Source organism: Nelumbo lutea, chromosome 3 (assembly GCF_056320005.1).
Source record: "Nelumbo lutea isolate HS-2025 chromosome 3, American lotus-T2T, whole genome shotgun sequence".
Taxonomy (NCBI): domain Eukaryota; kingdom Viridiplantae; phylum Streptophyta; class Magnoliopsida; order Proteales; family Nelumbonaceae; genus Nelumbo; species Nelumbo lutea.
The window spans coordinates 53,707,000-53,851,178 of record NC_142686.1 but is presented as its reverse complement, the minus strand read 5'-3'; the positions used below and the strand labels follow the sequence as shown (position 1 = coordinate 53,851,178).

Genomic DNA, 144,179 nt, shown 5'->3' with positions numbered 1-144,179 from the left:
CATAATCAACCAAATTATAAACAAGGATATTCGAATAGCTTTTAATTAGATAGAATTCAAATTTAAATTTCAATAGATGAATACCATTTACAAGATTGATAACTTGGAACCATTTATTATTTTTTATAGTTTTTTTTTTTACTTTTTTATATGTTTCATTTAAAGGAACTAAGCAATTAGCTAGATGGTCGGACACTTAAACCACTTGACTCTTGTAACCCAATTCTAATTTCATGTTTATTAATACACCTTTTTCAGACATGCTTGCGGTAAGTTGGGTTGAGCTGGGTTGGACCCTGGACACAAATGCGAGTGCACATACGCACCACATCCTATCCTCCTTTTGTTTGATTGTTTATTGTAACCAATTTAAATGTTTGAACTCAAATTTAATTTTAATCTTAAATGTTTTCTTTCTCTTCTATTTGTGTTTCTTCGAACTGGTGCTTTGTTCTAGAGAGACACATCTCTTTGTCTATTTGGGTGATTGAAAGCACTCTATAAATAGAGTGTTGGTCAACCTAGTGATATAGAACACACACAACACAATCTATTCTCCATTTGTTTTCTTTGATCATTATCTTTGGTGATTCGCGAAGGTCTGGTAAGTGAGTGCATGCCTACTAGAAGCCTATATGTTGTTTTATCTTGGTGACCGATTTGCATTCACACAGCTACACCATAGGGGGTAAATGTGGTTTTACGGAGAGTGACAAAGTGGCATAACTCATCCCTCCTACTGGCCCTTCTAAAATGATGATTTTACTATTGAATCAACATACCATCTTGAATAATTGAAGTTAGAGGAAGACATATGCCCTTTTAGCAATAATCTATCATAGCTGATCAAACTCAAGCAAACAAGGTCTATGGAGGTCAATTTGGTGGATTAAACTGCCCTTCAAGATTCATCATTTCTTAAGGTGAGCCTCTAAAGGGGTGCTTTCATGTAATCTTAGATTATTTGGAAAGGGTTGCATGCCTTGTTCCTTCTACCCTTAGTGTGAGTCTATATAAGGAGGATCTCATGTATATCTTTGCTCATTGCCATTTGATTAGAGAAGTTTGGATTATTTTTCCTTTGGAATTTTAATAATCTAAAGTCAATGTTCCCTCCTTTATTTGTAGATTAATGTGAAGATTGGTTAAAATGCCTTCATTGTTCAAGGATCACCCCTAGAAGCACTTTACTCTTTTTGCTATCTTTTGTTAGTAGCTATGGAAGGCCCATAATGAGGAGGTCTTCTATGGCACCAGGGCTCTCCTTGTCCATATCACAATGAGAAGCAAGTCGCGCTGCTCTCACAACCCTCCTAGCTTCGGTTAGTCTCCTCAACCTAGTGAGTGGGTAAAGGTAAATAATTTGGATTCTAGCTTCACCACCCCTCTGGATGTTATAGCATGGCTTGCATAATTAGAAATCAAGATAGGGAGCTCATGTTAGTGAAGGGTTTATCTATTCATTGCAATTCAACTGAGGGTCCATTTGGTTTACAATCAGAATCGGGATCGGAATGGTCCATTCCCATAGCCTGTTTGGTTCATACAAGAATGGGAATGGGAATTGGAATCAACAGGAACGAAACTTCATTCCTAAGGGATCGAGGGGCAGGGAATGACCATTCCCTCAAATGGGAGAATGCCATTTCAGTAGGGATGGGAATGGGATTCTGATTTCGCCTAACCAAATAGTTGTTATCGGAATAGCTCATTTCGATTCCAATTCCATACCCCTATTCCTGCGAACCAAACATGGCCTGAATTAGTGGAAGCATTGGTTTCGTGTCTGGGAGCGGTCAAAGGAAGTTAGCTCCAAGTAGTAGTAATGCTCAAGTCCAACTCTAAATTGAGCATTTAGGAAATTTCTAGGCTAGTTTCTCCAACTTTTTCTCCTACTTTTAATCTCCTTTATGATACTTGGCTCCTCTATTCCATTTTTTAGCCAAATTCAAGTTCACCTCTTGGGAGAACATATTGACTCGTGCCTTGGTTCATGCAGTTTGTGCTTATAAGACCGGTATAGTCTGTATAATGGGCCCACACCCTTGGATTGCTCATGTTCTTATGCTACACTGTGCCAATGTATATACTGCTTAAGTTCTCAATGAAATTTAGACTTATCTCTTAGTAGAAATTCCAACCATAGGTGCACTACATGGATGTACGTAGAACAACGTTTAGAACGAATGAACACCCAACTATAACGATGCAACTTGAGTGCACTTGGCTTAGGCTTTTTCTCAGAATTTGAATGGACCCATCACAAAGGTTTGGACCTGAATAAGGGTCCATTTGGTTCCTTGGAATATGTGCTCATAATTGAAATTGGACAACCATTTTGTTTACTTGGAAAAGTATTCTGATTCCCATTCTATTGTATGTCAAAAAGTAGAAAAACTTTTGGCAAAGAAAACCCAAACCTTAATATTAATAAGAAATTAGTAAAATAATAAAATATTCATAAATTAATAATAAAAATCAAATATACTAATAATTAAATAATAATAATATAATAATAAATATATATTATACAACAAAAGGCCATTAAGGTGAGAGGCCTTCTCCTTTTTTGCAAATGGTATCCACACGATGGCATCCATTTGCATGCTCTAGGAGGGGTGTTTTGATCATTTCATCCAAGGGTGTTCTAGTCTTTTTGGCTGGAGATTAGCTTTCATGCCTCTACTTTTGGCAGACATGATTTGTTATTTAACTACTTCAATCTTTTATTATTATTATTATTATTTTTAGCAATTCACCTCATTTTAATAATCTACTAAGGCCATGTTTAGGAGTGCTTAAAAATAAGTGTTTATTTGGGCAGAGACCACACCATTAAGTACTTATTAGTGTTTGTGATAAGAACCCACTAGACGACCTACTCTATAAACTCTTGAATCAAGTTGTTATGCACACCCAGAACCTAGAAAACAAGTTGTAGTTGATCAGATTAGAACATTAAGGAAACTAAGTCCTTAAAGAATCCAATCTTGAAGACGCCACAAAAGTTAATCAGTCCCTTGATAAGTCAATATATTGTATTCTACCAAAAACACAAGAATGCAAAACTAAGCTTGCTCAAAATACCTCAATATTATTAATCATATGTGTATCTCATTTTACATAGTTGTAGCCTTTATATAGGCATGTAAACATCACTATCCTATAAGGAAACACTTAACTACTGGGGATTCCCTTTAATTTAGGAAAACAAGTCTGCCTTGATATAGGAATTCTTCTAAAAGACTACAACTAATGACAACTAAACATAAAAAAATCAAAATAAAACAAAACAAGACAAAAACAAGCCCATCAATACATCTTAGCATGCGAATTGAGCCTTTCCTTATCATGTCCATACGCCTTGGTCTTATGTCATGGATTCCAAGCTTTGTTTTTCAAGATCTAAGCCTTGCACATCGTCTTGCACATAAAGATTAGTGATTATCCTTGGTGAAGCTTTGGGAACTACTGAAACAATCTTAAAATCTTATAGAATTTGTCATGCACTTCCATGATTAAGCCTTGTAAAGCCTCTTTCATCCGCTTTGTCCTTGCCCTAGTCATTGGACCACTAATTCCTTGCAAAGGATCTTGAGAATATTTGGGAATATTAACTTGAGCCATTTGGCCAGCACCTCAATCTCCATTATTCCCCTCCTTCCTCGAAAGGGTTCGTCCTCGAATCATGATGGAACCGGGTATGAAATCTATTTGATACTCAATACCTCTTAAGGGAGGTAATCCATGGGGAATCACCTTGAGAAATAGGTCCTCAAACTCCTACAATAAAAACACAACAATACTAGGCAAAGAGGGATTAAGGTCATTAGTAGAAAAGTAAACATCCTTGTATATAAGTACAAGTAGTTGCTGCCTTGCAATCATGACACTCTTAACCTCATTTTTTTTCAGCAAATACACTCATTCCCTTGCTTTTCTCTCCTTTTTGTACACTTTTCCCTCCAATTTTTCTCTCGGCCTCACTCTTTCCACTTGCACCTTTCCTCTCGGTCTCACTTGCTCTCTTTGCTTTTGTTTGTTCACTTTCTTTCTTTTTCTTTTCCTCTTGCTCACACTTTTGTTCTTCTCTCATTTTGCACTCTCTTTTTATCCTAATCCGATCTTCATAAGTTTACAAAGGTTTGAGAGGGGTTAGTACAATAATTCGATTATTCATTACAAAAGAATATCGGTTTTTATACCCATCATGTGTAACATTCCTATCAAACTGCCATGGTTGGCCAAGCAATATATGACCAGCATGCATTGGTGCCACATCACATAGAACCTCATCCTCATACTTTCCAATTGAAAAGGAAACCAGAACTTGTCTGATTACCCTCACTTCTCCATATTCATTCAGTCATTGCAATTTGTACAGTTTATGATGCTTTATGGTATGCAAATTTAGCTTATCTACCAACAACGTACTACCAACATTAGTACAACTTCCACTATCAATAATCATAGTACATACCTTATCCTTCACATGACATCTTGTATGAAAAATATGCTCGCGTTGCTCCTCATCACCATCATCCTTAGGTTGTATACTTAGGGCTCTCATTGTAACCAGCAAATCACCATGAACGGGTTCCGCAACTTCAACATCAAAATAATCCTCCAACGGTGGCATCTCATCCTCACTTGAGCTAGCACTTTCTATTTCCCCATTCTCCAACACAACCATAACTATTTTGTTTGGGCATTGAGAAGCAATATACCCGAATCCTTGGCACCTAAAACACTTAACATCACGTGACTTAGAAGAAGTTTTAGTTTGGGTTTTACCTTTATGAACAACAACCAAATACTTTTGCTTTGCTTCCTCTTTTGTTTTTGAGGCAACTTTGTTGTCCTTCCAATTAACTTTACGAACAGCAACTCAACCTCCTATCAGGTCGAGTATCATTACCTCTGCACTTCTGCCAGTTCGGGTGTTATCACCTCTGCTGGGGCAGACAACCGCCACTGCTCTCTTTGTCGGAGCCGTCTCTATGACTGGAGGTAGCGGTAGCAGGTGGCCGTTGAAGTGCGGCTATCAAGCATCAGATCCTAAGTTAGTCAGGTTCGCCGCCTCAGGATACAGACTCCTTTGGTGTCAAGTACGGTTGTTCAGTTAGGCAGCTTGGAGATGAAGTGCTGGAGTGGCATGCGAGGTGAAGTCTTGAGTTCGGATAGAAGTGTGGCCCGAGCTGCCCTGTGGTGGGCCAGTTCGGGTTATTGCCCTCTGCTCATAAGGCTCGGGGTCAAAGGGAGAGTTCGGGCTCCTTTTGGGGAACTCGGACTGCTAGTTCCTCCTCTCGGAGCTCGCGCCTTGAGCGTACTGCCATGCTAAGCTGTTGCTTCTGCCAGGTCATCCTCGGCTGCTTCCACATGTTGGGTGGTCAAGAGGTCGGGCCAAATCTTCCTTCATCAATTGCCCCCCACTCCTCGCTCTAAGGGTCTTGCCCGGGCGCGAGGAGTTCGCGAGGTGATGGGTGGATTTGACCCGTACTTCAAACCAATTGACTGATAGCACGAAGTGTGCATTCGTCAGGAGATTTTCGGGTTCCTCGAGCGCTGAAAAGTCAGAAAACTCGCCAGTCCGTTTTTAAATGCTGGGAGACGTGACAACGCACATTATTTCAAATTTAAAAAAGTGCCACTGGGAGACGTGACAGCGGGCGTTATTTCAAATTCGAAAAACGCGTTGCTGCTGCCTTCAATGCTGGGAGACGTACGTCGTCGCTGCTTCAGTTTCAAAAGACGTGCGGCCAGTCACGTCTCGGTCTTACGAGGCGTGCAGTCAGCTTGATTGTGGACCGTTGGATTTGCCTCGATCAGAGCCGTCGATTTTTGGTCACTATGGGTATAAATAGTGGCGGACCCCAGTCGCTTTTCATTGTCGTTCTCCTACGTTTACTTCTTGAGCTCGCGTCCAAGTTTTAGTTCGCGTCCAAGTTTTTAGCTCGCGTCAACCTTCCATAGTCCGTTTGCTTTTTTCGGGTGAGTCAGTACTTTCTTTCTGTTATTCTTTTCCTCCCGATGTCTAGCTCGGATAGCTTAGACAATTCTTCGAGGGGGTCAGGTGCAGGTTCTACGAACCGAGCTGCACCCCCCGATAGCCTTAGTGAACCCGAGGAGGAGCTCGAGGAAGAGTTCGAACTCGTAGGCCAAGTCGTCTCGGGTAGTTTGGCATCTTCCTCCCATCGAGGTCAGACGTTAGACAAGTTTGGGCCCTCAACCATGACGCCTAAGGGGCTTTACTCCCTTATCACCCAATTCAACTTGCCTAGGGAGTATACTTATTTTATACACTCGGGTGACTTCCCTTGGGAACACGGTCCTGACGAGATCGTGATATTCTAGGAGCAGCTCGTCGTTGGGCTGCGCCTACCTTTCCACCCTATCATCGTCGAGGTTATGAACCACTTCGGCGTCACCGTTGGTCAACTCCACCTGAATTCTATTCGTAATTTGGTTAGGACTATCTCCCTCTTTTGCGAACACATTTTGCCTTTAGACCTGGAGATCTTTTCTTCCATTATAATGCTTAAGAAGCAAGCGGATCCCCTTCCCGGGCGTAGGCGGGTGTACTACCTATCTCCTCACCCGGAGTTCAAGCTTTTACACGATCTTACCAACAAGGTCCCGGCGTGGAAACGAGACTACTTTGGGGTGCGAAGTGCAATGGGGTGGCCGTTCCAAACGGGGTGGGGGATAGCTGCCCCCAATCCCAGTGTTACGCTAGATAGGGAGGACCGAGCTTCCTTTGAACCATGTAGCCGGGCATGCTGCCTCTTATGCCATGGTGGTAAGTCAGCGACTTCTTGTCGAGCTCCTTGTCATTACCTTTCTTGCTATTGCTCTTTTAACATTCTCATTATTTTTCCTTTTGGTAGGTGAACTCCTCCATCCATGCCTTAGTGGCCCAAGCGGAAAGGAGCTCGAGGCGGGCACGAGCTGCCGAAGCGGCTTCTCGCGCTGCACAAGCCAGGCTGGCGAGGTCTCAGAGAGACACCGAGGCCATGGGAGTGGTGGTGAAGCACATGGCGGACCTGAGGCTGAACTTGTAGCATCAGGTCGAATACCTTCAAGAGGACATTAGGGAGAGGATAGAGATCTTTTCTTAGGGCATCGAGGATGCCAAGAAGAAGGTCGTTGAAGACTATATCGCCTCCCCATGCTTTGATGACCTAATCGTGGGCTCATACAGAAGGGGTTTTTAACTGAGCTGGTGGATGATCAGGAATACATACCCCGAGCTCAAACATCAGTGCCATAACTACTTCGCGCATTACTCAGGAGATGGCCAACGCGGCTTATAGTGAACCGGATTCTGAGGATGAGGCAGGACCCTCGGGTATTGTCGACGTGCCTTCCGAAGGTGAGGACTGAGATTGTTAGACTGCTGGGATGTAAATAGAGTGTATATATATATATATATATTGGAATGTAGACAGATTATTTTGTAATGAAACGTTCTTTTGATTAAGTTGTTTTGTCACCCTCTTTTTTCCGAACTGACTATATTGTCGAACTGACCATATGCCTTTGATGATGAGATGCCAAGGTCCTTATAAGCTTGCTATTATCACTTTGCCTGTCAGATTGGTGTTAGCATTTTGCCTTTGTGTGCCCATGCCGAAGAGGTGACTAAGTCTTATGGTGTCGAGATCCTTGTTAGCTCGTCATTCTAACCCCCAGGCTCTGATAGCGACTCCTAGTCCACTTCGCTTGGTGATTTATAGGTAGTATCATCTTAAGTTAACGATGTTCCACACTCGGGGTACTTGTTTGCCCTCTAATGTTTCGAGCTCGTATGCTCCCCCGAGCGCTCTCTTTACTCGATAGGGCTATTCTCAATTTGGTCCAAGTTTGCCCATGCCGGGCTCGGATGCCATGATCTTACAGAGAACCAGGTCGCCGACGTGGAAGTTTTGCTTTTTTACTCTAGCATTGTAATACCGAGCTACTCTTTGCTGGTAAGCTACGGTCCGGATGTACGTGAGGTCTCTTACCTCATCCAGTAGATCGAGGTTAGTACGTAGCTCGTCTCCGTTTGTTTGATCGTCGTATGCTTCTAGTCGTAGTGTAGGTACTTCGATCTTCGCCGCTTCAGTGTCGTAGGTAAGGTTAAAGGGGGTCTCTCCCGTGGCATTTTTTTTCATAGTTCGGTGAGCCCATAGACGACTTGGTAGCTCATCCGCCCACAACTCTTTAGCTCGATCTAGTCGCGCTTTCAGTCCGTGGTAGATGGCTCTGTTCATCACTTCTGTTTGACCATTTGCCTGCGGGTGCGCGACCGATGTGAAGTTTTGCTGAATCTCCATATCTTGGCACCATTCCTGAAAATTGATGTCCTCGAACTATTTGCCATTGTTAGAGATCAGTACCCGAGGTAACCCGAAGTGACATACTATGTTCTTCCAAAAGCAGTTCTGTACGTTTCGAGCTGTGACTGTTGCAAGAGGTTCAGCTTCTACCCACTTTGTGAAGTAATCTACCACCACCACTAGGAACTTCCTCCCACCTGCTGCTGGCGGGAATGGCCCCAGGAGGTCGATGCCCCATTGCGCAAAGGAACATGGACTGGTGAGATACTTGAGGTCGGCGGCAGGCTGATGGTGGATATTGGCATGCTTCTGACACTTGCCGCATTTTCTGATGAGCTCGATGGCCTCTGCCTTCATCATTGGCCAGTAGTACCCTTGTCGAAGTGCCTTCTGGGCGAGGGCCCTGCCCCCCAAGTGTCCGCCGCAAAGACCTTCATGAGTGTCACAGAGTACGGGCTCGGCTTTGGCAGGTCGCAATCAACGCAGGTAGGGGAGCGTGTAGGATCGTGGGTACAACTGTTCATCTATTATGACATATTTGGCTGTCTGGCGTTGCACCCTTCTGGCTGCATTGCGATCTGCAAGAAGAGTCCCATCTAGCAAGAAGCTTGCGAGTGGGTCGATCCAGCTTGGCTCTGCTTCAAGGATGGGAGCGACCTCTTCTGCCCCACCGAGAATGCTAGGCCGAGGTAAGTCCTCTATGTACATGATTCTCATGGCGTTGTGACTGATGCTGGTTAATTGGGACAGGAAGTCGGCCTTAGTATTCTCTGACCTCGGGATTTGCTTGATGAAGTGAGACTAGAAGTTGAGCAGAGCCTCCTTTACCTTTGCCAAGTAGGCGATCATAATTAGCTTGCGTGCTTCGTATTCGCCCGTAACCTGGTTGACCACAAGCTGGGAATCGCTGCAGATAACTATGTGTTTCGCTCTTACCTCTTACGCTAGGGCCAGCCCGGCTATCAATGCCTCATACTCCGACTCATTGTTGGATGCCGCGAACTCAAAGCGTAGCGTGTATTCCAATTCCGTGCCACCTGGGCCATGCAGGACTATTCCAGCCCCGATGTCCTGTTGGTTCGAGGAGCCATCTACGTGAAGGATCCAGGGCTCCTCATCCCAGTTTGCATTTGGCTTAACTGGGAAAGATGCCACCCTGGCTGCTACCTCACGGGGTTCAGACTCTATTGGCTTGGGAGCTCCGGGCTCACCTGAACTGGGGATCTCGGGCTCAACCGGCCTAGAGACTTCAAGGTTGAACGTGCACTCGGCGATGAAATCTGCTAAGGCTTCGGCCTTAATAGCAGTTCGTGGCTTATACTGAAGGTCATACTCGCTAAGCTCGATGGTCCACTTCGTCAGCCGACCGGAAACCTTGGGCTTGAGTAAGACTTGCCTCAGAGGTTTGTCAGTCAAGACGATGACAGTGTGAGCTTGGAAATATGGGCGGAGTTTCCGAGCTGCAATTATCAATGCGTATGCTAGCTTTTCTATCTGAGGATATCTCATCTCTACTCCCTGCAAAATTTTACTAACATAATAGATGGGTCATTGGACCCGATCTACTTCTTTTATTAGTACCAAACTGAACACCTCGTTGCTTGCCGAGAGGTACAGTTTCAAGACCTCACCCTCCTCGGGCCTGGTTAAGACCGACACACTAGAGAGGTAGTTCTTTAGCTCGTCGAACGCGAGTTGGCAGTCTCAAGTCCATTCAAACCCTTTGCCTTTAATTGCTTTAAGGAAAGACAGGCAGCGGTCTGCTGACTTGGACATGAAATGGCTCAGAGCGGCTATGCGGCCATTTAGCCTATACTACATTGTACCCTAGGAACTTACTCGAGGTGACTCCAAAGACACACCTGTTTGGGTTTCGTTTCATGCTAAATTGACACAGAATTTAGAAAACAGAATGTAAGCCTTGTATTAATTCATGCGAAAACTATGTCTTGACGACCATGTCGTCTACATGACATTCTATCTTCGTGCCAATTAAGGGCTGAAACAGCTTATTCACGAGTCTTTGGAAGGTCGCCCCAGCATTCTTCGGTCCAAAGGGCATGACCTTGTAGCAGTATGGGCCAAACTCGGTTATGAAGGTGGTTTTTTCCTCATCGGACTGGTCCATCCTGATTTGGTTGTAGCCCGAGTAGGCGTCCAAGAAGCTTAGCAACTCATGTCCCAAGGTCGCGTCCACTAGGCTGTCAATTCTGGGAAGGGGGAAGCAATCTTTCGGGCAGGCTCGGTTCAGGTTGGTGTAGTCGACACACATGCGTCGCTTGCCGTTTGCCTTTTTTACCAGAATTGGGTTGGCTACCCAGCTCGGGTAATGAACTTCCCTTATGAAGTCTGCTGCGATGAGCTTTTTGACCTCTTTGTCGACCGCCCACCAGCGTTCTGGGGCTAAGTTGCGTTTCTTCTGTCTAATGGGTCTGACTACAGGATCAATATTAAGTTTGTGAGTTATAAGGCTGGGGTCAATACCGGGCATATCGGCCACAGACCATGCAAAAATATATAAATTTTGAATTAAGAAACTCACCAGTTCGGTTCGTAGAGGTTCCTGGACGGAAGCACCAATCTGTAGTGTCCGAGTTGGGCCCACAGCTGAAGTTGGGATTGACATCATTTTTTCTGTGGTCCATAGGCCGCTCCAGTTCTAGGTCGTCGGCCACCTTGGTTTTTCCCTTCAGGGCGACAACATAGCATTTGCGGGACTCAAGTTGGTCTTCTTGCGCTACCCCCACACTGAAGTCTGTAGGAAACTTCATTGCCAAATAGTAGGTGGAGACCACTGCCCGTAGGACATGAGTGCTTGGCCGCCCTTTTATGGCATTGTATGGGGAGGGGGTCGCGATCACCAGGAAATCGTGGTTGAGTCTGACCGCACAGAGCCATGTGCTGACTTCCACATGTACTGTTATTTTCCCGAGGGGCCTGACTTCCTCTCTGCTGAAGCCCATTAGAGGAGTGTTTGCGGGCTTCAATTCGCTTCTCTGCAACTGAAGCTGGTCAAACGCCGACTTGAAGAGAATGTCCGCCAAGCTGCCTGAATCAACAAGTATGCGCCTGACTTCGAAATTGCTGATCCTTAGTTTTATGACAAGCGCATCATCGTGAGGGTAGTGGACCCCTCGCACATCATCTTCCGTGAAGAAAATATGTTCTTCCGTCTTCGGCCTCTTCAGAGGGTTCTGTTATTCTCGGGCAGCTTTGTGAACTAACGCCTGGGCCGCTGTCGAAGTACAACCCACTACTACCGAACCTCCCACTATCACGTGGATGGTTCCCCGAACTGGCCTCTCTTTCGTAGGCTGTCTTTGCGACGGTTCGGCCGGCCTACTGCTAGACTCGGTGGCATCCTTACCGTGCTCCCCTTGCCGACCTGTCTTATTATTATTATTATTATTATTATTATTATTATTATTATTATTATTATTATTATTATTATTATTATTATTATTATTATGCTGTACAAAATTTCTCAAGTACTCGCGACGGATGAGTCCCTCTATCTCATCCCGGTGATTATTTCAATGTTCAGTACTATGATCGTGATCTCTATGGAAACTGTAGTACAAGTTTTTGTTCCTCTCGTTGGGGTTCCCTTTTAGGCGAGGTGGCCACTTTACGTACGGGGCGTCTTTGATTGTCATCACGATCTTAGCCCGCTTCGCGTTTAAGGGTGTGTAGTCCGTCTGAGCTGCTAAGGGAGCTCGGAACGGCTGGCTCGGCTTCATCTCGCAAGGTTGATCTTTTCTTCTTCTGTCATTTGGGTTAGAGGGCTCGCCTTCCCTCTTCCTTTTCTCGATCCCACTTTCGGTCCTTTGGTTGATCTCCTCCTCTATTCTCATGAATTTATCCGTGAGCTTGAGGAATTCAGCTACGGTCACGGGCTGGCTAACTACCATGTGCCACTTGAACTCCTTGTGTGTCACTCCTCTCTTGGCTGTTGCGAGCTGCACCACGGTATTTGCAAGGACGCATCATTGAACCACTTGATGTAGCCCCAGATGGACTCTCTTTCTCTCTGGACTACTCCGAAGATGCTCTCCTCGGTTCTAGGGCACCGCTTGCTAGTAACAAAGTGCACGGTGAAGACCTACACGAACTGAGTCCAAGTTCTTACTGACCCGAGGGCCAGGTTCCTGTACTAGGTGGTAGTGAAGGCCACGCACATGCATGATTCACTGGCCCTTGCCAGGTGCATTTGGGACTAGAAGGCATAGACGTGATCGTTGGGGTTGAAGGACCCATCATACTTGTCTAAAGGGGGGAGTTTGAAATCTCTGGGCATGGGGACTGCAAGGAGTTCTGATGAGAGGGGGGAAGGGACTAAGAGAATAGGGGCAGCTATTACTTCGTCCGAGCTTGTCTCTTCTTTACCTCGGAGTTCGGGCAGGACGTGGGTGGTAGTTCGGCGACTTCGCCGTCGTCTTCGTTGCTGAGTGGACCTGGTACTGGCACTGTTGGCCTCGGTGTTGCCGAGCTCGATGGGCCCGGACTGTTGGTAGTCCACCGCTAGGATGCATAATCGGTTCTTTGTGGGCGGGAGCTTAGACTTGGAGTGTCGAGGTGCTGACTTGGCGGGCAAGGTTCCCGACCCGCCGGCGAGCTACGAGGCAGGGTTGGTTTTTCTTTCCCTTCGGCCCGGGGATAAGGCCTGGCTCTTCGTGGGGTTCTGAAATTGAGAGGCTTCTCCTCGGTGAAGGCGTCTGCCCTGAGGGGAGGGCTTAACCGGCTTCAGAGCGGGGTACCGAGGTGGGAGCTGTGGATGGTTCAGAGGCAGTTGGGGAACTGCTGTTGATAGTGATACTAAGAGATGTGGTGCAGTACTTGGTGCTGCTGGAGCTGATGCTGCTGGAGCTGCTGCATTTGGGCTTGCATTGCCTGCATGCACTGCATCAAGTCATCAAACTGGTTTTGGCTAGTCGCCAGGGGGATAGCAGTTGGTTCGATAAAGGTTGTCTCGACAGGGAGAGGAAGGGGAACGTTCATGGCGGGAAGATTCACGGGTGCCACTGTTCATGGCGCATTCAGGCTGGGGATCCCATCCTCCGAAAGGGGGATGGTGAACTGTCCGATGCACACCAAGGGGACTTAAAGTTGTTCCTTGGTGGCGTTCATCTCCGTGCTACGTCCGGCATTACTGAAAGAAGCCATGGGTGTTGGGGTTTCTTGGAAAAAAGGGGTTATGAGAGTTTTAGAGGGAGGCTTTTAGAAGCATTTCCCATAGATGGCGCCAATTGACGGAGCGCAATCCAGTCGGTCCTATCTGTCAACGATCTTGCCTGTGGCTGGAGCAAAAGGTGCCTGAAACGGGGAAGAAAGTGAGTAATCTACGGGGAGGAACCCGATGAGAGTGCTCCGAAGCTCAAGTTAGTATTTCCTCAAAGGCAAGATAAAAAACTAGATGGCACAAAGTTATCACGTACCTCCCTTCATGGGGGGAAGAGGGTCTTTTATAACCACTTCGCGCACTCACTCCCAAGCTCCTGTCAAGTCGGGTATCATTACCTCTGCACTTCTGCCAGTTTGGGTGTCATCACCTCTACTGGGGCAGACAACCGCCACTGCTCTCTTTGTCGAAGCCGTCTCTGTGACTGGAGGTGGCGGTGGCAGGTGACCGTTGAAGTGTGGCTGTCAAGCATCAGATCCTAAGTCAGTCAGGTTCGCTGCCTTAGGATACAGACTCCTTTGGTGTTAGGTACAGTTGTTCAGTTCGGTGGCCTGGAGACGAAGTGCTGGAGTGGCGTGCGAGGTAAAGTCTTGAGTTCGGATAGAAGTATGGCCCGAGCTGCCCTGGGGTGGGCCAGTTCGGGTTGTTGCCCTCTACTCGTAAGGCTCGGGGTCAAAGGGAGAGTTCGGGCTCCTTTTGGAGAGCTTGGACTACTAGTTCATCCTCTCGAAGCTCGCACCTTGAGCGTACTGCCATGCCGAGTTGTTGCTTCTGCCAAGTCACCATCGATTGCTTCCACGTGTTGGGTGGTCAAGAGGTTGGGCCAAATCTTCCTTCATCAATAAGTAACATGTATCTAGAACCAGGGCTCTGATACCAAATGATAAGAACCCATTAGACGACCTGCTCTAGGAACTTTTGAATCAAGTTGTTATGCACACCCAAAAGCTAGAAAACAAGTTGTAGTTGATTAGATTAGAACCTTAAAGAAACTAAGTCCTTAAAGAGTCCAATCTTGAAGACGCCACAAAGGTTGATCACTCCCTTGATAAATCAATATATTGTATTCTATCAAGAACACAAGAAGGCAAAGCTAAGCTTGCTCAAAATACCTCAATATTATTGATCATATGTGTATCTCGTTTTACATAGTTGTAGCCTTTATATAGGCATGTAAACATTATTATCCTATAAGGAAACACCTAACTACTGGGGATTCTTTTTAATTTAGGAAAACAAATCTACCGTGATATAGGATTCCTTCTAAAAGACTACAACTAATGACAACTAAACATAAAAAAGTCAAAGTAAAACAAAACAAGACAAAAACAAGCCCAACAAGACAAAAACAAGCTCATCAAGACAAAAACAAGCTCATCAAGACAAAAACAAGCCCGTCAATACATCTTAGCATGCGGGTTGGGTATTTCCTTATCATGTCCATGCGCCTTGATCTTATGTCATGGATTCCAAGATTTGTTCTTCAAGGTCTAAGCCTTGCACATCGTTTTGCACATAAAGATAAGTGATTATCCTTGGTAAAGCCTCCTTCATCCTCTTTGTCCTTGCCCTAGTCATTGGACCACCAATTCCTTGCAAAGGATCTTGAGAATATTTGGGAATATTAGTTTGAACCATTTGGCCAGCACCTCGATCCCCATTAGTTTGGGAACAAACTTGAAATAAGTACTAATTTTAAAAATAAGGCCTTATTTTTTAAGCCCAAATTTCCATCTTTTTTTAAATGCTTATACCATAAGCACTTGTTCAATTTTTGTCTCCCATAATTGTCCCCAATGAATTTTTAGAATACCAATTATAACCGTTTTACAAAAACAATTTTACGAAGGCACTTTTATAAAAGTAATTTTATGAAAATTACTTTTACGAAAACATTTTTATGAAAGTACTTTTATGAAAGCACTTTTATAAAAGAACTTTTATGGAAATACTTTTACAAAAGTACTTTTACGAAAGTGCTTTTATGAAAGCACTTTTATAAAAGTACTTTTATGAAAATACTTTTACAGAAGTACCTTTACGAAAGTACTTTTATAAAATCACTTTTATAGAAGTACTTTCGTACAAGTACTTTTTATAAAAGCACTTTATAAAAGTATTTTATGAAATGTTTTTATCAAAGCACTTTCATAAAAGTACTTTTATAAAAGCACTTCTATCAAAGTACTTTCATAAAAGTACTTTTATAAAAGCACTTCTATCAAAATACTTTTATTCATTCACTTTGGATTGGATGTTTTGAAATTTTGAAAAAAAAAATGAAGGACAAAAAAGTTACAATTGTTTATTTAAGTGCTTATTGAAGAAAAAGTTAGGTGCCAAATGTAAATAAGTGCTTATTCGAATAAACACTTTAAGTACTTATTCAATAAACACTTATTTTTAACATAAAACTCCCAAACATGACCTAAATCAAGGCAACTCATCTTGTTACTCTCTCGGTCTCTCTTTCTCTCAAATTAGTCTCTCTCCTCTTTATTACAACAACACCACTAACATTTGAACGCTACATTTAAAAGCCAAGAATAGCCAAAAATTTTTGCCTTTATTATGTCAGCTTTTTACGCTCTCTCTCAAATCACTTTCTCATCTTTATTACAACAATAATACTAACACTAAGGATATTAATTTAGTATAATTTAATTATATAAGTTTGTTTAATTTAACCTAATCGATCAAACATGGAAAATTAAAAAAATTATTAATTTCATCACATACTTAAATTACATTAATTACTCAAAAATTCAAATGGTAATTTCACAATTAAAGTATACCTGTTCACATGTCAGTTTAGCCTCTTTATTAATAGAAAATGTCCAAGCCTAAGCCTAAACCCAACCCTTATATGAAGTCTGAAGCCAGTTTGAACATAAAAAATCTAACCTATGGTGTAATTTAATAAGCTATATTAATTTAATAATATAATAATAATAAATCAATTTCTATTTTTTAAACTATAAGCCAATATTTAATGTTAATAAATCTTTAAAGTATACTTCTTCACAGGCTGGGTTTAGCCTCTTTATTAATAGAAAATGTCCAATAAACCCAAGCCCAAGCCCAACCCTTATATGAAGTCCAAAGTAATTTAATAAAATAATATTATATTAATTTAATAACAATATAATAAACAAATAAACTAATTCCCGGTCAAAACATGAAAAATCTTACCTAGGTGTAATTTAATAAAATAATATTATATTAATTTAATAACAATATAATAAACAAATAAACTAATTCCTATTTCCTAAACTATAAATCAATGTTTAATAATAATTTAATAAATATATTATATATTTTTACTATATATGTAATGTTATTGAGCTGAGCTCAATTGAGTTAATTTGAGAAAGCCTGAAATTTTGTTTAAGCCCAATTAAGAGTGGGCCTGGTTGGGCCAACCCGTTGGCCTATCCGACCAATGAACAAGTCTACATAAAAGTAATTAATAAAGTCTTTTAAAAAAAATGTTCAATTTGAAGAGTGCAAATACAAATATGTACAATATAAATACAAGGTTTAGAAATTCATATATAAAATTTTGCACTAGGCATATTTGTATTTATGCTCTTTCTAAATGGGGAGCCTAAGTGAAATTAAGTAACTTAACATATGATATGCACGGGAAGACTTTTTACCAAGTGTATTGTTGGAGGAAGGGAGAAGGAGAAGGCGTTGGGAGGGATGGGAGGAGAAGTAAGAATTTAATGGGATTTAGAAGTTTTTCAAGGAAAATGCTCCCTAGTCTTGTAAAAAGCTGTAATAGTGATATTAGCATTTTTATTTTGGATCATCTATTTTTAGTTGATTTATTTGTAGGATACAGCCATGGTGGCTCGATAGGTCCATAAAATAATTAGGTAATATGTTTATCAACATGGTTTTACTCTCCAAAAACATTAGATTATATAGGTATCATTTTTGGCATCAATTTAATTTTTAATTTTCATTAGAATTTTTATACGATGTGAGCTTCAAAATTTACAAGATAAACAAACTTTTTCTTTCATTTGTTGTTTTGTTATGAAGATCAGTCAAATGAATGTTTGGAAATTCTAAAAAATAGTTGAGAGAGAGATATATATTAGAAAAACCATATTACTCTTGCCTTTCCCTTTTCATTTGCCCTTGGTCCCCTCGCTAATAGTAGTAGTAATAATATAATAATAATAATTATTATTATTATTATTAAATAAATAAATAAGTATTCATATAATATAATTAAAGTAATGATAAAATATTAAAATATTAATTATTATATAATATTAAATTAGTATACAAATATTAAAATAATACATTATTAATAAACTAGTAATAAAATATTGGTAAAGTAATAATAGAATAATAATATATTAATAAATTATTAATAAATACCAAGATATTAATTATTAAATACTAATTAAATAATAATAACAAAATACTAGCTAATAAAGCAATACTAATAAACTATTAATAAACTTGTAATAAAATATTCATAATGAAATGCTAATAAAATAATAATTGTATTTTCATGAAATATTAATAATTTAATAATAAAATACTAAGATATTAATTATTAAATAATAAATTACTAATAAATAATTATATATATATAACGAAATAATAAAGTAGCAATAAATAATAAAACAATAATAATAAAATATTAAATAAATTAATACATAATTAGAAGTTTTTAATTGATTTTGATTCTAACTCCAAATTAAGCAAACAACAAATATTGGAATGCAACTCCCATTCTTGTCTAAACCAAACAGGCGTTGGGAATAGATGGCTCCGATTCTAATCCTGATCGCAACTCAAACCCTAAAATGCCACCTTGGGCCAACCCGAATTGCACCCCTAAAATGCTACATGGTACTCTCAACGAAGAATGCTAATAGCGGCAAAAATTGGGGATGTTGCTCCATTCACGTTAATTGTAACCATAAGTTGGTTCATATTTCATACTTTTTTCAATATATTTTATTCATGATATACACTATCAGTCATTTTGGTTCATTTTGTTAATACTATATAATATTTTGATGATTTTTAGTATGATTTATCAATACTATTTGTTGGTGCTCGACCTCACTCGCTCTGGTTTCTTGTTAGAGACCGGATCTGTGAGATAGTGAAAATTAGAGTACTTAGGGCTTTGGATTCGGGTTGGGCACTCCGATGCTTAAGTTAATTGAGTTGAGAGGATGTAAAAACAGAGAAAAAGAGAGAGAGAGAATACACGATTTCATGTGCACCTTATTAAGGTGTGGAGGTCCCTTTATATAGGCATCGGGGCCCAAGATATCTAGGAACGATAAGCTTTATCAGCCTATTTTCGGGGCATGTCATACTGGCCTTGCAGTATCCTCATCCAATTCCTTTAGAAGCGGACGAAACTGGGCTCATCATTGCTAGGAGGACAACGTGTTGCCATGTATTTCGGAACCGATAGTGAGGTGAATGGGTGAGGTTGGACAAGTCACATAGGTTGGTACCCTAGAGGTTGACTAGCCATGCAGGTCATCAATTGCTTGGGTTGGGGGAGACAAGTCAATTGCTGGAGTCACCGACTCATGCCTTCGAGGTAACATACTTTGGTTTATTGTCAAGCAATTTGTAGGTCTCCCATTGGTTGATGTTCGATTTGTATAGGGTGGCCTAAGTCAATCTAACCGAACAAGGTCCGGCCACATATGATGCCAAAGTGTCATAAAGTGGTTTGAACTTGCCATGTGATGCAATGTAATTGGAGGGCCAAATTACCCTTCATCATTATTCAATATCCACCTACAACCGAAATCTGAAATAAATATATTTTTGAAAAAATCTATCATACTGAAAATAGATGATATATGAAGAGCTTCGACTAATGTTTTTGAATCGTCGTTGACCCAGACGATCGGATTGTTTGGCCCAAAAACCGTCCAAGCAACCTATTCCGTTTCACCCTTGACTTGTTCCTGGGTCAAAAACTATTGATTTCATCAGAAAGCTGATGACCCAAGCGGTAAAACCGTCGACTCATTTGACCCGTATAACAGTTTGCAGCATAAGAAATTGCAAAGAGAGGAGAAACTGAGAGTCTGAGACACGAACTCATATATGATATCCGATACAAAGAGAGAGAGAGAGAGAGAGAGAGAGAGAGAGAGAGAGAGAGAGAGAGAGAGAGAGAAGAAGAAGAAGAAGAAGAAGAAGAAGAAGAAGAAGAAGAAGAAGAAGTTGTAGAGAAATCGATGAGATTTGAGAAAAATTGAAAAATCGATCTCATATTTGAGATTTGAGAACTCATATCTTAGATCTTAGATCAGTCATTTGCGCCGTTACCGCCATCACCGATGAGGATCAAATCATTTTCCTCCTCTTCCTTCTTCTTCCCTCTTTCCCTCTTTCTTTTCTTCCTTTCCTTTGTCTCCTTTTCCTTTTTTCCTTTCTCCTTCATTTCTTTCTTTTCTTCTTTTATTCTTTCTTAGCCGACAACAATTTCTTCTTCTCCAATTCTCCTTTCTCATATATAAGCATATAACTATTTGCGTTAATGCAAACCATCTGAACCGTTCAACCTGGGCGGTCAAACTATTGACCTAGAAACTGGTAGCTAGAACGATTTCGTTTCTAGGTCGGTTTTTAAAAACCTTGGCTTCGACGAATCAAAGCATCCCGTGACCCGCAAGTTTTTTTCAATATCACAATCGAAACTTCTTTTTTTTTTTTTTTTTAACAACGAAATCCGATATAAATCGGATGGTTAAGTAAATTCTAATATGAATAAGATGCATGAAGTAAATTCTAATCTAAGGCCCCGTTTGGTTCACGGGAATAGGGGTCTGGAATCGGAATCGGAATCGGAATCGGAATGGATTATTCCGATTCCAACTGTTTGGTTGGGCAGAATTAGAATCCCATTTCCATTCCTGCTCGAATGACATTCCCCCATTTGAGGGAATGGCCATTCCCTACCCCTCTCATGGGAATAAAATCTCATTCCTGCTGATTTTAATTCTCATTCTCATTCCTATATGAACCAAACAGATTATGGGAATGAACAATCCCGATTCCCATTCCGGAGGATTTCGATTCCAATTCGGACTGCGAACCAAACGGACCCTGCATATAAATAGAAAACGGTTCCGGGAAAACACGTAAAGTGAGAGGGTAAAAACGAAAAAAAATATAGACATGTGGGGTGTATTATTAAGAGGGAAGCGAGGAAAGCGTTTAAACTCGTGACTTCGTGTAGGGTTTTTGGTTTAGGGCTGAAGAACGGGAAGAAGCAGGTATACGATCTAAAACTATGCTCTTCTTCTTTCTTCTTCTTTCTAAGCGCAAACTTCTTCCTCTTCCTGTTTTTATGTTAGAATAACTTGAAACCTTGTCTTCGACCGCCCCCTTTTGGTTGTTCCTAGATTTGTTAAACTTAGTTTCGAATCTCAACAGGTAGACGATCTGCGACCATGTATCTCCAGTTCTACATAAACGAAAATGGAGATAAAGTTTACACAACCAAGGTACATATCATTTAATACTGTTCTTTATATTGCTACTTAATCGTTAGAGTATTGGACTAACCAATCAGGCTGCATATTGAATCTATGAATGTCTATGGTTCTTTTATGCTTAAGATTAAATGGGTATTCTGCAACTTTTTCTAAATTAACGTTTTTAGTTTTTTTCCTATTTTTTGGTAATTTTGTTAAATTAATACACTCCTCAAGCCAATTTAAACCTGGTAAACTACAATTTAGAATGTGCTTTGTCAAGTTGGACAAATTAAATTGCATTACCAGAGTTTTTAGTACTGACTACTGAGAGAATTTTTACCAAGGCTCAGTTTGGAAGGAGTACAAATACAAATATATATATAGTGCAAAACCTGGTATTTTGTATCTATTTGTACTGTACATATTTGTATTTATACTCTTTCCAAATTGAGCCTGGTGTTTGAGATTGTTGATGTTTACTGTTTTAGTTGGTTACAGTATGTTTTGTGTTTGGGCCTTGGGTTGATTTTGAATTATTTGTGTAGTTGTTTTGGTTAAGGTGAATTATATGTGGCAACTGTTTAAGAGGATGCGTTTGGGTCTGTTATGTTCTGGGTATAAGCCAACATTATGGTTTGTTTATATGTGGTGACAGCTAGTGGTTGTGTATATAGACTTGATACTATAATAGGTGTATATGGTGTGATATATCCTACATAATTTTTGTATTTATAATTAGCTACACAATCGCCTGGGAATCCTGCTAGTTATATGCACCGGCACTACTGGGTTTTGTCAGTTCTCTATAAATTGTTTGTGAAGTCCTGTTATGAAGATAGAGGTACATATTCTGTTAAATAGAAATTAACCTGTTTGATGTCTTGCTTAGACCTGGAAAGTGGCAAGTATTTAGTTTCACTAAAAGAAGGTCCCTCAAGAAGGATAAGCTTTCTCCTAATGTTATTGTAACATTATTCAAGACTGTTGAAGTTGGCATTATGATTTCTGTCAACTAGACTAAGAGATGTGTGCTTGTCAGAAGTTGCCACCTCCTTCCGTTAGGAACATAGGAAATCTGCAACATAGTGAAACATTTGTTTTGATTAGACAAGATAGAATTTTAATGCAACTATTTATATCTTCCAAAACTTAGGCACATATTTACCCCCTCCAAAGTAAAATAGAAAAATAAAAAAATCTCTTCATTGGCTAACTGGCATCTGTTAAAGTGTTATGTTCTCTTATCTGTATCAACAAGTGTGAAGTAAGACTCTATTCTTATTTCCTAAATAACCCGGGTTGAGTTTTTTTACTGTCTTGGTGGTTAAGATTTTTTTTTTTTTTTTGTTAAGGGTGATGTGTAAAGTGTACTATGAGAAAGGGGTAGAAAGGAGATACACAATGAACTAGTAATGTCTAAAAGAAATTAACTAGTAATGTCCAAGTGAAGAGCAATCCTCTGAAGACTATGCTTTTTTTGAGATACCTAGTGATGCTGCTGGAACTTGGAAGAGTGACCTTGATAGTTCCACTTCCACCACCACAATTGTGATAAAGAGTTCACAGATTGACAAGACCTTGAAGGGCTCATAGTTAAACTTAGTTATAGAGAAAAAAAGAGAAACAAAAAAAAAAGAAAAAAGACAATGCCTTCCCACTAAATTATGTGCATGTTGATCCTAGCCTAGCCATTATACAAAAGTTAGAAAATTCCTGGGATTTTCTGGTTTTGTTATTCTAAGGCGTATCCTTGTAAATCCACTGATATTGCAAGCATCCTCCTCTGATAACTGTTGTTTAGCCACCATGGATTTGACATTGAGATCTTTTCAACTTCTCAATCATTTAATGGTATCTCCTGACTTCCCTAAGTTTTTAGTTGCCATTTTTTAGGCCATGTTCTTTTTATCTTTGGGAAAATCCTGGGTGGAGTTGTTCAGTGGCAAAGTGGTTCCTGTTGACCAAGTTTATTGTGCCCACTTTTTGGTAAGTTGTGGGCCCTGTCGTAAAGTACTTTTCCCTGGGTGGGCAAAGTAATTTTCCTACCTGGTGGGAAAATTGACATAACGTAATGGGATAAATTTGCCCATTCTAATCATGACTTTTTATGGGTAAAAGGGTCATTGTATAACTCATCTGGGAGTGTTAACTTACCCAAGTATGGCTGGACAGAAAATGAACAGGGCCTTGTAGTCATCAACCTTTTTTCCCTTGCCCTTTCTTTTTCCACTGCAAAAATCAGGAAGAAGGATGCCATTCCATGATATGCAAGAGCATGAATGTGTCAATTATAAAAAAAAGAGCGTGAATGTGTCATTAGATGGCTAATTAGTTTTAAGAACTATAAGCTAGTGCAATCCTTGATAAATACATAAAATCACCAAGTGGATAAGGATAACTGAATTATCTATTTTAAGAAGTGTTCTGAAGCAAGTCAGCAACCATGAAACATACATTGGGTTTGAGAAGTTCAAAATTGGCAATAACATCTTGTTCCTTTTATACAGTCCATTAATTCTTTATCAATTTGAAATGAATGATCAAATATATCTTTACAGTTTCCTTTCTATTTACCATTTGCTTCCTAACTTTCTAACTGCAGCTCGCTTCTCCCCTGATGACAAGTACTCGAGGCAAAGAGTTCTTCTGAAGAAGCGCTTTGGATTGTTGCCAACACAAAAGCCACCTCTGAAGTATTAATAAATTTTATGCTTCCAACTGATTTACAATCTCTCGTGGTAGTTCGTGTGATTTTGGAACTTTCTTTTCTCTATGGCTGAAATTTAAGTGTTTGGTCTTTTGACAACCTTCCAGCTTGAAAAACCTCTCTTTTAGCGTAAAATGAATGGTAAATGAAGTATTTAACGAGTAATGACTGAAGTTAACTGCATCTATGAGATAACTTATTGTTGACTTTCAAGAAGTGCCATCTGGAGGAGTTTGAGGATACTACATTTTTTTCAGTGCAACATATCTTTGATAGCTGTGAGTCTGGTGTATATAAATTGATTTGGTAGCTACAATGGCTTTATGGAGACTTCCTACAAGCTGACAACTCGTTACGTACTTCAGGTTACAAGTTGGGCGTTATCTGGGAGGGCCTAAAATTAAGTTGAGCTGCTCAATATCGGCTGTGTTGGCCAAAGGAATAGATGTGATTACAAAAAAAGGTTGCGTAGAGGAACCAATCTGTGATTCTCACAAAAAATTACCTTTCATTTCTTTCTATTCCTCAGAACTCGTTAAGGCTGAAAGCCATTGGCCAACGGTAGAGTAGCATTCACAAACAGCTGTTTAAAAGTTATGTGCTCGTTTGGGAGGGTTGAGCATAGCACTTCCAGCTCTCTGAGGTGGGGCTACACAGAGAGCCTATAAGCCATGTTTTGGTGAAAAATCGAGAGCGCCCAAATGGGCAGGCAGTCAGTCATTTGAAAGGTTGTCTGGTTCAGCCTTCAGCCTCTTTGAATGGCTTATTATCTAAAGGGGTCATTTGCCTTTGACTCTTTTGTGATTGCTATTGATGCAAGTAACGCCCCAATTTATCAGTCTCAGCCATAGAGAATATGAATGCTGTATGTGGATTAGTGAAAAAAATTCTGATAATGCATTGTTGGGATACTTTACCCATATTAAAAAAAGATACTCTACCCATATCAGGTCAGCATAGGGGGTATTCACGGGTTTGGTTGGGTCGGCTTTAAGGATTTTGTTCAACCGATCCGACCTGGTCGGATTGTTTATTCAGTAGACCAAAACCAAATATGAAGGCAAATCAATGCAAACATGAAGACAAGGTTCTAAATATCGATATAGACCGATATGTTGGTAGGGCATATCGGCCTATATCGGTGAAAAAAAAATAAAGGGTAAATTATAAAGACCCCCCCTGTACTTTGTTTTGCGACAAAGACCTCTTTTGTACTATGATCGTGAGACAAAGACCCCTTTTCGTTAGCTTTTCGTCCAAAAAGGTTGTTACAATATTTTTTAATCCCCATGGAATTGAAAATACTACAGTATTGGAATTGAACCCATTTAATCCCGACCACATCCAAACGGCGATTGGCTACTGGTACAAGCAGACAAATACTACAGCCAAACGGCGACTTGATACTAAGCTGACTTCACCGCCAGGATTGTACTAGAAGGCAAATATTACGGCGCCACGAGAAGAGAAGTGGAAAGTTGAAAATACTAAGTTACTAACGGCGATTGCTTGCTTCAAACTTCAGAGTTGAGAGTTTAGACATTGACGCCGTAGGATTATACCAGTTGGTACTTGAAGGTCGTTCCAATGGGAATCCCTGTGTTTCGACTGCCAAAGGTGATATAAGTCGGACAATTGACGTAGAAATGATAGCCCCCGGAGATCCAAGTACCCACCTTCCACTCGAGCTTTCCATTAATCTTGATTTTGATCAAGATGGTCCCAGAATTATGCTCTTGAGAAAACGAGGCGGTGAGGTAAGGCGCAGTCGACACAAACATGTTGTAGACGAACGAAGGCCAGACGTTGACGTCTTTGTGACCCTGGTAGGTGGGCGGAAATCTAGTTGGGAGGGTGATCTACTGATTAATGTGCGTTGCGTACACATCGAGCCTGTCGTAGTAGATCCCGATCTTGTTGTTGGGATTCCTCGACGAGACTATGACCTGGAAGTTTGAGGTGACGAAGTTCCCATCGAAGATGTTAAACTAGCACATCGTAGTGTCTTGTAGTGTGAATTGGTGCTTGGAGGGTCGGAGGATCACCCATACAAGGAAGATGGTGAATATAATTACAATGACGAATACGAAAATCACGATGAATACTCGTCGGGAATATAACTTCTTCCACTTGTGATGGTGGTGGTGACCACAGTCCTACTTCAACGGCATCTTCGCTGTCGGTTTTTGTCTCAGATTGCAGGAAAGTCGCCCTGAGTCAATCGGAGGCAGTGAGCTAGTTACAGAAATCCGTATCTCACGCTGTCAGATTTATAGAGGGAACGAAAGAAATAGACATTTGTTTCACAAAAATCTATAGTATTTTTAACTCTCCGCCTCTCTCCTCATGACGTAGTATTTGCCTGTTGGTACAATCCTAATGGTGAAGCAACCATACCAACTCTCTGCCCCTCTCCCCATACTATAGCCAAACAACCTTGAAGATGGGAATTGAAATTCAGCTCAGGGATAAGATCCCTGAAATCCAGGCAATGGAGCAGATCCTAGATACAGTCCCTCTTGCCCCTATGATAACGTTGTCGTGCAGGCTAAGCTTTCTAAGAGCTTGAAGTTGGCCGATCTTCTCGGTGATATGGTAGACATCTGTTGTTGGGCTATCAAGCATTGCAATTTCCCATGATTGTGGCATTGTCGACGACGACTATAGAGATGGGATTGAAGACGGAGAAGAGAAGAAAGGGAAGATGAGAAATGGGTTTCTTCCATCCTTTCATTTCAGAGAGTTGGGAGAGAGAGAATGAGAGAGGACGGTGAGGGAGGAGAAAAGAAGAGAAGAAAGGGAAAACAATAGGTTAAATAGGTTTTAGGAGAAAAAGGGCAAAAAAAAAAAGAAAAAGCTTAGTGGGGTATTTTGGTAATTTAATGCATTTTGCCATCTAACTTAATGGTCAAGGGTGGTCTTTGTCTCATGGTCATAGTACAAGGGGTCTTTGTCGCAAAACAAAGTACATGGGGGTCTTTGTAATTTATAAAACACAAAAAAGGGGTCGGTTTAAGTCCCGGCTACACCCCTTGTAGGGGCGTATCGGGAAGGCCCCATTATGATATGTACCGGGCCGATACGTAACAATATTTTGAACCTTGCATGAAGGGTTAGTTTGGGTTGCTTTGTTGTTTTAGTCAATCAGTTTGGGGAATCTATCCAAGAGATTTCAGATCTGTCAAGCAATTCAAACCCAAAAAAGAGGCTTAGTGCGTGCAACTGTGCATGACAAAAAAAATTTCCTAAATTTGTCATGTTTAAGACTTAGGGATCTTTCTTTCTAATCTTGCCAATCCTAAAAAGGCAATAGATAAAAGTGTGTGCCTTATTTCAATTAGACTTTGAAATTGACTCGAACTATGAGATAAAAATTAGCTTTTCCTATATCCCATGTTTCCTTTTCTATGTAAGTTTTTCAATTTGAAAAACAAAGTAAAAAAAGATGGATGAAGAAATATTAGAAAAAATAAATAGCAATCCCAAGACCCAAGACAATCAATTCCCCATTTAACTATTGTTACTTAAAGCAATTAGCTAAGATAGGAAAAGACCAAGGACTAAGGAGCAATAGCAAAGGATAAAAAGTTGGAAACACTTTACATTGCATGTTTGGTTTGGTTAGTTTCAATTTTTACACTTAAAAAGCAAAGCGACTTGATCTATCGATTTATTTACTTTCAAGAACCAAAGCCAATTGATAATTTTGAAAAATTGACCAAATTGGGTTGGGTCGAACTGGTTTGGTCAGTTTGACTCACATTATGAACACCCCTACTTCAATACATTTAAGCCATATGTAGAACATCTTATTGGCTTAAACTCCTAAAAGAAAGATGAATAGGTGAATAAACCAGTGGAAGGTTGCTAACTTGGCATTTGTTGCTTGTTTGTAGCAAGGAAAGCAAATTAGAATTCGATAGCTGATATTTTATTGGTTCTTTGGTTGTAATAAAGGATTAAAATATCAATATGATACACCCGGAAGTAGTACACCAGTTTATATATCTTTTGAAACTTCTAAAGCTTTGGGATGATAGATCCTATCCTTATAATCTTTATAAAATAAAACAAGAAAAAAGTGGGAGTATTACTCATATTTATAAGTTCCAATACCCACTTGTGAGTATTGGGCATATCAATATTTTAATTCTTGCTTGTGGTTATTACTCATCCATTTTTCAGATTTGGTAACAAAGTGAGATACTTCAGTGGCTTAATGTGCGCTTAACAATTTCTAATATTACACCCATCCTAAGACAAAAATTGTTGGTAAGAGACAATGTTAACATTGGAGCCCGAATCTCTTGAAAGCAAAACTTGTGCACACATCTTGAGAGCATGGCATCTAGTAGCGCATTGGGAATATCTCTTGTACTTGTATGTTGAATTCATGGGGAGATATTCCCAATGTACAACTAAATACCATGTTCTTAAGATGTATACATGACTTTTGCTTTCAAGAGATCCCGTTTCATAACATTGGACTGGGTAGTTTTCCAACCTTGAAATATCTACATATAAATTTAAGCTCCATAAAATACTTAGAGAAGTTACTTCTCTTTTATCTGTACCCTCTTACTCATGAATGGAATGCCTTTGTATCTAGGTCTTCATCAATCTTGGATTTATAAAACTTGAATATATTGGTGGAAGAGGAGACAAGCTTGGAGCTTTAAGATAGGTTTGGATGGATTCGAATCTTTGTTTTAAAAGGCTTAAGCCTTGAGGTGGGACACACACATTTTGCCTCGAGACTTAAGCTTCACATTTGTTGTGAGACTTAAGTCTGAAATATTAATGATTACTTAGTGATTTTTATTCTTTTTATTTGGATCCTAATTATTGAAATGCTTCTTCCCTATATTTTGAATTATAAAATGTGTGTGTGTGTGTGTGAAAAATCAATTGGGCAAATCAAGTTCTATTAGTTTCTCCTCTTAGTGTTTTAGGAGAGTTAAGTGCATAAATGACCATTCATGTTCTTAGTTTCTCTTAGATAAATCAAATAAGATTTTTTTTAATTATTTTAAATCTAACATCCCAAGTTTGTTATTGTTCTCATTTTTTCCCTAATTGATCTTTTTTCTTTTTATTAATTTTTCTTTGCATAGATCAAACCAACTAAGCTATTTCCTTTCTTCTAAACTATTGGGTGACCATAAATCCAATATCAATTATATGGATGATTCTTCATATGTTTCCCTTCTTCTAAATTGGTCATTTGAATAACTTGAAAACTTTGTATTTTGAAACATTGAAATGCAAATTTTTATAATTGTTAGTTTATTAGTTATTGTTTTATTTAGTGCTTAAATGTTGAAACTTATTTGCTTATAAACATCTATTTTATGGATATTTGTACTATCTATCGTTATAGTTTGGTATATTGTATGCAATTTTATCAATTTATAAACTTCATTTATTTTTTTCTTAAGATTTGAAGCTTATTCCTTGCAATGCCTTAAGCTTATGTCTCACCTTTTTTGGGCCATTATGCCTTAACTACACCTTTAGCATTTTAAAACCATAGTTCTAATTGACACATCTAGTCATTTATTGCCATAAAACTTGGGGAGAAAGTGTTTAGAGTCTTGAAATTTGGAATTGTGTTGTTCAAAGGTACGCTGTTCTACCCTAAATCATGATATCAAAGATTGAGAAAGTGAGAAATTTTGATATTAAAAACATGATGCATGGTAATTTATTATAATTTTAAACAAACATATGTCATTAGGAACCACATATGACAGATAAAGTAGAAACTCCCCCTTCCCCAAAATGCGTCGTGATCTTCAATCCTCAAGATGCTATAGCTACACATTTGGAATATTTTTCATAGTTGCATTTTGTCATTGATGGGGACATGCTATAGAATAATGTAGCATCTTGTGGGTAGTATAGGTAATGCATTGTGGATAGTAGATTTGAACCCCCTAAAATACATTACCTTTTAGGTAAAAGACTTAAAACCTCTCTCGATATTTCTCATAAACACTGACACTTTTCAAATTGGACTAAGACCTCCATTGTTGAGTGATGTCATTAGACAAAGACTTCCCCTCCATTAGCAATCCATTAAGAAATGCTTGCATGTGACAATAAATGTTCTTTAGTTTTTTAAACCTAAATTTTCCCATTTATGGTCTTCTAGCCATGACTCAAAAAAGATTTGAAATCCTATAAATAAAAAATAGAAATGCACAAGAAAGAGATCTAATAGAGAACTAGAAACATATTATAGAAACTAACAAACAACAAAAAGCTTGTGGGACTTGAATCCATTAGTGGAGAGGATGACAAGGTTGAGGCGGAAGAGGGGAGAGGTAGAGGAAGTGTTTAGGTGAGTAAGTTAGTGACATGGTGGATTTAGGAATGTAGATAAAGAAAGAAAGGGATTGGAGTTGAGAGTTCAGATGAATGAATGAAGATGGGCTGCTAATTTTGTAATGATGAGACATCCATGTGCTAGTAGTCCATTTTTTTTCAAGGATTTGAAAATTTTCCTTCTTGTCCTTTGCATATTTCAATATCTAATTAACACTAGTATTGTAATTTTAGTTCACTTTCCTGCAAAATAGAGTTTCAAATCTAACTTGATTTATAAAGAAGCTTAATTTTTTATTTTACAATCTTACAAGCTCTAACTTTTGTTTCCATTTTATAGATTTTTTAAACTTTAAGCAATGCCAAATTTCAATATTGAGGGGGTTCTTGAACTTGAAGGAAATCCCAAACAATGGCTGAATCTTGAAGATGAGACAACTCTAACTTTTGTTTCCATTTTATAGATTTTTGAAACTTTAAGCAATGCCAAATTTCAATATTGGGGGTCTTGAACTTAAAGGAAATCTCGAACAATGGCTGAATCTTGAAAATGAAAATTGTCTTTGTATTTTACCCTTCCATCAACATTTTACAGATTTCCACAACACTAGTACATGATTTTGATAGGGTGTAAGACCCTTACTCTTTTACAATCTTGATCCTTTTGCCACTATCAAATTGCCATTGGATTCTACTATGTTGAAATTTTAAAGAATTAGTAGGGTTGAAAGAGTCATTTTGATGATTTATTTAGACATAACTTTATTAGTCCAATTTGAAAAGAGAGGGAAGGCTACAATATTTATAAACAAACCTTGGTGGAGATTTAAGTCTTTTACCATTTTTCAACAATATATTCATTCACATATAACCCAATGCAAAACTTGGTATAGTTTTTTTGAGCTTTACTTTACTCCTATTGTAGGAGGGGTAAGGCTCGGTTAGGGAGTGGTCTCTTTGAAAGACAGAGAAGAGCTCGGGGATCGGGAAAATGAGCTTTCTGGGGACTAAGGATGTGAGAGCGAGGGGTTAGGGAGAGAGTGCTCGAGAGTGCTGGATGTCAAGAACACTAAGGATTTGAAAGTCTTCCAATGCGAGGACCTCTATTTATGAGGTGAGCCTGAGATCCTAAAAGGTAGGATATAAGAATGTTTGCATCGTATTGGGAAAAGAAATATTGGATCCGCTATCAATTATTAAGCGTGCTAATGGGGCTTCGCCACGTGTCTCATGAGGATCTTCCCGAGGATTGGCTTTCCTTCTCCTCAAGATTCCTCATTACTCACGTGTGTTACTACATTTTGCGCGATTAAACTTAATTGACGTGGCGGTAATGACATCAATGCTTGGTGAGCGCTACTTTGTGGACTCCACATAGCGCTTCATCACATCTTTTGCGGTCGTAGGTTTCACATGCATTTATGCGCACGTGGGCCTTGCCATGGGTTCTACTAGGTTTCTCTTGATCTAGGTTACGAGTGGCTTTATAAGTCATTGGTTTATCGCAAACCTTGGTGAGCATGGGTCTATCGCACACTCAAGTAGGATTAAGGCCCTTGGACGAGTTCGATCATTGTTTCCCTTGGTTCAGGCATCAAGTAAGCTTGGTAGACCATGAGTTATCATGGTTTTGTAATATGCGTTGTGAGTTCATCACAGGGTTGATGGTGTGTTGCAGGTTCATCGCAACATGGAGATTGACTGTGGTTGTTCGCACGCACCTTTGCGGAGTTAATCTTGGTATTTGATGTTCTCTGAGGGCTTGAGCATGCACTATGTACCTACACCTACTGTGGTCGGTGTAAGGTGACGGTGATAGTGGTCTCGGTTCTACAGTTGAGAAGAAGAGAACTTTTCTAAGATGACTAGGCTCATATCCTTAGGCTGATTCAACAAAGACACATGTAGATCATAGCGTGGGGACCAACTACTAGCTTATGTGGGCTATCATTATCACTCTTTTACGATCCTAGCACGTGTCGTCTGTGGGTGGCTTCTATAGAACATGCATGCTATGTGGGGATTGCGTAGTTTTCTATTTGTGGATTTGCATGGACATCTTTTTGTAGGAATCACAGTTATCTGCTAGGCGTTGTGGTAGCAAGTCGTAGTTAGTAATTAAGATTTCATTGTAATGTTGCAATGAGTAACCATGGTTCTCCTAAAGGCAAAGACAAACCTGTGTGTTCATGGTTCATGACCTTTTGTGTATTGATATGCAATACCATCATCTTACTTTAGTCCCTTTATAAAGGGTTTACCTATCACTGAGATAAAATTGAGTTTGGTATTTTTACTCTAATAGGGATATTAGCCTCCAAAATTCTAAGGAATTTTGAAACAAAATTACTCCCCCTCCCTTGAAATTCTAAGGATTTTTCAAACAAAAATAGCCCCCAAAATTTTGAGGACAAAGAAAACACCTTCAAGGATGCTATCCCCAAGGAGACACTTCTAAGGAACCCCCTGGGCTAGTACTTGAGGATTAGGTCCCAACTCCCAGGGATTGGGTCTTAAGGATAGTACTAGATTAGGCCCTGAGGATTATACTGCAAATTATGGCAGAAATTTTGAAACGATGCGATTATGATTGGGATGTGAATTGTCAATTGAAAACTTAAATGTGCAAGATATTGATATATTATTGACATGTGTATTAAAATGTCACTTTAGTTATTGTTTTCCAACAAGATTTTCGACTGGTATTGATTGATTTATGTGTACCTAATGACTGACCTATTTTGATGTTATTCCTCTACTTTCTTGATGTTGGTATTCTTTTGTGCTCTTCATCTTTCTTCTAACGATTGATTTACTCCTTGTACTATTTGTTAATAAAAATGGTTTCTTGTTAGATTGTCTTTGTGAAGGTTATCCCTATCACCCTTGCTCAAAAGATTGCTATGGGAGTCTTGCAATGATGCCAAAGTTGTCAATCCCTTGAAAGATGATATAGTTTTGGTGTCAAAGGACTTGGCAATTGAAAATCACTCCTGTAACTTTATTGCTCATAAGAAGGTAACCTACTCAATGAGTTTTTTGCACACAAACAAATCGTAGAATTCCATTTAAAGACTTATGAGGCATAGTGTGAGGCCTTCCAGTCATGGCACTTATTCATGTCACAACATCTTTTGTATGCTATTTACTTGAGCATGCTTGGGTTATGGAGGCTGGTAAACTGTATTTCTTATTTTGTTAGCAATTGAATAATAAATTTTGTGAATGTTTTGTGCCTGTAGTGGTCTATGTCTTCTCATTCTTTTATTACTACTTGGAGCAAGCTCTCAATTACTTTAGAGGATGTAATAGCCCTTTTGGACCTACCATGTTAAATAAGTGGTAGGATTGATGACATTATCAACGAGGACTTTGAGAAAGGGTAGAGGGGAGAGATCTTTAAGCAACTTATGGCTAAGCATAATGAGATGTAGCATGACCTTACTTCGAAGTAAGGGGAAAGCGTATGAAGGCATGGTCTAATTATTGGTAAAATAAGGCCAAACATAGTGTTGATGAAGTTAATGGCTTTATCATTGCCACTTTTATTTGTTGCATTTTATCGCAGTTTTTGTTTCCTAGGGTTCCCAAGGATGACATGTAGAAGGAGAATTTTTTATTAGCCTTAGTTATGGTTACAAAGGAAAGGTATCCCTTAGCCCCCATGTTTTTGGCTTATCTTTTCAATGACTGGGATGTGATATCATTTTCTTTTACTGATAAGATAGCAGTTAGTTCATTTGTAAATATTGTTTTCTTGTTCATGTTTCAGTGTTATAATCTTCCTAGGGTTAGAGTGACCTGCAAAGTTAAATCTTTTATGATAAATGTTTGTGTTAAGAGTGGAAAGAACGAACATAGAATGTGGAATTGCCATAGTAAGCGGTGGACTTGCTGTAACATTAATTTTTCTAATGAAATGTTGTTGAATCTTATTGATGATTGTGGGGAGCTTGTTTGTTGCTTATACATGATTATGGTAGAGAATAGCTATTGCAATTATTTTGGGGTGGGTGTGTTTGGGTATGAACTTGTTTCCCTATGAATAGAGACAATGAAAATTTTGAAATGTCATGCTACTATCCGTCTTTATTGCGGTACATCCAATGGGGGAATATCCAATTTAGGTTGGATTAGATGGCTCTCCTGCTGTGGAAATCTTATGGTGAACGTGAACCAATGATCATGGTCTGGAGCAAAATTGAATGTTTTTAGTGTTTGGACAAGTTCCTATTGGTAACTTGTAGTCTTGTTTTGCAACTTTTTACTAGTTTTCAAAGTTTTTAGGTACAATAGATATTTCATGAGGTCAATTCATTAAGAAGTAGGAAAGAAACCCTACCACTCATTTGTTGTCTGGAGGTGTCTCCATCTAAAAGAGGAGATACTAAGATTGATGTAGCAAAAAAGGAAGAGACACTTATGGTTGAAGTAAAGAAAGATAGGGATTCCGAGCCACTAATAAGATGGGTGTCACGAATGAGGGAGCATGGAATCAACATCTAATCAAGAGCTTCCAAAGATTCCTTATCCATAAAGAATACTGAAGCAGAAAAAGGGAAGGGTATTGACATAGACACTTGTGTTCCAAAAGTAAAGGAAAAGTCTTTGAAACGCCCCATGGATGTGGTTGTTAGTTCCTTGAGTAAATGGTTGAAGAATGGGTAAGGAAAGGATTATACTCTGAAGTTGAAAAGAAGATTAATGAAGAGAAGGATTAGGGTTTTCAAAATAATAATGAAGAGAAGTAGACTAATAAATAGAAGGGTTGGGCTTTTTAGAACTTAGGAAGCCTGCTTCAAAGAATGAGGCTTTATTTATAGGCTAAAGGGAAAATTCATACATGCATGGAATAAAGAATTCTTGAACTTTCTTAAGGCGGTTAAGGTCAGGTCTCTAAGTTGATTCAATAGGGACACATGTTAGATCATAGAATGGAGACCAACTACTTACATGGGCTATCGTTATCATCCTTGTATGATCCTACCGTGTTGCTTATGAGTGGCCTTTGTAGAGAACACATGCTGTAGGGAGATCATGCATTTTTCTATCTATAGATTTCCATGAACATCTTTTTGTTGGGATCACAATTGTCTACTAGGCATCATGGTAGCTAGTTACGGTTAGTAATCATATTATCATTGTAATGCTGCCATTATTGTAGTTCTCCTAAAAGTAGAGATGTACCTATTGTGTCTGTGGTTCATGACATTCGTCCACATTACTATGATGATATGTGAGTCCATCCTCTTATAGTCAAATGAATGCATCCAACCACCTGTTGATTTTTAAAACAAGAAATATTATTCTAAACAAGGACTGAAGTTTTGCAATGTATCAACTTGTATTAGCCGATACATATTATATTTGTGACCCACTGATATTCTACTTTTGGATCGTTTCTGGGTTTAACCTATTTCACGGGGTAGGTAGGCCTTAAACCGACCCCCTTGAACAAGTTTGAAAAAGAAAAGACTAAAAAACATGAAGCACCCAACGATACAGACTGATACATAAACCTCAACCAACATATCGGCCAATGTCGATATTTAGAACCTTAACTAAATCCTAAAGCTTAACCATCATCATCATCATCCAATCCTTATCCCAATTATATGGGGTCAATTAAATTTATCTTATTTTTTCAGTCTGTTTTGTTTAATAAACTCTAAAGGCTAAACCTTAACCCTAAACCTTTAACCTCTAAACCCCTAAACCTAAAATCCTAAATAATTCCTAATCCCAAACTCTAAAATTAAGTGCTTTATTGGATGCATTCCTTTGGATAAATAGGATCTGAAGTTCTTTTGATTGTTTGAACTTTCTAACTTAAGGGCCTGTTCATTTCCTCTTAACTCTTATCTCTTAAGATGAATCTTTTAACTTTAAGAGAAAAATGATTGTTCATTTTCTCTTATCTCTTATCTCTTAAAGTGCAATCATACAACTTTTTGTTTTCTAATTATACCCTCAAAAAGACAAACAAAAACTCTAATATATGGGGTCAAAATAAATATTTGATAATTTTCAGAATTCAAAATTTAGAGTTTAGAACAACATTCTTTGCACTCAGAGTTCAGAGGAAAGAATAATTCACCAACCTGCCTAAGTACCTTTATCCCAAACTTGTTTATTTTTTCCCAATTTTCTAGATTAGTCCTATCATAAATCCATCATCCTATAAATGAAATGTGATGTTCCTCCTAAGGAAAAATGGTGTGGTAGGATAGTGGTGAGGACACACTAGCATAAGAGCACATGCTAAGTTCACACTTCACAATCAAGTTCAAATTAAGTCAAACTCGAGCTAATGAGCTTTTGGGTCAAGCTAAACTTGAGCTCAACCCTCTAGCTTGAACCAAGCTCGAGCTCGAGCCTCGTAGCATTATGGTGAACTGAACTCAAATAACCAAATGTTCGACTTGACTCACCTCGAAACCACCCCTAGTCCTATTATAAGTTGGAATAGGCCGGGTACCCACAAAATTACATCACTAGTATGGGCTAAACCAATGACTGAGTTATGAACTCTTTAAACCTAGGGGTCTAAACGGATCAAATTCGAAGTGGATAATCCAATATTCAAATTCGATTTTGATTAGACTTTAGAGGTATGATGATTCGAATTCAATTTGAAGTTTGACGGATATTTAAAAATAAAATTTGAATTTGAATTCAATTAAAAAATTGAATATTCAGTTTTATTTGAATTCAATCGATAGAATGCATTCTAAACTCGAAAAAAAAAATGAAAAACAAAAATTACGAAGTAGAGTGAGTAATCGAAAACGTTATTGCTCTATGCAAAGATCTGTTAAAAAAATTACCTGTAAAAAAGGCAACATGTTAAAAAACTAAAGCAAACCCCAAAAAACAATCCCGTGGATTTTTGAATCTATTATACAAATACCAAATCTTTAAACATCATAGTTCGTAAAACCCTCTAGCCTCTTCTTCTGACCATGTATCGTTTTTGGGAAACCTTTGCTCTAAACCGAAAATCTGATGATTTTAAAGTCATGGGCTCATAGTTGCACTTATCTCCTTTCGCCTACCAAAAAAATCCAAATGAAATGTAGATTTGCATTGTAAAATAAAGAAAAAAAAACCCAAAGCTTGCATACCAGATCATCAACATATTTCTATCTTCATGGTTGAGATATAAGATATGGAACTTAGCTGGAACTTGGTTGGAACTACAAGAGAAGAAGATGAAGATTTCGAAAATAGGGGTAGGGAGAGAAGTGACAACTCACTAAGCTCTGAGTTGAAAAAGAAGCTTTTTTTTTTATGAAAAAAGTAAAAGAAAAATAATAATTACTTCTAATATATTTTTCATTGCTTTATTATATAATCTAATAATATTAAAAATGTTCTTATAAAATATCATCATTACTTTCTTTTATATCATTGTCATATATCATCATGTTTTTAATATATATATATATATATATATATATATATATTAAACCACTTCAATTCCGAATTCAATTCAATAATTTAAATAGTGTAAATAAGGTATTCAAATTTGAATCTTGAATTCGAAATCGCACTTTCAAATACCATTGACACCCTTATTTGAACTGACTAGGAATTGTGCTAGTGGGGATGGCAATTTCCCCCGTAAAATTGGGGCCCCGCCCCGCCCCGAACGGGAAGGGTTTTACCCGACCCTAAACAAGGACGAGGCTGAGATGGGGAAAATAATTTTCCTCGAACCGGGTACGAGGCGGGAACAAGTTTTGTATATATTCCCTAAACTCGCCCCGAACCCGAAGGTAAATTAGTAAAATATCTCTAGGTTTAATATTGATATTTAAAATATCTCTAAACTTTCCTTGAATTTTTAAAATCCTAGATTCCATAATTTTATTTTTGAATTACCCTTAAAGTATTATAATTCAATTCTAAAAAGTGGGGAATATGTGAAATAGATGTTCCGCCCCGAACCCGCCCCGTTTCCATTACTATGTGCTAGCATGTTGGGTCAAGCATTTTCGCCCATATTCTCAACCGCGGCCCGCGGAATATACCCGACATTGAAGGGAGCTATGGAGATTTTTGTACTTTTGCATATTTTTGCTGGATGGGCCATTTTTGTAATTTGACGATGAAGACTCAAGTCTAAACTCTGAAGTCTCCGCTCCTCGATTGCCAAGCAACGGTAGAGACTAGAGAGTAGAGAACACATCTCCGCGGTCATCCGAGGCGGTGATCATTCAAATCTCGTTCTACATTGTCTTTGATTTTGCAGGAATGGCCAGAAATCTTGCATTTCTGGTCCTTCTTCTTCTTCCATTGTCTATATCTGAAGCTACGACTTTTCGGCCGATCACCGATAGCCACCGATCTGCCGCACTAGAGCTGTTTTCACCAGTCGATGGATCTTATGGAAGGTCTCTTTTAAGCCCTAACTAAACCCTAATTCTCATATTTCAATGCTCTCGCTTGTATGTATAACACATATTCATTTTACTTCTCTCTATTATTCAAACTTCGGAGGGAATTAAGCGGCATTTTGATCTCTCTCTCTCTCTCTCTATCGTCAAGTTTTCTACGCGTTTGCTTATCTTTTCCTTGGGAATATCAAATTGTCCTTGAATTTATTGATGTATAAGAATTTCTTAGTATTTTCTACTAAATTTGAGTACAATTGTCGCATCATAACAACTCATTCACCTCATGTCATTTTCTGGAGCTTAAGTTAACGAATATTAGCGACAAGATTTACTATGTGACTGATTTGATTTAATTGGATTTTCAGCTTAGAAGAAACGTATCAAGCGCTAAGAACATTTCAGATTCTTGGCATAGAAGAGAATGTTGATCTAAGTAAATCCACGTGTGCCCTCATTGATGAAAAGCTTAGATCTTCATCTTCGAGTACAAAAGATTTGTTTTACGCTCTAAGGGTTAATAGCATATTGAAATGTGATGTCAATGCTGAAGTTTTTGAGGTATCCTTCTGAACTCTTTGTCTCAACGTGTTGGATATTAATACTTGTTTTTTGGTTGATATGTTAATGAGGATTTTTTTTTTTTTTTTTGAAATGAATTCTTTTCTCCTGTTTTGAAGGACATTGCTTCAAAGCTTCAAGTTGTTGTTAAGGATGCAAGTTCTTTGCTTGATTTCTACCATTCAATTCGGAGCTTGGTACTTATCAAGGTATTTTTAACTCTGGAGTAATGTAATTCACGTGCCTTGCTTTTGCCCTTCAAACATGAATGTGGTCATGCATCATTCTATTTATTAGCTGTATTCTTCTATGGCCAAGTTTTCATTTTCAGGTTCTTAGGAAAACTTCGATTCTATGATCAGATGCACATTAATATCCTTTTTGTTACTAACATGTTAACAATCTTTAGCATAAGGCCATGGGACTTTTGGATAAATTTTACTTTCTTCTGTAAATTGCCATGCAGGGTGAGGATTCTAAAAGCAATGTTCATCTGGCTGATGCAGATGGGATTTTTCATTCCATTAAGGTCATTATAAGCAATTTTCTCTTATTAACCATCTAACTTCCTCTCCTTCCATTTACAACAGTAGAATTAATGGTACCAACAAATAAAATTAATGTTGATATATTGTTGATAGGCTCTCAGCCAGAGCGACGGAAGGTGGCGCTATAGTTCTAGTTCTAACGGTGCTGAACCTAGCACTTATGCTGCTGGTAATGATCTTATTCCTTGAGGATTTTTGCGAACATTGTGACATTCTAATTTAAAATGTTAGGAGAAGGCTAAGTAAGCTTTTGTGCATATTATGTTTATAACAGGGTTAGCACTTGAAACAATTGCTGGAGTTGTTTCGTTGGCATCCTCTGAGTTTGATCAATCTATGGTAAGGTGACCTTTTATGCTACTTCTGACTGTCAAAATCTTTTCAAGTTCAACATCTGGTGGCTGACTCATTTAAGGATAATAAATTACCATTCATGTGCATTGGTATCAAGTTTTAGAAAGTCAGTTACACCGACTTTTAGGTAGAGGTAGATTCAGGAGGGGTTGATGCCATCAGTGTCGTGGTGGACATTGTGGCATTATAAGATTATATTAGAATGTGAGATGCTGGTAACAGGCATAGGTGCAGAAATAGAGGTTAGAACATTTACTGAGGGGTGAAGGGTTGAGGAAAGAGATTGATTATTTACCTTAGACGGGGAAGGTAATATCCATATAACACATTAATTCAACTTGTTGACTTGGGAACTTCAATACTTGGGAAATATTTTAGTTTCCTTTGGTCTTTTGGGTGAATATGATGCTAAGCATATAATTTCATCTCTTCCATCCCCTTAAGGTTATGCTGGCTCCCATTTTCTGTAACTGACATGTCATTTAATTGACAGATAGGTAAAGTGAAGAATGATATTGCCAAGATTTTTGATAATATAGAGAGTTATGGTATGTATCTTCTTCTCCCCTCATTTTAATTATATTTTCACGATATCTTGAACATTTTGCATATGACTGCTTGATGCATATCCATAAATCCAAGCACTTGGGCCCTCTGAACTGAGTATACAGTCTAACTTTTGAAGAAGGGGTAATTGTTGATAACTATGAAATATTCTTTTAGGTTTTTTATTTTTTCTTTCTGTGACTTATTTTTTATTGATAAGTTACAAGAAAAGAAATATACAAAACCCATTAACTCTACCAAAGAAAAGAAAAAGAAATTAGAAAAATTGAGGGATGAAGAAAGTCATTAAAGGGCTCCAATGTGTAGACTTACAAAATTACCAAGGGAAGTCCAAGACCAAATTTGGGGCTCCCCTACACATCAAATGGAAGTACAATTCACATATTAGGGCCCAAATATTGTTCATTCTCTCCACATGGCCGTCAGCTAGGCTATCTACAAATGAGTTGGTCCGCCTTGGTACCCTTATGAATGAGGGGTCAAATCTAGCACCTGGAGCTCATGCCTTTCTTAATTGATATTCTCCAAAGCCCAATGTTTTTCTCCCCCATCTGATCTATCACAACATGGGCGTCACCTTCAATAATGTGGTTTAGATAGCCCAATGCTTTCACTGAATCCCTAGTACATATCATTTTTCTTCACACCACCTCTAGCATTTTTTTTTTGATAAATGAATCATCTCTAGCATAATTATCTGCAACTAAAATTGATGTGCTTCATATGTTGCATTAATTTGGTAGCCTGCAGTATCTTGACCCTTAAGTATCGGAGCTTTTCCTTTTTATGTATTTGTACACAGCATATATTTAGTAGAATCCTTTGGCTATCTGTAGGTGATGGGGCATTCTATTTTGATGAGAAACTTGAGAACCAGGGCCCTCTGTCAACTACTTCATCCGTAGTGCGTGGAATAACAACATTTGCAGATATTGTGTCTGGGAAGCTAAATGTGAGTCTGAGTATTACTTGATGTCTATATTATTTCATGTAACCACTGTTTTCCTGACTCTTATAGACCTTGAAGATCTGTCTTTGATCTTTGCAGCTTCCAGGAGATAAAATTGTTGGTTTAGGAAAATTCTTCCTTGGCATTGGGATTCCTGGCACAGCCAGGGACTTATTTGACCAGCTAGATTCTTTAGCTTGCTTGGAGAACAATAGGCAAGTAGCATTCCTCTGAAACTGTTAAAATCAATGTTTTTAACCCAAGACTAATTGGATGTTTTAACTATTCAAACTGACTCCTGGAATTTAGACTTGTTTTGCTGGATTCTAGGTTCTTGGTCCAGTTGAGCAAACAAAATCATCCTAAGGTGCCATTCTGTTGGTCTGAAGTCCAAGTCTGAAAAGCAGAAAAACTCTGAAAGAAAGTATTTCGAAAATTTGTGTTTTTCTGTTTTGTTATCTGAATGCAGAGGATGTTGTTCTAAAATCTGAGTGCTGAATTCTGAAAATGGTTAATTTACCATTTTTGCCCCACATTTGAATCTGAGAATGAATTTTTATGTTATGATAATTAACATTATTAATAATAAAATATAATTAAATAATAGAGAAATAATAAAATGTTCATAAAATATTAGTAAGAGTATTTTGAGTAATGAAATATTAATAGAATAATAATAAAATAACAATAAACTTGTAATAGAATAGTAAATATAATTATAAATTAATAATATTAATAAAATAATCAAAAGGCAATAATAAATTATAATAGTAAATATTAATAAATAAAATTATTAGTTTTTTTGAGGAAAAAATGTAATAATAACATAATTAGTAAAATGTAATAATAAAATAATAGTTAAAATATTCAAAACAGTAAAAATAAAATGATAACAACAATAAAATAGTATAATAATAAATATTAATATTTTATTTGATTACCAAAAAATAAATAGTAATATTTTAATATATTTTGTTGTTTTATTATTATTTTAATATTATTTTTGAATTTTCTATAGATATTTTATTAATAATTTATATTATTGTTATTATTTTATTACTTTATTTATAAAATATTAATATAGTAAGAATGTGATACCAATAATGAAGCATGAATAAAATACCTGGAGAGCATTTTATGGTTAAAAAATAAGAACGTAATCAGATCTGATATCTGATTGGTCCTGGCTAGGGTTGTGGAGAGCATTTCAGACTTCAAAACGTGCCAAAAGACCAAAAGAACAATCCCTAGGAAAAGGTTGGTCTTGGCTAGGGTCGTGGAGAGCATTTCAGACTTCAAGACATGCCAAAAGATCCCAAAGTATCAAACTTCAATACAAATACATTGTGATTAGCCCCTATGGAAAATAGGACCGATAAAGAACTCTTTATTAGTTCCATATCTGTCTAAACTGTCTGCCACTTAATTAGCTGATCTCCTGATCCATGTGAATGAGATATTCACCCTGGACATAAGATCCTGATCAATGTAAGTGAGATATTCATCTTAGAAGAATAAGCTGTTCATCCTGGTGGCAGGCAACCTCATCTTCTCTTATGTACTGCTGCAGTTACCGTAGGCTATCAGGTGGTAGTCTCATCCAGCCAATTGCTACTAGGGAGTCCCCTTCCACTTCATGTCCCTCAAAGCCGAAAAAGAGCTCTTGAACTTTTTTTTTTTTTTTGTTTTTGATCAATAACAGTAACTTTCCATTAATAATAAACAGAATTAAATACAAGGAGGGGGAGATAAACTTTCTTAACTCCCCAGGTTGGGCAGGAGCCCCCATAAAAGCAATAAAAAGAAATTACAACTTTGCCCAAAATAAAGAATCCCAAGCCACCCCTTGCTTAGCTAACCCATCTGCAAGAGAGTTAGCAGATCTCTTCGCCCAGCTGTACTTCACTTCCATATCCGTTGTTAGCCACTTGTAGTTTTTCTTTTCATTGCTGAAGTTCCACAACCTCGCCTTATCCTCTTGTAGCCATCCTACTACCACCTGCGAATCACCTTCAACCACAAGTTTCCTTATATTCAACTCCTTTGCCTTTCGTATTCCCTCCAGAATTGCAAAAATCTCAGCCCTGAGAGAATCACCTACCCCTATAGGGCCTGAAAACATAGTTGAAGTAACCCCTTTCTCATCCTTGAAGACTCCCCCAATACCAGATTGTCTTGGGTTCCCTCTACTGCTGCCATCAAAGTTCAGTTTTACAAAACCATTAGGGGGAGGGGTCCAAGAAGGACTAGTCCCTGTTCTATTCTGAGCAGCATTAGCAATCTCCTTCCATTTTCTCATCAAGTCATCCAGAGTAAAGTCAGTAAAAAGATCTGAAGTCTTTAACTACTGTGCTGCCCTTAAGTGAATACCTCTATTACAGTTTCAATATGATGTGTGGCTCATTGTGACACTAGCAAGTGCACTAGCCGTTCAAGTAATAAAGTAGAGAGTGAAGTATCGTTCCCACGAGGATTTAGGAAACAATTACCAATACTAAATTGAACATTTCTTATCTGATCAACAAATAAATCAAAACTCTAATGAAAGCTAAGAAATCCTAAATTAAAATCTATCTAAATCATTGGCCCAATTGCCTTCAAATCAGGTTAGAAGAGTAAGCAGTAAATGTCAATCTCAGAATTCAGCAATCTATCAATTTGGATCATTCGAATAAATCATGATTGAGCCTTGGTTTGGTGAAACCCCAAGGTCATGAACAGCCTCTCTCAAGCACATGTTCATCCTATGCATGAGTGACGGTTCTTCTATCTCTAGCAAGAATCTAATCCCCATGCATGCATTTCTTCAAACACTTCTAAGGCATCAATTCAAATCTGAATTGATCACCAACTGAATTGTGCAAGTTATCTCTAACCTTGCACTCAATTCAGTTCTTGAATAGTAGATCTGAATTCCTAGAGTCTCTCTCAAGCACTCTAGGAATTCCAAGCTGTAGATTAATTCGCCCAATCTGAAAATTGCAGATCTGAATTCTCTTTCAAGCAATTCAGATCTTGCAATCTCAGATCTGAGAATTCAGATCTGAGTTTTGAAGGTTAGTTGGCCGAATTACTCTACAATCACACCCTTATTCAAGAAACTTCAAGTACAATGCATGACCATTTGAATGAATAAAAAAGAATTAGATTGCTGAACTGAAGTTTTACAAGCTGAAATACATCAAGGAAGAATGGAAACAAGGAGAAAGAAGAAAGAACATATAACTAAGAAACTGAATTCAAATCAAAAGAAAATGAAACTACAAATGATTTATTACAGAAGATCTTTGAATCACAAACTCTCAATTCGAACTCACCTTCTTCTTCTAGCTTGCTTGTCTTGAACTTCCTTCAGCCCTTCTTCTTCTTCTTCCTTGCGCCTAGCCTTCTTCTCTTCTCTTCTCTCAAGGTGGCCGAACCTCTAAGAGTGGGAGAGCCTTCCTCTCAAGCAATTGAACACCTTCTCCCCTCCTAGAGGCCTCCTTATATAGTTTTTCAAGGGGGATCTTGCCCCTTCTTGAAGCCTCTAGAATGGGGTGTATTACACCCCTCATGAACCTTCTAGAGTGCTCCCTCCTCTTCAAGAAACATCTAGGAGTTGCCGCCCCTAGCTCCCTTTGGGCTGCTATTTGGGCTACAACTTAGCTTGCTTTTGAGCTCATGTGGGCTACACTCTAGGCTGTTATTTGGGCTAAAAATGGGCCTTCCTTGCTGGGCCGAATTCTCCTCATAGCTAGGCTTTATTTTCTTGGGTTTTCTCAAGGAATTCACTTGCTCTTTTTGGGCCGAAGTGCTCTCTCTTGCTTCCACGACCGGGCTGGACTGAAATTGGTCTTTTTGAACCTTCTTTTCTTGCCTTTTTCCTTCATTTTCTTGGATTGATTATCCCTGAACTTATTCTTAGCATTAAGCTAAATTAAGGCAAAAATTAATAAAACCGGCATAAAAATCCATGCTAAAGTCCTCAAAAATTATATATAAATTGTAAGTTCATCACAATACTCCTCTCCTTATTTGAGAAAATCCTTGAATTCCTTTCTTCCCACAATGTCCAACAAACAACAGCCCTTATGCACCTCTACATGGCCCTTCCTCTTGTCAAATGCCACCTAAAAAAGGATGAAGGAAATAGAGTTTGCACAGACAGGGGGGGTTCCATTTCCTCCCAAAAAGAGAGAAAACCTATTCGCATATTGTTTTTGGCAAAAAGGCAAGCAACTAAAAGGTGATAACCAGTCTCCCCATCAGCTTTGTAGAGAATGCACCAGTGCGGGGATAAGCAAATCTTGGGTCTTTTTCTTTGAAGCACACCACCCGTGTTGAATCTTTCCAGGAAGGCTTCCCAACAAAAACTCCCAACCCTTGGGGGAATAGGCTTACACCAAACCTCTTTTATAGGGAAGGAAGAGCCAATGGAACAGGAAGGCTGAGTTAAGCTTTGGAAAAAGGAGGCACAAGAAAAATAGCCCGAAGAGGAAGGAATCCAAATTCTGGCATCCTCCTTAGAAAGGTAAGAAAACATTTTCAAGGATACCCAATAAGGTTATGGTGCTGTCCATATTTGTATCCCTTGGAGCCCTTCTCAAACCTAAATTCCACCCAAACCCAGAACTGGAGGTAGAAGGGACAATGAAGGAGGAAATAGGCATATTTTTTAGATTAGAGAGAACATACAAAGAGGGGAATTGGTCCTTTAGAGGGATATTCCCCACCCAAGTTTGTTTCCAAAACTTTATAAGGTTGCCTGAATTTAGATCATACTTGATTAGAGGGGAGAAAACTGGAAGCAAGTCACAAATGGCTTTCCATGGTGAAGCGCTTGTAGTTCTTGCCAGAATTCTAGGATCCCAGCCATTGTTTTCAAGCCCATGAATGCTAGCCACTATCCTAGCCCATAGCTTCTCCTTCTCTAAAGGGAACCTCCATAACCACTTTCCCAGCAAAGTTGTATTCCTTAACCTAATATCCCATATCCCAAGACCTCCTAACTTATTGCTTCTAGTCACCACCTCCCAACTCACTATATGATCCCTTCTCTCCTCTCCTAGTTCCCAAAGAAAGTCTCTCATCATCTTTTTTGGCCTATTGGACACCTTTGCTGAAGCCTTGAACATAGACAAGAAATAAATGGGCAAATTGGCTAGGGTAGCCCTAATAAGGGTGACCCTACCCCCAAGAGACAAATGATTCTTCTTCCAAGAGGCAAGTCTTTTCTCAAATCTTTCCACTACCAGATTCCAAAAGTTGCCTTTCTTAGGATTATCTCTTAGGGGTAAGCCTAGGTAATTTAGGGGCCACCTTGAGACAGAGCAGCCTAGCAATTCTGCACACTCCCTAGCCTCCCTCTCCTCCAAGTTCACACCCACCATGCAACTCTTCTCAAAATTCACCTTAAGGTTGGACATCCGTTCAAAGAGTTGTATCACCAGTTTCAAATTTCTAATCCATCTTGATTCCCCTCCTTCACAAAATAGGGTTGTATCATCTGCAAATTGTAGATGAGTAAGTGGAACCCCTTCCCTTCCTAGTCTCCACCCTCTTATCAAGTCTCTCGAGTTAGCTTTCTGTATCAATCTTCCTAAAACATCTGCCACCAGGGTAAACAAGAAGGGGGAGAGAGGGTCTCCTTGTCTTATTCCCCTTAAAGCTGGAAATAAGTCCACCACTATCCCATTTACTAACACAGAGTAGTGGCAGTTCCTAACACATCCCATGACCCACTTGCACCATCTTTCCCAGAACCCGAAATTTACCATCACTTCCTTAAGAAAAGCCCAATCAACCAAGTCATAAGCCTTTTCTAAGTCCAACTTACAAACCACTCCCTTCTTCCTACCCTTCTTAAAATTCTCCATACTTTCATTTGCAATGAGAATCTGATCGGTTATTTGCCTCCCCTTCACAAAGGATCCTTGGTTTGGTGCAATAGTGGTAGGCAATACTATCTTTAGTCTTAGAGACAACACCTTTGCGATTATCTTATGCAAACTATTAACCAAGCTGATAGGTCTGAAATCTTTTGGGTGTAAGGCATCATTCTTCTTTGGGACCAGACTCCAGAGCAATGAAAGTGGAGTTCAACCCAAGATTAATCACTCCCCTCCTATAAAACTCATCAAACACTAGCATTAAATCCTTTCCCAATATTTCCTAGCAATCCTGATAGAAGGCCATTGTGAATCTCTCTGGTCCCGAAGCTTTTGTTCCCTCCATGAAGAAAACAACTTCCTTTATCTCCTCCACTTCAAACCTCCTTTCCAGCTTCTCTGTTCTCAACCCCAATACTTGGCCAATCCAAACTTTCCAGCCAAACCCTCTCACCTGAAGGTCTCCTAAAGATGGACTTAAAGTGATCTATAAATGCCCATGCTATCTCCTCCGGGTGGGTGAGGACTAAGCCCTCAGCTTCAAACCTAGAAATAGAATTCTTCCTCCTCCTCCCATTTGCTACTGCATGAAAATAACTTGTATTTCTGTCTCCCTCCTTCAACCATTTACAACGAGGTTTTTGTCTCCAACTAATCTCCTCCTTGAGCACACAATCCTCTAGCTGCCTCCTCAGTCTCCCTCGTTGTACCTTTTCTTCTTCTCCAAAATCTCCTCTTTCTTCTTTCAAATCTAGGGCCTCTATTTGATCCATCAATGTACTCTTTCTTTCCTCAATTCTACCAAACCCCAATAGATTCCATTCTTTGATCTTTGCTTTCAAGAATGAAACCTAATACCTTCCCATTCCACTGAAGGGTGACACTGTTCCCACCATTCTCTAGCCCTCTTTGTGAATCTCGGGTGATGTAGCCACATATTTTCAAATCTGAATGGGGTAGGCCCATCTCTTCCCCTTTCCTCGTAGATCACAATGTGCCAATGATCGGAAGCCTTGGGAGTGCTCTAGAGGATAAATTGCCCCAATGTATTTCCCAGTCTTTGGAGAAAAGAAACCTATCGGATTTGGAACAAAGTGGGTTCGACTGAAGATTAGACCAAGTGAAAGTCTTATGGGATAAAGGAATCTCCTTAAGTTCAAAGGCATCCACAAATAGGTTGAAATTCCTCAGACTTGTAGTAACACTTTGATTGGGATTGTTAGTCTCCTTTGTAAATCTAACCACATCGAAGTCCCCTCCCACACACCATGGTCCATCCCACAAGCCCCTAACATCACTCAATTCCTCCCATAACTCTATCCTTTCCCTATTAATTCCTCCATCTCCATCAACACATCCTCCTTCCACAGTGTCATAATCCCTCCAGAGGATCCCCAGGATGGAGCAGCCACCCAGCTAATCCCCCTTTGTCCTCCATACACTTCTTGCCCATCTGCTATCAAAATTCATTTTCTTGGATTCCTGAATAAGCACTACATTCGGATTGAATTTCCTAATCACTTCTTTAATTGTAGCTCTCTTGCACTCTCCAATCCCCTTATATTCCAGCTAAGAATCCTCATGAAATCTCTTTTTTTTGCTCCCTTCCTTCACCCCCTCCCCCCTATTTTAACCCTTTCCTTCTCTCACCCTTGACACTAAATTGCTTATCTCCTTCTACATCCCTTTTCAGTCTCTCAACCTCACTTAGCTTTCTTTTCTTGGTCTTACTCCCCTCCTTTTTCTTTTGCAAGAATGCTTTTAGGTCATTCAGGTCCTTTAGTTTACATCCCAATTTACCCACAAATTCTGCAACAGAATCTTCTCTGTTGGACTCCTCTAAATTTTCCTTCACCTCCCTCCTACTCTTCCCTTCATTCCTCACTCCCAACACATTATCTTTTTCCTTTTCTAACCCAGGAACCACACTCCTCTGCAATTCATTTTTTTCCACTTCTCCCATTATCCTTTCAATAATTTCCCAAACCAGCTTATTCCTATTCACTTCCCCCCATTAACCTTTAATATCCTTCATCCCCTTCTCCATGGGTGTACTTCCTGCTAGAGTGGCTTTGCAAACACTGGCTGTCAGATCGGGGCCGAGACAGGAATTTGGAACAAAAGACATTGAGCATTCATCAGTAACAAAAAATGACCACTTGGTTACCTGGGTTTGGGCGAGAAGGTGGAGACTGGAGAGGAGTGAGGACTGATGTTAGCAATTTCCTTTCCCTGTTCAGAGAACTGATCCCTATCCGTTTCCTTGGGGTGGTGAGAAGCCAATCCTGTCACACGGCCAGCACTGTGATCACTCTCTATACCCTGCTGCTGCTCCCTGTCCAGCAACTTCCTGCTCTGCCTCAAGTTGTCCCAATTCATTCCCCTTATAGTACATTGCACATCTTGGTACAACAGAGAGGGGTTACTCCTTTTTGCCCCCCCATCTGCCTGGCCTTGCTCTGTCTTATTTTCCTCCCCTTACATTCCATTTGACCATCTTGTCTTGTTGCTCTCCTTCCTCTTGCAGCTGAAACCACCTTCCTAGATTGTTGTTTTGCATAGGATCTTCATCACACACCGGGATAGCTTGGCAACTCTATATCCAAGCTTTATGCCCCTTCTCTCTCTTTCTCTTTTGCTCTCCACAAAGGCACATTTAGCTGAAAAAGATCCTTGGTTTTTCACATTTCAACTTATCATGGCATTATTACAATATTATTACAATTATCTCCATTATTGAAACTGTGCTTTGTTTGATTTTTGGAATGGGTCATATAAAACTATCTTCCAAAGGTCACGTTATGCTTGCATATTATATGCTTCAATGAGTTAACTTTGACTTTCTATACCTCTGTAGTCTCTTATACCAACCGCTTAATGTTCAGAGTAATTCTTAGTTTTTTAACTATGATCTTCTTGAATATAATCTAAATAAAAACTTAAGTCATTGAAACACTATCAAACAAATGGTTATTAATTTCTATATTCTCTACTTGACTAAAAATTGATCGAGAAATTTCCTTTATGGTACAGTGCCGCTATTCCACTGATTTTATCACTTCCAGCTACTGTTCTTTCATTGACTCGGAAGGACCAGCTGAAGGTGTGCACTTTTGCCCTTAAGTGTTTGTTTATGAGGTTTTCATTTCCATTACAACTTGTACAATATTGTTATTGAGACTTTATGAAGAAATTTCATTATATTTGTTTGGTTACCTTGATATTTTGATTTAATGTTGAAAAGATATACAAGACTGCAATTATTCTAGCTATGTTTTATGGAACAGAATGTTTAGGAACACCCCCCCCCCCAAAAAAAAAAATAAATAAATAAATAAAAAAATAACATACAGAGTGACCATGGTTGAGATGAAGATACCTATTAGAGTATTATATTAGTGGCAGGGAATCATCAGTCATTAGTCATATACTAGTCTGATCAGAGTTCTGCTTGGTTTCTCCTTATTTTCTCTTTGATTTAAGCAAGAACTAAGTCACAATGTCAAAATGGCTGAGTGGCCAGACTCTGCATGTTGAAAGCTTTTAAATTTTAATAAAGGGAAAACCAACAAAGACATGGATTGAGGCAGGGCTTCTATGGACTGGATATTTGTCCAACATTATGGATGGACCAGGTCCACTCCAATCCGATAAATATTTTGGACTGGACTGGTACAATTCAATGTCTTATTGGACTGTCCAACCTGTTCAATTTTTTTTTAATTCAGATTGCGTCCAACCCAAACCTGGTCCATTGACACCTCTACTCTTATCTTCTGTCAATGGATCCAATATTGGTTCAACCGAACTCAGTCCAATATAAATCCATTACAGATGGGTCGGGTCCAATCCAATCTAATAAATACTTTAGACCATTAAGTCTGGATGGTCCAATTCAATGTCTTATTGGACCGTCCAACCTGTTCAAATTGGTTTTGATTTGGATGGGGTCCAACCCAAACCCGGTCCATTGACACCCCTAGATTGAGGTAGTGAGCAAGAATTCTTAACTATTTCAGTGTAATTTCACTAGATTGAATTGGATGGTGACATACAATTAGATTAGTTGTGCCAGCAAGGCAGTAAGAACTCATTGGGACAAGGCTCGGTGATAATGTTGAATCATTTTATATCATTTTGAATCTTTGGGCTGAAAGCTTTGTTTTGGAGGATACCTTTTCCTGTCTTACTTTAACAACTTATTGGGACAAGGCTCAGTGATAATGTTGAATCATTTTTTATCATTTTGTAGTTTGTACATTTGGGCTGAAAGCTTGTTTTTAGAGGATACCTTCCTGTCTTTCTTCAGTCTTATATCAATGATATCTTTTTTTTTTTTCATTTTAAAAACAGTCATTTCTTCATCTTTAAACTCCTTTCACCTATATCCAAAAAGAAAAAGAAAGAAAAGGGTTTTCACTGATGTATCCTCCTTTTTAATCTCTTTATTAATAAAAGTTTCTGTTATTTATCCCCAAAAGATGAACTGACCAGAATGAAGAACTGAACCATTTGATTACAATGTCTCACATTTTACATGTTGATTTCTAAGCATGGTATTCTAGTTATGTAGATTTTTGAGACCTTTTTTTTGTTATCTTGAATTTATCAAAAAAATTGTTATCTTGATTCTCTCTCTCTCTCTCTCTCTCTCTCTCTCTCTTTTCTCTTTACATGTAAAGAGAAACAAAAGAATTAAGTATCAGTGTTTGCTTTGACTTGATTGAGATAAATTCTTCTACTTCAGTTTCATCTTAACATGTTTTTGGTTTATCTATTTTGTACTTGTCAGGTTAAGGTCAATACTGTGCTGGGGTCCACATCGCCGCCTCTAACAGTAAAACTTGTGCAATTGGGTTCAAGAGATACCTCTCTTGTTGAGAACCAGGTGCAACATTACCTATCTTTTCTGTGTTTTCTGTTAGTGCATGCAGTTTGCAATGCTTGTCCTAGCTACATATGCATTAGTGTTGATTCTTGAATTATATGATACCCCATTAACTTTCATCTGTGATGGTGTTTATGGCTTCTGTTCAATGCAGGAACTCAAGTTTGACCCTGAAAGCTCAGTCTATTCCTTTGTCTTGCCAAAGACTGTTGATGTGGGAAAATATATATGCATTTTTGAGGTAACTTTTCATTGTCATTTGGGAGCTGATCTTTGCTTGGCCTTGATCCTTGGAACTATATATACATCGTAAATGTTGCAGGTTGTGCTTCATGATCCTGAGCATGATAAAATTTATGCTACTGGAGGCCAGTCTCAAGCACCAATATTTGTTACAGGATTAATTAGAATTGACAATGCAGAAATTGCTGTCCTGGATGGTGATCTTGGAAGCATAGAGACCAAGCAAAAGTAAGGCTTTTGTTTTGTAAACTAAAATTTATCCTAGAACTGCATATGTAGATGCTCTATGCCTTAAAAGGTCTTGCATTTTCATTGTTCTCATAGGAAACATGTTACATTATTAAGTAGAGACTGTATAAATTATGAGATTGACATCAAGATTTTTATAGTGCTTAGAAGTCTAGTTACTGTTATATGTTTCTAAATGATGTGATTTTTGTGATTGCTTGGTACTGCCTTAACTGGGGAAGATGATACAAAGTGACAGGCATGTTTCTTTGAAGTTATGAATCTGTTGGATTTCGTCTGCTTAGATGCAGGCTTCATGTCTAGAGGACTGCTCAGATTGTATGATGAAACTTTTGTCCATGTTGTCTGGGCAAAGCATGCTTTCATCAACTAAGCTGGAAAAATGATTGAAGCTTAAAAAATATTCCAATGTACTGAGATATTGGTGTGTGTTCTTAGATATTAAGTGTGTGGTTTTAATTTCCTAATTGATTGATGCATGCATGGAAGCAAGGAAATAATCTATGGAGAAAGAAATCAGTTTTTTCTCAATTTGTCATTCAATGGAAGTTTCATAATTTTTGGGTTACTTGAATTTCGGCACTTTTAATTTGTTAGGAACTGGGTTAAATGTCAATTTTCTAAAAAAAATACCTTTCTTAGTAAAAACAAAAAATCACTATTTTGGTAATTTGCAGACTTTCTATTTATAGTAACTCCTATAATTAGTATTTATGGTCAAATCATAATTTATTATTTTTAGTGATTCTGGTTTCTTTACAATAAGATAGTTTTAGTAGGATTAGAAAGTAAGTATTGTTAGAGTTATTTTAGGAGTTAAGAGTCCTTTTTTTTTATAATTGAAATAATTTTATTAATCAGCAATAGACAATAGTACAAAGTCCCCAAGGAAAGGCACGAGTTGCAACCTCTCCGGGCTAGTTAAGTACAGATTTCCAAATTAATAACAACTTACATAGAATTAACAGATCTACTAACCCATTTTACCTCAACTCTCATATTGCTGGTTAACCACTTTACTTTTTTGATGAGATCTTTGTAGCCCCAAATGGTGGTATCCAAGTTTAGGAGCCACTTGTTACCACCTGAGAGTCCCCTTCAACTAGGAGATGCTCCACCCCAAGCCGGTTGGCGATCTGAATTCCTTGTACTGCAGCAAGGATTTCTGCCCTTGTGGAATCCCCCACTCCCACCGGTCTTGAGAATAGGGAAATTATGTTGCTGTCCTTATTTCTTAGGATACCCCCTATACCTGAAGGCCCGGGGTTGCCTTGGCTGCTTCCATCAAAGTTCAGCTTGATGACACCTTCCAAAGGCGGAATCCATTCTGACAGAATTCTATCATTCTTTGTTGAAGTGTTAGCTATTACTAGCCAATTCCTCCACAAGTCATCAAAGGAGAAGTCATCAAAGATATCCACAGTTTTCAGCCAATGGATTGCTCTTGTTAGGATACAATCCTTCATTTCATCTAACCCGCTTTCCTTCTCTAAGAAAATTCTTGCATTCCTTTCCTCCCAAAGAGTCCAAAGAGTGGCTGCCCTGACACATTTCCACATGATCTTACCTCTTCTAGTGTGCCAAGCAAAGACAGATGGGTTGAATAACAAGCTTAAATCAAAAGGCATAGACCACCTACCTCCAAATAAACAAAGGCTCCACCTCCATATAGTTGTAGCAAAGGAACAAGAGATCAACAAATGAACACAGTCCTCATTCTCGGCCTTACACAAGGAACACCAATTTGGGGAAAGACAAAGCGAGGGTCTCTTTTTCTATAAGTTTTCCAAAGTATTGATTTTCCCATAGAAGACTTCCCAACAGAATACAACAATTTTTTGGGGAATAGGTCGTGCCCAAACTTCTTTGACAGGGAATCCTTGGGAAATGGGGTTAGAACTGAGGGGTTTTAGAAAAGAAGAGCAACTAAAAGTACCTTTTGGAAGAGGAGTCCAAACCCTTTGATCAGAAGAAGTGGGGTCCAAGCAAACAGATTCTAATAAATGAATTAGCTCAATAACACAATTCGACTCACCATCCCTTAACCCTCAATGAAACCCAAAGTCCCAGTTTAAAGATAAGGGGTTTAACGGGCTCGAGAGAAAAGTTGTAATTGGCTCATGTTTGTGAAGGGAAACGGAATAGAGTGAGGGGAAACAATCTTTGAGGGGTTGAGTATTCACCCAAATATCCTCCCAGAATAGAATAACATTACCAGAACGAGAATCATACCTGATGAATCTGAGGAAGCGAGGAAGAATACCATGTATAGCCTTCCAAGGTGTAGTAAGGGTAGCTTGGCGGGATATCCCGGAATCCCAACCATTTCCTGTACAACCATGAATGCTTGCCACCACCTCATGCCATAATCTCTCTCTTTCTCGGGGCCATCTCCATAGCTACTTCTCTAGAAGGGCTACATTCTTTAGCACTATGTTCCCTATCCCTAAACCCCCATCTTCCTTTGGTTTGTTAACTATCTCCCATCTGATCAAGTGATCCTTTTTCACCTCTCCTGGTTCCTATAGAAAGTCCCTCATTCTCCTCTCCAGTTTCTTAGCCTCCCTTGGAGGAATCCTGAACACTGAAAGGAAGTAGGTTGGAAGGTTGGCAAGTGTAGCCTTAATTAAAGTCGGCCTACCCCCTATTGAAATGTAATTCTTTTTCCAAGCCGCCAAGCACTTATCAAATTTCTCCACAATACTTTCTTTAGGGTTGGCTCCTGAGGGTAGCCCTAAGTATTGCAACCTAAGCATTCTGCAATGGATTCAATCTCCCTATTCTCCAAGTTTACTCCAACCACACAACTTTTATCAAAATTTACCTTCAAGTTGGAGACCCTCTCAAAAGTACTTATTAAAATCTTAAGGTTCTCCACTTTGCTCAACTCATTCCCTTCACAGAAAATAACAATATCATAAGCAAACTGAAGGTGAGTTACTAGAATGCCTTGGGATTCTTTTGTCTGCATTTTTGTCTGCATTTGTCTCCAAGAGATCTCCTCCCTCAACAAAGTCCCCTCTAACTCCTTTTTCAATTTCCTCCTCATTTTGTCTTGCTCATCCATCATCCCTTGGGATTCTTTTGCATCTAACTCCTCAATCTGAACCAATAATCTAGCTTTTACCTCCTCTACTCTTCCAAATTGAACCTTATTCCATTCTTTTATTTTGCCTCTCAACCTTTTTAATTTTTTATGGAATCTAACCCCATCCCATTTCACTTCTCTCATCTCTTCACTCCACCATTCCTTAACCTTAGGCAAGAAGTCCGGGTGTGTCAGCCACATATTTTCAAACATGAATGGTCTAGGTCCATTACCAAGAGGTTGATGTCCTACTTCTATAGGGTAGTGATCAGAGGTTATCCTAGGTAGGGCCTTAGCCACCAAACCTCTCCAATGGCTCTCCCAACCCTCATTAAATGGGAATCTGTCAAGCTTTGAGTAGGTTGGGTTTTCTTGGAAGTTGGACCAAGTGTAGGTAGTCTGTAGTAAAGGAAGCTCCCGTAACTCACAGGAATTTATGAAGTCATTGAACTTCCTCATACTAGTTGTAATGGCCTACTTAGGATTATTTGACTCATTTGTGAATCTTATTGCATTAAAATCACCCCCAAACACCAAGGACCTTCCCACAAACCTTGAATTCCATGAAGCTCCCCCCATAACTCACTCCTCTCTCTGTGATTATTTGGACCATACACATTTTTAGCACCCAAGTAAATCCATCTTCCTCCATTCTGAATTTTGGGGATACAGTGAAGTTTCCTATTAGCTCCTCTACTGGTTCTCCGAAGTCCTCCCTCCACAAAGTTATTATTCCCCCCGAGGCTCCCCGCGACGGAGCTGAGCACCATTCAGATCTCCCTGACCCACCTTCTATCTAGTTCAGCTAATTTTGTCTCCTGCAACATCACAACATCAGGTCTTTCTCTCCTAAGTAGCTCCTTAATCGACTCCTTTTTCTGGCACTACCCAAACCCCTTACATTCTAGCTTATTATCTTCATTACCTCTCAAGAATTTAGCCCTCCAATATAGTGTTCCTTCATTTAGAACCCTTCTTTCTTTCCCCTCTACCACTGAACTCAATATCCCCTTCAATGTCCATTATTAGTCTCTCTACTTCAGACTTTTTCTTCTTTTTCCTACCCTTGTTTCCCACTGACTTCCTATTCTGCCCTTTATTTCCTAATTCTTGCCCCAATCCATTGGTTCCTACCTCTGATTCAGGGTTTTTTGGAGCCAGGTCTATCATTTCCTCCAACAGGGCACAAATCTGCTCCCAAATCCATTCTAACTCCTCTTGTTTCCTTCTAACAACCCAGCTCCCTTCTTTGATCGGACTCCATCATTATCAATCGCCACTTCCCTGCTACCAGTTGGTTGGTCTGGTTGGGATTCCAAGACATCTGTTACAGGCAGAGAACCCAAGTTAGTATCTAAAACCAAATGGACAGGCTTACCTGGAATTAGCATAGATGGTTGCATGTGGACCAGCTGCTGGGTATCAATTCTTGGAGTCAGGACTAAGCCCTTCCCCTTTTCCGGACTCAGTAGTGGAAGCGGACTAGGTACAATCAATACTTCCTCACCCTCTACAGTCAAAGAAACTTCACTTCTCTTTCCCTCTGCGTGACTCCTTAGGTAAGGCTCCAAGTTTGATTCCTGTCTCTCTGGCCTGATGTCCTGACTAGGCTGCACAAATGGGATGGACTCGTTTATTGGCCGGGATGCACTCTGCTTTACCTCTTTCAGTGTTCCCAACTCAACCTGTCTTTTGTATAGCATACCCAGTTTGGGAAAGGTCTGTTCTTCGCTGCTAAGGCTCACTCTTCTTTGCATTTTGATATTACTAGAATCTTGTGAATCCGTCTCCTCCTCTAGGAATAACAATTCAATGTTTAGGCTACCCTCTTCCAGTATATCTCTTGGCTTTTGGAGGTCGATACTTCCCAAGCTAATGGTTTCTTCCAAATCTGAATCGGAATCAGAAAGTTCTTCATCGTCTGTCAATCTTTCCGAATCAGAGTCGAAAACCTCACTGCTCTTCACACTCCTGGGGTTACGGCGATCCTATTCCTTATGCGACATCTTCTTCGAGGGTCTCCACTGTAACGAGCTGGAGACCTTCGCTGAACTGTTTGAACGAGAGAAAGAGCTCGAGGAAGATGATGGTAGACGGATTTTACTGTCTACCTGAGGAGCCAACCTTGTCACGTGCTCCTTTAAGTTGCACGCGCCCCCCTCACTCTTGGGTCTTTTAAACATAGCCCACTTAACTTTTTGGGCCAACTGGGCCCAAAATTACAATTTAGAGATGGGCCTGCTGGTTGGACTCCCGTGCATATTCCTGAGGCTACCAATGCCTCTGCCCTTCCTTCATTTGAATCATTCAAAATATTTTGTTTGGCGCCACAAGCAGCTACCTGAGCAAAGGTTCTATTGGCTGTCAAACCTTTACCTTGTGTCACACGTCTCCTAATAGTCTCCTGACCCAAATCTTTTGGACTGCCTAAAGGTAGAGTTTCCATTTCAGTGAAACTTCCTTGTCTCTTTTTTCCAACCAACTTCAAGCTGCCACGTAACTCCATTTCCTCCACCTTTTCGTCTTCCTCCTGCCTTGCCTCCCTCCAAAGGTTAGCTTCAATGGAGGACACTAACCAAACTGGTAAGAACATCATCCACAATTACAGTCACCTTCCTCGGTATATCTTCTAGTTTTACTCCACCCAGTAGAATGGCTGCACTTCGCAGATCTCCCCAGAAGACACCATCAAGGCGAGCTCCACACAGCAAAGCAATTGAGTTTGCAGTTTCTTGATTCCAGAGATGGAATGACAGCCCAACCACTCGGACAGTAACATTATCTTCCATTAAGAACACTTTCAAGTTTGAAGAAAAAGACCATTTATGGACCGAAAAGGTCCCCAGAACATCTTGGATACAACATGCTCCAACATTTACCTGGTTTTCGAGAGGGTCCAATACTGCCTTAGCAGAACCAAACGGAGTTAAGATGAAAGTGCTTCTTAGCTCCAGTTTGAGCTTCAGTAGTTCTGCAACTTTCCAGCAATCTGTCACTAATCCTCCAGCTTCGACCATTAGTGTTCTTTCCCATTTTCCCGCTGTTCCATCTGCTATCCAGGAAGGATCCCTCCTACTGTTTGCCATGGTTAAAAATTTCTTTTCTGGTACCTCTTCCTTATACATGATCTGTCTTCTAGTTTCTGGTCTTAGTTCCCTTTCATCAATTTCCGATAGTTCTTTTTTTTTCCAGTTCCCTTCTATTTAGGAATTTTGTTAGTATTCCAGCTATCTTTATCTATCCTTTGCCATTCTTCCCTTGAGGGAAGCAAACCATCTGCTTCCTTTCTTTAGAAAAATATTCAGTGAGAGATATGAATGCACCCTTTGCATTCCCCTTGTTCTCCATCACATACCTCCTACCTGACTCTGAGGACTTCTCTTTCCATTTTGTCTGTTTCCCTTTAGTTGCTGTGTCAAAGACATATTCCTTCACCCAGGCAATCATGTTTGAGCCTTCCACAAGAACCGTAGCCCTCTTCTGTTATCTTATTTTCAGTCCCATTCTTCCTTTGATCCGTATTTCTTCAAAGAGAAAATCTTTGGCCTCTACCCTCAAAGCTGACCTCCATTTTGCTTTCTCCACAAAGCCTCCTTCCACTAAGTCTCTATCCATTGCTAGCCTTACTGATGATGAGGACCTTGTGAAAATACTCCATGAACTTTTTTTCTACCTCGTGAAAATACTCCATGAAAAACTTTTTTTCTACCTCGTGAAAATCTTTGGCCTCTACTCCATGAACTATTTTCATGAAAATACTCCTTATTTGAAAATACTCCCTATTGGGTTGCCTTAGTTTTGAGGCAGATAGAATTTGTTTAGGATCAGTTTGCTAGTTGAATTGAAACCATAGTTACTAGATGGAGATTCGAGACTTAACATGTTTAATCTATAAATAAAGTCCATTGAATTTTTAGAATGGAACTAATGGAACGATAAACTTCTTTTGAAGCTACCTGCAGGTAAGAGTGTTTCCTCCTCTCTCTTTTATCTCTTAAAAGTGCAATCTTTCTTTTTTTTTCTTACTTATAAAAAAAATCATTCTTTTCTTTCTTTTCTATTCAGATCTGAATCTCTTCCTTTCATAATCCAGATCCTTTTTATCTTTCCTGTCCTGCATTAATTCTATTGGATCTGTTTGTGGTTCACCAGGAGTATTTTGCTTTGATTTGTTGTGTAAGGACACTTCTGGTGCTATCCTATTCCTTGAGGCTTGGTCTCCCCCAATTTGGGGGGGGGGGGTGAAACTTAATTTTGATGTTAACAGTTTGGGTAATCTGGGACCCTCCGGGAGTTTTCAGGGCTTATTGAACAGGGTGATTGTAAGAGCAGAATTCATAGCTGTTATTGTTGGGGTGCAAAAAGCTAAGGAAATGGGAATCACAAGGGTGATCGTGGAAGGGGATTCAAAAATAGTCATTGGCTGGTTGAAAAAAGGAGAAGGGGTATTATGTCAATTCAGAAGTGAGTTCAAGTGGTTCAAGTTGTTGTCAAGACAAGTGCAAATTCATGTAAGATGGATTAGAGGGTCCGCTAATGGGTTAGCAGATGGATTAGCTAAGCAAGGAGTTCATAGATATCATTTGTTTTGGGCTCAATGTTAACAGGGTGGTGGGATCTTATTGTTGTTAAGGGTTTCCTTTCTAACAATCTCTTGTTGTAACCTCTTTTTCTTTTAGTTTTATTAATATTCTGTGTTGCTGATAAAAAAATTGCATGCTATTTTAGAATGTTTGTCTTTGGCAAGATGAACATGCCAGCATCTCCATCTTATATGATGACTAAAATGGTCTTGACTCTTGAAACATGCTTTACACTAACATACATGAAATAAGCCAGACCAACCTATATACTTTTTTCTTTTATTCAGGCTAGATTTATCTGGAGAAACTGCAGTCTCACTGTCAGCAAACCATCTCCAGAAGTTGCAACTATCCTTTCAAATGGCCAGTCCTCTTGGCAATGTCTTTAATCCAAACCAGGTATATGCTCAATTTTCTAACTGCACCCTTAAGATTTTCCCATCCATACTGTTTTTGATTTAGAACTTTATTTGCTTGCAGGTCTTCCTCAAGTTGATACATGAGACCAACATTGAGCACATCTTTGTGGTGGGAAACACTGGAAAACAATTTCAGATAACTCTAGTTAAGTTACTTAATTAGTCTTAAATTCTTTATGGCTAGTTATGGGCTACAACTTTTTCCATTTGTTTGAAAGGAAAGCATGTATATTCATGGTAACATTTCTATTTGAAATTAAACATCAAGGTAGTAATATCTGCTTAGAGGCTTTTTTTTTTTACGTTTTGAAAAAGGTAAGCTGGTAAAGTATATTGTATTAAAGTTAAAAGTATAAATGGTCCTGTACAGACATATAAAATTTATAAAATGTTCATTAACTGGCAGCTGTTGCCTCAACTCTTAAAAATTTCAAGTCAGAGATTGGTTTTCTTAGTTTTTGACATTCCACTGATTCTGATGCTAAACTTTAAACTTTTATTTATGTGCATAATGGGACCATGTAAGACACACCAAAAGAAGAACACTGACATGGAGCTAACAAGTCCACAATGTGTAAAAGAGGGTGGTACATCTTTAGGCATTGTGGACTTAAAACTTAAAACTAAACGCAATGCCTAAAGATGTACCACCCTCTTTTACACATTGTGGACTTGTTAGCTCCATGTCAGTGTTCTTTTGGTGTGTCTTACATGGTCCCATTATGTCTATAATACATTTAAGAAGATTGATGCTTTGCTTGCTCTATATTAATTTTAAACACTGTCAAATCCAATAAAAACAAGACAAATAGAGCCTTAGAGCAAGGGGACCCACTAAGTGCTAATCATAGATGAAATGGCTAAACATATCCAAGAGGAGTTCCCATGGTGCTTGATGTTTGCTGATGACATAGTATTAATTGATGAAACTAGCAAGGGGGTTAAATATAAAATTGGATTTATGGACAACTTTATAAGAAACAAGAGGATTTTAAAATAAGTAGGACTAAAATACTCATAAAAAATGTAGGACTAAAAGTAATGTAAATTTAACAGTAATAGGAGTGCTAACCAGGATACACTTTGGACTGGAGACCAAGAGATAACTCCATGTGACCTCTTCTGCAACCTTGTTTCAATAATCATAACGAAGGAGAGATTGAGGAGGATGTCACCCATAGAATTAGAGCAGGATGGGCAAAACGGAGAGGTGTATGTGGAGTCCTATGTGATATGCAAATACCACTTAGGCTAAAAGAAATTTTCTATAAAATAGTTGTAAGGCTAGCTATGTTGTATGGAGAAGAGTGTTGGACAGTTAAGAAATAGAATGTCCAAAAAAATGAGCAGCAGAAATGCAAATGCTTAGATGGATGAGTGGTAAAACTAGGATGGACAGGGTTAGAAATGAAGTCTTACAAAGGAACCTAGGAGTAGCTCCAATAGATGATAAAATGAGAGGAAGTAGATTGAGATTGTTTAGTCGCTTGCATAAAAGACCATTTACAGCACCTACTAGAAAAGGTTCTCTTACAAGTTGAAGGGGCTAGAAGTGCCAGGGGCAGACCAAAAAGGACTTGGTGGAAGTAATAAGAAATGATTGAAGCACCCATAATTTAACAATAAATATGACACTGAACAGAATGTTGTCAAAGGCGACGCCTAGGCGACAAGGCGCCCTTGGAGGCTCGCCTTGCCCAGTCGCCTAGCAGTTTTGTGCACCGGGTTATAAAATACTTTTAGATTTTTAATTTTTTGACATTATAATTATAAAATAGACATTGTTAAACTGGAATGTTCATTTTATGTGTTTATATACTAATTTATTTTTATTATTTTCTTATTTTGTTAGGGTTTAATCAATGCAAACATTGCTAACTGTTGTATTGAACCCATGGTTCACCTCCCCCTACTTTTTTTATTTCTTTGGTTCTCAATTTCATTTTTAAATTATATTATTTAAAAAAATGGGTCCCTGAAAACACCTGTAAACAGGTATCAGGACCCCAAAGATACAATATAATACACCCGATATGGGGCATATCGTATCAAAATTTTGATCCTTGATTGATCCCTCAAAATTTTCAAAACCTGAATCTATAAGCAAGGGAAGAACTTAAAATTTTGTCTAATCAACACATTTTCTTCTTTCATGTCTTCTCATTCTTCTTCTTCTTCCACCTTTTCTTTTCTTCTTTCCTATAACAAAAGTAGGGGTTCAGCCCCTATATTTTTTGAATATTCTTTACTTTGTTCTTTTTCTTCTCATAAAATGTTGGTTTTCTAGACTTAAACATGAAATTTATACTTTTCTTATGAAAATTATGAATAATTATTAAGGAAAGATGGTTATGGAACCTAGGGAACTACCCTAGGATCTAGGGTTTTACTTAAAAAAATCCATCGCCTAGGCGACTAGGTTCCCCCCTGTCACCTGGCCTCGCCTTGGCGCCTTGAAAACTATGATGAGGAGGAAGAGCTAGGGGACCCACTATCTCCCTTTCTTTTTACTCTTATGGCAGACATCCTTATCTGTATGATCACCAAGGCTGACAGGTTGAGATAGATTCATGGTTGGAGAGTTGTGAGAGATCAAGTTTTCATCACTAACCTCCAATTCACAGATGATCTAATCATATTTTGTGAGGCGGGGAAGAGAAAGGATGTGGATGATCACCCTGCCCAAGTTTCCTCCTTCCTAGAAAGGAACCATGAAAGACCCATTGACTAAGATAGAGAAATGAGATTAATGATGTGCATGCCCAAAACCATTACAAAAGGCATGTTTCATAAGCTTTCTCCAAGTCAAGAAAGCAAATCAAACCACAACAGGTCTTCCTTTTAAATAAATTCCCAACATATCCATTGGTCATCAGTATCTGATCCAAGATCTGTCACCATTTGATAAAACCTTGAAATGAAATGACCATAAGATCAATGAGCTCCCTAAAACTGTGTCCTTGTTTGATCAATCTGAAACTGTGTCCTTACAGATTCTGAGATTTTTTGTCCACACCAGTAAACAAAACAGTGAAAGAATAAAAATTGTCATTTGCCAAAATAGAGAAAAAATAGTAGAATGGGCATTAGTCATTGAATTCCCATTAATGCATAATCATATGCATCTGGTGGTTGCTTTGAGAAGCTAGCAGTACTGAAGATTAATCATAAAAGCTAAAGAAAATTTAATTGTCTTCTAACTAGCAGCATAAAACAGTTCTGCATTGCTTTGATAAATTTCATTTGAATCTCATGATGCGAACTTTTTTGTTTATTTATTTTTTCTTATGTTGGGTTTAAACATCCTTGATAGCTCATGGTTGTGTGTGTAAAATTCAGAGTGAGTTATTCATGTGGCTATAAAATTTCAGATTTTTTAATATTTTACTTTACATTGTAGGACTTTCTCGGTCTGGTTGAGAAGTTCTACTATCTTTCAGGAAGATATGACATTCAAATTACAATTGGTGATATTGTCATGGTACTGGGCATTCTCTATCTTTGTTATGTTTTAGCCACGTATATATATTGATTGGTAGCAATAATATATTTGTTTGTCTTGATTATTGCAGGAGAACTCATTCTTAGGGGCTTTGGGCCATGTTGAGTTAGATCTACCTGAGGCACCTGAAAAGGCAGCACGCCCTCCTCCACAACCTGCTGATCTGTACATGAGATATGTGCCCAAACAGGAGATAACCCACATCTTCAGGGCACCTGAGAAGCGTCCACCAAAGGAACTCTCTCTTGCTTTCTTGGGTTTGACCCTTCTACCACTTGTTGGATTCTTAGCAGGGGTATGTACATATTTTGTTATTAGTAATTAAGCACGTGTGTTGCATGTATGATTTTTTTCATATTAATTAATTAAATTTTAGATATATCATAGTTAAGATATAAATTGAAAATTAATAAAAGTAATAATATGACTAAAAACAAACTTAAATATTTGTACTAAATGTGCACGTGCAGAAATTTTAAATAATAATAATAATAATAATAATATAATAATAATAATAATAATAATAATATTATTATTATTATTATTATTAATTAGTAATAATAAATTTTGTGTTCCATTTCTATCTTAAATAAAAATAATTTTTATTTAATATGATGATTATATAACATTAGAAATGCTTTGAAATGTTTGACAAAACTATATACATTTTTTTGTTTGTATTATTCGATTATGAAATCATGAATTTCTTTGAAAAATTGGATCATTGACCCATCATTTAGATAAAAAAATAGCTTTCTTTTCGGATTAGTTCTAAATTATATATTTCATCTACATTATATAAATATTTTTTATTTATAACACTTAATTCTTGTTTGACATAATTAATATATAATTTTTATATATTCTTTTGGGGAAAATCTATGATGCGGGAAAGATATGGTATTGGAAGAGTTTCGATCAATCAAAACCCATCCATGAATTTTCATAAATAACACTTGATTGGCTACCACGTTTAGAATTCTAGTTGATTGGTCTGAAGTTTTTGGGATGTCACATTTTTCCCATATCATAGTTGAACCCATTCTTTTGATTATTTGTACTTTTTTATTACTTTTTAAATATTTATTATTTAACTATCATATCGTCAATTAATCTATTTGACTTAAATCACTAACCAACGACCCAAAAAAAAATTAATCTATTTGACTTAAATCACTAACCAACGACCCAAAAAAAAGTTTGATTTCTAGGTTGACATTAAATTTTGTATTACATTTCCATTATTGACAAAATAGCATCGTATGTATAATATTTATTTTTGTTCAATATAATAAATGTATAATATTATAGATGTACCCAATGTTTTATTTTTTATAAATATATAGCACTATAACTTATGTACAAAATTTATTTATGTGATTCTTTATATTTTTTATTTTTAAAAATTTTATTATTTGACTATGTCATCATTTCATTTCTAGGTTGGTTTTAATTTTGGCATTCCATTTTCATCATTTATAATAAATATACAATATTAGTAACATGACCAATTCTTTTTTTTTGTATTATATATTTTATTTTTTATTATTTAATTATAGCATTATTTATTAATGCATTTGACCCCAAATGGTTGAATTGCTTACCCACCATCGAGAGGGAAGAAAATGGTTTTGTTTTCAAAATATTTATTTTATATTATTAAAATTAATGTTGTGGATTTAATCAGAAGAATTTAATAATGAGAAAAATATATCTTAAATATAGGATTTAGTAAGAGAATATACCTTAGATATGTGATTTAATGAGACAATAGGAAAATAGTTTTACTTTCAATTGGTTTTAAATTTTACATTCCATTTTCATCATTAATAAAAAAAAAAACATTTCTTATTTATCATCAATGTTTTCAACCTGTTGTTGGCTTGGTCGATTGAACCGTTCGAACCATCACCCAGTCTTGATCCTAGGTTTGGTTCAGTTGAAACTCCCCCTTTCAATTAAAAATTGTTTAACCTGGGCGGTTCAACCATTGCCTTGTTCTACTCAGTAACCAAGTTGCATGTTGTGCACTTGATTATGTGCAAACTTTTGGAAGACATAACTTTGCACTCCAATATCTTATTGGGGTTATTTATTTATTTATTTATTTTTTCGTTTTGAGTAACTTTTCAAGATCTATACATCCCAAGGGCCTTAGACGCCTTGCCTTGCTATTTTCGCAGAAAAAACCCTTTTTTGTCCCTAAATTACAATTTTAATATTTTTTGTAAATAAAAAATTAAATTTGAATTAAAAAACATAAATAATATATGTAAAACATAATTATACTATTTATTGATAAAATATGTATTTTTACACACATATAGTATTGACCTAGAGCGGTTTGACTCGTTTGACCTTGATAGCCGAGCCGGTGACCTATGATCCAAAGGCAAAAGTGGGATGACCTCCGGGTTGGTTTTTAAAACATTATTTATCATACTTATTATTGTTTAGTATGTCAAGTATATGATGTTAAAAATGTTCTCATTTTTTAATTTCTATATTTTTTGCATTTTATATATTTTTGAATTTTATTATTTAATTGTGGCAACATAGATTGGCCAATTTGACCCAAATGGTTTAAAAGTATAAGTTTTACCACCTAGATGAAAACATTATTTTTTTCCAGGTAGATATTAAAAGTATAAGTTTTTATGTTATTGAAATTATTAATTTATTATGTATGAATTTAATTATAAAATTTAATGATGAGAAAAAGATTAAAAAAAAACCTAAATATATGATTCAATGAAGGTGAATGCAAATTAACACCTTAAATGTTGGATTTAATGAGAGAATTGAATGCATTGAAAATCTTAAAATAACATATTTTCAACTCATTTAATATCAATAACCAACTACCCTATTTGCCCTCATTTTTTGTCAATAAATTTAAATATAGATTGGTAACTTTTGTCCTCAAAATTCCATAAATATTTATGTGGCTATTTGTACTTTTTTAAAATCTGAATTTAAAAACAGAAATAAATGTTACATAATACATATATTATAATATTTTTTGATAAAATATTATATCTAATACATATTATATCTAAAACATAATTATAATATTTTTTGATAAAATATATATTTTTACACACACACACACACATAGTGTTGACGGAGAGCAGTTTGATTCATTTGACCTTGATAGCCAAATCGATGACCTATGATCCAAAGGCAAAAGCGGGTCGACTTTTGGGTTATTTTTTAAAACATTGTTTATCATACTTATTATTGTTTAATATGTCAAATAAATGATGTTAAAAACGTTTTCATTTTTTTAATTTCTATATTTTTTGCATTTTATATATTTTTGAATTTTATTATTTAATTGACAAGGTGGATTGGCCCATTTGATCCAAATGGAAAGTATAAGTTTTACCACCACCTAGATTAAAACATTATTTTTTTTCCAGATAGATATTAAAAGTATAAGTTTTATGTTATTGAAATTATTAATTCATTATGTATGGATTTAATTATAAAATTTAATGACGAGAAAAAGACCAAAAAAGCCTTAAATATATGATTCAATGAAGGTGAATGCAAATTAATACCTTAAATGTTGGATTTAATGAGAGAGAATTGAATGCATTGAAAATCTTAAAATAACCTCTTTTCAACTGATTTACTATCAATAACCAACTACCCTATTTTTCCTTATTTTTTATCAATAAATTTAAATACAGAGGGGGTAAGTTTTGTCCTCTGAAAAATCCATATATATTCTTGAGGCTATTTGTACTTTTTAAAGTAGTATAGATTTGGAGGGTGCATTTATCCCACCAAGGCACTTTTGGGCATGAATAGTACCTTTAAATTCATGCAGAACATTGAGATCTCAAACATTAGTTTTCATTCTATATTTCATCACCTGAATCTGAGTTGCATGAGAATCTGCTGCGCATTTTGATTTTGTATGTGGGTGTGTTTTCATTGGATCAGAAGTGGGGCATTATTCCACAAGTGGAATTGGTTTGTCAAGTTCAAATGCTGACCTTGGTGGAGGTTGTTTATGAGCTTTAATTCATGAGAAGCTAATATAACTAACCTGTTACTAATTTATCACCAAGTAATTGCTTAGTTGTGTAGATAAAATGCCATACATTATACTACCTATTCTTCCTATGTTTGGTTCATTGGTTGATATTTTTTGTTGTGTTTGACAGCTCTTACGCCTTGGAGTGAACCTAAAGAATTTTCCTACCTCAGCAGTATCAGCTACATTCGCCACCCTTTTCCATGTTGGCATTGCAGCAGTTTTGCTCCTTTATGTGCTTTTCTGGTTGAAGGTTCTCATTCAAGCCCTAATCCTAGTAGATAAACTTCATTTTCACTACCTAATCTTATATTCCTTTCTTGTATCTGCTGCTATATTTATTTTATCTTATTTCTTCCTGTGTACAGTTGGATCTGTTCACAACTTTGAAGGTATTTGGATTTTTGGGGGCCTTCCTGCTATTTGTGGGCCACAGAACGCTCTCTCACATTGCCTCCAAGTCAGACAAATTGAAATCTGCCTGAGTGGACGGTTCAATTTTGTAGGCCCCTCAATAATATTTATGTAGAAAAATGTCAGTGCAACCCATTTTGGTCTATTGAAAATAACAATTAGGTCACATGTTCTAACAGGGTTAAAAACTCTTACTCAAGAAGACCAAGGTTCAAAGTTTCAGTATCAGTCTTGAAAAGACAATTTTAACAAATTTTTTTCGGTGGATACAGTCGATGTGTTAGGGAATCCGACATAAATCTTGCAGATACATCAGTTTTTTGGTACAAATCTTACAAACACATCAATAACACTAAATTCAAAACAAATACATCAGTTTTGATGGTCCATTATAATCATTGGATTAGATCAATCCAAAATAAATCGGTCCATATTCCTATAGGTTTGAATTGGATCTAAACCAAAATTCCAATAATCCGGTCAAGAGGCCAAACCCTTGTCCACTTTGAAACCGAGCAAAATTGAAGCCGACATAAAATTACTTTTATGAAAGTATTTTTACGAAAACACTTGTTTTCATAAAAGTAATTTTATGAAAGCACTTTTACAAAAGTACTCTTATGAAAGCACTTTTACAAAAGCAGTTTTATAAAAGCACTTTTACGAAAGTACTTTTATAAAAGTACTTTTACACTACACTTATAAAATCACTTTTACAAAAGAACGTTTACAGTACTTTTAGAAAGCACTTTTATAGAAGTAATTTTATAAAAGTACTTTTTTGGAAGAATGTTTACGAAAGCACTTTTATAGTACTTTTATAAAAGTATTTTTTTGAAAGAATGTTTACAAAAGCACTTTTATAAAAACACTTTATGAAAGTACTTTTATAAAAGCACTTTTATGAAAGTACTTTTATCAGAGCACTTTTACAAAAAGTGCTTTTTCAATGCCAAAAGGGTATATTTTTATAATTTTCAGATTTTCTTCATTTTAATATATTTTTGTAATTTTTATATGTTCTGTTTTTCATATATTTTTTGATATTTCACTCGGTTCGAATTAGATCCAATCCAGTCCATTTACATTTTAATGGATTGGAATGGATTTAGTTTGTATTGGATTTGGACTGAATTAGGTCCAATCCATTCGTAAGTGGACTCACATTGGACTGGATCGGGAAGCGAGCGCCATGACCAAGCTTCTTTTCAAAACTGTGATTTGGTTTCGATGCCATGACAAAGCCCAACATGCTATCAACCAAATCACTCAGTGAGTGCTTTCCTAGGTGATTTGGTTTCGATGAGTTCACACAAGTTGCTCTTCTCCTTCACCGAGACCTGCTTGGAAAATAATTGTGAGGTTAATAAATAAAAATCCAGCTAAAGAGTTAAATAATGAAAAGAAAAGAGAAGCTAAGATTGAAAATAGAGAAAGTAGAAAGATGTTACACAGAAATGCATTCAAATCTAGAGCGAATAACACTTGAATTGTCAGATAGAGGATCGCTGGAGAACACTTGAATGAGTGAATAATGGAGCCTCCTGTTACTGCAGTAAGAGGGAAAGAGCAAGATAGAATTGTCGATAGGATCACCAGAGAGAAGGGAGTGCCGCTGGAGAAAGGGGATTTCCATTAGAGAGAGAACCCTAAATGGCTGTTCGTCCTTGGAGCCTTAGTCGACTATTTGAAAATTTGGAAGTTTTGAACAGAAGACTGGAGTCTAGACCTTTGGACTCATTGGTTTTGTCCAACTTCAGTCCACTATTTATATGGGCCATTTATGTTTGAACTGGTCCGAGCCCATATAATCCAAAAGGCCATCCAATCTGTCCAAAATACATTTAGTTTGGATGGGGTCCAATCCAAATCCGCTCCATTGACACCCCTACTTGTAAAATTTCACCAAGCTTATGCCTTGCCAATCTGGCATTTAAATCAAGCAGCAAGATACAAAAAGTTGGCACAACATGAGTAACTCTTAAATTCTCAACTCTTAAATATGGGGATGGGCTGACTAAACTATAATTTCAGGAGATGAATGCATGTATCAAACAACCCTATGTTGTTTTTCATTTGTTCGTGAATTCAAATTCAAATTAATTCACACATTGATACTGTTTGTAGGCCTTCTTGCTTACTGGAATCATCTAAATGGTAACTCTGGCATTCATATGGCTTATCATTTTTTCTTTTGATAAATATCATATGGCTTATCATATGGACAATCCAAATTGATAAACACGTGCCAAGATGCAAATGACAGGGTTCACTTGATACATTGTACTCTACCCACAAAAACATGCCTCTAATGTGGAAAATAGAATAGAAACCAAAAAGAGTTTTAGTCATACTGATGATAGAGGTGAACAAGTTGTGGGGAAGTTGTCTCTGAGATGAGTAATTTCAGAAGAGGTGATGGAGACAGCTTGTGACGAGAAAATAATTAGTGACTGCAGCCTCTTTATCGATACCTTGGTCTTGTCCAGCTTTGCATCCGGTCCCCTGTAGTCCTGACTCTAGCAATGACAACACAATCACCAACCAACTTACATTACAAAATTGAAATTGTCAAAATCAAATGATTCAACCACACTTCAAAAAGAAGCAAATCCAAGTGATCCTTAATTTCATCACTGAGAACCTAGAATCAGAAATTGAAGCGACAAAATCCTTGCAAGGGAGAAAAAGCATTTGTTCCTCGAAACCCAAAATTTTACCCACCAAAGCTGTGATTTCTTTTGGCAATGTGATCTATGAACAAGAATTGAATGCAATCTATGCATCTTCATTTTTCTTAATATAAAAGATTTTATTAAAAATAAAGAAAAATGAGATTCTCCTTCCTCGTCATCCCCCTCCTCTTAAAGAGGTAATATGATTTCATGGAAGAGTAAAAAGCAACAAATTGTAGCCAGGTCAAGTGCAGAAGAAGAATATAGAGTTATGACAGATGGTGTTTCAAAGCTTCCCAAGGTTCAGTCCTTATTAGGAGACTAGGAGGGCTTAGTTGATGCAGAGGAACCTATGATGTTGTATTGTGATAATCAGGCAGCAATTAACATTGCGCATAACTCAGTTCAGCACGATGGAACAAAACATATAGAAGTGGATTGGCATTTCATAAATTAAAGGGTGACATCTGGAGAAGTTTTTCTGTCATATGTTTCATCTAACCTACAACTTGCTGATGTACTCACCAATGGGTTTGGTAAAAATAAGCCTGGGCATGATTTATACAAATTGGGAATGTGTGACATTTACTCCCAACTTGAGGGGGAGTGTTGAGATTCAGCAATCTTTTTGTTTCTTTTTATTTAGTATCATTAGTTGGTGTTATTGGGCCAAGGCTCATTAGTTTATGTTTATTTTTTAAGACTGTTTTTATGTATTAGCATCAGCAGCCCTATTAAGTGCATTTTAATTATTGTAATCTCTTTTACTTCATAAGTTAATGAGTGGGGCATGTAAAGAGACTGAGCCGAATGGGTCCTAGTATCTTCTCTTGTAATATTTTTTCTAATTTCATGTTAGCTAATGGGCCTGTTATTTCTTTTTTGTTTGATCTCTTTATGTTACTACCTAACTGGCCGCCCACTTAAGGGCATACTTGTAATTATATTAACATTAATTCTTAATAAAAAGGATTAGAGAAGAAAGGGAAGGATTATTCGAACCTTTCTTCTTCCTCCTCTTTTCTCCATCTTCTTCTCTTGTACTGTTGCTCTTACTTTTCTTCCTCCTTTTTCTCTCTAATTTTTCAAGTTTACACTTATTTGAGGACTGGTTTACATCTTCGTATCAGAGCAGGTTTCTTTCTTCCTTCTTTTCTTCTTCCTCTTTTCCCATACACCCTTAGATTAAGAGAGTGTATGGAGAGATAGGTTCTCTATAGCTCAGAGGATCTCTGGCCTAGTTGGTAGAGGGTTTGGAGAGTTTAAATCTAGCTGGATATTGCCAAGAAGTGGTGTTGTTCTGTTGCTGCACAAAACCCTAGTCGACGAGAGATTTTCAAAGGTACAGGTAAAGGTGAAGCTTTGGGTGTGGTGCTCTGTGCTTGGGAGGTGTCTTTTGACTCCTAAAGGAGGGCGGTTCAGGTTTGGAAGAGATTGGGAAGCTCTAGTAGGAGTGGCTGCATCTTCTCTCTTCCTCCCCAACAGTTGGACGGAGTAAAACCCTAGTTTTCAAGCATTTGGGTTCTAGTTTGACTTCAAGTAAATTTATATAGACCAAATTTCCGGTTCTTTGATTTTCATTTGATTAATGGAGCCATACGGAAGTGAGTTCAAGCAAGTGCCGGTTTCCGGCCTTGGCTCGGTAGATTCCATTTTGACTGGTGTGACCACAATCAAGCTAGATGGGACAAATTATCTTGCTTGGGCACAGTCTATAAGAATTTATGTCTGTAGTAGAGGAAAGCTCGGGTATTTCACAGGTAGTAAAGTGAAACCCGAAGAGACAGACCCTGAATTTGAGAATGGATGCAGGAGAACTAAACAGTCATTGGATGGTTGGTCAACTCTATGCAACCTCATATAAGACAACAGTATCTCTGGATGTCTTCGGCTAAGGAGATATGAGACAGTGTTACAGAGACCTATTCACAGAAGTTGAATGTAGCCAAAGTCTACAAGTTGAAAAGTGACGTGGAGAACCTAAGACAGGGGGAGAAGAGTGTAGCAATCTACTATTCTATAATGAAATCCCTATGACAAGAAATTGATGTTATGGAGACAGTTGTATGGGAGAGTAAGAGTGATGCTGAAATGTATAGGAAGTTGGTGGAGAGAAATAGGGTGTTGCCTTGGACACACCTGATTGTGCTCTTGGACCACCTCATGGAGTTGCCTTGGAGTCAATCTTGTTAGAGTCTGTTGACAAAGTCATGTTATGTCACTTTCGGTTTGGTCATTTGTCTTTTTCTGCTTTGAGTCATTTATTTCTAGATGTTTAAGGGAGTGTCTTTATCAAGTCTTCATTGTGAGTCGTGTGAACCAGCAAAACACTGTAGACAATTTTATTCAGTAAGCAATAAAAGATCTATTTTTCATTTTCATATTGTTCACTCTAATGTGTGGGGGCCATATCATTTGCCTACTATGGGGAGTTACAGGTACTTTATCCTTTTTATTGATGATTACTCTCATTACACTTGGATTTAACTCATGAAATCCATGGATGAAGTACCAACTATTGTGCAAAAATTTCATGAACTCATTCTTACCCAATTTAACACCTGGATCAAAATATTCCGTTCGGATAATGCTAAGGAGTATTTTGATAAAACCCTCTCAGCCTATCTTGAAACTTTTGGGGTTATTCATCAAAATTCTTGTTCCTACACTCCACAATAAAATGGAGTGGCGGAAAGGAAGAACCGATATGTGGTTGAAGTTGCCAGATCCCTCCTTTTTGCATCCCATGCTCCTATAAAATTCTGGGGAGATGCTGTCCTTACTACTACCTTTTTTATTAACTGTATGCCTTCCCGGGTTCTTGGCTTCAAAACCCCCTTTAGCCTTCTCTTTCCGGATGAGGATCTCTTCTCTCTTCCTTTTCGTGTTTTTGGGTGCACTTGCTATATGCATGTTCACAGCCATCAAAGGCACAAATTTGAACCTAAGGCTCATAAATGTGTTTTTTTGAGATATGCTTCCACACAGAAGGGATATTGTTGTTTTGATCTAGTTAATGGCACTCGTTTTGTATCTCGTGATGTCACATTTTTTGAGTCTACTCCTTTCTTTAGTATTCCTCCTAAGGGGGAGAAATCTGAGGAACCCTTTGCTATGTCTCCAGCAGTTCCTCTTCCTATTCCTTTTGAGTCATCTCATGAGGTGTCCACTTCTCCCATTGGACCTACCTCCAATATTCCTGTTCCTCCTCCACCTCATCCTCCTATAATTCCTCCTCATCCTGTTCTTCAAAGGTGGTACCAAAGGCACAGATTCAGACATGGGCAAGTTGTTTCCACTCCTACAAAAGAGTCGCTTGCTCCTCCCATCATTACTGAGGTAACAGGTTAGCCTTCCTCTAACCCATTTACATCTTTCCCAGACCCTGATCTTCCTATTGCTCTCCGTAAGGGCAAGCGGAAGTGTACAACCCATTGTATCACCAAACACCTATCTTATAGCCTTCTATCTCCTACCTACTACTATTTTCTTGCTTCTATTTCTTCCCATGTGATACCTAGGTCCGAACCAGAAGCCTTATCTAAACCTGAATGGAGGGATGCTATGATGGCTGAACTGGATGCTTTGCATAACAACCATACTTAGATATTGTTGACTTGCCTGAAGGGAAGGAACCAGTGGGTTGTAAATGGGTATTTACCGTTAAATATCACTTTGATGGCTCTGTTGAGAGGTTTCAGGCCATGTTGGTTGCTAAAGGCTACACTCATATGTATGGTATTGACTATCTTGAGACATTTGCTCTTATGGTTAAGATGACCTCAGTCCGGGTTTTGTTATCTTTGGCTGCTACTTTCGATTGGCCTCTCCACCAGTTTGATGTTAAAAATGCCTTTTTGAATGGCGATCTACATGAAGAGGTATATATGTCTTTGCCTCCGGGGGTGTATAGAAAGGAAATGCAGGGGAAGGTGTGTAAACTGCAGAAATCTCTTTACAGTCTCAAACAATCTCCTCGGGCTTGGTTTGAGAGGTTCAGGGCTGCTCTTGTCTCATTTGGTTACACACAAACTCAATCGGATCATACATTGTTCTTGAAAAGACATGGCTCTCTGGTGACCTTTTTTATAGTCTATGTTGATGATATTGTGGTCATGGGTAATGACACCCTAAAGGTCAATAAACTCAAAAGATTTCTTAAACCTGAATTTGAGATTAAGGATTTAGGAGATCTCCGATATTTTTTGGGCATTGAAGTTGCTAGGGCTAAAGACGGTATCTTCATTTCTCAACGCAAATATGTCCTTGACCTCCTTGCTGAGATTGGCAAACTTGGAGTTAAACCAACCTCCACTCCTATTGATCCCAACCATAAGCTTTCTGCTACAGATGGTGAACTTTTATTTGATAAGGGAGCGTTTCAGAGACTGCTTGAGAAGTTGTTATATCTTTGCATGACTCGGTTGGACATTTCCTATGCAGTGAGTGTTATTAGTCAATTTATGCATTGTAAAGAGACTGGGCCGAATGGGTCCTAGTATCTTCTCTTGTAATATCTTTTCTTTTTCTTGTTAGCTAATGGGCCTCTCTTAATGGGCCTGTTATTTCTTTTTTGTTTGATTTCTTTATGTTACTACCTAGCTGGCCGCCCACTTAAGGGCATACTTGTAATTACCTTAACATTAATTCTTAATAAAAAGGATTAGAGAAGGGAAGAATAATTTGAACCTTTCTTCTTCTTCCTCCTCTTTTTGCCATCTTCTTCTCTTGTACCCCTGCTCGTACTTTTCTTCTTCCTTTTTTTCTCTAATTTTCAAATTTACACCTAATTTTTGAGGACTGATTTACATCTTGGTATCAGAGCAGGCCTCTTTCTTCCTTTTTTTTCTTCTTCCTCTTTTCCTATACACCCTTAGATTAAGAGAGTGTATGGAGAGATAGGTTCTCTATAGCTCAGAGGATCTCTGGCCTAGTTGGTAGAGGGTTTGGAGAGTTTAAATCTGGATGGATAATGCTAAGAAGTGGTGTTGTTCTGTTGCTGCCCAAAACCCTAGCCGACTAGAGATTTTCGAAGGTACAGGTAAAGGTGAAGCTTTGGGTGTGGCGCTCTGTGCTTGGGAGGTGTCTTTTGACTCCTAAAGGAGGGCGGTTCAGATTTGGAAGAGATTGGGAAGCTCTGGTAGGAGCGGCTGCATCTTCTCTCTTCCTCCCCAACAGTTGGACAGAGTAAAACCCTAGTTTTAACCATCTGAGTTCTGGTTTGACTTCAAGTAAATTTATATAGACCAAATTTTTGGTTCTTTGATTTTCGTTTGATTAATGAAGCCATAAGGAAGTGAGTTCAAGCAAGTGCCAGTTTCCGGCCTTGGCTCGGTAGATTCCATTTTGGCTGGTGTGACCACAATCAAGCTAGATGGGACAAATTATCTTGCTTGGGCACAGTCTATAAGAATTTATGTCTGTAGTAGAGGAAAACTCGAGTATCTCACAGGTAGTAAAGTGAAACCCGAAGAGACAGACTCTGAATTTGAGAAATGGATGCAGGAGAACTATACTGTCATTGGATGGTTGGTCAACTCTATGCAACCTCATATAAGTTAGCATTATCACTGGATGTCTTCGGCTAAAGAGATATGGGACAGTGTTATTGAGACCTATTCACAGAAGTTGAATGTAGCCAGAGTCTACAAGTTGAAAAGTGACGTGAAGAACCTAAGACAGGGGGAGAAGAGTGTAGCAATCTACTATTCTATACTGAAATCCCTATGGCAAGAAATTGATGTTATAGAGACAGTTGTATGGGAGAGTAAGAATGATGCTGAAATGTATAGGAAGTTGGTGGAGAGAAATAGGGTGTTTGAATTTCTCACTAGCTCAACCCTGAGTTTGACATCATTAGGCAAAATATCCTGGCCAAAATGAGGTTACTCTTTCCCAGGCATACGCTATGATAAGTTGTGAGGAGAATAGGCGGCAGGTTCAGTTGCAGAGTCCACCTACAAAATACTTTGCACATGCAGGAATGAAGCCAAAGGGTCCTACTGAGAAAAAGGAACAGATATGTGAATATTGCAAGAAACCAAGGCATACAAAGGACACTTGTTGGAAGCTTTATCCTTAGCTTCTTCCTGATAGGTTTAAGAATAACAGCAACTCCAACAAGGGCAGTCAGGTAGGAAAGCCTAAGACAGCTAATGTTGCTACAGTACCTAAAGGAGGAAATAAGGAGAGTGAAGAAAAACCAACCATTGAGCAGTTGGCAGCAATGAAGGCGGATTTTGAAAAGTATGGGAGGCTACTAAATTACTTGGAAGCTACTGTTTCTTCATCTCACTCTTCCAGCAACACATCATCTTCATCTGCATTTGCTCACTCAGGTTTTCGTGCTTCTGCAAATCATGCTTCAGTTTCAGGTAATCATAAAATCCCTTAGATTATTGATTCCGGTGCATCAGACCATATGACGAGCCTGTCTAATCTTTTCTGCTCATACCACCTTCTCTCTGGCAAAGAGAAAATATCCCTTGCTGATGGGTCTCTTGCTCCCATCTCTGGTAAAGGGGATATAAAGACCTCTAACACCCTTTATTTATCCTCTGTTCTTCATGCCCCTAAACTTAATACAAACATTTTATCTATTAGCAGCTTAACTAAATCCATGAATTGTAGCATAACCTTTTTCCCACTCATTATGTTTTTCAGGACCTGCAATCTCAGAGGATGATTGGGAGTGGCCATGAGGCGAACGAAATATACATGCTGGACACACTAGATAGAGCTTTTGGACCACCTCTTGGAGTTGCCTTAGAGTCAGTTTTGTCAGAGTCTATTGACAAAGTCTTGTTATGTCACTTCGGTTTGGTTATTTGTCTTTTTCTGCTTTGAGTCATTTGTTTCTAGATATGTTTAAGGGAGTATCTTTATCGAGTCTTCATTGTGAGCCGTGAGAACTGGCAAAGCATTGTAGACATTCTTATTCAGTAAGCGATAAAAGATCTCTTTCTCCTTTTCATATTGTTAACTCTGACGTGTGGGGGCCATATCATTTGCCAACTATGGGGGGTTACATGTAATTTATCCTTTTTATTGATGACTACTCTCGTTACACTTGGATTTATCTCATGAAATAAAGGGATGAAGTACCAGTTATTGTGCAAAAATTTCATGAAATCATCATCAACCAGTTTAACACTCGGATCAAAATATTTCGTTCTGATAATGCTAAGGAGTATTTTGAGAAAACCCTCTCAGCCTATCTTGAAACTTTTGGGGTAATTCATCAAAGTTCTTGTTCCTACACTCCACAACAGAACGGAGTGGCGGAAAGGAAGAACAGACATGTGGTTGAAGTTGTCAGATCCCTCCTGTTTGCATCCCACGTTCCAATAAAATTTTGGGGAGATGTTGTTCTTATTGCTACCTTTTTTATCAACCATATGCCCTCCCGGGTTCTTAACTTCAAAACCCCCTTTAGCCTTCTCTTCCCGGATGAAGATATTTTTTCTCTTCCTCTCAGTGTTTTTGGGTGCACTTGCTATGTGCATGTTCACAGCCATCAAAGGCACAAATTTGAACCTATGGCTCGTAAATGTGTTTTTCTGGGATATGCTTCCACACAGAAGGGATATTGCTGTTTTGATCTAGTTAGTGGCACCCACTTTGTATCTCGGGATGTCACATTTGCTGAGTTGACTCCTTTCTTTAGTATTTCTCCTGAGGGGGAGAAATCTGAAGAGCCCTTTGCTATGTCTCCAATTGTTCCTCTTCCCATTCCTCTTGAGTCCTCTCATGAGGTGTCTACTTCTCCCACTGGACCTACCTTCGATATTCCTATTCCTCCTCCTCCTCCACCTCATTCTCCTATAATTCCTCCTCATCCTATCGTCCAAAGGTGGTATCAAAGGCACAGATTCAGACATGGGCAAGTTGTTTCCACTCCTACAGAAGAGCCTCTTGCTCCTCCCATCATTACTGAGGTAACAAGTCAGACTTCTTCTGACCCATCTACATCTTTCGCAGACCTTGACCTTCCTATTGCTCTCCATAAGGGCAAGAGGAAGTATACGCCCATTGTATCTCCAAACACCTGTCTTACAGCCTTCTCTCTCCTTCCTACTACTCTTTTCTTGCTTCTGTTTCTTCCCATGTGATACCCAGGTCCGTACTGGAAGCTTTATCTAAACCTGAATGGAGGGATGCTATGATGGCTGAACTGGATGCTTTGCATAAGAACCATACCTGGGATATTGTTGACTTGCCTGAAGTGAAGGAACCAGTGGGTTGTAAATGGGTGTTTACCATTAAATATCACTACGATGGATCTATTGAGAAGTTTAAGGCTAGGCTGGTTGCTAAAGGCTACACTCAGATGTATGGTATTAACTATCTTGAGACATTTGCTCCTGTAGCTAAGATGACCTCAGTCCGGGTTTTGTTATCTCTAGCCGCTACTTTTGATTGGCCCCTACACCGGTTTGATGTTAAAAATGCTTTCTTGAATGGAGACCTACATGAAGAGGTCTATATGTCTTTGCCTCCAAGGGTGTATGGGAAGGAAATGCAAGGCAAAGTGTGTAAACTGCAGAAATCTATTTATGGTCTCAAACAGTCTCCTCGGGCCTGGTTTGAGAGGTTCAGGGCTGCTCTTGTCTCCTTTGGTTACACACAAACTCAATCCGATCATACCCTGTTCTTGAAGAAAAAATGGCTCTCTAGTGACCTTCTTGATAGTTTATGTTGATAATATTGTGGTCACGGATAATGACATCCAAGAGGTCAGTAAACTAAAAAAAGATTTCTTAACTCTGAATTTGAAATCAAAGATTTGGGAGATGTTCGGTATTTTTTGGGCATTGAAGTTGCTAGATTTAAGGATGGTATCTTCATTTCTCAGCATAAATATGTTATTGACCTCCTTGCTGAGACTGGTAAACTTGGAGATAAACCAAACTCCACTCCTATTGATCCCAATCATAAGCTTTCTGCTACAGATGGTGACTTTTTATCTGATAAGGGGGTGTTTCAGAGACTGCTTGGGAAGTTGTTATATCTTTGCATGACTCGGCCAGACATTTCCTATGCAGTAAGTGTTATTAGTCAATTTATGCATTCTCCTAGAGATGCTCATTTAGCTGCTGCAGAAAGGGTTCTGTGTTACTTGAAAGGTACTTCAGGGAAAGGTATTCTATTTGCCAAACATTGACACATGAAGCTGGAAGCTTTCACTGATGCTGATTGGGCATGATGTATTGATGATAGGAGATCCATCTCAGGTTATTGTGCTCTGGTTGCTGGGAACATTGTGTCATGCAGGAGTAAGAAACATTAGTTGCTAGATCCTCAGCTGAAACAGAATACAGGGCAATGGCACATGATGTGTCAGAATTACTATGGCTACGATCCCTTTTAGAAGAATTGAGGGTTGACTACGAGAAGCCAATGATGCTCTACTGAGACAACCAAGCAACTATCAATATTGCACATAATCCTGTTCAACATGACAGAACTAAGCACATTGAGGTTGATAGACATTTTATAAGGGAAAGAGTTTCCTCAGGAAAAGTTTGTTTGCCATTCATCACATCAGACGAACAATTGGCTGATATCTTGACCAAGGGAGTTCCGAGAGGGAAAATGACACATTATATAAGCAAGCTAGGCATGATTGACATCTATGCTCAGCTTGAGGGGGAGTGTAAAGAGACTGGGCTGAATGGGTCCTAGTATCTTCTCTTGTAATATCTTTTCTTTTTCTTGTTAGCTAATGGGCCTCTCTTAATGGGCCTGTTATTTCTTTTTTGTTTGATCTCTTTATGTTGTTGCCTAGCTAGCCGCCCACTTAAGGGTTTACTTGTAATTACCTTAACGTTAATTCTTAATAAAAAGGATTAGAGAAGAAAGGGAAGAATAATTTGAACCTTCCTTCTTCTTCCTCCTCTTTTCGCTATCTTCTTCTCTTGTACTGCTGCTCTTACTTTTCTTCTTCCTTTTTCTCTCTAATTTTCAATTTTACACCTAATTTTTTTGGACTGATTTACATCTTGCATTCTCCTAGAGATACTCATTTAGCTGCTATAGAAAGAATTCTGTGTTACTTGAAAGGTACTCCAAGGAAAGGTATTCTATTTGCCAAACATGGACACATGAAACTGGAAGCATACACTAATGCTGGAAGCATACACTAATTCTTTCTCTTGTACTGCTGCTCTTACCTTTCTTCTTCCTTTTTCTCTCTAATTTTCAAATTTACACCTAATTTTTTTGGACTGATTTACATCTTGCATTCTCCTAGAGATACTCATTTAGCTGCTATAGAAAGAATTATGTGTTACTTGAAAGGTACTCCAGGGAAAGGTATTCTATTTGCCAAACATGGACAGATGAAACTGGAAGCATACACTAATGTTGATTGGGCAGGATGTATTGATGATAGGAGATCCACCTTAGGTTATTGTGCTTTGGTGGCAAGGAATATTGTTTCATGGAGGAGTAAGAAACAGTTTGTAGTTGTCAGATCCTTTGCTGGAGCCGAATATAAGGCTATGGCACATGGTGTATCAGAATTATTGTGGCTATGATCCCTTTTAGAAAAATTGGGAGTTGACTATGAGAAGCCAATGATGCTCTACTATGACAGCCAAGCAGCTATCAATATTGCACATAATCCTGTTTAACATGATAGAACTAAGCACATTGAGGTTGATAGACATTTTATACGGGAAAGAGTTTTCTCGGGAAAAGTTTGTTTGCCATTCATCACCTCTGAAGAGCAGTTGGCTGATATTTTGACCAAGGGAGTTCCGAGAGGGAAGCTAACACACTATATAAGCAAGCTGAGCATGATTGACATCTATGCTCAGCTTAAGGGGGAGTGTAAAGAGACTGGGCTGAATCGGTCCTAGTATCTTTTCTTGTAGTATGTTTTATTCATTTGTTAGCCAATGGGCCTATTATTTCTTTTGCTAGTTCTCTTTATGTTATTGCCTACCTAGCCGCCCACTTAAGGGTATACTTGTAATTATGTTCAGATTGAAGTTTAGTAAAAGGATTAGAGAAGGGAGGGAAGAGATATTCGAACTCTTCTTCTTCTTCCTCCTCTTTTCTCCATCTTCCTTCTCTTGTATTGCTGTTCTCTTCTTTTCTTCCTTTTTCTCTCTAATTTTCCCAAGTTTACATCAGATTTAGAGGACTGATTTACATCTAGAATGACCTAAGTGAGATTAATGCCTTAAAGAGGAACCTACACTAGGAGTTTAGGATTAAGGACCTTGGGGAGTTGAGGTATTTTCTAGGCATTAAGTGACAAGATCCAAATATGGATCTTCATTTCCCAGAGAAAGTATATATTGGACCTACTACAGGAGACAAGAAAACTTGGGCTTAAACTAGTTGATACACCAATTGACCAAAACCATAGAATTAATGCTTCACATGGTAAGCTAATAAAGGATGTTGGGAGGTATCAGAGATTGGTGGGCTAACTATTATACTTGTGCATGACACGACTAGATATCTCCTATGCATTTAGTGCAATGAGTTAGTACATGCATGGCCCACAAACACAACACTAGGAAGCCATTGACAGGATACTTTGCCTATTTGAAAGGACATCCAGGCAGAGGAGCATTGTTTATTGATCATGGACACTTGAAATTGGAAGCTTACACAGATGCGAGGGTGTCTAGATGATAGGAGATCTACATCAAGGGTTTGCACTCTTGTTGGAGGTAATCTGATTTCATGGAAGAGTAAAAAGCAACCAATTGTAGCCAGGTCAAGTGCAAAAACATAATATAGAGCTATGGCACATGGTGCTTTAGAGCTTTTCAAAGTTTGGTCTTTACTAGGAGAGCTTGGAGTTGATGCAGATGAACCTATGATGTTATACTGTGATAATCAAGCATCAATTAACATTGCCCATAACCCGGTTCAGCATGATAGAACAAAGCATATAGAAGTGGGCTACCATTTCATAAGATAAAGGGTGATATCTGGAGAAGTTTGTCTACCATATGTTTCATCTAACCTACAACTTATTGATGTACCCACCAAGAGAGTTGCAAAAAATAAGCTTGAACAAGATTTACACAAGTTGGGAATGTGTGACATACTCCCAACTTAAAGGGGAGTGTTGAGATTCAGCAGTCTTTTTATTTCCTTTTATTAGTATCATTAACTAGTGTTGGGAAAGTGGTTGTGGAGATTTCCATTTGAGCGGGAGAAGCTTTGGGCTAGAATAGTGGCAAGCATACATGGGCTAGAGCAAAATGGATGGGATGTTGGAATCAGAACTAGGTCCACAAGCACTTCTCCTTGGAAAACCATTCATGATCTGCTACCAGTTTTCACCCCTTTTATTAGGTATAATTTGAATTCAGGTAACTCCATAAAATTTTGGGAACAAACCTGGGTGGGGATTGCTTCCCTAAAAGACCAGTTTCCTTCATTGTATGCTCTATTTGATTTTAAAAATGAGCCAGTATGTTCTTTCATCACCCCTTCCTCTTCCATTTCTGGGCCGGGGTGGAACCTAGGTCTGAGAAGGGCGGTGAGGGACTCAGACCTTGAGAGTATTTCAAGTCTCCTTGAACTTCTTGATAATGTCTTCTTAGACCCCACTAAGGTGGACTCTAGAATTTGGACCCCTACCCCCATTGGCTCTTTTTCTTGTGCTTCCTTCTTTAAAGTCTTAAGCCAATCCACCAGTCCTGTTACCCCCCCCCCTTCCCTGTTAATGAGGTTTGGTGCAGACCAATTCCTCCTAGGGTCGGTAGTTTTTGTTGGAAAGCCTTTTTGGAAAGAATAAACACGGGTGATCTGCTCCAAAAGAAGAGACCCAATACTTGCTTATCACCTCATTGGTGTGTTCTTTGCAAAGCGGAGGGGGAGACTAGTTTCCACTTACTGGTGTCTTGCCAATTTGCAAAGTCTATTTGGGAGTGGACCTTTTCTCTTTTTGGGTGTAGTTGGGACCCTCCATCAGACATGCAGTGTCTTTTCTCCCCTTCTTTTTTCAGGTGGCATATGAAAAGGAGGACTATGTGGAGGGGATTGAGGGCTGCAGTATGCTGGTCATTATGGAAAGAAAGAAATTCAAGGATCTTCTCAGAAGTGGAGAGAGGGGCTGAAGAACTGAGGGCTATAATCCATATTAGGGTTGTCCAATGGCTGAAATCCTTAGAGCTATTTACAGATTACACAAGGGATGACATGTTGAGGAAGTGGGGTGAGATTGCAAACACAGGCCAGATCAGTAATGAGTGTGCCCTGGACCTCACCACCTGCTGGATTCATAAAATTAAACTTTGATGGGAGTAGTAGGGGGAATCCCAGACAGTCAGGGATTGGGGGTGTCTTTAGGGATGAGAATGGGATCATTTCCGCCTTGGTCTCAGGCCCAATTGGAGTGGGTGACTCTCTTAGAGCTGAGATCTCTGCGGTTATGGAAGGAATCCAGAAAGCTAAGGAGATGAATATCAGAAAGCTTATAATTGAAGGGGACTCTGAGGTGGTGATAGGGTGGCTGAATAAAGATAACAGTGGCTTATGGAATTACAGCAATGAGAGTAGAATATTTAAGTGGCTGGTGCGGGAGATGGAAGTGAAGATGAATTGGGTTAAAAGATCAGCTAATTCTTTAGCTGATTGATTGGCTAAACAAGGGGTAGAAAGGGACTCAATGTTTTGGGCTAAATTGTAACTTTATTGTTTCTTCCTTTCCTTTTCTTTTCTTTTGAAGGCTTAAGTTGTATTTGGAAGATAAGAGTGTTTGCCTTCCTCTTTGTAATTATTTTAATGATGAGTTAATGAATTTGTTATTGATAAAAAAAAAAAAAAGTATTATTAGTTAGTGTTACTGGGCCCAAGGCCCATTAGTTTATGTTTACTTTTTAAGACTGCTTGTATGTTATTAGCAGCAACAGCCCTATTAAGGGCATATTAGTCATTGTAATCTCTTTTGTTTCATAAGTATATAAGTTATTGAGTGGGGCGGCCAGATCATTATTGGCTTCTCCCATCTCTTCTTCTCTTTCTCCTCTTCTTCTCTTAAAGAAACTATTTTCTTTCTTTCTTTTATCTCTGTTATCAAATCAGATTACAGTTCTGAACTTTCTACTTTGGGCAGTCACCTGATCAACATGGAGCAAGTAAATCAACATAACTGATTATACATGTGTCAAACTGAACATTTAAAACCCTAAACTCACATTTCAAGTAGGAAGAAAACAAATCAGTTCACAATTAAACATAGCTGAGTGAAAGTGGACTACACCTCTTCTGTTGATTGCTGGCCCACCAAACAATGCCCTAAATTGCAGAAAAACAAATTAGTTGACATTCCCAAAGAAGAAGAAGAAGAAAGAGGAGAGGAAAAAGATTACCTGTTGTGATTTCCTCTCCTCTGCTGTGATAGACGTTGAACACAATGAAAATGGGGAGAAGAAGATGAGCTTTAGACTCAAGTTTGAAATCATGTGTAACTTTAGCACATGAATTTGATAGCCAAAGCACCAAATTTTCAAAGATGATGGACCTTCAAAGGACCAAAAGCTTCGTTTGAAGCTTCCTAAAATTCGGTCTTTCAATCTTCCTGATACCAAACAAGAAAGGCTCATTTTCCATCTTTCAATCTTCCCATAGACCAAATGACCATCTGAGTAGACTTACCAAACAGCGTCTTAGCCTTTGGAGCTTCTAACCTCCCAAAAGGAACAGGAATGAAAAACCATAGACTGCAAGAGTTTATGGAATAATGACAGATGTATATAGGTGGAAAGGAAAAAGAATCGAGGGGTCCAAATGATGCAGCTCAGCACCTGTAAACATCAGTTTTTCCCAGTATCCATCACTTTCTGTCAAGTTTATATGACTAGTTGACTACTACCCCTGGATGTACCTCATTCTGCTCAAGCCAACTAGACAACAACTTAGAGTCTCAGATCAAACAGAACTCCACACCAAAATGCAAGAGAGTAGAAGAGTCATTCAATCTTCATCTTGCAAAACAGGATCAATTCTTGCAACATAACCATCTTCTTTCATTAGTGCAGTCAAATCCTTCAGAACTTCATCAATTTCACCTGCATTAGGATGAAATTTGTCCCCTGCAACAAATAAGTTGGTCTTTTTTCTCACTACAATCCAGCTACATCCAGGCAGCTTCTTCACTCCTCTTTCTTTCATTGCCTTCCTTATTGTATTCACCCCATTCCAGTCCCCAGCTGCAGCATATATATTAGAAAGCAGCACATAAGGTGAGGAATTTTGAGGTTCCAGTTCAATGAGTCTTTCAGCTGCTCGTTGACCTCGTACATTGTCCCCATGTATTCTGCATGCAGCAAGAAATGTAGCCCAAATTACAGCATCAGGTTGAAATGGTAATCCGTCAATAAACTCTTCTGCTTCTTTGAGATGGCCACCACGGCCAAGGAGATCGACCATACAGGCATAGTGATCAACTCTCGGTTGAATTTCATAATAGTTGACCATAATATCAAAGAACCTACAACCTTCAGATACCAGCCCCGCATGACTACATGCAGTAAGAATACCAAGAAACGTGATATCATCAGGCTTTACAAGTGCATGTTTCATTCGGTCAAAAATTTGAAGTGCATCCTCTGCATATCCATTCTTTGCAAATCCAACAATCATTGAGTTCCAAGAAATAACATCTTGCCTATTGTCCATTTCTTCAAAAATTTGCATAGAACTTCTCATATCCCCACATTTGGCATACATGTCTACAAGGGCGCTACTTGTGGATTCGTCTGAGTTGAAGCCACTTCGAATAATGAGACAATGGACCTCTCTGCCATCTTTCAATGCAGCTGAGCAAGCACAAGCTCTGAGCACACTAGCAAAAGTGGCTTGGTCCGGTGGAACATTGCCACTATGCATTTCCTTGAACAACCACAAAGCCTCCTCACTGTAATCATTCTGAGCATGTCCTGAAATAATAGCAGTCCATAGTACTGAGTTCTTGTCAGGAAACTCCAAGAACAGCTTGTTTGCATCTTCAATGGATAGGGAATTCAGGTACATTCCCAATAGTGGCACCCCCAAAAAGATATCACCTTGTAAAAGGCCAGATTTTATTGTATAACAGTGTATCTGTCTTCCCATATTCAATCTGGAAGTTCCACCACATGCAGGTAAAATGCTTGCAAAGGTAATTTTGGTTGGTTTCAGTCCTGCCATTTGCATGTCTTGAAACAGATGCACTGCTTCATCCATCTGGTTGTTTTGGATGTACCCAGCAATTAGAGCATTCCTAGAGACCTCACTTTGCTCAGGCATCTGAGAGAGTATCCTAGTTGAAGCCTCAATGGCCCCACATTTTGCATACATGTCAATCAGGGAACTCCCAGCATAGAGCTTAAAGTCAAGACCAGACTTGACTGAGAAACAATGCACTTGATGTCCTTGTTCAAGAGCTTGAAGCCTTGCACAAGTACTTAGTATACTGGACAAAGCATATTCGTCTGGCACGAATCCATTTAAGATCATCCTTTGGAACATGATCAAAGCCTCTTCCTCATCTTCTTCATGAGCATAACCAACAATGATAGCGTTCCAAGAAACATTATCTCGATCTTGAATGATCTCAAATTGTTGCCTTGCATCCTTGAGATCCCCAGATTTAGCATACATGTCAACAAGAGCATTTCCCACAAAAACACTTAAATCCAAGTTGATCTTGATTACAGAAGAATGTAGTTGCCTACCCATATCTAAACTCTCCAAGCAGGCACATGCTTTGAGAACACTAGTGTAGGTAAATTCATCAGGTTGGATGCCACAATCCTTCATATCAGAGATCAAATCCAAGACATGATAGGACTGCCCATTGTGTGCATAACCTTTAAGTATTGCATTCCACAATACAATATTTCTCTCGGTAACTGTAGCAAATACATTGCTTGCATCTTCCATGTTCTGACTTTCAGCATACATATTGATCAGAGAACTTCCAACATAAACATTAGAATCTAGTCCCAGCCTGATTGCCTCTGAATGAACTTGCTGACCCTGAGTAAGAGCCCCTAGGCTTGCAATGGCACTTAAAACACTACCTAAAGTGGATCTTGTGGGTTTAACCCCAGATGCCCGCATATCTTCGAAAAAATTAATGGCTTCCACATTGTAACCACTCTGGGCATGCTTTGAGATCATGATGTTCCATGCTACAACATTGGGGTTTGGCATTTGGGCAAATAAACAGCGCGCATCACTGTGCCTACCTAAACTAAAGCATGCAGTTAACACAGTTCCAAATGTTACCTGGTCCGGTTCACGACCTAATTGTTGCATTTCCTTGAACAGTTCCAGTGCTTCATCCGGCAAACCAAACCGAGCATAACCAGCAATCATGGCTGTCCAAGAAATAGTATCAGGATCTGAAGCCCTATCAAATATTTTCCGAGCATCAATGATACAATCACATTTAGCATACATGCTGATCAAAGAACCCTCACACGAAGAAATTGACTCGAATCCCATCTTAATAACATCGCAGTGAACCTGTTTTCCAAAACCAACAGCCCTCAATCTACCACAAGCTGACAAAACTATAGAAAAAGTGAACTCATTTGGTTGCGTCCTGCAATTCCTCATTGACCCAAAAGCCCAGATAACATCTTCGAGCAACCCGCACCCTGAATACAGAGATAGCATTGAGTTCCAAGCTGACCCATTTCTCTCATCAAGTCTACAAAAAGTCTTACGCGCAAGGTCCAAATCTCCACATTTGGAATACAAATCAACAAGGAAGTTTCCCAGTTTCCCCTTCAACCCAAACCCGATTTTCAGAACCTGGGCATGTATAGTTTTACTTTTTCTCAACGACTGAGCTTGTAAATGAGGCGTTTCTCCGTGAGATTGAACTAGTTTGCATTCTTGCAAGCAGGCTTTCAGGAGATAGTTGTATATATGATGCTCTGGAGTTAACTCAACCTGAATCTTTCGGTTTATCTCTTTTGTTGCTTCCGGGAGAGTTGACAATTTAAATGTGAGAGAAGAGATTGAGTTCAGTTTACGGAGGTTGCTGAGAGGCGTTCTAGGATACATTGACTTACAGTCGATTCAACATGAATCGTTCCGCACTTTTGGAGAAAAGGAGAAGAGGGAGCATCGAATTAACTTAAGACCGATGAAGTGTAACCAGCAGTAACGTAACCAAGACCTCTTTTGCTCACAACTGTAAATGGGTCGGTTTTACCCGATCAAACCGATTATATAAGTTCTGGTTTGAAGATTTTGTCTTGTGTCCCTATTAAGGCCCCCTTGAACCTCGAACCTTTTTAATTAAAAACATTTTTGAAAAAAAAATACTTAAAATAAACAAAAATAAATAAATGTATTTCAATAATATCTACGTTATTTTATATAGAGATATGGTCCAGACAAGCTGCCCTTTCCTTCTCCCATTCCCTTTTATCTCATTTCTTCTTGACGCTCTCTCCTTTCTCCCTAACCCTTTCCAACCCTTATATATAGCCACGTGGCAGTCCTCTATTCTTCAATAGAGTCCCACTCAAATTCTCTCTTTCTAATGTTCTCACCGCTTAGCCAACCCTCATCCTAAATTTCTCCTAAACTATATCTCCCACCTAAAATTCTTCCTAAAACATCTCTTAATCCATATTACATGCTCGATAAATCATCTAAAACCCAAAATTGTTATTAAATTAATTTGTAAAATATTTCTAATATTTTTAATAATTACTGATATTACTCAATATTATTCAATAAATATCAACACCTAATTTTTTTTTTTGCAATCTTGGTAAATTAGAAAATTTAATTACTAACAATTACTTATTATAAATTCCTAATCCATTTGCTTGTTAGGCACCCAATTTCCCTCATGACCCCTTAGTGAATATAAATTCCTAATCCATTTTCTTGAATCCATCCTATCACCAACTAGGAGTCCGCCTCCACTTCAACCTATTAGAAGCCTAATTGTTTAGCCAATCTCAAACATTGAACAAGGATCAAAACTTAGATCTTAGCAAGTCTCCTAACCCTATTGGCCCCAAAACTCTTCCTTCTCCATCTCTTAAACTCCCTCTACACCTAATGGCCCCAAATTACCAAATGAACTTCCATGAAGGTTCAGCTTAATCATTTTATGTACTATGGAGAACTTCCCTAATAACATTGTCAACTAAGAATTCCTTAAAGAAGTCAATTGTTTCTACCTAGTTTGCTACCTTAATGGTAATGTAGTCAATTAACTTTTCCTTAGATTTTTCTAGACCATCAAAGTGGTGTTTTTTTTTCATTGGTTGAAATTTAGTGGTTGTGATTAGCTTATAGAGAAAGTTAAATTAAAATTCAAGTTTATAATATCATCAACTTGTTCTGAGTTAATGCATTTTTTCCATATTATTTTTGTAGTGAGAATGGCCCGAATAGGCCTTAGTGTTTATTTCTTTTAAGTAGTATTTAAAAGTTATGTTTCTTAGTTATGGGCCTTCTTTTATTTTCTTTAATTATTTCTTTAGTGTTGGCCACCCCATTAAGGGCATCCAAGTAATTGTACTCAAACTTAGAATTATTAATAAAAGTGTTGAAAGGGGGTTAGAGAGAGGTTTGAATTCTTCTTTTTCTCTCTTCCCTTCTTTTCTTCTTCCACAAACTATTGTTGAAACTTCTTTCTTCTTCTTTTTCTTTCCTTTTTTCTCTTTTCTTCTTTTCTTGCATTATCTAAATTACTGTAGGTGTAATTTTCAACTTGGTATCAAAGCGGGTTCTCACTTTCGACTTTTTTCTCCTTTCTTTGCCCATACATAGTGTGTATGGAGAACTGATCGGTTAATTAATTAACTACTTATGTAGCCTAGTTGGGAAGGTTTTTGGAGAGTTTTGTGGAGGTTTTTCATTCTTAATTGAAGCTCAAGGCAGGTTTTTGGAGATTTTTCCCGAAAACCCTAGATAACTAGAGAAACCTTGTTACAGGTTGTAGAGACACTTTGAATCGGATGCTTGGGGATCAGAGGTAAGCCTTTTGATTTCTATTAAGAGCATTTTTTTTGTTGGATTGAATTTTCGAACATCTAAAAGGGGCAATTGAAGTTTCTCTCTTTCTCACCATTCCACATGACCTTATGAAACCCTAATTTTGGGGGGTTGAAAGGTTGTTCTTTGCTTAAAATAATAAATCTAGCCTAGTAAAGCCCTAATTTGATTATTGTTTACATCTGTTTACTCAATGGAGCAAACTGGAGGAGAGAGAAAATATTCCACAGATTCTAGGTTTGGACATGGGGGCCAATGGAGAATCTTTTTAGAGTTGTGACTCTATAAAACTAGATGGGACCAATTATTTAGATTGGTCTCAATCTATTAAGATACATGAGTGTAGTAGAGGAAAATGAGGTTATATTATCAAGAGCAAGAAAAAACCAGAGGAGGATAATCCTACCTATTAAAGGTGGATGAAGGAAAAACTACACAATAGTGGGTTGGTTAGTGAATTCTATGCAATCACACATTAGTCAATATTACCTGTGGATGGAAACTGCAAAAGAAGTGTGGGATAGTGTCATAGAGACCTATTCCTAGAAGCTTAATGTTGTTCGGGCCTACAAATTGAAGCATGATGTGAATAATCTTAGATAGGGGGAGAAGCCCTTGGTAGTCTACTTCTCTATGCTAAAATCTCTTTGGCGAGAGATTGATTTGATAGAGACTATTGTTTGGGTTTGCACAAAGGATGCAAAAACATATAGGAGGTTGACGGAGAGAAATTGGGTCTTCGAATTCCTCACCGGACTCAACTCGAAGTATCATATTGTGAGGCAGAATGTTTTAGCAAAGGACAAGGGTAACTTTGTCTTATGCATATGCTATGGTGAGCGATGAGAAGAGCAAAAGACAAGTTTAGTCTGTCGAGCCGCAGGTAGATCACTATGCTAATGTTGGGATGAAGCCAAAAGTTAGCGCTGGGAAGAAAGATGATATCTATGAATACTACAAGAAGCCTAAACACACTAAAGACACATGTTGGAAGATGCATCCAGAGCTCATTCCTGCCAGATTCAAGAAAGAAAATGGTGGGAAAAGGGTTGAAACTGGAAAAAGTGGAAATGCAAATGTAACTACCTCTTCACAAGGTGAACAAGGACAGGGTGGAGAGAAGTCAATGGGAGAACAGCTTGCAACCGCTAGGGCGGAATATAGAAGTATAGATGAATCATCAGTCACTTGGAGTCCATTGCTACAGCTTCTTTAGAGACTGTTCCTTCCTATGTATATGCTCACTAAGGTATTCATGCCACTATACATCATGCTTCTATCTCAGGCACTCATAAAACCCCTTGGATAATTGATTTTGGTGCTTCTAGCCAAATGACCAATGTTTCACAGCTATTCACCTCTTACCAACTTCTTTCTGGCCAAAACAAGATATCCCTTGTTGGTGGCTCCCTAACCCCTATCACATGAAAGGGAAACATTAAGACCTCTAATGCCCTGACCTTATCATCCGTTCTTCATGTACCTAAACTTAATACTAATTTGCTTTTAGTTAGTAATTTGACTAAATCCCTGAATTGTAGTGTGACATTTTTTCCTTCATATTGTGTTTTTCAGGACATGGAATCTCAGAAGGTGATTGGGAATGGCCATGAAGTGAATGGGATCTATCTGTTAGACATGCCTGAGCAGAGCCTAGTACAACCTAAGAAAACTGCATTTGTTTTAGAGCCCACTAGTTGTATTATGTTATGTCATAATCGTTTGGGCCATGTGTTCTTTTCTTCATTGAGTTAGTTGTTTCCAGAGTTATTTAAAAGAATTAGTCCATCTCATGCAAGCCAGTAAAAAGAACTTGCATGTAGCTCAGGGGAGCCGACCCTACACTTGTCTAGTAGCCATTTTGAGTGGTGTGGAATGCAAAGGGTCTACCGGATGGATAGAATGAAAACACACCCCAAGTACAAGACGACTGTTATCCATGGTGGAAAGTCGGATGGTGTGCCATACCTTAGCTGGAGGGAGACCGAGCCTACCACCATAGCCCCTACCCGAGTCGGCTGCGGAAACGGTGTTAACTCGGCAGGGCACACCGAAAAGTCTTCATTGTGAGTCTTGTGAGTTCTCAAAGCATTGTAAGAGCATTTATCCTTCATTATGAGTCTTGTGGGGACCTTTCCATTTACCATGTATAGATGGGTATAAATATTTCATCCTGTTTATTGATGATTTTTCACAATATACTTGGATTTACCATGCATTCTCGGGTTGAAGTGCTTAAAATTGTGCAACAGTTCCATGAACACATTCTCACTCAGTTTATTACTTGTATTAAAATATTCCTGTTAGACAATGCTAATGAATATTTTGATAAGGACCTTACCTCCTATCTTGAAAAGTTTGGAGTTATTCATTAGAGTTCTTGTACCCGCACTCCACAACAAAATGGAATAGCATAAAGGAAAAATAGACACATTGTGGAAGTTGCAAAGATCATTCTTTTTGCTACCTATGTTCATGTGAATTTTTGGGGTGATGCAGTTTTAACAGCTACCTACCTTATTAATCGTGCCTTCTCGAGTCTTGGGGTTAAAATCTTTTTTGGAGTCCTCTTTCCTGATGTTGAGATTTTCCCTATTCCTTTGAAGGTCTTTGGTTGCACTTGTTATGTCCACATTCCTAGTTCCAAAAGACACAAGTTTGACCCTAAGGCTCAGAATTGTATCTTCCTTGGCTATGCCTCTACACAGAAAGGGTACTGTTGTTTTAATCCCATTAGTGGTTCCTGGTTTGTTTCCATGGAGATCTCTTGAATTGTTTTCTTCATCCCTTCCTTTGCCAACTCTTCTAATACTTGTTCCACTATTGGAGGTGTATCCTGCTAGTTATGCATTTTGGTCTGGTACAAACCTGACATGTATCTCATAGTATGACTCGATGCTAATGCATACCAGACACAACAACAAATGTGACTCTATTTAGGGAAAGAGGAGTTCAGGTGATTCGAACCCGCATCACCACTCATTAAATCTCAAGCGCGCAGTTAACCACTAAGCCATCTTTCATCTTATGCTTATAAGTGAAATAAATTAATTCATATTAACTTCAGCATCTACGCTTCACATAGAACTTAAACAAATAAATCATATTTATATCCAACAACTCTGACTACAAATTAAAAATATTAGTATTAAAAATCATTATTTTATAAACTAATGGATTAAATAATTTATCAAATTCACATTTATATAAAAAAATGATTTTTAATGCCAAGAAATTCATATCTATAAAAATATTAATAATAGTATATTTATTTTAATACTTAAATTTTATAAATTTACACATGATATGTATCATAAAATTTTTATAAATTATTAATTAATATTTTAATTTTAATTAAATAAAAACACATTTATTATTTACAAAAATAAAAATACTATTTACAAAACATTTGAGAATATAGTCCAAATTGAATCCATCAAATCCACTAGGAATGGCAACGGGGCAGGGATCATATTCCATGTCTCTAACCCCGATTATGAAATTCACCCCCACCCCCGTCCCTGATCCCTGTCGGGGGTAAAATTTGTCCTCCATCCCCGATGAGGATGGGTTCCCCGCGGGGACCCGAATCCTTGAATTTTTTAGATAATAGTATTTATTTGAAAAATAATTTTACTAAAAAATAAATAAATAATTTAAATTATAAATAATTTTAAAATATGTTTTGATATATATATATATATATATATATATATATATATATAATAGATAATATAATAATATACATATATACATAATCAGGGTTGAGGCAGGGTGAGGACCTCAATCCCCATCCCTATCCCCGACCCCAACCCCGATCAGGGATTCCTATTAATCCACGTCCCCATCCCCGCCCCACCAAAACAATCCCCATCCCCGACCCCATCGGGTCAGGGAAGTCAGGTCCCCATTGGGGATGGGGAAAATTGCCATCTACATTTGTTTTAATAATTGATTTTTTTTAGAAAATTTATAGAAATAAAATATTAATAATGAAAATTATTTTCGTAATTAAAAATTATGAATTTGCATATGATATGCATCTTAACAGATTTGATATATTTTAAGTTAAGATTATATATATGTATAAATTATTAATTGATATTTTAATTTATATTTCATAATAACATATTTATTTTTTACAATATATATATATATATATATATATATATATATATATATATATATATATATATTGTTTACCAAACATTTGAGAATTAACCTTTTAGTTGACTTTTTTTGTTAATGTTAAAATTAAAAATAGTAAACTAGAAAATAATTGATATGATAACTGTGTATATTTTGTGCCTTGTACTTTAATAGGAAATAAAATACTAATGTTTTTGCATGTTTTAATTAAAAAAATCTGTATAATATGTGTATTGGACTCTTCATTAATGCATTGTCAATACAGTTGTATGATATCCGTGCATCCCAATATATTAAATGTCGTTGCTGCCAATGATGGGGCGAGGCCAACAAGGTAACTTAACTTCTTTGGCCAAGGTCGATGCGTCCAACCTGAGAATAAGAGAATACACATCAAAGGCCCAGGTGTTATCCCAAGGGAGGAGGCTCTGACGGTTAAGTTAGTTAAGTGTTTGGAAGGGATCGGACGAGGCTTGAGATGAGGGCTCAAATGAGGCCACTCTAGAGCAAGAGAGCTAGATAGCAATAAGGAGTAAAATGGCTTTACCTGGAGCTGGGCACGCCTTTATATACCTGACCTTGCCATGGAGTGGTTGAAGGTTGTTGGGAATGGACGTCCAGGATCACGTCCGTTCGATGCCATGTGGTGCAGTCCTGGGCCTAGCCATATGTGTCTATATCAATTGTAATGTATTTCTTGATATATATTATTAATATATATATATATATATATATATATATATATATATATATATATATATATGTATACATTATTTGTGGATATTTTGAAATTAAATTTAGTATTATTAATATATCTATGAAATTTGTAGCGTTTCCCTAGTGTATCCAAGCGTCTTTGCATTTTTTTCATTCGTATCCATGCGTTTTGAAAGCATATTTGTATTCGAGTTAACCAATATAATACTCAATACCAATACTTTAATCATTTGTTTCATTTATTTGGTAAAACATTTTTAAGTGTAGAGAGGACATTAGAAAGGGGTCTCGATGGAGGGTACAAAATGGGTGGTCGATTAATAAATGCTAGGTGGGTGCAAAGTTTATTCACTCAGAAAGTGGTAGGTGGAATGAACGGGAGGAAAGAAGGACGTTCAATGAAGCTTGAAGTCAAGCCATATTTGGAATAACTAAAATATGATAAACCTGTGATCATATTATGAAAAAACTCCAACAATTACAGAGGTGAAACTTTAAAATTTTGTTGAAGCCTTGATGCTGAAATTGCACAAGAATAAAAAAAAATTGATTTTCTTCTTTTGAATCATTTGGGATCTTGGACTAAGAAAGATCAAGTCTTTTGGATTAAGAATGAGTGTAATACCTGATTATGATGTCCAAAAGTGAAGAAATAGAAGTGGTGTTCACACCTAAGCTTAATATTCTTGAAAACACTACAATAAGTTGAAGATGGTGCAACTATATCTTTACAACCTTGGAATTCTTCTCCAAAATTTACAATAGTAATGGTCTGACCTTTGTCACGTTTTTGGGTGATGTTTTTGTTCCAAAACAAGTCTGAAATAGTGGTAATAAAGTTGGATAATAGATATGGTTGAATGGGGTTCAAAACCTTAGCTAAAAAGGTCTCACAATGGTAGGATTGATTTTCAGTTAGAATGAGAGAACATTTATAGTTTGATCCCTTCTAATTCCTCTCTATTCATAGAATTTGGAGTAATTCTAAAATATTCTTATCCAATTAGGAGATTGCATCTTGTATGTTGTGGAACCTACAACTTAATGGGAGAGTTAACATGCATGTGTATGCTTTATGCAAGCTAGTAAGGCGACCACTTAACTTTTAATTGGCCATTATAGGCTAATTCGACAATAGTCATTATGGGCTTAAGTGATTGGGCCCATTAAGTGTCTACACACTTAAAATCACTTGGAACCTTACCATCCTAAAGGCCCAAGTCTATTGGTTTAGCTCATTATGTGATAATTAAGTTAATACAATCCAATTAATCACTTGTAATTAATCTCTCTACTAAAAACACTTAACACAGCATTAAGAAGACTTTTTCCCTCTTCGTCTTTATGACATGGTGCTAACTTCCAACACTATTGGATCCTTCATTGAGGATTCAAATAATCCAAATACTAATAGATTTAGGACTCCAAGGAGAAAGTTGTATAAAGTGTTATCTACCTAATATTAATTGCATTGGTACTCAATTTGATTTTAATTTCAAGTCTAGGGATTAAAAGCAACACCTAGTTGCTCCACTTATTGGAAAGTTCAAGAACATGATGGGCTTAGTATAGTTTAATGTTTCTTGTAAACACATATCCTCACACATTAGGTTACAACCCAAGTAGATAAGACCCACTACTCCACTACCTTGGGCAATGTGAAAATGACAACCTTGTTAAGATAGACTTCCCCAAGTGTCTCCAATGGTTGTGAATCTTTGACTCCATATCATGATAACCATGTACTCTCATACATAATATTAATACGAACTTAAGGTATTTAGCAGAGCAACCCGATGACATTAAATAAATATTCTCTTATTCATAAAAAAAGTATGTACAATACGCTAGTTAGAGCTAAAGGCATACACACCGTCTACCAATAACAATTCCTAAATAGTGTAGCTTAGAGTGAAGACTTGTTGGTTTGATATTCACACTGCCTATAATGGCGATCTCAATGTAGGGGAGAGTTATGGATTTCTCATATTACAAGAGGCCCAATCTTCTACAGTTTGGCCTATAATTGATGCAATAGGATATAAAGTGTAAGAGGGCAAAATAATAAATGTAGGAGTTAGAAGGCGGCATAACAATAAGTGTAAGATGGTGATGATAAAGGATTCCCAACCACCACCACACACACTCTTCATTAATTTGGCTCCCCATAAGGCAAAGGCTTCAAATAAGTTTAAGATGTTCTTGTAATTATCCCACGTGGGATTCAAGAAAAACATTAGGAGAGAAAAGTGGCTTAAAAGTGGAGGGAAATTTGAAAATTGGCATAAAATATACTAGTATTTTATACTAGTATGGGTGAACATAAAATATACTAGTATGGGTGAATTAAGTGAAAAAGACAAAAATACCCTTACTAGAATTTTGAATAACACCTAATGTTAACTAACAAAACTACCACAATCTTGGACATGATTCAAAAGTTGAATGCAAAAAGTGATACCGAGTTGAAATTCTAAAATAGAAACACAATGGTGCATGTCCTTTATATTTTAAACCTACATTTAGGATATGCAAATCAGGACCTACAAAAATTGGTGCATTGAGCATACGAACTAGTCTTCTTCGTCATAGATCTATTGCTGCATGTTTAATTAGGTGGCATTATTTTAGCCTTATGTCATCTTGGTTTCATGAACTTAGTAGAAAATTGGCCTAAGTTTTTATGGAAGGGAATCTTACTCCCAAGCTCACATAGGTGAATCCAAGAACCATACATGTGTGCTATCATTTCACACAAAATCATAATTACAACATGATTCATTAAGAGTATACAACTCAACCTTAAAGGTAGAGGAGCACTTAAAAAGAAAATAATATGAGATAAGGACATTATAAAATTTATAGTTCTCAATGGGTCATCTAGTGGTTTTGTTTTTCCCATATGAACTTAGTGTGGAATCTCCATTCTCATAGGTTGGGTTTCCATCACTAACAACCTATGTTCACAAGTTCTCTCTAACACTTTAGACTTTAGCCCATAGAGCCTTGCTTCCAACTTTGTTATTATTGCATGGAGTTTATAGAAACTAACAATTCATGTCATGTTTAAGGAGCCTTGTAGATAAATATAGTTGGTTTGACTGGTAAACTTTAACCTAGTAGGGTTGGGTTATCTTTCATTTGGTTCCAAGTCAAGCTCAATTCACTTAAATCAAACCCAACTTGTTGATATTATAGGCTTGTTTGGATATAGATGTACTATATATATGGAACAAGTCAGCGAAAATACAAGAATTGTAGGTTGTGTTCCAATTTCACAAGCATTGATATCAATGAATGTTTGGCGACATTGCCTTTCACAAGAGTAGGTGGCATTTTTTGAATATCATCAAAATAGACATTTCTTATATCGTGTTGATGATCCTAAGTCACCGAAGTGAATTGGCACATTAAAATTAAAAAAAAAAACTAACAAATTCTTCTTTTAAGATATCATATCATTATAATAAATACTAGTGTAAGGGTACGGGATACGAATGTGTGTAAGGGTAAAGGGTAAATATATAAGTTAACATCGTATTATCAAATTGAACTTTATAACTTGCCTTTCACAAGAGTAGGTGGCATTTTTTGAATATCATCAAAATAGACGTTTATTATATCGTGTTGATGATCCTAAGTCACCGAAGTGAATTGGCACATTAAAATTTGAAAAAACTAACAAATTCTTCTTTTAAGATGTCATATCATTATAATAAATACTAGTGTAAGGGTACGAGATATGAATGTGTGTAAGGGTAAAGGGTAAATATATAAGTTAACATTGTATTATCAAATTGAACTTTATAACTTGCACATAGGGGTGGAAATGAATCGACCCTTTTACGAGCTATTCAATCTTGGCTCATGAAAAAATCAAAATATTATATATAATAATTTTAATTTATATGTATAATAATAACTAGTTTTTATAATTCTTAAATTTTTTATATGTAAAATAAAAAGTATTTTTTTATATTTATAATTTTTTAATTTTATAGGAATCTTGGCTTACAATTGAGTTTGAACCGAGTTGAACTGAACTCAACCTTAACTCTCTAGCTCGAATGGAGCTCGACCTCAAGCTTCATGGCTTTCTGGTGAGCCGAGCTCGAATAGCCAAATATTCAGCTCGGCTTGGCTCGAATGCACCCCTACTTGCACTTAGCCCAAGGCAAGTTTACCTTATATATTGTAGAATAGATTATAGATATAAATACTATAAAAATAGGTTAGCACATTTTAAACACTTAGGTCTGCTTAGTTAGATTTTCATTTATTAAATAAACATTTTGTATAATATCTTCCTTGAAAAATGAGAAAAATGGTTTTAAAATATTTTTTTATGTTTTTTATAGCTAGGTGCCATTATATGCCATTAGATGCACATAAATTGAATAGTGAGAAAATGCCTAAGTGTTAGGGAATCATCAAAAAGACATTTTCCCTAACAGATAATTTTTACACAACCTAAGAAAAACATTTATTGGATAAACGATTTAACTAAACAACACTTCAAACTCCATTGGGGTAACACCTATGTGGCGCTAAGTTGCCACCATTTCTCAAATAAACAACTATGGAACCAAACACCATCCTAGTAAGATTGTATCTTCACCACACATGATTTTTTGTGTTTTCTTTAAAAAAAATAAACAAAATGGAACACTTGTGAAATGCAATGATATTGAAATACAAACAACAATGGAGCCAAACCCATACTACACACAATCGGGTGGAATTTGGAATTTGTCCTTACAAAATCCGAACTCGCACCATCCTCACAACAATTGTAGCTTTGCATTGATAATATCTCCCCATGAATAAAACCAAACAAATATGGAGATGTTTCCAATGCACGACTATAAAGGTTGTGACAGTGGTATGATGATGGATTTTGTGAGGATGAAATCCATGTTCAATCAATTTATATCCCTATTCCCTGGTTGTGGATCATACACAAACTACCTACTTTGACATCCCCAACAACAACAAAAATTATCAAATGTAGATAAGCAAAAATGTTTTGTTGATGGGTACAATTTAGTCGGGCCTTTTTGGTATTGTAGTCATTCAGGATTTGCTACTCACAAATTGTTCTTGTGTCCCTACCCAAAGAATTTTGCCACCATGTATTGGGAACTTCATGAATGACAAAGGTAGTATTTCTAGTGAACAATTGCCACCAGGGTTGGGAGGGTTAAAGGGTGTGGGATGAGTTACCCCCATTGTGTAGACCCATGAAGAAAAAGAAAGAAAGAAAGAAAGAAAGAAAGAAAAGAAAGAAAAGAAAAGAAAAAAAATGTCATGTCCAGTGGTAAGAATGTTGGGATAGTTTTTGGGTAGTAGATCTAACCATCACAATCCACCCCTAAACTAAAATTTAACATGTCCAATTGAAAAAAAAAAAACTTTTATAACAAATCATGCACTCTGTGATCAAAACTAAATAGTGCTTCCTAGGGATGAGCAAATGGGTAGGTTCTATCCAAAACTGATGGAACCAACCTTGAGCCAGCCTTGAACTAGACCTACCCAATCTATTACAGGGTAGGGTCTAGTTCCAAATTATTGCAACCAATCCCCACTCAGACCTGTTCTATGGTCTAGGGGTTTACCCTACTCAATCCGACCCAATAAATTGCCCTTGGTTGGCCTTGGAACCAAACTTGCTTTTAAACAAACACCAAAATACTTTTGAGGATGTAAAGATTTGATCCCAAGCACTCACGGTTACAAAGGCCATGGTCTCACTTACCATTGAGTTACTTAAGTGATTTGATCATTTGTTTTCATTTTAATATTTGAATGTGTATAATATGTAATGTAAAAAAGTAATATTTATAAAATTTAAATTATAATGATAAGATTTGAACCATATATTAATATATTATGATAATCTATATATTAAATTGCTCAATTTAATCAATAAAGATGACATAAATCATAAACTATATATTATATTTATTGAAAATCATGTTTTTAAAGAACATTCCATTTTTTTAAGTGGGAGAGTAAAGAAAGAACAAGTTCCACAAGTAGACCATGGAATTGACCTAGGAACTGCCAAGGCTAGAACCAACCAATTAACCTTCATAGGAAAGGTTCCAGTTCCAAAAACCTAGAACAAATCCCTATGGGATAGGTTCTAGGTTTTGCCATGAAATTGAACCAAACCTACCCATGCTCACACCTAATGCTCCCATGTTTTATTGCAATGGAATAACATGATATGACAATAAACCCTATTTTAATACATACATTAATGAATGTGTATAATTACTAAGCCACTCTCCATGTTTCAACTATGTTAACCAAAATTACCTATTTAAAAGTTAAAATAGGCAGCATCTAGAGTGTACTTGGCCATCAAGATCCGTATCCGAATAAAGGAATCATGTTGGATTACACCCAACCCTTTTGGGGTTGGCTTGTACACAATTCGTGTATGCATGATTGTGGGCGGGAATCATAAGTGAAAATGTATATATGGTTGGATTCATGTCCATCCAAAGTTTAATATGTCATCAATTTATTTTAAATTATAGATCTTCCTAAACCATCCAAAACCCGCTAGATAAAAGAAGCAATGTTGGGTTGCATATTCACCAGCTCCATTTCATTAGTTTTCATCCAATCCAACTGATCTAATATTGCATGGGCTCAAGTTTAAGGGCACCAACGGGTTGGCATGGTATGAGTTTGTCTAAACCCTAATACAGTTTGTTTGATCCGGTTGTATAAAGAGGGTATATCAAACCTATCGCCCAACTCATATGTAATATATTCATTACAATCATACTCAACCAAGTTTATCTATACTACTTTAAAAAGTACCAATAGCCTCAAGAATATTTCTAGATTTTTTTGAGGACAAAATTTACCCCTCTATATTCAAATTTATTGATAAAAATGAGGGAAAATAGGGTAATCTAATATTGCTATTAAATGAGTTAAAAGGATGTAATTTTAAAATGTTCAATGCATTCAATTCTATCTCATTAAATCTAACATTTAAGGTATTAATTTCTATTCACCTTCATTGAATCATATATTTAAAGTACTTTTGTTTCTTCTCGTCATTAAATTCTATAATTAAATCCATACATAATAAATTAAAAATTCCAATAACATAAAACTTAAACTTTTAAAATGTACCTAAAAAAATAGTGCTTTCATCTAAGTGGTGGTAAGAATTAAACCATTTTGGGTCAAATGGGCTAATCCATGTTGCCACAATTAAATAGTAAAATTTAAAAATATATAAAATGCAAAAAATATAGAAATTAAAAAATGGAAACATTTTTAGCATCATATATTTGACATATTAAACAATAATAAGTATGATAAACAAAGTTTTAAAAACCGACCCAAAGGTCGTCCTGCTTTTACCTTCGGATCATAGGTCATTGGTTCAACTATCAAGGTCAAATGGGTCAAGCCGTTCCAAATTATATATATCTCTCTCTCTTGAATCATACATTTTCTACCCTATTTATTTCCTATTTATCATTATAATTTTGTCTGGAAATGTTCTTGACTAAAATACCCCCTTTTTTGAAATATGGTCCCTTTATTGTGAGGGTAAAAATTGTAAATTGAATATTATTCAATGCATTCAATTCCCACATTTAAGGTATTAACTCTCCCATTCACCCTCATTGAATCATATATTTAAAGCATTTTTATTTATTCTCATAACTAAATTCCACTAATTAAATCCATACATAATAAATTAATAATTCCGATAACATAACAACTTGTACTTTTAAAATCTACATGGAAAAATAGTGCTTTCATCTAGGTGGTGGTAAGAAATTAAACCATTTTGGGTCAAATGGACTAACTCATGTTGCCACAATTAAATATAAAAAAAATTCAAAAATAGATAAAATGTAAAAGAAATATAGAAATTAAAGAAAATATTAGGAAGATTTTTAATATCATAGATTCGACATATTAAACAATTATGATAAATAGGAAATATTTTTATTAATGATGAAAATGGAATACAAAATTTAAAACCAATTGGAAATAAAACTATTTTCCTATTCTCTTTCATTAAATCTCATATCTAAGTTATATTCTCTCATCATTAAATTCTACTGATTAAATCCACAAATAAAACCAATAATTTTTAATATTTTTAACCATATTATTATTATTATTATTATTATTATTACTACTACTACTACTACTACTACTACTACTACTAAATTTTAACCATGAGTTTATTTAAAAAATTAGATCATTGACCCACCATCTAGATAGGAAAATAGCTTTGCTTTTATATAATTATTTTTTACTTATTATACTAAATTTTGTTTGATATAATTAATATATAGCATTGGAGAGTTATATATATTTTTTATAATTTTTGTATTCCTTTGACTATTTGTACTTTTTTTACTTTTTAAAGATTTATTATTTAACTATGACATCATTAGTTAATTCATTTGACCCAAACCAATAATCCACCACCCAAAAAGGACAATAGTAGGTTGATTTTTAGGTTGACTTTAAATTTTGTATTACGTTTATATCATTGATAAAGTTAATTTTTATGTATAATATTTATTTGTGTTCAATATAATGAACGTATAATATTATAGATGTACCCAATATTTTACTTTTTTATAAATATATAACATTAGATATGTTCCTAAAATTTTATCTAGTTTTTTTAATTTTTGTGATTATTTTTATTTTCTATCTTTAAAAATTTTATTATTTGACCATGACATCATTTCATTTATAGGTCGTTTTAGATTTGACATTCCATTTTCATCATTAATAAGAATACTTCTTATATTTCATATTTATTTTTGTTTAGTATAATGAATATACAATATTAGAGATATGCTTAATTCTTTTTGTTTTATTTATTTATTTATTTATTTTAAGTTTTTATTATTAAAGTATGACATTGTTGATTAACCAATTTAATCCCAAATGGTTGAATTGCTTACCCACCATTAGGAGGGAAAGAAAATGGTTTTGTTTTCAAATAATTTTCAAAATATTTATTTTTATAGTAATAAAGTTAATATTGCGGATTTAATTAGTGGAATTTAATGATGAGAAAAATTATATTGAATATAGGATTTAATGAGAGAATATAACTTAGATATGAAATTTATAGGAAAATGGTTTTATTTCAAATTAGCTTTAAATTTTATATTCAAATTTTATCATTAATAAAAATAATTATTATTGTTTATATGTAAAATATATGATATTAAAAGTGTTCCAAAATTTTCATTAATTTCTATTTTTTGCATTTTATATTATTTAAATGTGGCATAACACAATACATTATCTTTCAATAGGTGGATAATTGCGATAACATGAGTTGGGCCATTTTGACCCCAAATGGTTTAATTTCTTACCACCACCTAGATGAAAATACCAAATCAAGGCCGAGTGATGGTTCAATCAACCGGGTCAACGACGGGTTGAAAGCACTAATATTAAAATAAAAATATTTTTATTAATGATGGAATGGAATGTAAAATTTCAAACTAATTGGAAATAAAACTATTTTCTTATTCTCTCTTATTGAATCTCATATCTAGGGTATATTATCTTATTCAATCTTTTATTTAAGATACATTTTTCTCATCATTAAATTCTACTAATTAAATCCATAATATTAATTTTAATAATATGAGAATAAATATTTTTAAAAATAATTTGAAAACATAACCATTTTCTTCCCTCCTAGTGGTAGGTAAGCAATTTAACCATTTGAAAATATACTAAACAAAAATAAGTATGAGATGTAAGAAGTATTTTTATTAATTATGAAAATAAAATGCCAAATTAAAGTTAACCTTGAAATGAAATGATGTCATAGTAAAATAATAAAATTTTAAAAAATAGAAAATACAAAGAATAAAAAAATTGAAAAAGTAGAGAAAATTTTGGGCACATATATAATGTTATATATTTATAAAAAATAAAATATTGGGTGCAACTATAATGTTATACATTCATTATATTGAACAAAAATAAATATTATGCATAAGAAATAATTTTATCAATGATGAAAATGTAATACAAAATTTAATGTGACCCTAGAAATCATACTAATTTTCTTTTTTGATTATGGGATAGTGGTTTGTGTCAAATGGATTAATTGGTAATATGATAGTGAAATAATAAATTTTTAAAAAGTAATAAAAAAGTACATGTAATCAAAAGAATATATAAAAATTGGGTTCGACTATGATATTGGAAAGATATGATATCTGAATTTTTTTACTAATCAATTGATATAAAAAATGTGGTAGCCAATTAGATGTTATTTATCAAAATTCATGGGTGGGTTTTGATTGGTCAAAACTCTTACGGTACCATGCTTTCCCGCACCATAGATTTTTATATATTAATTTTGTCGAACAAAAATTAAGTGTGATAAGTAAAAATTATTTATATAATGTAGATAGAGTACATAATTTAAATATGATCCGAAAGCAAAGATATTTTCTTATAAAACACAAAAAATGAAAATTATAGTATTTTGTCAAAAGCATTTAGAAACATTTCTAACGTGATATATTCATCATATTAAATAAAAATAATTGTTAAAACAAAAATTATTTTTATTTATTTATGATGATGATGATGATGATGATGATAATTGTTATTATAATTTAAAATTTCCACTACAATGCATGTGCACATTTACTATAAGTATTTAAGTTTATTTTTAATCATATTATTACTTTTGTTAATTTTCAATTCCTATCTTAATTATTAGATATCTAAAATTCAAGTAATTAATATAAAAAAATCTTACGTGCAATACACATGCTTAACTACTAATATTTACAAATACTTCAATGGTGCAATAGAGCAAGGATTAGCTGAACACAACGGCTGTTTAGTGGGTTGTGGAACCAATGGTAATGTTCCATGTCAATAAAATACATGTAACCCACACCTTTTATGGTAATGTTCCATGTCAATAAAATACATGTAACCCACACTTTTTATGATGGGGCCCATAAATTTATTATCCCTATGGAATATTATCATTGGCTCCATAACTAGCTTAACAACCATCACGTTCATCTAATTTTTCTATAAAATTGCTAAATAAAAGCAAGACCACATGAAAATGCTTACACCTCCATAATTAATAATATATAGAGATTTTTTTTTTATAACTTTTGTTATAACGAAAGAATAAATTTCATAACTATATAAGTATGATTAAAAGCACATATTTTATATCTTAGTTTCAACTTTATGAAGGTTATGTTATCAAATTAAAGTTCTAAATTGTTATTAGAGTTAAATACTTAAAAAAGAGGATCCCACCAATCACAAGCAACAAGCAACTCATCAGCCGAAACAAATAAGTGGTTTCCTGTGCAAAGTGACTCTTCTCTTTGGTACTTTTTTTTTTTTTTTGATAACCCGCTCAAGTTACAGAGGGTTTTAGAAAATGGTTGATAGAACCAACTGCTTAAAGAACTCAGACCAAGCGCAATAATTTTCTAGAAAGGTAAAGGCCCTTCATAAGGGGTTTGGGTTTATAACTCTAGAAAGGTACAGGACGGACATTCACAGAGTAATGCCTTAAAAAAGCCCATTAGAGTTGGTTTATCTCAGGCATCAAGAATTGGATTTTCAGAACCTGTGTCTCTGAAACAAGAATTAAGAGTTGGCTTATGCCTCTCCCAGAAAGCAGAGTCGGTTGCTATGAAGCGGTTATCAAAACCAACATCTGTGGTTTCAGAAGCTGAAACTGTTAAGACGTTGTATAACCCAAATAACACTGGTACAAACATCTCAATACGAGATTGTTTCTAATCAACAGAGGTCAAGGGTGAAATATCAAAGGGAGAGCTACATCATAAGGGAAAGTTGAAATCTGTACCTCCAACATCTAGCTCTAATACCGGTAATAAAGTTTCAGAGATAGAGGGAATCGTTTCGTCTCCAAGGAGATTATTGGTAGAAAAATTTTTGCTTGGTGAAATGCTGGAGAAAAATGCAGTTACATGGACTTACTGGACATCTGGCTATACCCATCAACACTTTTGCTCGTCGCTCGATGATTCGTGCCGGATGTCTTCCAACGCAATACATTTGATAGCGTACTCTGAGCTTGTCAGGATTGTAGGATGTCTTCCAACGCTAAGTTTTTAGGGGATAGTTTCGACCTTTTATTAGTTCTAAAACGTGTCTCTGTTAAGAGGCGAAATTAAAATTTAAGATATGAAAACAGATGCATCGCCAAATACATCTGATTTTTTCACAAATTCGCCCTAAGTTTTTGTCCGTTTGTTAAACGGAATACTTTTAAGTATTTAACTTTATTATCATTGATAATTACATGTACCAAGTATTGCCGTAACAAATTCGCCCTAAGTTTTTGTCCGTTTATCCCGATTATCAATTGGCTTGGATAGGTCCTTCATAGTTCATATTGTCCCAATTAGTAATGGGAGCGGGGACTGTACACATCACTATTCTTTTTTTTTTTTTTTTCAAGTTCGTGTAAACAGATTCCGTCTCTTATCATGAATCTAAAGAGTGTATACACAGTGTACTACCATCCGTGGACAAATGTACACCGTCAGGTTAGAACATAACCTCCTAGCTGTTTTAATCAAATCGAATCATATAATCCAACGACTTTAAATGTTCATCACATTCTAGTACGATGTCACTGCTTGTATTTCATACCACGTTATAGATATGTACCGAAAACCAACTCAACTCTACGTAAGTAAAAATTCTCTCTCTATCTCTCTCCGTGGCTCTGGTCTCGTTTCCAGAAAAAGAAAGAACAGAGTGAGTGTAGCCTTGGAGAGTTTCGGTGTCTGTCTCGTGCCTTCTCTTCATTCTTCTACCCCTTTCTACACTCGCTCTCGTCGTTCTTTGACTCTCCTCATAGATAAATCTAGGGTTCTTCTTTACGTGTATTGCTTCGTTGGTCCTCGTTGGCGATCGAAATCCTGGTTCGGAATCTAGATCTGGATCTTATTTAGAACCAGTGTAAGTTAAGTTCTTTAATGTTTGCTTGATACTTGATATAGGAGAGAGGATCTTTGTCGGTTCTATTTCGTTTCCTTTTCTGTTCTCAGCTTGGTTTTGTTGTTGGATTTGACTGCAATGTAAGGTTTTTTAATAGATCTGCTTAAGTTGCCTGTTCGCATTGAAGAATTTGGTTGTTTTGATGCTCAATGCCTTCTTTCGATGGTTTGGGTGGGTTGTTTCGTGAGAACTTGTGGTTGTTTTGCGTGGTTTTACTTTGGAGTTTGTTTGGGTCCAGTAGTTGCAAAAAAGCTTGATTGTTTTTTTTTTCCTTTATTCTTTTGTGGTTTTGGCTTTGAAAATTTTGTGAATTTAGTGATTCGTGATTCGTTTTGCTGCAGTAGTGTTTTGTTTCGTTTATTCGTTCCAGATCTGCGAGTCCCTGCCTATTGAGTGATTCATAGAGTTATCGAGTTTGTTGATTTGTTAAGAACTTCTTTCGGATCGTTGGAAGAAACGTTGTACTTTTAACACAAGCTAAACATTTGTTTTTCTTTCTTTATTTTTTTTATTTGATATTCTGCTGACACTGTTATCTGAAGCGCTCATTTTCATTTACATCTCTTTCACCGCTCGGCCATGGACTTTATTGCTTGCGGTTGTCGGTGGTTAACGTCAAACATCAATATCTTGTGTTTTTAACATACATTTGAGGTCGTTGATGTGTAACTGGGGCCAATTAAGAGTCAAATTTCTCGGGGGAACATACTGAGAAGAAAAATTCTTAGCGGAACATGGAGTGACCAAGGAGATAGAGGTCGTTTTTATGTATTGTCAATGCTTTCTTAAATTTTTAATGTTTTTTATCATACTTTCCGTTATGTGGTTTTGTTAATGCTTATTGGTGAAGTCAAATAGGTTTCCCTAAAAACTACTCACAGTTGTCAAGGTGAAGGTAGGCAACATGGGAGTGGTTTGTGACTAAGCACCTATGTCCCCGCATAGGCGGTTTATTTATTTTTAAATAAAAACTTAAATCGTAGGGTAATTCCCTAGGTTTAGTAGCAACTAGCAACAACTTTGCACTAATAATAATCAGTAGTCTTTATCAAATAACTATAAACTTCACATCAAAACATAGAAAATCAACGCATCCATAGGAAGAAAAAGAAAGGAAAACTCAGGAATTTTAAGAAAAGAAGGAATGGGTGGAAGAAAAATTAAAGGAAGAACATAGAAAGTAAAAAACGAATAAGACATTACCTTGGTTCTTGATGTTGACCGGATAAAGTCTTGAAGTTCTTCCTTGCTCATCGCTTTAAGAGAATGCCTACCAACTTGTGTGCTGATTGGACCTTAAGAAGTAAGAAAATAATACAAAGAAAGTAGTATATGAGTATGAAAATATTATAAACACAGAGAATGAATAATTTAGTGTAATGATGTCTTTTATAAGTTATAACATTACAATCTCATACACTAATAAATGCAAAAATATAGGTGTTTGTACATGGTAACCCACCATCGGTGCTCTAGTATTTGCCTTGACAACTATGAAACCACTAAATTTATTGTAATTATGGACTTGAAACTTTCTTTTTTACCCCTAAATTGGTCACATTTAATCAAGTCTGAATGGGTTCCTGGGAATTCTTAGATTTGTTGATGAAGGTATTGCTGGCATCTCAAAAAATTATGGTGATTGCATATGGCTTTTGTGGCAATTATTCTGGCTGGTTCTTTATATTCTAATTTCAAATATATATATATTGATGTGAGGATAACTTTCCCTATTCCCGAGGACTTTTAAGGCCTTTAGGTGTTAAACCTCCCCATTATTGTGAAGATCAATGATTTGATTTTCTACAGCAGTATTTTAGCTTTAGTAGTCCATAAATCCAACTTGTGGGAGTCTTCCATCTGACTTGAATCTTGAGTTCCATACACCTGTGTATTAGACTCTTTGTTGGCTATACACAGCTCTGTGGATCTTTCTGACAGTTTCTTACCTTAATTTTTGCAGGGTTTAAACCTTTTTTGCTTCACATCTAGATCATGCATATCTGAAGGGATTTCTATATTATGATCAGACTTTAATTGAAGAAACATTGCAGAATGAAGGCTTTGGCATGAATATTAAGGTTCTGTTTTTTTTTTTTTGTTTTTTTTTTCTTTGTAATGCTCTGGTTGGACTAGAGTAAAAGCTCCACTAAAGGTTCTTGACACCGAAACAATGAGGGGAAGAGCTGACGAGGCCCAAAAGAAGCGACTGGTCGCTGGATTGTGTGTTGTTGCAACTTTTCTTATTTTCCTATTTGTTTATTATGGATCCTTTTTCGAGTCTCAAATTCATCATGGTGCATCAACTATTGAATATGGAAGTAAATTGACATCTTATTTGGGTGGCAATGATGACTCCGATCTTGACAGCAAGCAAGATGGGGGGGAAGATATTGTACCAAAAAACTTTCCAGTGAGTTCTCTTACTCTCTTATTCTATTTTTTTTTTTAATTTTATAAGTAACAGTGAATTCTCTTATTCTTTCTCTTTTATTCTTCTTGATCGGTTTTTCTCTCTCTTTCTTCTAAGCTATGCTGTCATTGCACCTGTTACTTTCCCCCAAGAAAATGACAACTTATATCAACTTGCCTTTTGTAATTTGGTTTGTGCCATATTAATGAGATCCTTCTATATTTTCTTCTTTGCATTTGAAGGTTTGTGATGATAGGCATTCAGAGCTTATTCCCTGCCTAGACAGGAATCTTATATACCAGATGAGGTTGAAACTAGATTTGTCTTTGATGGAGCACTACGAGAGGCATTGCCCTCCAACTGAAAGGCGTTATAATTGCTTGATTCCTCCACCATCAGGCTACAAGGTTGATTTTGGTTACATTATATATAAGGAGTGAAGCTAGAATTTGGTTCTCTTATTTTGAGATTTTTCTATATTGTCAAATCTGCCAATACATTTTAATATTATATTATAGATCCCGATTAAGTGGCCAAGGAGCAGAGACGAAGTATGGAAGGCAAACATACCTCATACCCACCTTGCACATGAGAAGTCTGACCAGAATTGGATGGTCGTCAAAGGTGATAAAATTTCATTTCCAGGGGGTGGCACCCATTTTCATTATGGAGCTGACAAATATATTGCCTCTATTGCTAATGTAAGTCTCTTCTTTAATAAGCTTTGTTTTTTAGTCAAACCTCACATGTCTGTGGAACTCAGCTCATCAAGTAAACAAACTTTCTCATTGCCTAATGTAAGTCTGTCTCTTTGTAGTTTGTACTATGTGAGAAAAAGGATATAGAACTGACAAGTTCTTCCTTTTCTTAGTTACATGACCGTGCCAATGTTCAAAAGGCAATTAATTGCGTGAATAAAGGCTTCGAAACCTCCAGAAGCAAGAGTTATAAGCCATGAAACTTCAGTTTAATTCTTGCACCATTTAATTTTTTTTAATAAAAAAATATCAAGGTTGCATAAAAAAATAATAAAAATTGTATACATGCAGACATAAGATTATTCATACAACTTGGTGACATACATAAAATCATGTTAACATATTAATTATATGTGCATATCAAAAGAATATAATATCCATGTATACCTTTCAAAAAAATGTAACTCAACACATAATTTATGCATGTAAAATAAGTAAACATAACCATGTAAATGATCTAACCATTGCATATAAATGAGTGATGTGAGTCCAACTATGATACTGGAAAGGGCATGATACCTAATAACCTTATAACCAATAAACTTGTATCATAAAAGTGGTAAACAATCAGCTGGTATTCATAAAAATTTTTTGATTGGTCAAAGTTCTTCCAGTATCATATGGAAGGAGACATGGGGAAGAGAGGGGTGTCAGTTTTTGAAACCGAACTGGGGTTATTGGTTTTTGAAACCTAACCGAAGCTGATCGATTAACTGTCGGTTCGGTTCATCGATTTTTTTGGTTTTTTATTATTTACAATATTTATTATAGAAAAATATATAAATATATAATAAAATACTAGAAATATATATAATATTATATTTTAAATAATAAATAATAAATAATGTATTATATATTATAAATATATATATTTATATATAATGCATATTTATTAATTTATAATGTATATAAAATATAAAATATATAATATATAAATATACATCAAATATATATAAATATATGTATACTGTCGGTTCGGTTAATCGCTAGTTTTCTATTTTGGTTAACCGAAATAGGGATGGCAATTTTCCCCATTTCCCCGATCCCCGTGGGGATCCCCCATTAGCAGGGACGGGGAGATCACTCCCCGCCCTACAGGGACCCCAATCCCTGCCCCATGGGATCCCTAGTAATATATATGTATATATGTATATATGTATATATGTACACATACATCTATATATTAATAATTTTAAAAATATGGTTGAATATGTTTGAATATTTTCTAATAGGATTGTAAATTTTAATTATTTTATTTTTATTTTTTTTAAATAAAATAAAAAACAAAAACAAAATGGTTAACATTATAAAAAATTATAGGGAATGGGGATCCTTGTGGGGACGAGGATGGGGATAACCTTGTCCCTGTTAGCGGGGACGGGGATGAAGAGAGGCTCCCCATCCCTACCCCACCCCGTTGCCATTCCTAAACTGAAACTGAATTGGTACCTTCGATTTTTTTAAAATATTGAATTGAAACCGAACCGACTGATTTGGTTAACCGAATTTTTGGTTCGGTTTCGGTCAATTTTTTGGTTTATTTTGCTCACCCCTAGCTGCTGCAATGGACTCCAAATCAACTTGGGAAAGGGGTGCCGAAGAGTCTCTTGTAATTGTCACATTTGCATTTCCCTTCTTGTTCTTTATTCGAGCTGGTATGAGACGAGGGTAAAGCTTCCAACAAGTGTCTCCAGTATGCTTAGTCTTCTTCCAATAGTCACACACCAAGTTCTTCTTGTCCTCCCTCCCAGCCTCACTACTCCCCCTGTCTGCATTTGGCTTAGATTTGACTATACTAATCATAGCTAACTGATCAATCCCAGGCTGTCTCAACATGACATTCCTCCTCTCCTCTCCAAAGACAAATGCATAAGCTTGAGAAAGAGTCACACTTTCTTTAGAAAGGAGGTGTTGCCTGGCAATGTCGAATTCAAGGTTCAACCCAGCTAAGAACTCAAAAACCCTATTCTTTTCCACCAACCCTTGATAGGTTGCTGCATCCTTCATATTCTCCCAAACCACAGTATCTTAGTGGTCTATCTCCTACCAAAGAGTTTTCAACATAGAGAAATACATGGCAAGAGGTCTGTATCCCTGTTTTGTAATAATCACCTGATTCCCTAACTGATAGACTCTAGCTACATTTTATTTCTTTTTTTTTTTGATAATTGAAATGATTTTATAAATCAGCAATAAAATAGTACAAAGTCCTCATGGAAAGGTACGAATTGCAACATCTCCAGGCTAGTTAAGTACAAATTTTTTAATTAATAATAACTTACATAGAAGCACAAAAAAGATCTTCCCTATATACCCCCTGTTTGGCTAGAGCATCAGCCAAAGAATTAGCAGACCTACTAACCCATTTTACCTCCACTCTCATATTGCTGGTTAACCACTTTACTTTTTTGATCAGATCTTTGTAGCCCCAAATGGTGGTATCCAAGTTTAGGAGCCACCTGATTACCACCTGAGAGTCCCCTTCAACTATGTGATGCTCCACCCCAAGCCGGTTGGCGATCTGAATTCCTTGTACTACAACAAGTGTTTCTGCCCTTGTGGAATCCCCCACTCTCATCAATCCTAAGAATAGGGAAATTATGTTGCTGTCCTTATTTCTTAGGATACCCCCTATACTTGAAGGCCCGGGATTGCCTTGGCTGCTTCCATCAAAGTTCAACTTAATGATACTTTCCAAAGGTGGAACCCATTCTGACAGAATTCTATCATTCTTTGTTGAAGTTTTGGCTATTACTAACCAATTTCTCCACAAATCATCAAAGGAGAAGTCATCAAAGATATCCACAGTTTTCAGCCAATGGATTGCTCTTGTTAGGATATAACCCTTCATTTCATCTAACCCTTTTTCCTTCTCTAAAAAAATTCTTGCATTCCTTCATCTAACCCTCTAGCTACATTTTATTTCTGGGAATAAGTTTTAGTCACTCCACTCCAAATCTCTTTTGTAGTATTAGCTTACAAGAAATTTTTACCAATGTGAGGTAACATAGAGTTACACAACCAAGTCATCACTATGTAATTCTCCTGTACCCACCAGGAGGGATCTATATCAGGTTTCTTCTCTTCCCTAGTGATGTACCCTGGTTTCCCATGAGCACCAATGGCCATCTTGGCTGATTGTGCCCATTCTAGATAATTTGTACAATCAAATTTCACTGTAATAATAATTCCAGACCCAAAAATATCACTAGTACTACCAACACCCAGACCCATGTTACTGGTGGACTTTTGCTCAGTACTCCAACTCTCTATTTTAATTTCAAACAATTCAAAACTAGGAAATAACTAGGTAGAAAGCCTTCAAAATCAAATTGATCTCACACAGAAGGGTAACAGACCTTTCTGGAAGAAGAAAACCTTATTCAGAGAGAAATCTCTCTCCTCCCACTGTCTCCCACCAGAGAGAAATGTGAATTGGTCACTCCAGAGGGCGTAGAGATTCCCAGAAACCTAACTGCCCCCTATAGAGGTCCAACAATGCCTAAGCGCCCAAGATCGGATCAAAATTGAAGAGTCCAACATGACTAGGATTCTTCCCCACACTCCAGTTCTTCCTTATTTTGTTGCCAAAACATAGATCACCCTCTTGATGACTAGAAAACACCAAAAAATTCAAGAACTGGGCAATCGGCTGATCTAGGACTGCATGGAAGAACTCCAAATATCCAAGAAATTCTATTTGAGCTCTGATACCAAGTAAAAATTTTCTGCCTTCATGATTTCATAAGATAAGTATTCTCACTGTCAGAGTAAGGTGTTATTCACTTTTTTGTGAATTACCATTATTTTATTTTTAGTTTTATTTTTTGAACTTTTAGAAAATTTTTCTGCCTTGTTTCGAGGTGTCCACCTCACCTTGTGCCTTGCACCTTGGTTCAAAAAGCCTCTTTTCTTTTCTTGTGCCTTGTGCTTTTAAAACACTGCCCTCATCAAAGCAAACCTCAAGTCATAGATATAAAATGTTTGCACTGCTTATTGTACTGTTTATTGTTTAATGAACTTTTCTTGGCAAGCATGGATTTCTTGGATTATGCACAACTAATTTCAGATATTGTTGCTCTTTTTCTTTATCTTCTGCTCTCCTCTGTTTTGTTTTTCTTCTTTTTGGTAACCTTGGTTCTCTTGTACATTTTTTACTTTGTAAACCTGTCTTGACCTGCAACTAAAGTGAGCTTTCTTTCTCCTGTTTTGCATTGGAAGATGCTCAACTTTCCAAACAATATCTTGAATAATGAAGGAAGGGTCCGAACAATTCTTGATGTGGGTTGTGGGGTTGCAAGTTTTGGGGCATATCTTCTTTCATCTGATATCATAGCAATGTCTTTGGCACCAAATGATGTGCACCAAAACCAGATCCAATTTGCATTGGAGAGAGGAATTCCTGCATATCTTGGTGTTTTGGGGACGAAGAGGCTTCCTTATCCTAGCAGATCATTTGAATTTGCTCACTGCTCTCGCTGTAGGATTGATTGGCTCCAGAGGGATGGGATCCTTCTTCTTGAGCTAGATAGGTTGCTTAGACCAGGGGGCTATTTTGCTTATTCGTCTCCTGAAGCATACGCACAAGATGAGGAGGACCTCAGAATATGGAGAGAAATGAGTGTCCTTGTGGAGAGAATGTGTTGGAAAATTGCTGCCAAGAGAAACCAGACAGTCATTTGGGTTAAACCTCTAACTAATGACTGCTACATGGAAAGAGAGCCTGGTACCCAACCTCCCCTCTGCAGATCTGGTGATGATCCAGATGCAGCGTGGAATGTGAAGATGGAAGCTTGCATAACACCTTACTCTGACCGTGAGAATACTTATCTTATGAAATCATGAATATCATAATCTCTTTGCTTCTAATGCATGGTGTTAAGCATGCAGTTGCATTCATATTCTTGTGTAGGAAAATTTAAACTTGTATTGTTACATTGTATGATTATAATTGTTAAGGTTGTTTGCAGAGCAGTAATAGCAAGTATTCTATTTCCACTATTTTCGTTTTCTTCAATGGAAAAAAAAATTATGGTTTACTTGGATTTCCTACCTAATCCCTATTGCTTATTTTAAAATATTATCTCCTTGCATGCCTTACATATGATTTATTTCTATGTAGTGCATTAATCGTTGTTCCATTGTTGCATACTTCATGCTGACAGCATCATTTTCTTTTGATAGCCTATCATCAAAAGCTCAGCATAAAGAAGAGATACCTGGGCTATTCATGACCTTACTTGATCATGAAGATAGTAATTATATGCTCCAAAATAGCTCACTTCTAGAAATCTTTTCTTCCTTAGGGGCACCCTTCTAATCCCAGGACAAACCCCGAAACAAAACATCAAACTGTAGAACATACCAATGGCCAGAGAACCAAGACTTCTTAACTTTCTAACTTTCTAAACCCATAGCTTAAAGAAATTAAAAAAGAAAGAGGGGGGGGGGAGCTATTTTCTTGCATCCTCATGCACATTGTGTTTTCTTTCAATACGAATACAGTTAACATTTAAACAAAAAAAAGTACAAAACTCACCTACCAAAAAAAGCCCAAAGGCATATTATTTCCCCATTTTCTTTCTTTACTGTAACCAAAAAAATTATAACTTGTTTCAACACCTAAAACATATAAAGCTTTGACTTGGTGTTGGGTTTCAACACTGAAACTGTTCCAAATGTTATCTCAGAAATGTAGCAGAACATTCTATTAGTACGGGTTGTCCAATGCAAACATCTCGAATTTGAAATTCTTGTAGGTTTGGTTTGTAGGCCTTACGGTTTTGATAAGGTCTGATATTGAAAAGTATTTCTATAAAAAGACAGGGAGAAAAGACAATTTAGAAGCTTGTGAATGATTTTCGAAGAAAACATCTTATTAGGTAGAGAGGTGTTCTCTAGCAGTGAATGGTGTAAAGTAGGGGGATTTGAGGGTTTTTATTTGAAGAGAAAGGTGGGGGGGGGGGGGGGAGGGTTGACAGAAGACCCGCATGTAGATGCTAATCATATTATATTAAGCTTAGGTATACATGCTGTTGTATTGGTGAGGAACATAGTTGGGGCTTTTTACGAGACTGAGAATTGGGTTAGGGTCAATTAAGAGCTTGTGTTCAAGGGGAATTAGAGAGATTGTTGCCCTAAGGTTTCAGGATTGAATGCAATGATAATTGGAGGATAGGGAGTAGATTCATTGTAGGTGTAAATGATTCTAGCTGTAGTTTTGATTTTTGGAGTATGTATTTTGGGATTCTTTTGTATTGCTCCTCCTTTGGCCCTTTTGGCCTTGTTCAAGCTTTTTTTCTCATCTTAAATTAGTCCTCTTTATCAATGAAATAGAAAAAAAGAAGGAAAAAGAGATGAATTGGGCAGAATGAATTTTCACATTGCTTTTACTGCATACCAGGTGATTATAATAATGCTTTATTGATTATTATTGATTCATTGGTCAGTCAGTAGGATATTTAAATATATGCTACTTTATAAATATTAGGGAAAATTCTCGATTAGTACCCTGTACTTTGGGCCTAGTGCCACTTTGGTCCCTGAACATTAAAATGCGATAATTCAGTACCCGAACTTTCAAAATATGACAATCCAGTACCTGCTGTTAATTAGCTGTTAACCAGTTGTTAAGTGGCATTTGAAAAAGACACAAATGCCCTTCGAGTGTCATCTAATTTTCTTTATCAACCATCCAAACATTGACATAAAATTAACAGTCTCAAATCCTTGCCTCTTCTATTAAAGAAAGTTGGGGTTACCAGAATGCCCATTCAAACGTAACCTCAACTTTCTTGAATGGAAAATGCAAAGATTTGGGACCGTAAATTTTTCCTCAATGTTTAGATGGTTGATAAGAAAATTAAATAACACTTGAAGGGCATTTGTCTTTTTCAAATGCCACTTAACAACTAGTTAGCGGCAGGTACTGGATTGTCATGTTTTAAAAGTTTGGGTACTGAATTGTCACATTTTAAAATTCGGTGACCAAAGTGGCACTAGGCCCAAAATACAGGGTACTAATCAGGATTTTCCCTAAATATTATTGCTTAGGAGGCATTACAATAATCTCTTAAAATACGTATTCATTTCTTGTCCAATTATAAATGGGTTCCTTAACTGGATTGAATTCAAATTCAGATAAACAGATACCATTTGCAGCCTTAGATTGCTTTTCCTATCTAGGAGTTCACACAAAAATCGCAATGATCTAGTAACTTTCAACAAATTCATTTTTATTTAATGCATTTTCGGGATTTTTTTTTCAAGACTTCAAATTCTATAGAAGCTTTCCCCATCTAAATTTCGCGAAGAAAGAAAACAACATGGTTGCAAATAATCTTTTTAAGTTGATTGTTGGCCATGTTGATATTTATTGTGGGACGTATTCTTTGTTATATATACATATATGAGATGTAGACAGTTCTTAGCCCTCAGAGTTGGTTGCTTTGTCTGGATTCTCATTTTTGTTTTTAGTGTTAGACTATTAACTCTGATATAACAGGTTGTTAAATACAATCCAATTGTACATCTTTTAAAAAATAAGAAAATTGAGGGCCATAACTGTTGCAAAATTATAGCAATCCCATATCATTATAGGGCAATGCAATTCCCTCTTTTGTAGTCCTAGATGATAAATATATGCATATTATCTGTTCATGTCAAATTGCAGGCAACAGACATGTTTCCTCGTAACTCACTTTTAACATGTTTGACATTTCAATTACTTGTTTTTGTGTGCCGTCCTGTGATGCTGCTCAGAGTATCGGTGGTAATACTAATTGAATTTTGTTGGTCTCCTCAGAACATCATAGAGCCAGGGGAAGTGGCTTATCTCCATGGCCAGCTCGATTAACTACTCCTCCCCCTCGTCTTGCTGATTTTGGCTACTCAAATGAAATGTTTGAAAAGGACACGGTAATCCATGTGAACATACTGTCAATCACACGTATTTTCATGAACAATTTTCTTATATCTGCCTTTGCAACGATGTATGCAGGGGAAAAAACCGTTCTTACCTGGTGTTTAATATTACTAATTTGATGCAGGAGTTATGGCAAGGGAGGGTAGAGAGTTACTGGAATCTTTTGAGCCCAAAGATTGAGCCAAACACTCTCAGGAATGTGATGGACGTGAAAGCAAACTTTGGCTCTTTTGCAGCTGCTCTGAATGATAAAAATGTTTGGGTGATGAATGTTGTGCCAGAAAATGGACCAAACACACTAAAGCTGATATATGACAGAGGCTTAATAGGCACTGTACATGACTGGTATGCGTAGAGATATCATTAATAACTTCGTCACCTTAATGAAAAATTTAGAGGTCTGGTGTCAGAAAGTGCCCAGTTAAAGACAGGAATTCTAAATCGAGTTCATCCCTTTTGGATATGAATTCTAAATTTACTTTTAGTTGGTTCTTAACTTGCCTTTTATTCCAACGCAAATATAGGAGCAATGATTCACAATGTCCTTGGACATGGTGGGATATCTTTGTGTAATTTTAATTTGGTTAAATATGAATAATTGAACCAAAATTGATGCTTATCAAAAGCATTTTTAAAATAGTACTTGTTCTACCTTGACTGGTGGCATCTAGTGGCAGCCCTGCTGAGGTAGTGTGTTCCTTTGCTGCATTTCTGGCCTGTTTTTCTTCATTGTTAGCTTGTTTAGAGGTCTGAGGTCTCCTAGGTCTTACATTATTCCAGTACTAATGGCTTGCCAATGGTATCCTCTCTCTCTCTCTCTCTCACACACACACACACACTCTCAATATGATGTTTCTGTTACTGATAAGGGGGGAGAGGGAATGAGGCTTCCTTGAACAGAAAACTGAAATAATGACTTGAGAAAGGTTGCAAGAGTAAAGTTCTAGAATATGGAAACAAATGAATATCTGATTGTTCAATTGATGTCATTCTTTACAGGTGTGAAGCCTTCTCAACCTATCCCCGCACTTACGATCTTCTCCATGCCTGGACTGTCTTCTCTGACCTCGAGAAGAAAGACTGCAGTGCTCAGGATTTGCTGATAGAAATGGACCGCATACTCAGGCCTACTGGATTTATTATTGTACGAGACAAGAAACCAGTTGTGGAATTAATTAAGAAATATTTACCAGCATTGCACTGGGAAGGAGTGGCAACGGCTGATGCATCAGGTTCGGAGCAGGATGAAGATGAGGTGGTGTTTGTTATCCAAAAGAAGACATGGCTAACAAGTGAGAGCCTCAGGGATTCAGACTAATGAATTGAATGAACATACAACTTTATTGGAACTAAATGGCTTGAAAAAAAGTGAAAGTGGATAAAAAAGTGTAGCACTTCTATTTATTTTTTTATTTGAATTGATAATTTTGTTTTTGGTTTATAGATAGGTGGGTTCCATCATCGTTTGTCATGGATGAAATTGCTTTAAATAGGACTGGCGCCCATACTGTGGCACAACTGACATGTGCTGGTCTCTTTAGATGCTGAATTAGGTTTCAATTCAACTGCTAGAAAAATTACACGAGTAACATTCCAGGGATTGAACAATGCTGAATTGGGTCTATCGAGATGATTTACAAAATCAATCAAGAGATTCAAGACATCATTCATCATTCTACAAACCTTGAAGGCTTGAACAATGACTGATGATTTACAATTTTACATAACATTCCAGGGTCTGAAATCAAAACCCATCAAGATGTTCTTCCCCTTGTTAGAAATTGACTATAGGAACAGAAAAGCCCTGGGAAACATGACCGACATCAACTATCCTCCTTAACCACCCATTGGGAGCATGTTCTAGCTTACTCACTTGTGCAAGACGCTCTTCTTTGGAAGCTTTGGTTTCTTTTGAGTTTGGTTCTATCAAGAATAGTTTGGTTCACCCAATGATGAAATGTACTTTTTGCCTTTTCAGTGCTTCATAATCTATCCTATCCTTCCATTTGCTCTTAGGTAGTTTGATTGGACGGTTTCCAACATATTTACCTGAAATGATTTGGTTGTCAAATTAGAAATGTAAGACCGCATGGCCGGCCAAAATGTTCTTTGTAAAATTTCATAGGTCAACAAGCTCAACTTCAGAGGTGAAGCACTCAGCTTGATCCATCTATGGTTTTCACCGTGGCAGATATACTCTTGTATTACTATATGCACAATATACTCACGATGAGCAAACACATTCAATAAAGCAAATGGCTATGAGCAGGAAACAGAAAGATGCTTACCATTCATTTCTTTGCTGCTACAAGGTCAGAATGGTTGGCAAAACTAACAAACCTGTAGCCCTTGTCTTGCCAGTCCGTTTTATCTCTAACCACCTGGAAAAGTGAATTTACACAGAGACGTGCGAATGTTCACATTATTAAGTTTGCATGCATATATATAGATAACACAAAGGCTACAATAAAACCGAAAAGACATCAATAGACAATATTAATAATTTGAACAAATAATGCAATGCACCATAATATGAAACTTCACAGAAGATGCAGTGGAAAGAGAGAAAAGAACCATACAACCGCAATGCAGTATTGGAAAAGAGAAAGTAAAACTATTAAAACCAAGCATCTTCCCAATGAAACATTTTTTTATCACCAGATCAGTAAGCCATAAAAGGCCAGCCACTTGATTCCATTTATCATTTGGAACTAGCACGATGCTCCTAAAGGGCAGGAATAATCTTGGATTATATACTTGGGATAATCTTGGATCAGATTTATATGCTAACAAAAAAATGACTTAATATTATATTCATGTTGCCAACCCGTATAGTTGGGACAATGCTTAGATGATGATGGTATCGTTGACCAAATGAAAAGGCCATTTTTGGTCCAATGGCAAATTTTGGGCTGACAAAGCATGTGAACACGGTTTTATACCCTTTTTTTTTTTTTATAAGACCCTTTTTGAGTATATAACATCCATGAGGTCTTAATCCATGACATTTTACTAAAAGATACAGTACTCAAACTAAACTTGCCAAGGGGATTGATTTGGGTATACCCCATTTTTTTTATAAAGGGGCGGTGGGTACACCTCTAATCATCAGTCAGAAGTGCATGCGTTTTAATAGACAAAAAATACCCCTAGGTTTAGACTACTATCATTACCAGCACTATTTCCTTGTTTCTTTACTAGGAATATGACCTCTTATCAAAATAGCAAGTTCCCAATCACTTCCCATTTGCTTATGAATATATATTGTGGAATCAGATCAGGCAGATCCAGACTATGAACAATTGTAAGAATACCTAAGATTCTAAGCATGATGTAATCATGAAAACATGCAAACATTAAAAATATACACACAGGAGCTATCACTAATATTAATGCCTGATAAATATGTTAAGTATCTACTTCCAGATACTCTTTTATGGTATAGTCAGTTAGGATTAGGCTGATCCCAAAGTTTACCATATAATCAGTTTCAGCTGTAGGTGGACTCGTCCAGGTGGTGTGGAATCCATATTTACAAGCTCCTTCAATCCTCAACAAAAGGAGAGGAAAGGTGATGCAGAGATGCACTAGGATGGCTATTTTATGATCGATTTGGGAGGAAAAAACAGATACAGTGCTCTTGGAAAATCATAAAGCAAAGAGGTTATTATACAAAAATCTTAGTAACAATGGTCCATTGACTCAAAACATTGGAGTTATTTGCTTCATTTAATACTAATGAAATCTTTAGAGGCTGGTCTAATGTAGCAAACTCATGTACTTTAACTCTTTAAGTATTGAAATAGAAAAGATTGTTGAATGTTAGATACATGGAAATAGGAGGAGTAAACAGGGAATGATAACTTAGAGAAATGATAGCACTTTGAATAGGAAAAGCAAAGGAACAACCATGCTCGGGTGTGGTGGGAAATGGGCAAGGGTACCCACATCCTTTTAGACAAGAGGGGGTAAAGAAGTTAATCTAAGAAACAAATTTTAATTAACCACTTGGAATTTGGGAAGATTAAGTGATTAACAATAGAGTATAGAATTGGTAGACACAATGAAAAGGAGAATGATTAATTTTGCATGTTTACAAGAAACTAAACGTAAGAGAAAAAAGATGAAGAAATTGATGGCTACAAATCATGGTATATGGGAGAGGTAAATAATAAAAATGGAGGAGCGATAATAATATATAAGGATCTAAAAAAATGAAATTGTAGATGTTAAAAAATTTGAGATAGAATAATTTTGATTAGACTTGTTTTAGGTGAGGAAATCATTAAAATAATTAATGTTTGTGCATGTCAAGTACGTTTAGAAGAAAGTATTAAAAGACAATTTTAGGAAAACTTAGAAGGATTGATCTAAGAAATTTCAAATGAAGAAAAGATCCTTATAAGAGGAGACCTTAATGAGCATGTAGGGGAAAGAAGTGCAAGATATGCTGTGATGTACGGAGAATTTGGGTTTGGTTGGGGAAAGGAATGAAACGGAAGATGCACTTTTAGAATTTGCAATAGCTTATAATGTAGCAATGGCAAACACATTTCAAAAAGAAGAATGAGTGCGTATAATGTGCCAATTGTTCCCTGTTTTTCTTCTTTAATTTTTTTTTTCACATTTCAAAAGTGAAGGAGGGAATAACTCATTCACTATACTATTTGGATCTGATTTGTCCAATCAACTAAGAGCATATCCCAAATTTCGTATCCATTCAAAAGCAGCCACCAAAATACTTACATAATAGATTGCAAGTAGTCATCTTGTTTCTTCAACATACTTTCATGTTTCCCATCTCCTAGACAACAAACACAGTCAAATATCTAACTGATGTATAGAGAGGCCTTGCTTAAGTACATCAAAAATATGAGTTCAGTAAACTTTAAACAAGAATTTGTAATGACATTCTATAGATTGCAGGCTTCTAGCAAACAGAGTTGCTATGTATGCAAGAATTATGGGACTAAAGTTCACAGATTCTTACTCTTGCCATATTAAAAGAAGGAAATCTTGAAAATGTTTTTGAAAGAACCTCATCATTCACTTCGTTACCAAGATCCCCACAAAATAAGCGGAAATTATCTGCAAAACATTGTTCCAGTATTAGAGAGCCTTAGCAGTGCATCTAGACATGAAATATTGGGAAAAATAGAAACACCTACCTCATGAAGGGAAATGGTTCAGGAATCCTACAGAATCATATTCAGTGAAATGGTAATTACACAACAGAACAATGTAAAAGTCAAACATCAAATATTAATTAATAACATTGAGCCTGAAATTATGCTAAAATTAACAAGACATTTGATACTAACTTGTAATTGTGAAATTAGAAGTTAGGCATACCCTATAGAATGATTCTTGCCTGTGAATTATTGATGACACCTTTTAAAACATTGATTTATTCATTACGGATTACTTAGATTAGTTTTATATGCAATCTCTTTAATAAGGCAAAGGTTAGAGTGTTTATTTTTTCCTTGATGCTTTTAAGGTTTGGTTTCGTGCCTATGTTACATTTTAGAAAGAATGGGTTGAGATCTTTACAATCTCTTAAAGTTTACTCCTCTAGAATCCCATAAATAAAATTTAACATTTTTTTCTTCGCAGAACTAAAGACAGAGTTTTGTTTCTTTAGAGAAAGATGAAGTGATTTCTCACAACTAGAAGGAATCCCAAAACAGATTATTGAAATGTTAATCAGTTCAAGCTGCAAACGGGGCTATTGCTTGATGCAACGGTAAAACCTTAGGTTTAAAAACATAAAAAAACACAGTCTGAGAGAGGCTGCTTCATATAACACCAGAGTTTAGGTCTGTGTTTACTACCCCTCCCAAGATCCCAGATAGATGGGAGTCTGAGACCAGCTTAAATTGTTCTCATAGCAAAAGATGTCAATCAAGTGGCAGCAACTACAGCATGACCACATAAAACAACTTTTTGGATCAGTAACATTGAACTTCAGACTGGGATGAGCCAGCCAATCAATAAGCTAGTATATTTTATGCTTACTTTCCCAAAGCACATGACCTAACATCAACTGGAGTTGCAATCTGAATCGGAAGGCTACATCAAATTATTTGTGTGAATTAGAAATTTTATAAAAACACGTACACAGATCTTATTCTCGGTAGACATGCACAATGAAAAATGACTAATAAAAAATGTAAATGGATCATACTCTCTGGCCAGTCTGCAAGTGTTGGATCCTCCCATGTTTGCCCAGCTGCTTTACAAGTGCTTTCTTCTTTATTTCTGCTTTATGCTCAGTTTCACTGCTTGCAAGGGCAGCTTTCACGCTCTCGAGAGCCTTGGGTGTAATTGTCTGTGCATCCCTCTGGAATAACTGCTATGCCTGAATAGATTAAAACAGAAAACATTAACAAACCTGAAAGATGACGCAAAATATCTCAATCTTTTAGGATTAAGTAATATGAATATAGCAAGTTACATAAACAACTGAAGTATGAAAAGATAAAAGGAGTACAAAATTCTTAATACTCCATACTTAAAAGCAATGTGAGCATAATACAACCTTATACAGGCCAGCATTTGAAGAACTCTTTAATCCTTTATACTTGGAAATGTTTTGTTAAGGTCTTAAACGTTAAACAATTTGTTTGCTGCATTCTAACAATCTTAAGCTTTTGGCTTATTGGTCAAGCATATAACAGTTGGTATCAAAGCCTACTCCACGTCACAGGTTTGAATCATAGGAAGAAGGGTTACCTAAAGCAGGGTAAGAGTCAGCAAAGGGAAAGGGCTATCTGTCGCCAAGTGTGAGAGCTGCCCAAAGTGAAAGTCACAAGCGTAGTGGTTCGTTACGGTCCTAAAGGTTAGATATCTTTCATGACACGTTTCAACAGTCTTGAAATGCTTCTGCCGTATTGGTCAAGCACGTAACAAATTGGGATATAATAGAAACATGAACAAACCGGCGATCCCAAAAAATTCTGAAAATTTTCAACATGGACATATGTGGAAAAGAAACAACACTAGCTTATAGGGCGTAATTTTTATTCAATATATGAGTAGAAACATGTTTTTTATTTTATTTGATTATGATCGATACATAAAGGAGGAACATCACACACCAATACGCAGAATATATATAATCAATAAAACGTCCTATTTGAGAAACGAAAAAATTAAATTATTTTATTTTATTTTGATAATAAAGGATCATTTTTTTTTTTTTTTTATGGAAGAATATACAATTGATCGAAGATACCTTGAATACTGCGAAAGAGAACAGAGTACAAGAAAGAACAATGAGAAAACAACGGAAAACCAAACAAATAACTCGCCTGCTGATACTGCGGAAGCGAATATACGCCGGCAACAGGCGCTGCAGCGGGATGCACCGGAGGGATAACCGAAGCAGTAGGAATTTTCACCGGCGGAGCAGGAGGCACGTAGGGTTTGGTGTATTGCTGGGCCGCCGTTGGATCCTGTTGTTGAAGGGAAGGGACTAACATTCGATTGTGTATGGGAAAAAATAGGGAAAAAAGAGGAGAACAGTAAAAAAAAGGAAAAAAAAAAAAACAAAAAAGGAGAAAGCGAGCTTTATACCAAGAAGGAAAACGGTCCAAGAGAATGAGATGACTGATTTAAAAGTTGTGAAAAAGTATTGATATCAGCAACAAAGAGAAAAGAATAGGCAATAGGGTTTTGGGAGTATTGTCAATAGAATGTTACTCCCTTTCCTAATCATTTTCATTAAAACATAATTTACGAAGTTTTGGTAATTACAAAGAGGCTCTTAATTGGATGATTAACTTAATTAAACATAACATAAAGAAGCATAAAAGGCCTATTAACAAAAGAAATTGAAATAGAGATTCTATATTTAGAAGGAATCTCTCAAGGGGAAGATGGGGAGGTGAGGAGGATTGAAAGTACGGCTTCGGAAGCTAAGTTTATCACACCCCCCTTCCATGAGGGAGCAACTACAACCTCTTAGACCACAAATGGAGTTAGTACAAAGGCATAGGACTTTCCAGTGGTCTGTAAAGATAGGCCAAAAAGGAGGGAACAAGAACATGCTTCTCCGGTGGTAAGAATAGATAAAGGTGAAATTTCAACCTTAACCACCTCACTGCAAACGCCAACTAAGGGAAAAGACATGGCACTACCGGTAATTTCTCAAATGCAAGCCTCGATTTTTCCTCATTCTCCTACTCTGCAATCAAGTATGGGTGTCCATTTGGTTTCTGTTACTGATTTGTGTGTTCAACCTATTGCAGATACTCTAATATCCCACCTTGAAGGAGCAGATTTGGTGTCTAAAGGAGGGGATGAGGGTGTTGGTGGCAATCATGAACATAAGAAGAAGGAGGAGTCAACTCATTATGAGGGTGCGGGGGAGGAGGTGGAGAGAATATGGAGGCTGATCTGTACAGAATGTGAGGAAATCAGAATGAAGGAAGGTTACTTGGAAGTGAATCCTCAAAAAAAAGGGATTGCCTAGTGAGGAAAGAGAGGGTGTTGAAATATAAGTTGATAAGGGAACATAATTAAATCCTAAAACAGGAAGAGGTTATCAAAAGGTTGACCTTGTGGTGGGAAAATAAGTAGTTAAAACATACCATAGGAAACCTGAGGAGAAAAAAAAGCATAAAAAGAAGAAAAGAACTGAGGTGCAAAGGCTAATATTTGACATTGAGGCTGATCTTGAGTTTAGCGAAAGGGGAGAGAGGAGGAAGAACTCTAGGTGAGGAGTTGACTTTAGGAGGGACTTTATTGAAAGTGTATCCATGAGAATTATCAGTTGGAATGTGAGAGGATTGGGAAGTGTTAGGAAAAGGAGGGTAATAAAGGATTTATTCACAAGAGAGAATCTTGATAATGATGCAAGAGACGAAGCTCTCTGAACTGGATGGAAGATGGATAGGAAGTTTTTGGAGGACTAGGGGTGTTAGTTGGTCCTCGATTGGGGAGCCTCTGGAGGAATTATCACCGTCTGGAAGAATGAGGTAGTGGAAGCGGTGGAGGAGCTAGTGGGTAGATACTCTGTCTCCATTAAATTCAAGAATGTGGAGGATGGGTTTTGTTGGGTGCTTACCAATGTGTACGACCCTAATACCTATAGAGAAATGAATGAATTATGGGAGGAATTTTATGCAATTCGATGTTTATTGGATGGGCCCTAGTGTTTGGGAGGGGATTTTAATGTCACAAGATGCTTTGAGGAATCTAGTAATCATGTACAATCAATTACAACAAGCATGAAGAAATTTAATGGGTTCATAGAAAATTGTGAGTTAAAAGAAATTTCCTTGATACAAGCTAGATTTGCCTGGTTTAACTTTCAAGATAATCCTCTCTGTTCAAAGCTGGATAGGTTTCTATTCAACCTAGAATGGGAAAACTACTAGGAAATCTAGTCTCTAGAACTTTGCCTAGGGTCACTTCAGACCATTGTCCCATCAAGATCGCTGTGGAATCCCTAATTAGTGGACCTAAACCATTTAAGTTTGAGAATATGTGGTTAACTCATCCGGATTTTGAAAGTACAATGAAGGATTGCTGGAACGAGAAGTTAAGGGGAATAAAGTGAAAATGAATCAAATTCCATTAGAAGCTAAAGAGACTGAAAGTCAAGTTAAAGGAGTGGAATAAAGATCACTTTGGTAGGGTAGAGGAACAAAAGCTGAACCTGTTCATACAAATTAAAAAGCTGGACAAGAGGGAAGCCCAAGCGCTGTTGAGTGTGCAGGATAGAGAATTAAGAAGGCAATTGAAAAAGGATATAGAAGAGGTTTTACTCAGAGAAGAGATTTGTTAGAGGCAGAAGTCAATGAACAAGTGGATTAAGGAGGGGGATGGGAATACTAGGTTCTTTCATGAGTTGAAAAATGGTAGGAGGAAGAACTTAGTGGCTAGACTAGAGTTAGAAGGGCAGGTAATTACCAATCAAGAGGATGTAGCTAGGACCTTTGTTGATCATTTTAAAGCTGTCTTTATAAGAACATTGAATGAGAGGGTTCTTATGGAAGGATTGGAATGGTCGAGTTTAGATGGAGAAAAAGCAATGTGGTTAGAAAGGAATATTAAAGAAGAGGAGGTCAGAAGGGCAGTGTTCATGATGGACAGATCTAAGGTGCTAGGTCTGGATGGATTTACTACGGCTTTCTACCAAGATTGTTGGGACATTTTGAAAGATGATTTATGTGATGCTGTTAAGGAATTTGTTGATAATCATATAGTAAGTACGAGAGTCAATGCCACATTTTTTGCCTTAGTCCTTAAGAAACTAGATGCTATCCGACTTAAGGATTTCAGGCCAATTAGTTTGATAACTAGCATTTACAAAATCTTGGCTAAGTTGTTGTCTTTGAGGCTTAAAGTAGTTCTCCCATCCCTAATAAGCCAAGCCCAAGGGCCCTTTGTACAAAGGAGACAAATAGTAGATCAGATCCTATTTGCTAGGAGTGTGTGGAGGATATGAGAAGATCTAAAAGAAAATGCTTTGTTTGTAAGTTGGATCTAGAAAAAGCCTATGATTTGGTGGACTGATACTTCTTGGTACAAGTATTAAGAAATTGTGGTTTTGGGAATAAGTGATGCAGTTGGATTTTTGGATGTGTTAGTTCCTGCCATTACTCTGTCTTAGTTAATGGAGTGGTGAAGGACTTCTTCCCAGCTTGTAAAGGTATCAGGCAAGGGGACCCTCTATCACCTTTCCTCTTCACTTTAATAGCAAATGTGCTTAGTAGAATGATCTCAAAGGCTGACAGAGAAGATGTGATTAAAGGGTAGAGAATAGGTAGGGATGGTATTCCAATCACCCATCTCCAATTTGCAGATGATATTCTGATTTTCTGTGAAGGGGATGATATTGAGAAAGTGAGAAATCTCAAGGATCTGGTTAGAAGCTTTGAGAGATCGTCAAATTTGAGCGTTAACTTTGAAAAGAGTTGTGTAGCTGGTGTTAACTTGGAGGATAGGGAGGTGGAGGCTATAGCAATAAGCTTAATGTGTTCTATCTTGTCCTGACCTATGAGGGCTTCCGTTAGGGGCAAACCCTAGGGAGAATAGCTTTTGGTGTCCAGTGGTAGAGAGATTCCAAATGAAGTTAACCTTCGGGAGAAAAAAAACTATATATCCTTGGGGGGTAGAATCACGTTGATAAGAGCCACACTTGCTAATTTATCAACCTATTTCCTATATGTGTTTAGGATACCACCTAGGGAAGCTAAGAAGCTAGAGAAGTTGATGAGAGATTTCCTCTAGGAGCTGGGGGAAAGTAAGAAGGATCACTTGATAAAATGGGAGGTGGTATGTTAGAATAAAGAGGAAGGAGGATTGGAGTTAGGGAATTTGATTAAAAAAATAAAGCACTGCTGGGGAAGTGGCTGTGGAGGTGGCCAGTGGAGAGAGAGAGACTTTGGCATGAGGTGGTGGGTAGTATTCACGGTTGCTCAAAAAATGGATGGGATGCTAGAGTATCTCAGCGGACAACCTTGGCAACACCTTGGAAAGCTATTCATGGCATTCTTCCTTAGTTTCTTAGTTTTGTCAGGTATGATGTTTGCAATGGTAACTCTGTCCTATTTTGAGAGGATACTTGGGTTGGAGAGGCTCCATTGAAGGACCTTTTCCCTTCTTTGTTCTCTGTTTCAAGGTATAAAAATGATTTTGTGTCAAAAGTTTTTTTCCATTATGCATAATCCATTAACACCAAATTGGGACTTTGGGATTCGTAGAGGTTAAGGGAAGAGGAAATTGTCTCTAACACATCTGCTAAGCCTACTTGATATAGTGTGTTTGGACCCTTCTGAACTTGATAAACGGATTTGGACACCCCAGCCGAATGGATCCTTCCCGTGCGCTTCTTTCTTTAAATCCATTACCCAGTCTACCCCCAACCAGCCTTTCCCTCTTAAGGAAATCTGGTGTAGGCCTGTGCCCCCTAAGGTTAAGGCTTTTTGTTAGGAAGTGCATTATGGGAAAATAAACACCTTAGACATTCTACAAAAGAGAAGACCTTTTCTCTATCTCTCACCTTCTTGGTGTATTCTCTGCAGGTCACATAGCGAGGACTGTAACCATATACTAATTTCTTGTTCATTTATTGCAAAGTTATGGGAGTGGCTTTTCTCATTGTTTGGGTGCAGGTTGGTTAGGCCAGTAGATGCAAGTTTGATTTTTTATCCTGTATTCTTCCCTTGGCATCACAGAAGAGGAAGAATTATGTGGAGGTGTGCAAGAGCAGCGCTGATCTGGTCCCTGTGGGAAGAAAGGAATACCAGAATTTTCTAAGAGAAGGAGAGAAGTCTAGAAGAGATGAAGGACCGCATTCTAAATAGGGTGATCCTGTGGCTAAAATCACTGGACCTATTCCATCAATTCTCATTTATTGATATTTGGAGGAATTGGTTAGCAGTGGCTAATTGTTCATCCATAAAGACTAAAGTGAGTATGGCTTGGGAACCCCCTCCTGAAAGCTTCTTGAAGCTGAATTTTGATGGAAGTAGTCTTGGTAATCCAGGTCCGTCAGGGGTGGGAGGGGTACTAAGGAATGAGACTGGAAATGTGGTTCTTATTTAGTCAGGACCCATAGGAGTTGGAAACTCTACTAGGGTGGAACTTGTTGCTACTATCCAGGGAGTACAGCTAGCAGTGCAAATAGGTGTGGAACAATTGATAATAGAAGGGGACTCCAAGGTGGTAGTGGGCTGCTACAAAACCCGGACTCTATAGTGTGGTGTTTTAAGAATGAAATTAAAAAATTCAACTACCTAACAAGGAGCTTGACAGTGAGAATACAATGGGTGGGGAGATCAGCAAACTCTATGGCTGATAGTCTTGCAAAGCAAGGGGTAAATAGGGAAAGTTTGTATTGGGCTCAATTGTAGACTGAATCTGTTTTCTATCTTTTGTCTTTTTTCCTAGTGTTAGGAGAGGACACAGCTTGTGCCTCTCCACGGGAAGCTTGTAACTGCATTAGTTTTCTATTAATGAAATTTATCTTATCTTATTTATCAAAAAAAAAAAAAAGAATCAGAAACATAAACTTATAAAAGCATTCTATGGGCCATTTATCCTATTCTCTCTACAATTAGGATGAATTACAAGTCTACCCTTAAGTGGGCGGCTAGCTCATCAATAACTTGAAAGAAATTAAAAAGAAGTTAACATTGGGAGGCAAAGATTTTCTCGAGTTCTGTTTCCTGTCATTGTGCTCTATTAAGAGCCATGTCTTCTGTTTTTTGGAAGGAAAAGCAGATTTTTAGTTTTTTTTTTTTTGAAAAAACAAAAGGATCATGAAAGATTATGTTCTGAAATGAGAACTATGATCCTAGATTGGATTTTATTGCAGCCAGAATTTATGAATGTCTAAGGAGCCTCATTTGGATCTTGCTTTTGGTCTACTTTGAAGATGTCAATGTACCTAGGGTTTCACATGGCAAGGGTTGAAGGAAGAAGAAACAACTCATAGGAGGTGTATTCTAATGAATATCCCCACCTCCAAAGGCTTATGTTTTATCAATTGGGACAAGAATATGTACAATTACATTACCTCCCTTTATTAAGAAGGCAAACACCTATTGACATGGGTTGATGAATTCTAGGAAGATACTTGAGGGGAATCTTCGTTTTGTTGATTTAATGATATGCAACTACAGATTTTCAGATTTTTGGGCTAAAATTTCAGAATGAATTATAAATTTGTAAATACTTAATAAATCCAACATAATCATGCTTTGTAGTTGTTTGATCTTGATAAAGTTCAGATCTGTACCAGTTTTAGTTATAGAACAATAGAAGAGAAAGAGAGAAGAGAGAAAGGAGAAGAAAAGGCTAGTTCGAACTAGAGAAAACTCACTTTCTCTAGTTGGCCAGATTTTATTTGTAAGTTTCTAACTAAAAGCACAAAGACAGTTATGTCCCTATTTAAGTTTGGGACACCACTTAAATTAGACTAAAACAGGAGTTACACTGCACTCTTAACATAAAGCAAAATGACCAAACTACCTCTCTACAACCAATTCTAACACTCCCCTCAAACTGGTGAGTATATGTCATATAATCCCAACTTGTTACATATGTGATCTACTCTTCCTTGACTCAACCTTTTGGTGAACAAGTCTGTCCATTGGCTTCCTGTGTTTACATATACAATACTTATCACTCCACTAAGCACCTTCTCTCTCACAAAGTGACAACGAACTTCTATACTTTTTGTTCTCTCATAGAAAACTAGATTGAAAGAAATGTGGACTACAACTTGGTTGTTACAATATAGCTTCATAGGGGTATCAATTGAGTACCCCATCTCTTGGTAGAGATTCCTTAACCTCACTAGCTCGCATTTCACTAGTTCACATGTTGTGTGTGCCATGATTCTATATTTAGCTTATGCATTGCTTCTTGCCACCACTATTTTCTTCTTGCTCTTCCATGTCACCAAATTGCCCCCAAGAAAGGTACAATACCCTGTAGTGGACCTCTTGCCAGATATTGAATCAGGCCAATCAACATCTGTATATCCTTCTAACTCAAGACTTCCTCCACTCTTATATAACAAGCCACGACCTGGAGCTCCCTTTAAGTACCTTACAATTCTTAGAATTGCATCCCAATGCGGAACTCGAGGGCTTTGCATAAACTGACTCACTACACTAATTGCAAACAAGATATCTGGTCGAGTAATTGTTAGGTAGTTCAACTTACCTACCAACCTCCTATTACCTTTCGGGGTCTTCAAACTCTCATTTGCATCACTACTCAACTTGACATTTGGTTCCATGGGTGTTTCAGATGGTTTAACACCTAACAATTTTGTCTCTTCTACTAGATTAAGGACATACTTCATTTGACACAGATTAATACCATGCTTAAATCTTGCTACCTCTATCCCCAAGAAATATTTCAATTTACCAAGATCCTTTTGTTTTCTTGGTGCAAAGGTGGTGTGATTCCAGAATAGAGAGAAGAAAAGGAGAAAAGAGAAAAGAGAAAAGAGAAGAGAGAAAAGAGAAACAGGATTTGAGAGAGACAAAAGTCAACTGGTGGCACTAGTTTATTTAATATTTATACTAGGGCGACCATACAGAAATAAAAGAAAAGGGAAATTACAAAGGTGCTCTTGCGGCACTAAACTTAAAGTAAACCAAGTTATTCAACGCTCCCCCTCAGGTTGGGATGTAGATGTCAATCATGCCCAACTTGTCACATAAATCATCATGCCGGTAGTGATGTAAGCCTTTTGTAAATATATCTGTCAGTTTTTCCTTGGAACTCACATATGGGGTGCACACTTCCCCATTAACAATTTTCTCTCTAATGAACTATTTATCAACCTCTATATGTTTAGTTCTATCATGAAGAATTGGGTTGGCTGCAATATTGATGGCAATCTTGTTATCACAATACAAGGGCATAGGGTCATCAACAGGAAAATCCAGTTCATTCAACATATTCTTTATCTACATACCTTCAGCCACTCCATGGGACATTGCTCTATATTCAGCTTCAACACTAGACCTAGCCACCACATTTTTTTTCTTGCTTCTCTATGTGACTAGATTTCCTCCCACAAAGGAACAATACCCACTAATAGACTTTCTGTCATCAACCGATATCTTGAAAAATACAAGTTGCTATGTGAGAGTGTCTTTTCTCAATGTATGTGGGTCGAGTGATCCTTCTTATGCCCTGAAAGGTGTTATTTCTTCAGGTTTGCAGATCTGTAACTGCTGTGACAACAATTTCTTCTATTCATATTGAACCTAAGTTTCTGTGTGAAAGCCGATTTATTACTAGAGGGAATGGTCAGACCTGTTTCTTTGATATACCTTACACATCTGAAATGGTTCAGTATGGCCAAAATCTGAGAATAGTAATGGTGTGTGATTAGTCTGAAATGGTTTAGTAGGGCCGAAATCTAAGAACAGTAATGGTGTGTGATCAATTTTGATTTCTTTGTGTGAGAACAAGTTTTCTTGTGTCTAGAATTGTGGCTGAACTAAGACTTCAACCTGTTTGACTGTACTGTGAGTCTGAACTGAACTGAAAACTTGTTCTCTAGCTGGATTGTGACTGAACAAATTTAGATTCTGTCTTCTGAAGATTCTGATATCTCTAGTGTTACCTCTAGTCAGAGTGGGATAAGCGAAGGTTTTGACATGAGTTTCCCCATGGCTGTGATTCCCTTTGATGGCCTGAATTACCTAGAATGGTCAAGGGGAATCAAGCTCTACATAACTACAAGGGGAAAAATGGGGTATATCAATGGTAGAATTAGAGAACCCTGGTTTAGTGGTGTGGAACATGATAGGTGAGACCAGGAAAACAACATGGTAATGTCATGACTGTTATTGTCTATGCTGCCACAAGTGAGAAAGACTTTCATGTGGGCAGAAATAACTCATGAGATATGGGAGAAGGCATAGTCTACATACTTCGAACAAGGGCATTATGTTAAAATATATCAGTTGCAGGCTGCCTCCTCAACTTGTAAATAGGAGGAGATGAGTCTCTCTGTCTACTATTCAGACCTGACTTTTGTTTGGAAGGAACTAGATCACTATCAGAATATAGACTGGAAATGTGATGTAGATGCCAAAGCATACAAGTCTCTGGTTTCCCAGCAATGAGTGTTTGCCTTTCTCTTAGAGCTAAATCCCATATATGAATCTATCAGGGTTTAGATATTGGGGGGTAAAGACTTCCCATCAGTACAAGAAGTATATGCTCAAGTACAGTCAGAAGAGAGTTGACAGAATGTGATGAATAATCCTGAGGGAGAGCATGTTGCTTTAGCAGCTAAAGGGAATGTTGCTACGGGTGGTGGAAATTCCTTCAAGAAGAGTGACTTCTAGAAGCAAGTTGATGACAAAGATAAATTATGGTGTACACACTGTCAAAAGCCAGTACAACAAGGTTAGAGGTCTGTACTCGGGAGACATGTTGGGAGCTTCATGGGAAGCCAAAGTGGGCTCGGAAATGAGTAAAAAGGCGGATCAAAATAAGAAACCAGTACAACAAGGTTAGAGGAAGTTTAATGCAGCAAATTTAGCCTCTCAAGAGCCTCAATCATCTACCACTACTATGAGTCCTTCTGGGACTGATCTGAGGGAAGATATCATTAATTCTTTCCGTGACTATTTGGAGTTGTATGGGAGGGCAATCTGCTAGACGGGTTCTGCTTCTCCACCCTCAACTTCCTTTGCATCTACATCAAGTAACGGTAATTCTGCCATAGCTTTCCATGTGTCCTCTCATCCCTCAGACTCCCCTTGGATAATAGACTTTGGAGCCTCAAACCATATGACGGGTAAGTCCAATTGTTTTCAATCTTATCATCAATTATCTGGTCGGGACAAGGTGAGACTTGCTGATGGTTCTTTCTCCACCATAGCTAGTCAAGGAAGAGGAGAGATGAAGTTGTTATCCTACAATGTAAGGGGATTGAGATATGGGAAGATGAGAGAGAAGGTTAGGATTCTCTAAGGAAACATAGTCCTGATGTAGTTTTGATATAAGAAACTAAGTTGCAGCATTTTGATTTAAGGATGATGAACGAGATTTGGGGGTCAAACAGAGGAGAGTGGGCCGAACTGGATGCAATGGGTCTGTCAGAGGGTATGGTGGTATTTGTGGGATTCGAATAGCTTGAGGAAAGTTGGGGAAGAAAAGGGGAGATTTTCTATCTCAATATGCTTTCAAATAGTGGAGGGGATGGCAATGGGGTTGTCATGCGCATATGGGCCAAATACAAAAGGGGAGAGAGGGGAGACATGGGAGGAGTTGGAAGAGGAAAGGAGAGGGGGGGGGGACTTTAATGCAATAAGAAGGTTAGGGGAGGGGAAGGGGGGAATGGATGGAAGTGAGAACGTGACAATGAGAAGGTTTAGTAACATCATCCAAAGAAATGGCCTAATAGACCCCCCCATTAAATAGTCGCAGATTTATTTGGAGGAATGGGCAGGACCCGCCAATTCTTAGAAGACTTGACAGGTTTTTGTACTCTAGAGATTGGGAGGAACATGTAGGAAATATGATTCAAGAAGCATTGCCATTTCTAATGTCGGTCCATAAACCAGTTATGTTGAGACAGCTTGTAGCAATCGGCAGTCCAAGACCTTTTAAATTTGAGAACATGTGGTTAGTGTTTGCTGGAAAACAACAGCCAAAGAAGAAGAAGAAGAAGAAGAAGAAGAAGATTTGAGAATGGCGGCTTACCCACTTCAACCGGCCCTACAATCTTATATAGATGTTTACAAAGTAATGTTACATGAATGGACTAGAATGCCCCTGATTAGTGATGGGACACCTAGACAAATAAAAAATCAAACAAGTTTAGGCCCAATAACTAAGAACTTAATACACAAATATGACTAACATAAACACTAAACCAGCCGAACCAACACTCCCCCTCAAGCTAAGCATGGATGTCAGTCATGTTTAGCTTGCCAAGTAAGTCTAAGAATTTCATTGAAGCTAGTCCTTTTGTTAGCACATCTGCAATCTGCGTCTCGGAAGGAGTATAAGGAATGCAGAGTTCCCCTAAGACTATCCTTTCTCTAACGAAGTGCCGGTCAATCTCAATATGCTTCGTCCTATCATGTTGCACTGGGTTATTTGCAATGTTGATGGCAGCCTTGTTGTCACAGTATAGTCTGAGAGGACACTCGACCTTTATCCCGAGCTCACCAAGAAGGGTCCTAAGCCACAATAGTTTAGCAACACCATAAGCCATAACTCGATATTCAACCTCTGCACTTGATCTAGCAATCACATTCTACTTTTTACTTCGCCATGTAGCCAAATTCCCTCCAACGAACGTGCAATACTTAGAAGTAGACTTCTTGTCTCCAACAGAACCAGCCCAATCTGCATCAGTATATGCTTCAATTTCAATTTTATTGTGTTTTTTGAATAGAATTCCTTTTCTTGGGCAAGTCTTCAAGTACCTAAGAATCCTTTCCGCTGCTCTCATATGAGGAATCTTTGGAGAGTGCATGAACTGGCTGACAACATGTACAACATAAGCAATATCTGGTCGAGTGAGACAAATATATCAACTTCCCTACCAGTTTTTGGTATCTCTCTTCATCAAGGTAGTCATCTCCTATTGATTCCTGTAGACCATGGTTCTGTTCTATTGGAGTATCTGCTAGTCTACTCCCCATCATACTTGTCTCTTCTAGAAGATCAAGGACACACTTTCGTTGACATATATAGATGCCCTCTTGTGACATAGCAACTTTAATTCCAAGGAAGTATCTTAGATGACCCAAGTCTTTGATCTCAAACTCAGAAGCCAAGAACTCCTTCAATCTTTTTATCTCTTCTAGATCATTCCCTGTAATCACCATATCATCCACATAGACGATGAGTACCATAAGTTTGCTATCCTATTTCCTTATGAACAAGGTATGATCTGCACCACTTTGAGTGTATCCCACTCTCTGCATTGCCCCATAGAGCTTCTCAAACCAAGCCTGAGGAGACTGCTTAAGACCATATAATGCTTTCCTCAGTTTACACACTTTCCCATCAAAGCCATAACCTGGTGGAGGATCCATTAATACCTCTTCATGTAGATCGCCATTCGGGAAAGCGTTCTTCACATCCAACTGATGTAGCTCCCATGAGAAGTTTGCAACTAATGACAATAGAACCCAGATTGTGCTGAGCTTCGCGACTGGAGCAAAGGTCTCTTTGTAGTCAATCCCTTCTTTTTGAGTAAACCCTTTTACCACAAGTCTGGCCTTGTATCTTTCAATGAACCCGTCCTCCCTATGCTTCACAGTGAACACCCACTTGCATCCCACAGTGCTCTTCCCTTTTGGTAGATCCACTAATTCCGAAGTCCTTGCTTTCATTAAGGCTTTCATTTCTTCATTCATAGCCTCTCTCCATCTTGGGTCAGACATTGCATCTGAGTACCTAATAGGGACATGCATGGAAGAGAGAGCAGACACAAAGGAATAATAACGAGGAGATAAACGTGAGTAAGAAACAAATTCAGCAATGGGGCATCGGATAGTACAAGAACGGGTAGACTTACGAAGAGCAATAGGGAGATCCAAATAAGAAGTATGAGTGATAAGATTACCTGGAGTTGTTGAGACAGATTGATCCGAGTCCGATTGGTTGCTGCCATGAGTTAGAGGGTCTTTTTTCCTTTTGTTGTAGGTGATTCTTATATTTTTATGTTGCCTACTAGTGTCCTCAGTTACATCTGCAGCATCAAGAGTGGTAACAGGTTCAATGGGAGCCTCACTAGATTCAACTGGGATGCTACAACTAGGAAGATTAGGAGGAGAAGATGGAAGGCCCGAGGCAGAAATAGGCACAAAAAAGGAGAGGGAAGAAGAATCCTCTTCCATCCCACTAGTCTCCCCCTAAAGAGGGTTCTGGGAAGAATGAAAATAGGATTGTGACTCAAAAAATACCACATCTTTTGTGATGTATTTCTTCTTGGTAACGGGATCATAACACTTGTAACCCTTCTGTGTAGGAGAGTACCTTAGAAAGATTCCTTTTGTAGCCCTAGGATCCAACTTGGTATTCTTTGAATCCTTTACATGTATAAAACATACACAACCAAAGAATCTAGGTGGAAGAGGAAAGTTTGGAAGATTAGGACAAAGGACAGAGAAATGAGTTTTCATACCCAACACCTTATGGCATCCGATTTATCAGATATGATGCGGTAAGGACTGCTTGAGTCCAATAGTGCTTGGGAATCTTGTGCTGAAATAGTAAAGCTCGAGCGGCCTCCAATAAGTGTCTATTTTTGCGCTCATCAACCCCATTCTGCTGAGGGGTACTAGCACAAGATGACTGGTGTAGCATGCCTGCATCCTCCATAAACAGGTTCAAGGATCTTTCAAAATATTTAGCAGCATTGTCTGAATGGAATTGCTTAATCTTCTTGTCAAATTGAGTTTCAATCATTTTACAAAATGCCATGGTTATCCGTGGCACTTCATCACGTCCTTTTAATAGTAGATCTATGTTCATCGAGAATAGTGATCAATAAAACTAATAAAGTAACAAAAGCCATCTACAGAAACAAGAGGTGAAGGACCCCAAACATCAGAATGGACCAAATTAAAAGGAGCTTAAATTTCATTACTAGAAATTGGATAAAGAGTTATACATTGTTTTGACAACTGACACACTTCACAAACTAAACTTTGACATGAAATACCCTTGAATAATTCAGGAAACAACCCTTGCAATGATAAAAAAGTTAAATGACCTATCATTGCATGCCACAAGTGTAACCTTGCTATTGACTCCTCATTATTCTGACTACTGGCAGTAGATAATTGTAAGGCCAAACTAATGTCTGCATCAAAATAGTAGAGACCTCCACACTCATGATCGCTCCCAATCGTTCTCTTCGTCAATCTGTCCTGAAAGACACAATGAGTAGGAAAGAAAGTTATGCTACAGTTTAAATTCTTGGTAAGCTTCGAAACAGATAAGAGATTGGAAGTAAGATTGGGATCATGTAGAATAGATTTAAGAGAGAGGTCCTTGCTTAAGTCAACCCCCCTCCCAAAGATGGTGGAGAGAGAACCGTCAGCAACTCTCATCTTATCTTGGCCATACATCAAATGGTAAGAAAAAAATAAAGAGGACATGTGTGTCATGTGGTTAGTTGCACCGAAATCAATAATCCAAGAAGTAGATTCTATAGAACTAGTTGCACTATAAGTAGAGACAATACCTGATCTGGCAAGAGAGGTGGAAGCAAGGGAATTAGTCCTTAGACAGGTTAAGGCCCGGCTAAGGACCTCTACCTCATCAGCAGTGAAACCCAAGGACCCAGATGTGGTGGAATTAGCAGTTTGTCCCATGGGAGGAGGTGTAACTGTAGATGTGTTCTTCGAGCTATCACCACTATGACTAGTAACAAGGTTCCCACTCGCTGTTTGATTCCTCTGGGGCTTCTTGTCTTTCCTTAACGCAGTTGGTTTCAGATGGGGATAAATAATCCAACAAGTCTCTTTTACATGTCTTTCTCCTCCACAATGAGTGCACTTAAGATGCCTCTTGTCTGAATGCTTGCTCCCTTTTTGGTTTGAAGAAATCAGGGCTGATCGTTCAACAGGCTGTATTTGAGTGTCAACTTGTATCTCTTTCCTCCTAACCTCTTCATTACTTACTAGATAGTAGACATGGTATAAATCTGGTATTTCATCTCTTCCCAAAATTTGAGACCTTATGCTCTCATACATTGGGTCTAAACCAACCAAGAACTTAAAGGCTCTACCCTCTTCAATTTGTTTATCATGCCTCTCATTGTCTTTTACATTCTCCCAACCAAGAATAAGATGATGATCAAATTCTTCCCATAGTCCTTCTAGGGTTGCAAAATACGTTGCAATTGTCATATCTCCTTGTCTCAATGCAGCAATGTCTTGGTTTAGCCTATAAATTCTTGCATTGTTCTTTCTCTATCCATAAGTTTTAGACACTTTCTCCCAAATCTTAGCAGCAGTGGGAAAGTGTTGAACAGTCCTGGCCACTCTTGGAGTCATCGAAGCAAGCAGCCAGGACATAACAGTAGCATTTTTCTTACGCCATATTGCATACTCCACACTACCCACTTCAAGTTCCTTCTTCTGTCCATCTAAATAACCTGTAAGTTCCCAGGAAGTAATGAAGAACATGGATGAAACAGACCATTCTCTGAAGTTATATTCATCCAACAATACACTGGTGATCTGCAAGCTGTGCAAATTTGGGTTTTCTAGATTAGAAGACCTCCCACTAGTTCTATTATCCCTAAAAGACACTTCTCCCGATATTGAAGACATCTCCTTCCTCTTACAATGATCACAATTGAAAACTTAGTACAAAGAACATGATTTCAGACTTACCGAAGCTGTTACAAGTTTGAGAACCCCTCGTAACAGGTCTGAAACCAAGAACAATCTACCTCTGTACTATGCTAAACTCTTCTGGACTAGGCTGGGCTTTGACTTCTGCTGTCATAGACTGTGACCAACCTTACGATCTGTACTAGGACTGTCTCATTCAGTCCTTCCACCTAGATCTGTTCCACACAGATCTCTCTTAGCAACCGAATGGCTACTACCTGCTGTAGGGTGTCTAGTAGGGCATCAACTTCTAGAGCAAACTCCCCTTGGGCCCTACAACCAAGGGAAACCCTAAATGCAGACCTTGTTGTGTTCTACGGTCAGCCGTAGGGTTTTTTCACAGTGGCCAAGATAGGAGAGATAAAAAACAAAAAAAAGGAATAGAGAAGAGGAGAAAAGAGGCAGTTGTAACCAGAAGACGGATTAGTGCTCTGATACCATGCTTGTTGGAAAACAACAGCCGAAGAAGAAGAAGAAGAAGAAGAAGAAGAAGAAGAAGAAGAAGAAGAAGAAGAAGAAGAAGAAAGTAGAAGATTTGAGAATGGTGGCTTACCCACTTCAGCCGGCCCTACAATCTTATATAGATGTTTACAAAGTAGTGTTACATGAATGGACTAGAATGCCCCTAATTAGTGATGGGACACTTAGACAAATGAAAAATTAAACAAGTTTAGGCCCAATAACTAAGAACTTAAGACACAAATATGACAAACATAAACACTAAACCAGCCGAACCAACAATTAGGACACCCAGATTTTTTAGGTTGGGCAAAGGAAAAATGGGAGAGGGTTTCAAGGTGGATGGCTTGGTAGGCTTCAAATTAGCTAGAAAATTTCAGCTACTAAAAGAAGAGATCAAGAAGTGGAATGTTTCAATGTTTGGCAGGTTAGAACTAAGGAAGAAGGAGATTATGGATAATTTGGGCAAGTTGGACAAATGGGAAGAAACAAACCTTT

General features: G+C 37.4%; 4 protein-coding genes and 2 pseudogenes across 8 annotated transcripts; 3 read left to right on the top strand and 3 right to left on the bottom strand.

The window, feature by feature from the left end:
• The first annotated feature begins 20,650 nt into the window (after nt 1–20,650).
• NOP10 (nucleolar RNA-binding Nop10p family protein) lies at nt 20,651–23,904 on the top strand. Its single transcript, XM_088976350.1, has 3 exons — nt 20,651–20,780; nt 20,941–21,023; nt 23,361–23,904. Exons 2-3 carry the CDS (start codon nt 20,958–20,960, stop codon nt 23,682–23,684), a joined length of 390 nt encoding a protein of 129 aa, XP_088832476.1. The 5' UTR covers nt 20,651–20,780; nt 20,941–20,957; the 3' UTR covers nt 23,685–23,904.
• Nucleotides 23,905–25,226: 1,322 nt separating this feature from the next.
• On the bottom strand, nt 25,227–25,862 carry LOC148865017 (NDR1/HIN1-like protein 1 pseudogene; annotated as a pseudogene).
• Nucleotides 25,863–38,097: 12,235 nt separating this feature from the next.
• On the top strand, nt 38,098–68,919 carry HAP6 (ribophorin II (RPN2) family protein). The gene is made up of 19 exons (XM_088976720.1): nt 38,098–38,414; nt 38,783–38,975; nt 39,095–39,184; nt 39,442–39,504; nt 39,617–39,692; nt 39,798–39,862; nt 40,371–40,425; nt 41,281–41,396; nt 41,493–41,608; nt 50,294–50,363; nt 52,053–52,148; nt 52,303–52,389; nt 52,471–52,619; nt 60,599–60,710; nt 60,792–60,875; nt 64,131–64,211; nt 64,303–64,527; nt 68,408–68,530; nt 68,646–68,919. The coding sequence occupies exons 1-19, from the start codon at nt 38,275–38,277 to the stop codon at nt 68,760–68,762; spliced, it is 2,058 nt and encodes a 685-aa protein (XP_088832846.1). The 5' UTR covers nt 38,098–38,274; the 3' UTR covers nt 68,763–68,919.
• Nucleotides 68,890–89,453, bottom strand: LOC148865015 (Pentatricopeptide repeat (PPR) superfamily protein). Of its 3 annotated transcripts, XM_088976717.1 has the most exons (4): nt 85,709–89,453; nt 85,600–85,634; nt 71,046–71,210; nt 68,890–70,031 (listed from the first exon to the last, which is right to left on the bottom strand). In XM_088976717.1, exon 1 carries the CDS (start codon nt 89,394–89,396, stop codon nt 86,313–86,315), a length of 3,084 nt encoding a protein of 1,027 aa, XP_088832843.1. In that variant the 5' UTR covers nt 89,397–89,453; the 3' UTR covers nt 68,890–70,031; nt 71,046–71,210; nt 85,600–85,634; nt 85,709–86,312. The 3 variants fall into 3 exon arrangements, with proteins under 3 accessions (XP_088832843.1, XP_088832842.1, XP_088832844.1); XM_088976716.1 differs by lacking the exon at nt 68,890–70,031 and having other exon boundaries at nt 70,825–71,210; XM_088976718.1 differs by lacking the exon at nt 68,890–70,031 and having other exon boundaries at nt 71,072–71,204.
• A 19,227-nt stretch (nt 89,454–108,680) lies between these two features.
• Nucleotides 108,681–121,685, top strand: LOC148865014 (putative methyltransferase PMT3). 2 transcript variants are annotated; one of them, XM_088976545.1, is made up of 8 exons: nt 108,681–109,229; nt 111,232–111,681; nt 111,924–112,088; nt 112,200–112,382; nt 116,661–117,255; nt 120,244–120,356; nt 120,488–120,708; nt 121,363–121,685. In XM_088976545.1, the coding sequence occupies exons 2-8, from the start codon at nt 111,442–111,444 to the stop codon at nt 121,679–121,681; spliced, it is 1,836 nt and encodes a 611-aa protein (XP_088832671.1). In that variant the 5' UTR covers nt 108,681–109,229; nt 111,232–111,441; the 3' UTR covers nt 121,682–121,685. The 2 variants fall into 2 exon arrangements, with proteins under 2 accessions (XP_088832671.1, XP_088832672.1); XM_088976546.1 differs by lacking the exon at nt 108,681–109,229 and adding an exon at nt 109,610–110,025.
• A 220-nt stretch (nt 121,686–121,905) lies between these two features.
• LOC148865013 (uncharacterized) lies at nt 121,906–126,921 on the bottom strand (annotated as a pseudogene). The gene is made up of 5 exons (XR_016109585.1): nt 126,871–126,921; nt 126,551–126,715; nt 125,354–125,451; nt 122,652–122,744; nt 121,906–122,412 (listed from the first exon to the last, which is right to left on the bottom strand). The product of XR_016109585.1 is annotated as an uncharacterized LOC148865013 (transcript).
• Nucleotides 126,922–144,179: the final 17,258 nt, after the last annotated feature.

Excerpts from the sequence above, each read along its gene's own strand:
- NOP10 (XM_088976350.1), top strand. The coding sequence starts at position 20,958 with ATGTATCTCCAGTTCTACATAAACGAAAATGGAGATAAAGTTTACACA. Across the intron at positions 21,024-23,360 it reads CAACCAAGGTACATATCATT|ATCACCAAGTGGATAAGGAT; the intron begins TAATACTGTTCT and ends TAAATACATAAA.
- LOC148865015 (XM_088976717.1), bottom strand. The coding sequence starts at position 89,396 with ATGTATCCTAGAACGCCTCTCAGCAACCTCCGTAAACTGAACTCAATC.
- LOC148865014 (XM_088976545.1), top strand. The coding sequence starts at position 111,442 with ATGAGGGGAAGAGCTGACGAGGCCCAAAAGAAGCGACTGGTCGCTGGA. Across the intron at positions 112,089-112,199 it reads CTCCACCATCAGGCTACAAG|ATCCCGATTAAGTGGCCAAG; the intron begins GTTGATTTTGGT and ends ATTATATTATAG. Across the intron at positions 117,256-120,243 it reads CATAACACCTTACTCTGACC|AACATCATAGAGCCAGGGGA; the intron begins GTGAGAATACTT and ends TGGTCTCCTCAG.
- HAP6 (XM_088976720.1), top strand. The coding sequence starts at position 38,275 with ATGGCCAGAAATCTTGCATTTCTGGTCCTTCTTCTTCTTCCATTGTCT. Across the intron at positions 39,863-40,370 it reads CTGAGTTTGATCAATCTATG|ATAGGTAAAGTGAAGAATGA; the intron begins GTAAGGTGACCT and ends TTTAATTGACAG. Across the intron at positions 64,528-68,407 it reads TTGTTGGATTCTTAGCAGGG|CTCTTACGCCTTGGAGTGAA; the intron begins GTATGTACATAT and ends TGTGTTTGACAG.